The sequence below is a fragment of the Hesperophylax consimilis genome, chromosome 25 (assembly GCF_061612785.1).
Source record: "Hesperophylax consimilis isolate HC1 chromosome 25, BYU_Hcon_1.0, whole genome shotgun sequence".
Classification (NCBI taxonomy): Eukaryota; Metazoa; Arthropoda; class Insecta; order Trichoptera; family Limnephilidae; genus Hesperophylax; species Hesperophylax consimilis.
In genome coordinates, this window is record NC_142860.1 from 12,279,593 (window position 1) to 12,392,169 (window position 112,577).

The window sequence follows — 112,577 nt, forward strand, 5'->3', positions numbered from 1 at the left end:
ATCTCGTAATTATAATACGTATTTACGCATTTATCCACGATATTGTGTTTCATCGTTAAATACGTGTCGAATTATTTATGTGGGTAGGGTAGATAGTTTTGTACAGTAAGATCTCGCATTATTTATTTTAATTAAAAGATTTATTGTTATTATATTATTTATCATAAAAATGACTAACGAAACGTCAAATGTAGAAATTAATAGAGAAATTAAGTTATTGGAAGCTCGTCAAAATTCATTCTTTTCAAGAGCTCAGAGAATATTTGATAGCATGAAAAATTTGAAGACGACATCGTCAAAAAACACTTTTTGCGCAAACGCCACATTGTTACCAGAGATTAGGAAGGAATTTTCAGAAATGGTTATTAAAATAAACACGCTCAACCTTAAAATAAATTCGGAATATATTCCCAATTTTCAAATGGAACAATCATTTGACGAAATTTACGCCATTATTCAACTAACCGCCAGGCAAATGAATAGTGAAAATATGAATCAGTCGTCATCTACTACCCAACCAAAACATAATCTAAAGTTACCAAAGTTAACGCTACCCGGCTTTAATGGGAATTTAATGAACTGGAAAATTTATTATGAAACGTTTAAAAATATTATTCACGAAAACACAGATCTCTCTAACGCAGAAAAAGTACAATATTTGGTCGGTTCATTGTCTGATAAAGCATTAAATATTTGTGTTGGGATTCCAACAACAGCTGATAATTATGAAATTATTTGGAATGCTTTAATAGAGAAATATGAAGATAATCGAGCACACGCAGCGTATTATTTCGATCAAATTTTAAACATTAAACAAATAACTATTCCAACAGCATCCAATTTAGAAGCGTTTATAGATCAGTTTCATTCGTCAATTTCGGCGTTACAACAATTAAAAATTCCGAATTTATTACAATATTTCTTCCTTTATATAGGAACTCAAAAATTAGATAAGGAAACAGCTATGGCATTCGAATCGTCAGTAAGGAGATCTGAGACACCTTCATATGAAGAGTTCGTGATTTTTTTGCGTGAGCACGCAAAAATATTACAGCGAACATCTGCATTACCGGAATGTAAATCGCAACAGCGCATGGAGAAAAACTCACTTAAGAAGCAATATAGCCAAGCATTTGTTAGTGTAACAAACAGTAAAATAAAACAATACGAGTGCGCTGTATGTAACCTATCAGATCATACATCAATTTATAAATGCCCAACATTTTTAAAAGCATCTCCTAAGAATAGATTTGAAATTGCTCAAAAACAAAATCTATGCAGAAATTGTCTTAGTAAAATGCACTTTGCTAATAAATGTAAATCGGAAAACCGATGCAAATATTGTAATCAAAATCATCACTCTCTATTACATTTTAATACAACAGCATCCGACTCTTCTCAATCTAATGAGCAAGATTTAGCGGAAAATTCCGAGCGTGAATCTGAAAATCTATCCGATAATGTCACATTGTGCACTCTGAATAATGGAGATGCAAACGTTTTTTCTCCGAATCAAACCATACTATTAGGGACCGCATCCATTAATGTTCTTGATTTTAGGAATAATTATCAGAAAATACGTGTCCTAATCGATAGCGCATCGCAAAACGATTTTATTACAACGGAATGTTGCCAACGCCTTGGCTTACATTTATTCCCAAATCGCAATCACGCCACGATTAGAGGAATAGGAGATGTTGCTCAACGCGTTAAAGGAGTCACTAATTTGAGGTTTGAGTCTCGTTACAACAATAAAGTATCTTTCTCCATTCGACCTTTGGTCGTAGATCGCATCACAACTCAGCTGCCAGCATCATCGCTAAATCTAAACGCTTTATCTTATTTAAATGAATTACCACTTGCCGATGACGAATTCCACACCCCAGGGGTCATAGATGCAATCATCGGAGCCAATTTATTTGGCCAAATAATATTACCCGGTAAGGTAAAAGGCACACGGTTATTACCAAGTGCCATTGAGACCAGCTTAGGATATATAATAATAGGAAATGCACCTACTATCGAAAGTTCTTATTCCCTTGGTAACTCATTTTGCACAACGACAGAACCATCGGTTGAAGAACTTATTGCAAAATTCTGTCAATTGGAAAAGGTCACAGAGTGTGAATCACAATCACCGGAAGAAAATGTCCATGATGCAATTTATGTTCAATCTACCATCAGAGATCCGTCAGGTAGATGTATAGTTAACATCCCATTTAAGGATCCTCCAGAAATGCAAGGAGAATCTTATCAAGTAGCTTTACATCATCTTTTGATGCTAGAAAAAGGATCACATCGCACCGCGTCGCATCGCATCGCAACAACATGCATCACATCGCACCGCATCGCATCGCATCGCATCAACATTAATCACATCGCACCGCATCGCATCGCTTCGCATCACCAAGCATCACATCGCACCGCATCGCATCGCATCGCATCAACACGCATCATATCGCACCGCAACGCAACGCAACGCAACGCATCGCATCGCATCACATCGCATGGCAGCCCACCGCAACGTAACGCAATAAAACGCAACGCAACGCAACGAAACGCAACGCAACTCATCGTATTTCATCGCAAAAAACTTAAAATAACATCAAATCATTTAGAAGTTGCTGAGAGGGCCATACTATGTGATGTACAAGTAGTTCATTTTGAGAATGACCTAAAGAATTTACAAAAGCAACGTTACTTAGCCCCTGCATTAAGAAAATTAAGACTATTTTTAGACATTATTCTTATTCGTGTTGGAGGCAGATTGAAAAATTCTGATCTGAACTACAATTCTCAACATCCGATCTTGTTGCCAAGTAAGGAACACGTCACGACCATCCTCATCGATTATCACCATGAGAAATATCTACATGCTGGACCACAGCTTTTAATATCTTTGCTACGTCAAAAATATTGGATACTTTCCGCTAGAAACTTGATTAGAAAACGTGTACACCTGTGCAACACCTGCTTCAAAACCAACCCAAAAGCCAATTTTCCGATTATGGGAGACTTGCCTGAGTGCCGGGTGAAACAATCAAAATCATTTTTACATACGGGCGTAGGCCATGCAGCACCTATCGCAATCACAATGAATCAACAAAGAGGAACTCGTCGCTTAAAGGCTTACATAGGTTTATTCATATATCCCGTCACTAAAGCCGTGCATATTGAACTTGTTTCTGATCTCAGCACAGATTGCTTTCTAAACGCCTTTAAACGTTTTATTTTACGACGAAGACTTTGCAGTACATTATATTCGGATAATGGAATTGCTTTCATCGGTGCCAAATCATATTTAGATGATTTGTATCATTTACTGAGTTCTGAACAATTTAAAGACGCATTTTCACATACCCTATCAGAATATCGAGTCCACTGGAAATTAAACGCACCTAGTGCCCCTCATTTCAGTGGTAGTTGGGAAGCCAATGTCCGAAGTGTGAAAACACACTTATACCGAGTAATAGGAGAGCAGCTCCTTATCTACGAAGAATTGTCCACTATCTTAGCTCAGATTGAAGCTTTATTAAACTTTCGTCCTCTGTCTCAATTGAGTTCTGATCCATTGGAACCGTTGGCACTTACCCCAGCGCATTTCCTCACATTAACCTATTTAACTGCATTGCCTTCTGCAGACGTGTCCCAAGAACCAGTCGGATTACTTAAAAGAAAATCTATGTTAGATCACATGGTTCAGAACTATTGGAGACGTTGGAAGATAGAGTACTTGAATTCTTTACAAACTAGGTTAAAATGGAACACTCCAGTTAATCCTGTACAAAAGGGTACGCTATTAAAGGCTGACAACGCACCACCTCTGCACTGGCCATTAGGTATTATAGATGAAGTTTATCCAGGCAAGGATGGTATTGTTCGAGTGGTACTTGTCCGAACCAAGGCAGGATCTTACAAGCGTCCTGTGGTAAAGGTTCGCCCTTTACCAAATCAATAAGCCTTTATTTTTCATTAGTTAGCCTAGTTATTTTAGAAGTATGCACACATACATCTGATTGTTATTTTTCTAATTACTTTATTTCTTATTTTTTTACATTATTATATTTTTTTTACTCGCAATAGACACACGTCTTGAACAGTGAAAACACCATGTTATTCTATAGCAGTTATTTATTTTGTTTTTGTTATCGTATGTTGGTTTGTTTTGACCATTCTGTCAAGGCGGGGAGCATGTTTACGCCAAATAATGGCTAATTGTCGTGTAATTGCGAATTGTTTATGGCAATGAATTTTGTTCATGAACCCCGTTTTCCTCTCCTTCATACCTCTCCTCTTTGTCCGGGAATCAGTCAGTGCAAAACCAACCGCCGTGACGCGAAGGGAACATCATTACCCATAACGTATCTTATCGCAAGAAACAATCAAAATCATCTTAACGCATCGCAATAAATAATATTTCGCTAAAACCAAAATTACAGTGGAATCCAAGTGAATCAGTGAATCCCAACAAGTGAATGTTCCTCTACATCCGTAAGTACCCTTATACCCTTATAAATTCATTGCCAATGAATAATTGATTGTGTTATAAAAGGTCCACAGCTTAAACAACAACGGTTTCACACTATGGGACACAATACTACAAGTCAAATCGCTGTATTTTTTAATTTACTTTATTTTCTTGTTTTTTATTTATTTTTGTTTCTTGTTAAAATTTTTTTTTTCAATATTAAATATTAAATATTTTGTAATTTTGTTTTTATTATTTGTTTCAAAATTGTCTAAATTAAGGTTTGTGGTTTTAGGTGGAGATGCTTCTAGAAAAATAACATAAATAATATTGAATATAAATATTGTGCATACGTCGCTACGCATTCAGAATCCTTGGGCATTTGCAAGGTGATAAATGCGGATTTAGAACTTTCTTGATACTATCGGTGTTCACAAATGCAATCAAACGTGCCCTCTTTAAAATGATTTATCTGTAACTGGTCATACAATCCTGCTCACTACACATGACCAAAGCCATTTCCAGAAACGTGTAGATTATGAATTAACGTAATGAGAGTATCTACAACTGGATGTAGTAGTAGATTTAATTCTGGCACAGCCCTGAATTTTAATGTCTATAGGGAATAAAATCAGCTATACCCAAAGCCGTAGTTAATTACTGGTGAAGGGGTCTGATATATTATAAACACCTCAAGGATGGGCCAGCAGTTAGCAATTAATTCATTACTTTGATGTGCAATTCTGATTGTAATCTCAGATACAAAGCACTTACGAGGTAGTGGATTTTACTCACAGCTTCCGTAATATGTAGATAATTTGCATGTGAATCCACAATAAATTTAAAAATCCTTAACCTATTATTATGTAGATATTTTCATTTATCCGAAGGCACGACTCAAATTTAATATTGGAAACGTAAATCTTACTCATATAAAGAATTATGAATTTCAGCCTATATTTTTTATGCAATATTCGCTCGAAAAACAAACTGTCACAGTAAAATTGTATTTTTATCTCTTCAATACTGGACCAATTTTCAGTTTTAAGTGACTAAGAATTTGCATCAGTCAACATAGTTTTCGACCTCAGTAGGTATCAGAGAGGACAGACCACCCCACAAGTCGGTCTTGGCACACGCTCCTTGCTACATTCATCGGGTTCACTAGAACTTGCCACGTCTTCCTCCGGCTTCCTCGACTTTTGTTACTGAAATCAAAAGCTTAAGCTGCGCCGTACTACCACCTGGCTAGGTGCCAAAATGATATTAGTCGAAGACACAGGAATAGAAAAAATATATTTCTTTGTAAGTTTGTATTTATTACCCATAGATTTTTTCACCTGCTGCGCTTTTCCGTGTCTGTGATATTTGTAACTTATTTTTTTCCGCTCCTCATCACTTATCCAGTTGCATATGCAATAATTCCATAGTTTACGAGATTATTGAGTAATTGAAATATTAGTATTACACTTTCGTGCAGTATTCACTATTTTATAAGTCGTTTTATTTCTTTAAGGCTTTCAAAAAAGGCACCCTAAACTCAGTATCTTCATGGACCCCTTCGAGCATCAAGACGGCCATGCGTGTAACCAATTGCAAATGAAATTTTTTTTTACAAGTTGTTATATATTTGAAAAATGTTTTGTCTGTCCAACTAGGAAAGATTTCCGTCGGGAGAGGCAAAATTTAAATAAAGTGACATGCGTGTTTTGTACAACTAAAGATAAAAAATAAAAGAAAAGAAGAGATATATCAAAAAATAAGAGGTAGGCACATTTAGGATTATAAACTACAATTTGTTTTTTTTTTTTGTATTTTTTAATGTTTTTTTGTTTTGTAATAAGGGGAAAGTTATTTTCTCTACAATTACGTTTACTATTGTTTTCCCGAAAATAAAACACTCAATTATTATGTTTTTTTCTGTCTTTTTTCGGCAGTTTTTAGTGTAATTCGGCAGAAATTGGAATATTAATACAAAAACTCAAATATTCTACGAGAATTTATTTAAGTATTGTTTTCTCAGCGTAGAGATGGCGCAACTCCTGTTCTAACTTCCAAAATTAAAAGATAATATATAAAAAATAAGTTGCGTTAAAGAAAAAAACATTTGAACGTAATTCACAATACCATTACAATACACACTTCATTATAAACAATCCTCATAATACTTCTCATCTCATAATATTTGCCAATTTAATGATATTAAACATTAAAAAATCCATTGATGAAGTAGTTCCAGAACAGAAGATACGTAAAGGAAACAATAATAAATGGTTGACAAAAGAACTACGCACAATGCAGCACGATAGAGATACATTTTACAAGAGAGCACGCCTTACTAATAGTACTATGGATTGGAATAACTACAAAAAAATGAGAAATAAATACTCTAAAGACATAAAAAGAACGCATAATGAGTACATAAAAAATAAAATAAACTCGGAAGATGGGGATCCCAAAAAAAATTGGAAAAGCATTAAAGAATTAGTACATGGCGATAACAAAAACGACATAAAAATAGTAAACTTCCCAAAAGATATAAACAAAGAAAACATGGCTAATAGCTTTAATAAATATTTTATAGAAAGCATAACTCAAATTAACAAATTAATACCTAACATTGTTTTCAACCCCACAAATGATAATAACAACTTAAACAAAGAATTATTGGTCTTCAGAAAAATAACTGCAGAATATTTATTTAACATTTTAAACAAAATTAAATCAAAAAATAGTTCATATGGATTAACTATTAGTTTGATAAAAGATACTTTTCCAGTAATTGGATCTACTCTATTAAATATTATTAATCAGACAATTGAAGAGGGAAAATTTCCACAGTCATGGAAACTATCTACCATTATACCGGTTCCAAAGGTTAAAAATACCAGAAAATGTGAAAACCTTACCGAAATATGAACAGATACTTGAAGTGATAATAAAAAAACAAATATTGCAATACTTAGATGAACACAATATTTTATACCAAGAACAATCGGGATTCAGATGTAATAATTCTTGTGAAACAGCGTTAAATGTAATCGTTGAAGAATGGAAAGAAGGAATGAATAGTAATAAATTTATCTTAGCAATATTCTTGGATTTTCAAAGGGCATTCGAAACCATAGATCGAGAAATATTGATAAGAAAGCTTAAAGAAATTGGTTTCTCAACTCTAGCCACTAAATTAATAAAAGAGTATTTGAAAGACCGAATACAGGTAACAAAAATTAATAATCAATTTTCAAAACCAATGGAAAATAAATTAGGAGTACCACAGGGATCGGTCCTTGGACCTCTATTGTTCATACTCTATATTAATGACATGGTGAAAATATTTTCAAAATGCAAAGTACGACTATTTGCCGATGATACACTTATATATATATATAATTGGAGAAAACTATGAAGAACTAATTCATATTTTAAATAATGAACTAGATAATGTATCAAGATGGCTAAAAATAAATAAGCTTAAATTAAATACAAAAAAAAAAAACAAAATGTATGTAATTGGTTATAAGAAGACATCCAGTGAAAGCAAAATCAAAATTGATGGTGAAATTATTGAAAATGTTACCGATATAAAATACTTAGGAGTTATAATAGATTCCAAACTCAACTTTAACAAACATGCTGAATATACCCAAAAGAAAATTGGAAAAAAGATATCTTTTTTAGGAAGAATTTGCCCAAAACTGTCCGAAAAAACTGCAATCACCGTTTATAACTCCATTATTGCTCCACATTTTAATTACTGCTCAACTATTCTTTTCCTGTGTAACGACTGAGAGCAAAATAAATTTCAAATTGTCCAAAATAGGGCAATGAGAACAATACTCAGACGAAATAGATATTCAAAGGTAAATAAAATGTTAAATGAACTAAATTGGCTAACGGTGAAACAGATGTTGACCTTGAACACGATGATATTTTTACACAAAATAGTAAACAACCTGCTACCCAAATATTTTTCAAATAAAATTGTGTACAACAAAGACATACACAAACATAAAACTTGGACGTGCAATGAAATCAGGCTACCAAAGAAGGACAAAGCGAATACCCAGAATAGTATATTATATAAAAGGATGAAATACTATAACGCGCTGCCGGAAAACCTTAAGTCTGCCCCAATCGAAAAGTTCAAGATGTTGTGTAGGAGCCACACAAGCAAAAAAATAAACACAGTATATTTATATGTAACAAATTAACTAGTCATTTGTAAACTTAAATGTACAAATTACCAAAATAAAATCGATAAAAAAAAATTTAAAAAAATTTACCGCCGATCATTACCGCCTTTATTATTTACTTATTTTATTTCATATTATACTTTTAACAATGTTTTAAATCAGTGAGTTTTTTCCGCGTTTAAAGTTGTTGTATCTAATAAAAATAAAATAACGTCTTCCTCTCTCAGGCGTGTTCCCCCGGTTATCCAATAAAATAGCGTTTTCCTCCCTCAGGCGTGTTCCTCCGGTTACCCAACAAAATAACGTCTTCCTCCCTCAGGCGTGTTCCCCCGGTTATCCAATAAAATAGCGTCTTCCTCCCTCAGGCGTGTTCCTCCGGTTACCCAACAAAATAACGTCTTCCTCCCTCAGGCGTGTTCCCCCGGTTATCCAATAAAATAGCGTCTTCCTCCCTCAGGCGTGTTCCTCCGGTTACCCAACAAAATAACGTCTTCCTCCCTCAGGCGTGTTCCCCCGGTTACCCAACAAAATAGCGTCTTCCTCCCTCAGGCGTGTTCCCCCGGTTACCCAACAAAATAGCGTCTTCCTCCCTCAGGCGTGTTCCCCCGGTTACCCAACAAAATAGCGTCTTCCTCCCTCAGGCGTGTTCCCCCGGTTACCCAACAAAATAGCGTCTTCCTCCCTCAGGCGTGTTCCCCCGGTTACCCAACAAAATAGCGTCTTCCTCCCTCAGGCGTGTTCCTCCGGTTACCCAACAAAATAACGTCTTCCTCCCTCAGGCGTGTTCCCCCGGTTATCCAATAAAATAGCGTCTTCCACCCTCAGGCGTGTTCCCCGGTTACCCAACAAAATAACGTCTTCCTCCCTCAGGCGTGTTCCCCCGGTTATCCAATAAAATAGCGTCTTCCACCCTCAGGCGTGTTCCCCGGTTACCCAACAAAATAACGTCTTCCTCCCTCAGGCGTGTTCCCCCGGTTATCCAATAAAATAGAGTCTTCCTCCCTCAGGCGTGTTCCCCCGGTTATCCAATAAAATAGCGTCTTCCACCCTCAGGCGTGTTCCCCGGTTACCCAAAAAAATAACGTCTTCCTCCCTCAGGCGTGTTCCCCCGGTTATCCAATAAAATAGAGTCTTCCTCCCTCAGGCGTGTTCCCCCGGTTACCCAACAAAATAGCGTCTTCCTCCCTCAGGCGTGTTCCTCCAGTTACCCAACAAAATAACGTCTTCCTCCCTCAGGCGTGTTTCCCCGGTTATCCAATAAAATAGCGTCTTCCTCCCTCAGGCGTGTTCCCCCGGTTACCCAACAAAATAGCGTCTTCCTCCCTGAGGCGTGTTCCCCCGGTTATCCAATAAAATAGCGTCTTCCTCCCTCAGGCGTGTTCCTCCGGTTACCCAACAAAATAACGTCTTCCTCCCTCAGGCGTGTTCCCCCGGTTACCCAACAAAATAGCGTCTTCCTCCCTCAGGCGTGTTCCTCCGGTTACCCAACAAAATAACGTCTTCCTCCCTCAGGCGTGTTCCCCCGGTTATCCAATAAAATAGCGTCTTCCTCCCTCAGGCGTGTTCCCCCGGTTACCCAACAAAATAGCGTCTTCCTCCCTGAGGCGTGTTCCCCCGGTTATCCAATAAAATAGCGTCTTCCTCCCTCAGGCGTGTTCCCCGGTTACCCAACAAAATAGCGTCTTCCTCCCTCAGGCGTGTTCCCCCGGTTATCCAATAAAATAGCGTCTTCCTCCCTCAGGCGTGTTCCCCCGGTTATCCAATAAAATAGCGTCTTCCTCCCTCAGGCGTGTTCCCCCGGTTATCCAATAAAATAGCGTCTTCCTCCCTCAGGCGTGTTCCCCCGGTTACCCAACAAAATAGCGTCTTCCTCCCTCAGGCGTGTTCCCCCGGTTATCCAATAAAATAGCGTCTTCCTCCCTCAGGCGTGTTCCTCCGGTTACCCAACAAAATAACGTCTTCCTCCCTCAGGCGTGTTCCCCCGGTTATCCAATAAAATAGCGTCTTCCTCCCTCAGGCGTGTTCCCCCGGTTACCCAACAAAATAGCGTCTTCCTCCCTGAGGCGTGTTCCCCCGGTTATCCAATAAAATAGCGTCTTCCTCCCTCAGGCGTGTTCCCCCGGTTATCCAATAAAATAGCGTCTTCCTCCCTCAGGCGTGTTCCCCCGGTTATCCAATAAAATAGCGTCTTCCTCCCTCAGGCGTGTTCCCCCGGTTATCCAATAAAATAGCGTCTTCCTCCCTCAGGCGTGTTCCCCTGGTTATCCAATAAAATAGCGTCTTCCTCCCTCAGGCGTGTTCCCCCGTTTATCCAATAAAATAGCATCTTCCTCCCTCAGGTGTGTTCTCCCGGTTACAAATATATTTTTGAAGTGTTATCATTAAGGCATTTTCATTTCAGATCCGAAAATCGACTAACATTACAAAATACAGGTAGTTACTAACCGGCTTCGCCTGAGTTTCAATGATTTTGGAAAAATATCTTTCAGACCCCTTTTAAAGACGGTTATAAAGATGGTGGTAATAGACTGTTAAAATGTTTTTATTTTTTTATTTTCACTATCTAGTATTTCATATTGACTTTTCCCGACTAACATGCTCATTAATAATATAAACATTATTCACTAGAAATCTATTCAGCGAAATTCGTAATTTTTACCCGGAAAACGTGATTTTCTGTAATTTTTATGAGAGTAAATCCCAATTTTCATGAAAAGAATTTTTCAGGAAAATAACCAAAAATTTCCTTTTTTTACAATAATTCGTTGTATATATTTATTTGTGGGTGCACGGTTTTGACAAGCTTGTCAAATATGAAATATTGTTAATTTTCCTGTTAAAAACGGGACTTTAGACCTATAACGAATGAATTTATTAATTTCATTACAAACTATCATATCATAAATCCACAAGTTCGGATATATTATTAATGACTAATTTTTTAACAGGAAATGGTCATGCAGTCACATTTTGAACAGCATGTTGATAAAATAAGCCTTATTCATTTTTCTCCATGCAACAGGGTAGCTTGGACAGCCCTGGATTTCAAAAGCTTGCTGCTAATACCAGGGCAGTAATCGTCATAATTACATTTGAGCTTACATAGCTCACATGCATAATTATGTAGTTAGTTGAAAGTCGATATCAAAGCCGGCAAGGCTTTATAATGAGTTAGATCCCCCGGCACTACATATTAATTTTATATATGGATTTACTTATTCATGTATAATGCATGTTTGCTGGTTGTTATTGGCAGTCCAATATAATTCCTTTACGGGAATGATCGTGATTTAATTCTGATATCAACAAGTTATCGAAAATATTGTATGGTCGTATATGAATACTATACTTGCAAGTTACGTTTTTTTTTTTTTTTTAATTTTTAATTTTTTCCAATATTTTTACTTATAAGTTACTTACACATTTTGGAATATATTATAATGTTTATTACATTAGCTCCATACAGAAAACCTTGAAGAATAAAATTCCACACAGGGCCTATGGGGATGGTTTTGGACTTGAGTAAAGGAAGGATGGGAATTTCGAGGAATGAAAAAGATACGAGGGGTGGGTAGGTATCTGGGGGTTAGTGAGTCCAGGAGTGACGGACGTATGAATTCATTCTTCCCACTGCGGTGCAAGGCGATGTCCTGTTGGAGAGGTTAAAAGCTCTCCCTCAATCAGTCTCTCTCGATCAGCCATGCAGTTGGTAGACAAACATATCCGCTGCGAAGTCCCGGATAAATCTCACTCCATGAACCCGGGCACCCCAGATAAGTCTACAAACGTAACGAACCACTTGGAGAGCGATCTATGGCAGAGGCGTTGGTTTTCCAATAAATGGTTCCCGCGGCGGCGGTACGGTATAAATTTTAAAGAAGGTAAGCTATGGGAACCCACAAAGGCACTGCCTATGCGTGAGTAATATGAATAATAATTTATTAAATAAGAATAAAATAAACTTTTGAAACAAAATAAAATGCAAGGAAATTATATGAGTAGAGTTTCGACATCTAAATCATTCAGCCATTATTTTAGTTCATTTAAGGCTGGCCGCATACATACGTTTTCCGTATTCGATTTCTGAATTCGTTTTCCGTATTCGGAATTCCGTGAGACTAGCGCAAACGTTCGTTTTTCTTCATTCGGAATGTATAAACGTCAGTACCAGTGTTGCCAACAAGGGCGATATATCGCCATTTAGGCTACTCAGAGCGAGAATCGGCGCCGAAAAAATCTAAAAGGCGACTGGTCGCCAATTAAGCTACTTCAAAAACATCAATTTTAAACATGTCCCGAAATTCTCTAGCCACCCCCCCCCCCACGAAATTGCCACCCAATTTTATATTTTCTTGAAATTCTCTAGCCACCCTCCCCATGAATTTTTTTTATTTTCTGGGGACAAATTTTATTTTTTTGAAATTTGTTTTGGTAAAAGATTAAATATATGCGGACCAATAAAACCGCTATATGTTTGCACTCACTTTTCTGGTTTTGATTTGGGGCATGTAAAAAATATTTTTAATCCTTTTGTTTATTCATTTGTCATTTTTTTCAAAATTTGTTGTGTTCTAAATACTTATTTTTTAATATATATTTCATTTTTTTGTTCTAAATACATATGCAGGATAAATAATTTTGAAATATTAAATATTTTAGATTCTTTGTTTTATAAGTATTTCGAAAATGTTATCTTTCTATTATATATAACTTTAATAATGTGCTTCTTACTTATTTGTAAGTTAAGCACCTAGTTTCCAGGTTGTCCGGAATCCTTGGTTATTTTTTTTACATACTTACATACACATTTTTAACATATTCTAAGCCTGCATACAACCCAAACTATAAAAAATAAATATCTTGAGATCATAATTAACTACAAACTTCACTTTAAAAAAAGTTGTTGGAACCTCAAAAAAGCTAACAAAACTCATCTACTTCTTATGTAGCTAACTTCGTGGTTTTCCAATTAAATTTTGTGAATGTATATGGTTGGTTCCAGCTTGAAATATAAGATAGTTTTTGACCCGATTGGTGGCGCTGTTGTCGAGTTAAAAAAAATTCATCGAATTTTTTTCAGATATACATACATCCAAAAATACATACAACCACAAATTTTTATTTACCTACATAGAAGGCGTCAGGAAATCTGTGGCAGGACAACGTATTATATTATAAAATTCATTTCAAATGGTTGAGTTAAATTCTAACTGGTTTCTAATCTTAATATATAAAAATTCAGACTGCGTATGTTTGTGCTCGCAAAACTGTAAAAGTAGTACACCGATATTGCTGAAAATTTCAAAGTAAGTTATTATTAGTGCCTGGAGTGTTTGGAGATGTTTAAATGGTAGAAGAAGTTGGGGACGCCCGAGGAATACTTAACGCAATATCTCTGAACCGTACTGAGATATGGAATGAAATTAAAGTCGATGTAATGTAATTTGTTTAATAGTAACATTGTGGTATACAGCAGAGAATGGTGGAAGAAATCGAAGGCACACGAGAAAGACATTAGCAATAGCGTTACATAAAGAATTGGTAACAAGGTGTTTTATTTATTGTTATTAAGTTTAATTTGTAGAACTCCATTTTATTTTTTTTATTTTTTTATATATACAATAATATTATTATTGGGTTTATAAAAACAGTTTATATTTAAACAAGTTCTGCTGTGTAATTATTATTACGCGTGACAGCTGTTTCGCCCTCTAAAGGCATTATCAAACTGTGGGTAGCCCACTTACAGACGATACATTTATATTATTTCTATGTAGGTATTTTAATTTAAATTACTGATTTCTTAATTGATTTATGTGTAAAAATGTTAGAAATTATTGATGGTTATTACCCAAGTAAAGTTTCCCCAATTAGTGTAATGTTTAAATTTGACTGAATGTCTTAATGTTAGTTATTCCCAAACGATGACTCATAGGGTTATTTTAATAGTATAATTAAGTACTTCAATGTGCACTCGTATTTGCACTAGGTTTGAAGATATCTAGTAGGGGTGAACGAATTATATTGGTTTGTTCATTAATTAGAATAGCTTTCGGATTATTAGAATTTTTGTTAATTTCTAACTGCTCTAAAAGATTCAGATTAAAGTAAAGATTTATAATTAATGGTCGTATCTGTAAACGTAGGCTTACGGAAAATTTCGAACGTATGTTTATTATTTTCTCTACCGATTGTTAGGTCCAAAAAATTAATTTTATTATTACACTCTCTTTCGTAAACTGAATCTTTTAGAGCAGTTAGAAATTAACAAAAATTCTAATAATCCGAAAGCTATTCTAATTAATGAACAAACCAATATAATTCGTTCACCCCTACTAGATATCTTCAAACCTAGTGCAAATACGAGTGCACATTGAAGTACTTAATTATACTATTAAAATAACCCTATGAGTCATCGTTTGGGAATAACTAACATTAAGACATTCAGTCAAATTTAAACATTACACTAATTGGGGAAACTTTACTTGGGTAATAACCATCAATAATTTCTAACATTTTTACACATAAATCAATTAAGAAATCAGTAATTTGAATTAAAATACCTACATAGAAATAATATAAATGTATCGTCTGTAAGTGGGCTACCCACAGTTTGATAATGCCTTTAGAGGGCGAAACAGCTGTCACGCGTAATAATAATTACACAGCAGAACTTGTTTAAATATAAACTGTTTTTATAAACCCAATAATAATATTATTGTATATATAAAAAAAAAAAAAAAAAAAAAAAAAAAAAAAAAAAAAAAAAAAAAGGTAACAAGGTGTGTGGCCCGTCCGAGGATTGGGCGGCCTTTTTCATACAATATACATACTGTTACATAAAGGATTGGTAACAAGGTGTGTGGCCCGTCCGAGGATTGGGCGGCCTTTTTCATACAATATACATACTGTTACATAAAGGATTGGTAACAAGGTGTGTGGCCCGTCCGAGGATTGGGCGGCCTTTTTCATACAATATACATACTGTTACATAAAGGATTGGTAACAAGGTGTGTGGCCCCTCCGAGGCTAAATACCCAAACCAATAGATAACAAATTATGGATATGTGCTACTTTAAATTGATTTAGATAGATTGAATCTCAGAATTCGTATTAGTCGCTAGTGGGTCGTGGAATCAAGTATCAAACACTGATTTTATTAAAACGTGCAAAGATATTAACACATTCAATAGTATTTATCACTTAAGGGCCTTTATCAATGTTTTTCAGCCATAAAAGTTAATTACTTGCATTACACTTAGCATATAAGCAATACTTACAATAAATCACCTCAACATGGGAAACCACTTTAAATCCATTTATAGTGTAAAATGGCGTTAGCGGTCAATTAATTATCTTGTGAAATAATAATTTATAGTTACATTATACAAAAGTGCATTGTCGCTGTTCCTTGGATATCAACTACTTACATTTTTTTTCATGCTTATGCAATTTATTTTTACATTAACCCCACACATATTTGGTTTGGTTAAGTTAGGCAACACATTACGTTATAAGCATCATGGCTTAGCCTATTTCAGAATATCGCTCGACATACACTACTAATGTGAATGTATGGCGAGCGATAAATTGAAATAGGCCAAGCCACGAAAATATAGCGTGGTCTGTCACAGGCTAAAGTATTTTGTTTTTCTTAAATTTAAGTTATGTAGTAATCTTGACAGACTAATGTGTAATGTGTCGCCTACCTTAGAAAGCATACAAAAATAAGATATGAAGCGTCTGAACATATAGAATCGTAGAGTGGTAGATACTCTCAGTATCGCCCTGATGAGAACTCGCCATTCCAAATTTAAAAGTTGCTTGAAATGACTTTAGCTGTGTTTGTTGACCAGATCTGCATAGCCAGGAATTTTCCCACCTTTCATATATCTATCTATTTCCCCTCTCGACTGCCTTCTGCTTTACAACATACTTAATTCATATAAAAATTAAAAAGAAAGATTATGTTAAAAACATTATTTTGTGGATTTAATTTTAATACAAATCTACAGTTTTATAGCAAGATTGATGACAATTTGTTCACTTGACTTTTAAAACAAGAAAGGTGAGATTTAAAAAATCTACACTCATCCCATCCTCGCAGTAAAAAGCCAGAGCAACTCCGGGTGCTTCAGCTAGTCTATTTATCTGTTTATATAAAGAAGAGTGTATCGATTTGATTTTTATACAAATCTACAGTTGATTTTTCACAATTGATCTTTAAAATAAGGGAAAGATCACTGTCTAATTATCACTGTTGGTGGACGCGGTGGACTCTTTCGCTGCAGCAGCTGAACCAGTTTCCTCACCACCTAGAATTCTTGCTGCAGAGTCTCCATCTTCTATCTTCGTGTCACCTGTTCCTGTACTTCATTTTACTTAATTTAACTTCACTTTATTTTTTGTAATATTTATACTTTTTGTAATACCTGCATCAACTGTAAAGGGCCCCTGAGGAAGGGCCCTCACAAAAGCGGAGATATACAAATTGTCCAATAAATAAATAAATAATGTAATCTTCTATTAATATATTATATAGATAGAAGATTAAATTAATGGGTGTGACGTGTCTTTTTGCTGTCGAAAATAACCCCCCAGACATTTTACCTGGGTCTGGCAAGTCATGACGGCTCATGACTTTTGAGAGTGGTAGAGTGCTAATATTAAAATAAAATGAACTATATAGCCGAAAACGTTTTTTACTAATTTTCGAAAACTAGATTTTTTAATATGAAGATTTTCAGGAAATCGGTGCAAATAGAATTTTGGAAAAAAAAAATTAAAAAAACGTTTCAGGCTACAACAACATCAATAGTGCCATTTATTTAATATTAGCACTCTTGAGGTGATTTTAATCTTCCAAATATTATTATTTATTAATATAGTACACACAAAAGTCACGAACCGCCACTGCGAGACAATAAACAATATAACCAGCTAATTCTAAAACAGAATTTTTATACTTTTGCACACTTATTGACAAACAAACTGATAAACAACCATTTACGATAGATTAATGGTTGTTCAGCAGTTTTGTAAAATTAAAAACCCGTTTATTAGTATGACCCTTATTATAACCAATAATTATTAGCCTGAAACACAAATATATATTGAAAAAATCTTCCGGGAAAAATAAATGCCGCAGACTGGTATTTACTGATTACTGACGATAATAATTGATGATAATAATTTGCTATCCTTTGTGCTTTGCATAAAACCTTGTCTTGTAAACATATACTTTAATAAATATTAATGGCCCCTAACGTTAAAAGAAGAGGAAAATTACTGTCGTCATCTGATTTTGAAAATTGATTTTGACTATTATTATTATTATTTTATAATTTTTGTATATGTATGATGAGTTGATATCGCGTTTGGATCCTACTTATGCGTTGTGTGTTTAGTTCCTCGGCTGGCCAAGTCTTCCTTCACAACATAAGCAACATTTTCCACTTACTGTGGTGGTAGTAGGAGATTTTCAAATATTGTCAGGTTATTCTTAACCCGGGAACGTTTGTCTTTCTTTTTAAAATCAATTAAAAATTAAATCAATTTATATGCGTAAGTATGAACGTGTGTATTGGATACGTGCATGTATATGAACATTTTTTATCTTTGATATATCTTAAGCCAACTAAATAAGTATTTAAATAAAAAAACACCCATTAGCAAACTACAAAAAGGGACTTATTGGGACTTGTCTTTTTGTTCCAAATTATTTTTGTTTGTTACAATCTCTAAATATTACAAAAAAGGGGCTCTCCGCGTCTGTCTGTTTGTACAATAAGTTCTTCTAAACTACGCCACGGATTTTGTTAGCGTCTTCATTATCATTTAGAGAATTTCTTCCGGAAGGTTTAAATATATAAAAATTGCATATTATATTTATATAAAGTAGAGAAAAGTCGATGTTTTGTAATCTAGTCGTAAAAATATTTTCGAGTGTTTATATTGCTAACGCTGGCTAAACCTTATTAAATACATCAACATAATGTACTACAGAATTGTATATCTTAAAAAGGCCTACATAAAAGTAAAGTATGGTATATGTCTATCTCCTAAGGATAACCCTCAGCAACGCTGGGTATACGACAATAAGTATTTTTATAAAAGCTTAAGTACACAAATTGCTCGGTGCGAAACCAAACCTCGATTTATTAACAATTTTTAAAAAAATATTGCATTAGCGTTAAAAAATATATAATTGGTTGATATCCAAAGAACAGTACTCAATGAACTTTTGTATCAATGTAATTATACATAAATTACAAGATAATTAATTGAAAGTATACGTCATTTTAAACTATAAATGTATTTAAAGTGGTTTATTTATTTATTTATTTTTCATGTTCTCCGTAAAACGGTTATTCACCAATACATTATGGAGAAGATTACAAATTAGACAAAAAGTATAGCAAAACACATAAAAAGGTCAGTTTCACTACTTTGTGACATACGTCAAAAGATAATTGTTAAACTGCCTGTAGGTTACGTTAAAAATGTCGATGGTCAATGCAGACTCGTTGAGCAGTTCAGTCGCTCTGTTGACTGGGGCGTTCTGATAGGCAGAAGTCCTCGCTTTTAGAGCATAAAAAAGGGTATGGGACCTTCCACGAGTATACTTGTCTGGGACATATAAGTTAATCTCTTTCAAAATAGGTGGATTATGTATAGTTCCAGAGATTATCTTAAAAAAATGTTTTCCTAAAAATATTTTTCGGCGGGCTTCTAATGTATTAAGATCGAGCATTCCTGCTAAGAATAAGGATGGATACAGGAAAGGGTAGTACATATATTCCCTCATATATAGGTAACGCATGAATCTCTTTTGTACTTTTTCTATTTCGAGAATATGGTTTTGCTCAGAAGGGGCCCAAATAATGGAGCTATATTCCAAGATACTGCGAACAAGTGCTTCATACGTTCTTCGGATTGCGATTCCGTTGGTAAATGATCTTGAATTACGAAGAACAAATCCAAGCATTTTGTTGGCACGGGAGACAATATCAGATATATGGGATTTGAAAGAGAGATTTGCTTCAAAAATTACGCCAAGGTCTCGAATCTCATTTTTACGTGTTAATTCATGTTTATTAATGTGGTAGGGGAACAGGAATGTATCTTTGGACCTTGTAAATGTAACGACACTGCATTTCTGAATACTGAAGGGTAAGTTGTTCAGTTCCGACCATTTGACAAGAGAATCAAGATCGTTCTGCAGAAGAATGGAATCGATGTAACTTTTGATTGCTTTGAAAAGTTTTATATCGTCAGCAAAAACGAGATATTTTGAGTGGTTTATAGTATTGCCAATGTCATTGATGAATAAGAGAAAGAGAAGGGGTCCTAGATTCGATCCCTGGGGAATCCCGGAGTTAGTTTTGTATTCGTGAGAGATATGGTGTCCGTAACTGACATACTGACGACGATTGCGTAAGTAGCTAGCCACAAAAGCGAGGAAATTCTGAGAGAATCCGATGTCACTTAATTTTTTTAATAAAATATCATGGTCGACTTTATCAAATGCTTTCTCGAAGTCTGTATAAATCACATCAACAGGTACAAAATTTTCAAATGAATTATTAATATAGGTAATGAGATTCATAAGATTCGTTGAAGGTGACAGTGTGGGACGAAATCCGTGCTGATTTTCGGTGAGTGCGTGTTTTGTTTGGTTATATATCTGTGAATAAATTATGGTTTCTAAAAGTTTTGCGGGTGCTGACAACACAGCTACAGGTCTGTAATTATCTATTTCTGACTTTTTTCCTTTTTTATGTATAGGCGTTACTTTCGTTAGTTTCCACATTTCCGGAAAGATATTTTTGCGAAGTGATAGGTTAAAAATATGTTTTAGAGGTTGAACAAAATAACTTGCATATCTTTTGAGGATTATAGGTGGAATACAATCTGGGCCGACGGAGTATTTAGGTTTTAGCTTATGGAAAGCTGTAATAATATCGTCATCGTTAATTTCATGAATTTGTACAGGTAAAGAGTTAAATGACGATGAAGCTATAGAGGATATGTCAAGTTTGGGGATATTGTCGCTAAATACTGATTGAAAATAGTGTGCGAAACCTGCGGCGATCTCAGACGATCCATCATATTTATTGTCTTTGTAGTCCATGTGGTTAAGTTTGTCACAGCCGCGGCGTTTATCGTTAGTGTAAGACCAAAATCGAGTTGGGTCTGTTATTATACTGTTCTCGGCCTCACGTGTAAAGTCAGTGTAGGCCTGACCAATTAACCGTTTGATTGATTTTCGCAAAGTTTTAAAGTTAGCTAAGGCATGTTCGGATTTTGTTTACCATGTTGAGGTGATTTATTGTAAGTATTGCTATATATAATCCAAGTAATTAACTTTTATGGTTGAAAATATCGATAAAGGCCCTTAATTGATAAGAACTATTTAATGTGTTTTTTGCATTTTAACATTTTTGCACGTTTTAATAAAATGAGGGCTTGATACTTGAAACCACGACCCACTAGCCACTTATGCCAATTCTGTGATTCAATCGATCTAAATCAAATTAAAGTAGCACATATCCGTAAATTCAAAAATATTTGTTATCCCTATGAAAAAAAAAACTATTTCGGCCTCGAATCCAATTTTAAATTTTGTATTAAAAAGGCCGCGCAGCCCTCTAATATCGAAGGCTCGAGGCTAATATTTTAATTTTAATTTATTTACTTATTTATTTATCAATTCACTTATACAGGGTTTTCCAATAAGAGGTGTTATTTTGAATAGCCCGCTATTTCGGTAGATGTTACTTTTGAAGCTGTCATTTTTTGATATTTGACAAGTAGAAACTACGTCATTAATAAAAATGGAACGATACACGCTTCAACAACGCAGTGAAATTATTAAAATTCTCTTGAGTGAATCAAATGCAAATCATCTTGAGTGATGGGGTCCATTTCCACCTCGGTGGCTTCGTCAACAAGCAAAATTGTCGCATCTGGGGCTCGGAAAACCCAAGAGTTATTGTTGAAAAGCCTCTCTATCCTCAACGTGTGACTGTTTGGTGCGGTTTATGGTCCGGCGGAGTCATTGGACCTTACTTTTTCGAAAATGAGGCTGGAGCAACAGTTACGGTGAATGGATTGCGCTATCGAGAAATGATTAATGATTTTTTATGTCCGGAATTGGATGTTATTGATCTGGACAACGTTTTCTTTCAACAAGACGGCGCTACGTGCCACACAAGCAACGAAACCATTGATCTTTTACGATTGAATATCAAAATAACACCTCTTATTGTAAAACCCTGTACATACTACAAGTTTAAAGGTATACATATTGACATTGGATGCAAGTAATACAGATAGGTGTTCCATATATAAAACGTGGTAGTAGAATGAAATGTGATATGCAACTGCATATACTCGTACATGGTTGAAACTTAGGTAGTAATGTTGTGTGAACACCTCACTAGGAGAACCTGTGCTGAGGTGTTTGCATGGGTGTTATTCTGCCGTCATAATATGTAGAAACTCAATATCCTCCTTGGAAGTCTCCACCGTAGTTCCACCCATAGTGGCAGTATTTTACAGTTAGAAGTTAGAAGCTATCTTGACATGTTCATCATAATATTATATAGACACAATATAGTAATTTGAGGTAAGTTATGTATCAAAATGTTCTGTAGACACACTGTAGTACAAGTGTACAGATATTTCATAATATTCTAAATGAGTAATGGAAAGAAAACTAAGAAATATACATGAAAGGAACTTAATGAGCAGTTGAGTTAATGGTTTTAGGGTTAGGTCCTTTTTTAATTAATCTTAATTATAAACAACTAACATCCGTTGGTATCCTTCTAGAAATATTTGAGATTTTAATAATAGATTCATCAGATATAATTAAAATGTGAGCGTCGAGCAACCCCCCGTTATTAGACTCTTTAGGCGACTCATTACGCTATAGGCATCATGTCTTGGCCTTTCAGAATATCGCTTGCCTTACACTACCAATGGGAATGTATAGCGAGCAATCTGCGAAATCGGCTAAGCCACGAAAATATAGCGTGTTTTGTCACAGGCTTGAGTAACAATGAACAAGCAGACCCAAAAGCAGCCTTTTTTACCGACATTCATAATTAATTAATACCATTATCTATGATTATCACACACAGTCGGGCCGTGTGACTCGCCTCTTGTCAATATGCACTTGGTAATAGCTTTACGGGATTCGAATTGTTTCTTCGTCAAAATTGCGTCTCTTAAAAGTAATTATGGGTAATAAACGGTTCACCTTACCCTCAGGTAAATGCACAAACATTATGTCATTTCTTAAATTGATATTATCCTTCCAATACAATATTTTAAAAAACCTTATTGAATTACTACACAAAACTATGAAAAATTCTCTGTAAATTATTTAAAAGCAGGCTTGCGCAAAATTCTATTCTCGTTTTTCCAATCCATGGCTATTACCTACAGCTTTAATAATAATAACACTTTTATGATTTACGTAGCGATGTACAAATATATATTATAACATGTATACAATTATTTTTCTTATTACCTACTATAGACAGTCAAACTGTTATTAAGTTAAGTAAATGAAACGAAAGTACTTGGTTTTAAGTCACTTTATTGATATATTTTATTGTCCACCGGTTTCGGTACCTCCGTACCATCATCAGGACTGTTATAAAAATAATGCTATTACATATATACACATATTATCAAAAAAGAAAGAGACAGTATACTAGAGTGGGACAGTGCTTCAGAGAGACAATAAAATATATCAATAAAGTAACTTAAAACCAAGTATTTTCGTTTCATTTATTTAAAATGTCAAAAATAATAATAATAATAATTGGATGACTTGTATAGCGCCGTTTTTGTGAAAAATCACCTTAAGGGCGCTGTACAAATTTATAATACATTTCTACAATGTATTATAAATATAAATTATGATTCCAGAGATAACCTCATTTTTAATGTCAGTGCCATACAATTTTTTCTTAAAAAAATGATAACTCCTTCATTTGTACACGCAATTGCTTCATACGAAATTTTATAGCATAGATCAGCAGAATCCATTTCTAGCCAAAAAAATACCCTTGAAAATTTAAGTCTCTATGTCTATGAAAGGCGATTTTCAGCCCACTGTGCGCCCCCTGGATTGCACCATCGCCGCCCTCATCGAGAATCGCTGCACCATAATATACGTAGTAAAGTTCTTTTTTAACTTTAAACTCGTCCGTTATACATTTCTTTTACCTGTGAATTGGTTTGCATAATCGGTTCCAAGATGATGCCCGTTTTGAGGGTACAGTAAAGATTATTTTTTGAACACGAAATCGTCGTGTTTATTTTCGGGACGTTCTAATTAGCATTTTTTTTAAATATTATGGTACCTACCTGCCTAAATATTATGGTACCTACCTGCCTAAATATTATGGTACCTACCTGCCTAAATATTATGGTACCTACCTGCTTAAAAAATGTTTGAAAAAAGAATTATTGCCATAAATAACAATGCATAAAATATACTGTTTATAATTAAGTCGGCATGTATTTAAGTACCTACGTATAATTCTAATGATTTCAGAGGAAGTTTTGTTTTTGATTAACTAAATTTAAATTTAAAAAAGAATACTTTTTTGGACGCAAGGTCCATTTTTCACAGAACTACTGGTTTAATTGTTATTAAATTTTTTGTTATTTAGTGAAAATCTCTAGTTTTATTTTTTGACCCATATTTTTCTTGTGATTTTATTTCAATGTCGCGTACACCAAGGTGGAAATGAAACAATATAACGTGAACCTACGTTGTTGATAACTTTAGGATCGGTCTCTTGACCTAGTTAAGTGAACATCATAGCAAAAATTAAAAATACATCATAGGTGTGTAATGTTGTACAATATGTATGCAGTACATAAAATAGTAGCTTAGTTCCATTGAATTAACTACATTGGTACTTACATAGTTGGTAATGCCGGTCTCTGGGACCGTGATTTTAAAGTTGATTTTTTTCCAAAACACATAACTTTTGTAAATTTGTTTAGAAAATTTTACGTTTGTTTCATCATGAAAAGATATAAGGCAGCATGTTTATTATTAATAATAATAACAATTAAATAATTTTTTTATTCCAGAATGCGGGGAGGTTAGTGCAATCCCACACGTCCCATATAGATATATATCTATATGGGACGGCAAAATCATGTGTTTTTTCTTTGAAAATTTGGTCGCCTAGAAATGTTTCAGATGCTTCAATTAAATACTACAAGTAGAATACATCTTTGCCTTTGAAATAATCGAGCATTTTTTAGATAAGTCTAGATATAAGCCCAGAAAAAAAATAATGTAAATGCCTATGAAAACTACTTTAAAGTTAAAAATCTTCTACTTTTTTTTTTTTTTTTTTTTTTTTTTTTTTCTTTATTCATGAAATATTAATGTGTACAGTTTTTACATGCTTTTCGACTACCACACTAGACACACGCCCGTATTATGGTAGTCGAACCCATTTTCGGTTATGATTTTATTGTATAATGTGGAAAATTAAGTTATTTATTAAATGATCGAAAAAAATTAACTATTTATGCCTGAACATCCACAAAATAAAATAAAAGGCACTTTTTGGCCATGTTTTTTTCTTTCATAAATCAAAACAGGCGGATGGTGTTAAGCGGGAATTTAAACCTTATCGCCATCTACGTAAGGGTTGTTATTGATAGCGGCTCAATTTAAAATATTACACGACGTAGTGCATCGCCTTAAACAGATTTCATTAAAGGCCCTACAAGTACAGTAATTTTAAACTTTGTAGATATTCAAAGAATGACATTAGAGACCCTAAAAAAATTACCATTAATTTTAAATTATTCTGCACTCCGACGTAGCCGAGTTTAATATGATGGGTATTTAGTGAATATAAATGTCTATATATCTATATAAAACTATAAATAGAAGATTACATTAGACAGTGACCTATCCCTAGCTTTGAAGGTCAAAATTTCAACAATCTCGGAATATAATTGTAGATTTGTTTAAAAAAACAAAGCCACAAACGCTCTTCTTTACGTAATAATATACTAGCTAAATAATATAAAAAAATCTAAAACTGTAGATTTGTGTACGTGATCATTAATGGTATCCGGCAAAAGCAAAACTAAAACGAATAATATGATGTCAAACTAATCGGCACAACCGATTTCAGCTACATAAACTATTTGACCTTAATATTTTTTTTAAATAAGTACTTACCTTTTTTATATCAATTGTTGCCATATTACAAAATATCATAAAAACTAAGGCCATTGTTTGATTCATGGTGGATCAATAATTTATTATTTGATATTCCAAAACAATCAGTAAAAACGAAAAGTGAGAAAAGGTGTTTTTAAGACGAGTAAAGTCACGTCTCAAATATTTGTAGTGACCCAGTTTTAAGGTTTAAGGCCCCCATCATTCAAATCATACCCAACCATGAGTTATTTCACCCTGTTCTAATCCCCATGTTCTAATTATTCTGTTAATTGGTAGATCTTGTATTTTTTATTTTTTATGATACCTCACAAGAACACCCCTGTTTTTCTGGGGAACTATGTCGCCACCCTGTTGGGCAGCGATGTAAGGTGGGGCAAGTTGGTCTGAAGGAAAGGTCATAAATCCATTTTGGGTCTTGAAAAGGCCCGGATTTTATGAAGAAAGAAAAACAAATGCCGGTAGCTCGTTCCACATACTTACACAAAAACGAGTCGAAGAAACGACCCGTTCTCATGAAGCCAACATCAACTGTGAACGGGTGTTCCGTTCGTGTCACCAGGGAATCAATTGAGATAGCTCCTTAGTGCTGGCTCTAATAAAATAACCGTAGAACCGACTCAGCATGACTACATTGTGTCTGTGCATTGGAGATAGCAATCAGTCAGTTAACAACGGATTGTCAATCAGAAAGACCGTCCTCGTTTGCTCAGAATCAAGTAGATTTATCGAGTGTTTTGGGACTCCAGCCCAGAGGTGGCTTCCAAATTCACTTTTTGGGAGTATTTGAGATACGGACATTGAAGATTCACCCACCCTGTCCCACCCCGGTATAGGTGACTTAATGTCACCCCTTCGGAGCTCTCGCAAGAATCTATTTTTTTGTGAACGACTCTACATAATATGAAAAAGAATTTAAGAACCTTCAATGTCCCCACATACAGTGTTAGGGGGCGGTATGCGAGCGCTTACAGGTAAATAACAACAAATATAAACTATATAAAAAATAAAAAAAATAGTACAGTAGAACAGAGAAGACGTGTAACAGATCACCTGTAAGCATAATATAAAGAAAGAAAAGAAATGTGGTTCAGCGCCTCACAGCTGGCAGTCCAGTGGGGGGAATTAGTGGTGGTTGGGAAGACTGAAACGGGTCCGGATGCTGCGCCCCTAAGCCGACCGACCCGGTGGTGCCCCGAAGAAGTGTGTGGGATGGTAGGGATTATACCCTAAAGACCCTAGGGAAGAAAAGCGTCGGGTAGTCGGAGGCAGGGCGGAAGGCACCAAGACTCGCATAGACGTCCCTCTGACCACCGTCCCTCCTCCGGAGTGGCGCAGATGTTTGGCGAGGTCCCACGACAGTAGAACTCCAGTAAAAGCGGTCGCGGGGACAAAGGCCCTTGATCCAACCCCGTAATGGGGGAAAAGAAAAAAACAATACAAAACAAACAACGGAGTTCAGTAATCACCTGAATTACATTGCTGTAACTGAGGAAAAAGAAACGAAAGGTAATAAAATACATAACTAAAAAAGTAAGAAAGTAAAACGGGAAAAAAAAAGAAAGTGTAAACCATGTTAGGCATATAATAAAAAATTGTAACAGTAGAATATTCAAACAGGAAAGAAGTAGCCGGATTGACTTTTAAAGCTGGCAACTAATAAGAGACAAAAACGGTTAGTGGCATAGTTAGAAATAAATCAGAACGAAAACATTTTCCTGATAACAAGAAATTCAAAGAAAAAGAATAAATTAAATCAGAGAAAAATAATTAAAAGTCCTGAAAACAGGGAAAGCATATAAGAACAAAAGAAAAAAAAACAATAGAGAAAGGAAAATGTAAAAATGTAAAACGTAAAAGAAAATGTAAAGCATGATAATAGTCCTGAAAATAGGGAAAGTATATAAGTACAAAAGAGAAAAACAATGGAGAAAAAGTAAACGAGAAGAAAAAAAAAATAAAAATAAAGAAATAGAGTAAAAAAAGTATAAAACATGTTTGTATAAGTAGAAAAGTAAAGAATGTCCGTAGAAGAGGTCATACAGGGGGCAGTACACTTGGGTATCTGAGTCTGCAATTAATCAGCGACTCTAAGCTCGGACCATCTCTCGACCCAGATTCTTGTAAACTTCCTCAGGCACTCTAAATTCACCTTATTAGCGACAAGATCGGTGTTCCACACCGGTCTCATGATGACATCCAAACCATCGAGTATTTTCTCTCTTGCATCCATCATGATCTCACAGTGCCACAGAATGTGCTCTGGATTAGGTGATGGTCCAGATTAAGAAAGGCCCCTTCCATTCTGCTTTTAACTGAAGGGAAAAAGGAGAAAGTCCATCTTCCCGTACTTGACCTATCCCAACGGACCTGTCACTCTTTGAGCGACAGATCCCTCATCGTTCGGAGCAGTCCAGGGAGAGTTCCTGGTCCACCCGGTGTCAGGACGACACCAAGGTGGTTTGCCGGGGATCCTCGGATTAATCGCTGCTTCGCTAACACTTCCTTAATCTCTAGATCAATTGGTAGTACACCAGCCAAAATTGGCAAAGCGTCCGAGGCGACGGTTCGATATGCCCCAGATAGTGCCAGCAGGGGAGTGCGTTGACCCCTATTGAGAGCTAGAAGTATTAAGCAGTTATCCAGGCGGTGCTCCCAAACAGAGGCAGCATATGAGACTTGCGCAACATATACCCCCCTGTAGAGAGCTACGGACGGACGAGATACGGACAGGCTTAGCTGGTTATTATTGAAGAATCTAGCTCTAAAAAAGACGCCAAGTTTCTTGACTACCGGATTTACTCTGACTTATATGGAGCCAACCAACTGTCATTCAACTGTCATTCAACGGTCATTCAACTGCGTCTAACTGTTATTCAGCTGTCATCCTAATTTGATTCAACTGTCATTCAACCTTCATTCAATTGTCATCAACTGTCATTCAACTTTCATTCAATTGTCATCAACTGTTATTCAAATTTTATACAATAGTCATTCAACTGTCATTCAACTTTCATTAAACTTTCAACAACTGTAATTAACTACCATCTGACTTTCGACTGTCATTTCACCGTCACACAATTGCCATTCAACTGCTATCCAATTGTCATGCAACTTTCGTCCAACCGTCATTCAACGGTCATTCCACTCTCATCCAACAGTCATTCGGCTGGCATTCTTCACTGCCTTTCAACTGGCATTCAAATGTTACTGGAGAGTCAATTAACTATTATTCAACTATCATCAAATTGTCATTCGACTGTTATCTTATTGTTATGTACCTACTTTCAAATGTAGCTATCGAGGCACCTGTAATAGTGAATAATTTACCAATGTTGATTACCCGTGCTTTTCATTTAAATGCTACAAAATTTCTTAAAGCGTGTCTTAATCAAGACTTTATCAATAAATCAGTCGTCAGTGTATTCGTATTTATACAGTCATTTGAAACTACCGACATTCATTTTATCTGGACAGGTAGCTATTTTCATTTTTTTAAACGTTGCCTACGTGGAAACGTCGACAATTTCGGAAAAAACATCCGGTACTATACAAAATTACATTGTAGTTTTATTGTAGGATTTTTTTGTACAATTTCCCATCACAGCAATTTAGTAGATATCAAATAACAACTACCTACCGAATAATTATATTACTATCAAACAAGATCAGGCAATATGGATGTAGGTACTCGTAAATAGACGTAAATAGACTTCCAACTATTATGTCCTACATTAATTCCAAACATGCAACGGTCGATAAATAGAAATAATTTAAAAAAAAACCATGGGCGTAATGACAGACATCCTGACCTTTTTTTTCTCTCTAACTCCACATGGAAGGCCTGAAGAAATTAATTTCCCTCGGGGTCTATGTCATCGGGACGCTGTTCGGAGGGTCTTTTGAGGAGTGAACATGGGTCTTGAAGGGACCCATGTTGTAGGAGGGAGGAAACACAGAGGCCGGCAAATCGTTCCACAGCCGAGCTATTGAACTCTAGAACGAATCGTAGAAACTCCAAGAGACTCCAAGGCAGGAGTGTATTATTCATCCCATCGGCCTCTGTGGTCGAGGGGTAAGGCTCTCGTGCAAAAAGAAAGATAAACATTCCCGGGTTATGAATAACCTGACAATATTTGAAAATCTCCTACTACCACCACAGTAAGCGGAAAATGTTGCTTGTCTTGTGACGGAGGACTTAGCCAGCCGAGGAATTGAACACACTACGCCTGGGTGGGACCCAAACGCGATGTCAACTCAGCCACCGACCGGTCTATATATAATTATTTTAAATGAGTAAATGTGAAATAACACAATTTAATCAAGTAAAATTTACTCGAGCACGTCAGGATTTGAACCCGTGACCTCCAGATTGCTAGTCGAGAACCTCACCCCACGGAGGCCGTCAATGATATTGCCGACAAATTCCTTGAAGTATTTGTATATTTAGCTGAAACATTAAAATTCAACAGATTTACAGAAAAAAATGAAAAATCCAACATATTTACCAAACTGCTTCACAAAATACTCGTATATACATAACGCAATGGACAGATACTTGAAAGAGAGTACAGTAACATTTTTTGATCATTTGATATTTTTGTACCGCCTCATAGATGATGTCGGCCAGACAATTCAAGTCTTCTCACGCCACTGGTCATTACGCTACATAATAAATTAATCACTATAAATTCTTGAAAAGTAGGTATTAACGTATGTTTCCGACCATTACTTCTTTGTTTACGTAATAATATGCAATTTTCATGATAGCACAGATTAATCAATGCCGTCCTCTTTAAAAAAAAACTTTATCTAGGTATTAACGATATCTCACCTAAACTGGAACAATTGAACCATAAATCAACTTAGACTTAACTAGGTAGACCGACTCACGCAATAGTCGGTACTTCGACGCAATCTAACCATCAATTATTAATATTCGCATTCTTTAATTAAGTCGGAGGCTCGCGAAGAAATAGTATCTACACGGAGAAAAACGATTTACTAAAAACCCCTTAAAATTATTGGTATTCCGCTTAAAAACGGGACTACAAGCCGCTTCCTGACAAACTTTTAGTAAATTCGTAATAATATCAGAACACGAGGGTCCAAAAAAAAATTGTTTTGTTTCGAAAATTCGATTTTGTATCAATTTTTCAGGAAATTTTAGTTTAGCCGTGCGTGGACCGGATTTCTTGAATATTTTCATACAAACAACAAAATTTAAAAAAAAGACGTTTTCAGCATCAATAATGTCATGTTTTTAATATATTACTCTAGTACACCCAAAAGTCACGATCCGCCACCTCCAAATTTGACGCGACCTGATATTCCCAAGCTATATGTTATAGAATTATCACAAAATACTTATAAAACAACAATTATATAATAAAATGATAAATAAATAACACAATCACTCTGACGGTGAAATCTTATAACCTACGCCAAAACAAGACGATATATAAGACGAATACATCTTGGCCTTTGAAATAATTGAGAATTTTTTAGATATTTCTTTTTATAAGCCCAGAAAAAAATAATGTAAAGGCCTATGAAAACTGCTTTAAAGTTCAAAATCTCCTACTTACGAACCAATTTTCGGTTATGATTTTATTGTTTAATGTGGCAAATTAAGTTACAAATAAAATGATCGAAAAAAAATTAAATATTTTTACCTGAACATCCACAAAATAAAATAAAATAAGAGGCACTTTTTGGCCATGTTTTTTTCTTGCATAAATCAAAACAGGCGGTTGGTGTTAAGCGGGAATTTAAACCTTATCGCAATCTACGTAAGGGTTGTTATTGATAGGGGCTCAATTTAAAATATTACACAACGTAGTGCATCGCCTGAAATTGCTTTCTCTAGTTTGGTTTCGGCTTTCGGCAATAAAACAGTTGCACTTAATGATTCTGACACAGTTATTTTTGTAAGTTATACCTTATTTAAACAATGGCGAAATACAGTGTTGTTTACATGAAAAAAATATTTGGGTTTGTGTAAAAAGGGGCTTAAAATTAAAAGTGCGGGAAATGCGTAAAACTTGATAAATATAATAAGTTCTCTCGATATTCTGAACCCCCAGTGAAAAAGACCACGAACCGCCTCTACTTCTGACTCACATAATGTTGTCATTTTTTGCTTCATCTAATTTTAAATTACAGTATTAATATGTTAAATAATAAATAATCTACGGACCATGTTGTGATTTTTTTTGTCAGGAAGGGATTTTTTATGTACATTTTATGTATCTATAAAATTTTACATTTTATTCTAATGTATATCCATTCTAAAACTACTATAATAATATTTTATTACCTCAACTACACGGAGAAAAATAAATATGGCTAATTTCTTAAGAATCTCTTCAAAATATTGGTAACCCGGTTAAAAACATGATTGCAGGCCTTACGAATGACTATATTACCACGATGTCGGAACACTCAATACTCTAAATAATATTTGTCTTAACTGTAACATTGACATTTTTTCGGATTCACTGCCCAAATTCAAACTCGGCATCATATCAATAATTTTAACTGTTCAATGCGCATAAAAACAGACACACACACACACAAACACTCACACATACATTACACACGTCACACACACAACTATAAACTACACAACTCACCTGGTAATTAAGGCATAAACATACCACTTAGACATTACAAGGAAACATATCATAGGTACCCAACGTGAAGTATCTTATTCCTGTATATTGTTTCATCTCTGTAAATCTTGTAGTAGTTTTTTATCTATAATATAAAATAAAATAAAACACGTGCTCATGAAAATCCGAATATTGTACATTTTGTCTTTTCATAACATTTCTTCCTTAACATTTAAAGGGAGTTCATTGAACATTTTAAAACCTTTAAAATATATTTTTTTTATTTGTTTTTGGGGTTTTATGCCGTGTTACGCTAACTCCTTCTTTAGCCAACGTTTCGGACAACGTTACAGTGTCCATCATCAGGGCAAATTCAATACGAATGGTGTGACTAGAAATTGAACACAAATTTTATTTAAAAAAAATAAATGCTGACATTAAATAATTAAATAAAATGGAATTACAGTGAGATGACCTCTTTTATTATGATTGAGGAAAAATAAATATATTAACCCTTGGGAAACTCCATGGAGAGTTTTTAGGTATACAAAAAATTGACACAAAACTGAATATTCTGAGAAATATTGCTTAAATACCCGAAAGTCGTGTTGAAAAACACTGGTTCTGCGAAGAAAGTCTTCCACATGGTTGTAGGAAATACCCGCATTCTGAAAAATGACGACATAACAACTAATACGTCACCATCGTAGATAATAGAAATAAGGGAGATGGGCAATGAACCATTAACCGCGACAATAGTGTCGCCGACATCGTTCACCTACACCACTGCAAATGGCGACAAGAAGCTAGGGTTGTAGCGAAAACTCGTCGGCACTAAATATTTATTTATTGTAAGAAACAAACAGCAATTTTATACAGGATGAGTTATACAAGAGGTTAAATATGAGGTAAGGGCCCGTTCCCACTTCCGTTTTCAAATCGGAGGCGGGTCCCGTTTTAAAAACGGATGGCCAATGGCCCTGTTCACACTACCGTTTTAAAAACGGACCATACTCTTCGAAAAAATATAATTCAAAAAATTAACAAGTGAAATTGAAATTCAAATTGAATCGTGAAATTCAAAAAATTAACAAGTGAATTGTTCGTGAAGGACGTGTTCTTATCAGTGCTCTGAATATTAACTGTATAACAGTGTTGATATGGCGACAAGATCGACCCAAGCCTGGGAAACGGTCACCGCTGCCATTAAGGACCTCACGGACCAGATTAGTGGCCTAAAAAACATCATAACAGAGCTACATAACAAGGTTAGTGATCAATCGAACCTTATTGTTGCACAAAATACTACCGTCGCCAAACTGTCGGCGAAGATAGTTGCACTGGAAGCCGCCAGCACCTACGGCACGAGGGAGCACGCAACCAGTGGGCCGTCTACCTCGGGTAATTCTACGGAAGGATCAATCCCGATCAAGTCTTCATCTAGCAGGCCATCGGCCTTGGACGAATCGGCAGAAGGTACAAACTCATCAGCATCTCCGACAAATGAGGAATATCTCGGGAAATCTAACCCGGACGAAAAAATAAAGAAAAGGAAACCAAGAAAAAATAAAGCTAAGCCACTGAATGAACCAATCAATTCTAAACACGTTGATTATCAGAGTGAGTGGCAGGTGCAAGCACGAAAGCCGCGACATCGTACATCCCTCATAATAACGGGCACTAAAAAAGAAACGGCGTTGCGAGCAATAGAGCGAAAGCATTATATCCACGCTTGGCGCTTTAGCCTAGATACCGATAGCACACACGTGCACGCATTTCTCAAAACCATTGAACCGGACTCCGAATTTGATATTGTCTCATTGAAGGCAAAAGGGAACTACACCTCCTTCAAAATAGGTGTCCCGGAAGAAAAGAAAGATACATTCCTAGATGCCGCCAACTGGCCGGCAGGTATCGCTGTGTCTAAATTTAAATTCTTATCACCATCAAATAAAGAAGGTGGCACACAATCAGGTAAATCTTTACCTACCTAAAAATGGCAAAACTAGCGTTGAAATACCAAAATGTGCGTGGTCTAAATACGAAAATAGGTGAATTTTCGAACAACGTTATTTCACAAAATTCTGAAGTTATTGCTCTAACTGAAACATGGTTGCAAACCTCTGTATTCGACGCAGAACTGTTGTCCACCAGCCAGTACACAGTACATCGCCGGGACCGAGAGGGGCAACGAGGGGGAGGGGTACTGCTCGCAGTACGTAAACCGTTAAATTCAATAAGAGTAAGGGAGCTAGAAACAGATGGCGAACACCTCTGGGTAAAAGTCTGTAAAGATAACTTCACTGTGTTTATATGTGTAGTGTACTTCTACTGCACAGATGACAGCGAAAATAGACGTATTTTCTATGAACATTTAGACAATAAAGCCAATATATTATTAAATAAGAACATAATAATTTTGGGTGATTTTAACTTAAATAATAAACCCGAAGACGTCTTAACTGATTTTTCGTATTTCACAAACTCGAATGGACTGACGCAGTACAATAAAGTGAAGAACAGTAGCGATAACATTCTCGATCTTATCCTTAGTAATATAAATGTGTGTGACGTGATGAGAAGCGAGGAACCACTGGTGAATGAAGACCAGCATCACCCGACGCTGGACATTTCCGCGCGCCTATCAAGAGCGGTTCGGTGCAGACGAAGACCCCGCCAAAACGATCGCCGCGCCCCCCGCGGGCCCCCGCCTTCGCTCCACAATTATAATTTCCACCAATTTAATTATAAGCGAGCAAACATAGAACTGTGCAATAATATTCTTTCGCATTTTGATTGGACATTTTTGTACACCATAAAATCTGTAGACGAAGCAGTGAAATATTTAAACAATGTACTGTTTAGTATTTTTGAATTATGTATACCAAATAACAAACCCAACATCACAAACGATGTATATCCGATATGGTTCAATAAGAGCATTATAGATAAACTGAAAAGAAAGGAATCGCTCAGAAAAAGATATCTATTGCACAAAAAGCAATCCGATTATCTGATATTTTCAGCGAGTAGATCCGAGCTAAAATCTGAAATAAAATTTGCTAAAAAACAATACATGGAAAATGTTCAGAATGGGATCAAAGACGACATAAAATTTTTCTGGAACTATATTAGGTCACAAAAAGTTAACCCAACCTCACCAACATGCTTGATTGAGGAAGGCGTAACTTTTACTAACCCTAACACAATTGTAAATAAGTTTGCTGACTATTTTCATTCCGTCTATAGTCAAGTAACCCCTAAACTTGAAACCAATTTCCCAACAGCATCACCCTGGAACGTTGGAGATATCTCACTCGGATTGACCAACATCCAGGAAATAGAAACTTGTATCCGGAATCTCCGACCTGATAAGGCTATTGGTCCGGACGGTATTCCTCCTTCAATAATTATAAAAATCTCTCCAAATATCTGTGTTCCCCTTGCGTACATATTTAATCTCTGCATCATGTCTTCCACATTTCCACAGTGTTGGAAACTAACGAGGGTCAGCCCCATTCACAAAGCTGATGAAAAGACTGACGTCAGAAATTATAGACCAGTTGCAGTACTGTCAACAATTCCAAAAATTTTTTAATGATTATCTGTGATAAAATCAGTCCACAAATCACGCCTTTCTTAAGAGGTAATCAACATGGCTTCTTACCGAAGAAATCAACGGTAACCAACTTACTCTCTTTCTCTCGACGGGTAGCACAAAGCCTAGACTGTAGGCATCAGACGGACGTAATTTACACGGACTTCGCAAAGGCATTTGACCGAGTAGATCACGATATTCTAATAAAAAAGATGCATAAAATAGGTTTTAATCAACCCTTACTGACATTTTTTGCGTCATATTTAAAAGATAGAAGTCAGTATGTAAATATAAATGGATACGACTCCCATAAGTTCGCAGCTCTGTCAGGAATTCCTCAAGGATCGAATCTCGGTCCCATGTTATTCCTCATTCTGATTGATGACATTCAGGATTGCATACGTCACAGCTCATGTCTACTATTCGCAGATGACATGAAACTGATGAAGGAAATCGAATCAGATTATGATTATTCGAAACTGCAGGCCGACCTCGATTCAATCATGATATGGTCGGTAGAAAATAAACTTAACTTCAATATTAAAAAATGCGTTGTTATGACTTATAGTCGTTCACAAAATCCGGTATTCTGCCAGTATAGAATGAATGGTGAAGTACTTACACGCGTAAACATCATCAAGGACCTTGGGGTGATCTTTGATCCTAAGCTGACATTTTCAAACCACATAGTCCAGCTTACCTCGGCTTGCTCCAAAACTCTTGGTTTTGTAATTAGAACTTGCAAACAATTCAATAACAAAGAAGCAATGACCTCCATGTTCAACGGAGTGGTCAGAAGCAAGCTGGAGTACGCCAGTACTGTCTGGATACCTTATCAACTTAAATACATAAATATGATTGAACAAATTCAAAAAAAATTCCTAAGGTATGTTTACATGCGATCATACGGAATATATCCGAAATTCATGCATCACGTGGAACTGCTAAAGGAGACAAATTACCAAAGCCTGGAGACTAGGCGTAATGCCGGACTCATGGTATTTGAATTAAAGTTACTAAAAAACCTTATCGATTGCCCATATCTCCTGTCATGCTGTGGATTATTCGTTCCTGATAAATACTGTCGAAATCGTAGCCACGACCTATTCTGTATACCGCAGGGTCGGACAGATGTCATTGCCCGACATAGCATGACAAGAGGTATGACCTTACTAAATGCCCTACCAGCGGATATAGATGTGTTTAATATCACTATACCATGTTTTAAAAAATATATGTACATGTATTGTTAGTTTTTATAAAATTGTACCATAATTGGACTTACCTGTCTGTCGTACAATAATAAAAAAAAAAAAAAAAAAAAAAAAAAAAAAAAAAAAAAAAAAATAATAATAATTGTCGATTCAACAAAAACATGTTATTTGCTCATTCTTCAGTAATGGTGCGCAATGGACGACGATGAAGCTCTTGTTGTCATGTTGTACCTATTAAAAAGAAGGAAAAAAGTGAAAAGAAAATTTTGGATACACCCAATCATAGCCAAATGATTTTCTGTAGGAATTTTCCAAGTGTTAATTGGTGAGTTGAGAAGTGATGAACTAAAGTTCTTTAATTATTTTAGAATAATAATGATTGGATTATTTATATAGCGCCGTTTTCACCATGAAAAATCACCTCAAGGGCGCTTAATGCCTTAAGAGAATGTCTATCACTTCCTTTAACCATCTACTGGAATGAGTTTCAGAGAGCTTAACATATCAAAATACAAAATTGAGAAAGTGCATTTGTCCTGAAGAAAGGCTATCGATATTTTAAAGTAAGAAAACAATAACAACTCAAATATTTTTTTATTATGTGTTTATTAAACTAATACGCTCTTCCGTGCATCTCATAAAGCTTTAAAATTTAAAAAAAGTCAACTAAAAAAATAAAAATAAAAATTTTGATGTACAAAAGTTGTGTACACCAAGTGTTTTGTTTTTATTTAGTTAAAGATAAAATATTACCATACTCTTTCTTCGACCAGTGGTATTAAATTTTCGGGATTTATTTCCTTATCCATTATTGTAGTTTTGATTTATTTACTTAACAAAATAACCAAATACAAGCCCGCAGCGTGCCTGCTTACTTGCGACAGGGAGCGGGCGGGGAGGGGTCGGGGTTTGGCGGGGACTCTGCCGGAACGACTGGACGACAAGTGTGAACAGCTCCATACAACACTATGAGCGAGCGTGTTCCGACACGATTTGAAAACGGACGCGCTGCGTAGGCGAGCCATCCGACAAAAAATGTCGGATCCGTTTTCAAATCGTGTCGGACAAGTGTGAACAGCTCCATACATCCACTACAGCCACTAGGGCATCCGTTTTTAAAACGAGACCCGCCTCCGATTTGAAAACGGAATATTTCATATCGGAGGCGGGTCCCGTTTTAAAAACGGATGGCCAATGGCCCTGTTCACACTACCGTTTTAAAAACGGACCATACTCTACGAAAAAAAATAATTGTAGATTCAACAAAAACATGTTATTTGCTCATTCTTCAGTAATGGTGCGCAATGGACGACGATGAAGCTCTTGTTGTCATGTTGTACTTATTAAAAAGAAGGAAAAAAGTGAAAAGAAAATTTTGGGTACACCCAATCATAGCCAAATGATTTTCTGTAGGAATTTTCCAAGTGTTAATTGGTGAGTTGAGAAGTGATGAACTAAAGTTCTTTAATTATTTTAGAATAATAATGATTGGATTATTTATATAGCGCCGTTTTCACCATGAAAAATCACCTCAAGGGCGCTTAATGGCTTAAGAGAATGTCTATCACTTCCTTTAACCATCTACTGGAATGAGTTTCAGAGAGCTTAACATATCAAAATAAAAAATTGAGAAAGTGCATTTGTCCTGAAGAAAGGCTATCGATATTTTAAAGTAAGAAAACAATAACAACTCAAATATTTTTTATTATGTGTTTATTAAACTAAAACGCTCTTCCGTGCATCTCATTAAAGCTTTAAAATTTTAAAAAAGTAAACTTAAAAAAATAAAAATAAAAATTTTGATGTACAAAAGTTGTGTACACCAAGTGTTTTGTTTTTATTTAGTTAAAGATAAAATATTACCATACTCTTTCTTCGACAAGTGGTATTAAATTTTCGGGATTTATTTCCTTATCCATTATTGTAGTTTTGATTTATTTAATTAACAAAATAACCAAATACAAGCACGCAGCGTGCCTGCTTCCTTGCGACAGGGAGCGGGCGGGGAGGGGTCGGGGTTTGGCAGGGACTCTGCCGGAACGACTGGACGACAAGTGTGAACAGCTCCATACAACACTATGAGCGAGCGTGTTCCGACACGATTTGAAAACGGACGCGCTGCGTAGGCGAGCCATCCGACAAAAAATGTCGGATCCGTTTTCAAATCGTGTCGGACAAGTGTGAACAGCTCCATACATCCACTACAGCCACTAGGGCATCCGTTTTTAAAACGGGACCCGCCTCCGATTTGAAAACGGAAGTGGGAACGGGCCCTAAGCCAAAATAGTTTCTTATGCTAATGTTGGTTAATATGATATAATACAAAATTGTAATTGGTTATAACCATTAACTGAAAATGAAATTAATAAAAAAGAAAAAAAAAACATATAAATATATTAGAAGGAAGAAGGGATAGGAAAGGGCAAGAGGCAGAGGAAGATGGGATGGGGACAGGAGATGCTCAAGTTGTACCTTTTCTATAACTGCGCATTAATTTAATTAACATTTGTGGTCGTACGCTTGACTTCGTTTCGGTATTTCACAAGAGTATTATTAAGAATTTCGATATTGTTAAATTGCGTGTTATATTGCGCGCATATACGGGGATTGGAGAATTAGAGAATATAAAAAATATAAGTGGTGTTTGTAAAGCGATTGTTTTATTTTAATTATTATTTTAACTTTTGGCGCCCCTTGTCAAAACCAGTAGACGCACAAGTAGGTGATCACTGTAATCAATAATATTCGGATGGTTTGTACTTTTGTGTAGCGCCGTTTTTATGAGAAATAATCTAAAGGGTGATGTGTTAGGACTGTTAGATGTTAGGAATTATCAGCGACTTGGAAATTCGGCGCGACGAGCGGACATGAAAATAATTTCCATCAGGGCCAATGTCATCTTTTTGGATGATGTTTGGAGGGTATTTTTTAAGGAAAGGAAGGAGAGAAAATTCTGGGAAGGTAAAAGTTATGAGGGTTAGCGAGTTATGATAGCGTTATGAGAGGGTTTTCGTGAGAAAATCACCCGAAGGACGTTTAACAACTTAATTTAACTAACTAACTAACCATCACGCCGTTTCCCCGCAGGGGTAGGCAGAGAGGAAGGACCGCCAAACAACTCGGTCCTGGCACACACTCCTTGCCTCATTCACATTCATACATCGTCTCATACATACTCTTCTATTGTTCTGACTCTTGACATGGCCCGACTCAAGTATCTGAATCACTTGGTCGTGCCATGTCTTCCTCGGGCGTCCCCGACTTCTGCTACCATTCACATTTGCATCGTATATTCTCCTTACACTCCTTTCTTCGCTCATTCGCTCTAGCCTCAGCCTTCACATCTCTCGTAAACATGCTTCCTAAATACACAAATTCATCCACCTGCTCCAAGTATTCCTCATTCACAGCTATATTGCACACTGTTTTCTCTTTCAAACACCATTACTTTAGACTTACTTACTATTCATCATTAACTCATTGTTCACGCATACTTCGTTCATCCTAGACACGAGAGACTGCAGATCATGCATACTATTAGCAATCAGCACCGCATCGTCAGCATACAACAGGCAACATACTTTCAAATTACTCAAATTCGCGCCCAATCCCACCTCTTTCAATTCTTGCATACAATTATCCATGTATAGATTAAATAACCACGGTGACATTCGCAGCCTTGTTTAACACCTTTTGTGATATCAAACCACCCCGTAAAACCACCGTTCACCCTAACACATGCAACTCTTCCCTCATATAGAGACGCAATTGCCTGATTCAGATTCGTATTCACTCCATACTTGGAGTGAATACGAATATATAACACCTTCCACAGCTTTTTCCTGTCGACTCGGTCGTATGCTTTTTGTAGATCTACAAAGCCACAGAAAAGTTTCTGGTTTTTTGCCAGAAACGTCTCGGTGAGCATACGCAATGAGAAGATCTGGTACTTAATTTATGCATTTAATATATTCATCTCTCCAATGAACCCGTGCACCTCTGCTAAATTACCAAACGTAGTGAACCACTTGGGTTGACCTATGGCAGAGGTGGTGGTTATCCAATAGATGTTTCCCGGGGCGACGGTACCCAAACCCGCCTCCCAAATTAGTAGATTAGTTGGCTCCTTGGTTCTTTGGTTCCTTGGATCCTTGGTAAGACGGCGCCCGGAGCGGACTAGTCCAATTACGACTGATTAAAATGCATGTCGGCAATTGATAATGGTAGGTACCCTTGACTATTTTCTTGAAGTAACTTCCCGTGTAAGTAAATTTCGTAAGGTTACCAATAAGCAGTAATATAGGTTCAATGGTGCGTATCTGCCGTTGCTACGTTATTGGTCGATTGCCACTGCAGTATTCACAGACGATAAAGCAGTGAAAGGAGAATTAATCATCCAATTTAATGCGTTTTTAGAAGGTTTGCAGACAATAAAAAATAAAAAGAAATCATGGCCGCCATGCCAAACTCGCAAACGCATGATTAGCTTTGGATTCCTTGAAATAATCTGTACCTGGGTTTACAAGTCGACTGCAAAAAAGTAACATTAACGCACACAAGGCTTAAAAAATAAAGTACAATTCGATGCTAAAAAAAATCATCTACATTGAGTACAATCTACAATTTATATAGTACCTATATGTTGAGTTCATAGTACGGCTTGACACACTTAACTTTGCAGTCGGTGATATCGCCACTAACAGATTTCGGGTGATTCCAGACATTTTTGGATCGCATGATTATTATTTAAAGACTCCAATTTAATTTTAGTCAAATAACAAAAATTGTAATAAAATGGTTGCGTTTATTGATTTTATATAATGTGTCAACATTATAATAAATCTCACAAAAGTTTTTTATTATTTTTTTAACTTTAATTCCAAGAAATATTCCCCTCAGTGCCTATGTCATCTTTGGGGATGCTGTGAGGAGGGTATTCGTAAACGTAGCGAGCCACTTAGGATGACCTATGGCAAGGGTGTTGGTTATCAAATAAATGGTTTCCGGGGCGGCAGTATCTGCCCATACCCGCCTCCCAAATTGAGAAGATATTGCAACTCTGTTTACATAAGTGTGATGTCTACCCAAAATGAATGGCTAGCTTACCGGCAACTTTATCTTTCTTTATAATAGTAAAGTTTTAAAAAGTTCTACAACGCTAATAATGACACATTACTTTTTCTTTCGTATGGTGGGTCAGAGGGGCACATGTAAGTTAGTGAGCCAATCCTTTTCCCAGCGAGCATTCTTCTACCACATTATGTGGTCTGCGCCGCACCGCATTCACACATCGCCGACACTCACACAGCGGCTGTGGAGGACCTTATCCTATTGAGCTCGATCAGAGTTTGTTTACAAGGCAGTGATAATCCTGTTTGTCTCTCAGTGGAGTCGTGCAAAAGATGGGCATTTCTCACAAATCAACCAAATATTATTGTTCCGTCACGCCGATTTGCTTTTGATAGGCCGTGTGCTGACGAATAGTATGGTCAGAATTTGAACTGTACAGTTTGAATTCGCACACGTCAACTATAATCACGGAGTGCCGTGAGTCTTGTCAAAACCAATGTGTGTACTCTCGCCGGTTATTTATCGGAATAATCCCTTAAACGTATTTTATCGCAACTATCGCAATCCAATTCAACATAACGAGTTCTACCGTACAACGATCACCGTTCCAGTGCTGACAGATGATTCTCGAGATGCAGATTTCGTTCGCCACCTGGTAAGCTGACTGTGAATTAACCAGAGATGTGCTTTATTTCAAATAAATCCATTTCAAATGGAAATGCAAAATGGGTATTTTCCATTTTGCAAATGAACTTATTTTTACATAAGAAAACGAATTTAAAAGAGAGTTCAATGAACATCGTACATAGGTTTAAAAACATACTAGACCGACTAATGTTAAAGTAAAATGGAAAATATTTCATAAATTCAATAAAAGAAATAAACACAGAAGTTCTAGGTAATGCGTTGTATTGCTTATATGCGATGTATTGTTAGAAGTTATATGTTAGTAGGCTTAGGCACCAGTTAAAAGTACATATACCTTTTATTTCATTAACTAACTAACTAACTAACCATCACGCCGTTTCCCCGCAGGGGTAGGCAGAGAGGACGGACCGCCAAACAACTCGGTCCTGGCACACACTCCTTGCCTCATTCACATTCATACATCGTCTCATACATACTCTTCTATTGTTCTGACTCTTGACATGGCCCGACTCAAGTATCTGATTCACTTGGTCGTGCCATGTCTTCCTCGGGCGTCCCCGACTTCTGCTACCATTCACATTTGCATCGTATATTCTCCTTACACTCCTTTCTTCGCTCATTCGCTCTACATGCCCAAACCATCTAAGCGTCCCTTTCTTGATCTTACTCATTACGCTTACATCAGCCTTGCACTCTTTGCGGATATCCACATTCCTCACACGATCATACATGGTTTTACTACACATACGCCTCAGGGATCTCATTTCAACAGCATTCAAACTAGTTCATCCTTTCTTTGCCAGTTCCATGCCTCACTTCCATACATCAGGGTAGGTAACAGCACTCCATTGTGGACTGCTAACTTCGCTTCTTTGGACAATTTTTTGTTAGCGCCAACTGCGTTCAGTCCTCCATTAATGGAGTTACCTGCATTTACCCTTCTTTCAATATCTCTGTCAGCCTTCCCATCTCTCGTAAACATGCTTCCTAAATACACAAATTCATCCACCTGCTCCAAGTATTCCTCATTCACAGCTATATTGCACACTGTTTTCGTAATTTCTCTTTCAAACACCATTACTTTAGACTTACTTACATTCATCATTACTCATTCTTCACGCATACTTCGTTCATCCTAGACACGAGAGACTGCAGATCATCCATACTATTAGCAATCAGCACCGCAGCATCGGCATACAACAGACAACATACTTTCAGATTACTCATTTTATTTCATTATTATTTTAATACTATACTTATCAAACAACTTATCAAAATTTTAATACTCATCCTAATTTGACTGTCCTAAAACGGGAATCCTCCTAGTTGGGCAGTCAAAACATTTCTTAAATAATTTATACAGGGTGTATCGGCACGTACCCGACAAACTTTAACCAGCTATTCCTTAGCACATTTGGAGTAAAAAATCTTATGTGCACTTTGCTGTCCGGTAACATTTTTTTAAATAAAAAATTTACTATTTATATTTTCACCACATGTCACCACTGTTTTATCCTTTGTCAAAGTTTGAAAACCCATCTGGCAATATTTTATTCGAATTCCGTTGAATAATGTACGTGTGTACCTCTATATTGGCGCGCTTTTACAATCACAATGAAATGGCACGGCACCATTCGTCTCATTTTTAACTATTATTATTTAGTGTGTGCGAAAGAGCGAAGACGCTTTTCGACATACTTGCTTATAACAGCTGTTGAACACGAAAAGCAATGCTAATGACAGTGATGTAGTGTGGAAATTTTTATTATTTTTTTGTTTTTAATTGAAAAAAATGCTACCGGACAGCAAAGTGCCCATAACATTTTTTACTCCAAATGTGCTAAGGAATAGCTGGTTAAAGTTTGTCGGGTTAGTGCCGATACACCCTGTATAAATGTATAATCTTTTACTAAATAAATAAAAATAAAAAAAATATAAAGTTCATTCCAAATTTAGTCGTGTAAGTACGAGTAGATGACGGAAAGTGTTTTTGATTTGGTGCTGGCTTATGTCGCAATTAAAGACTGGTTTAGTGTTCTTGATTAAAATCTTTTATGATAGGGACATTCTAGGACGTTCTAATGAAACGGAGCTATTTTATCCTTGTATGATTTTTCAAATACTATATGTTAATAGAGCATAGGCCCGATGTACCGGTTGATTTGAAGCTAGGCTTGGTTGGAATGTCAAGATTAGCGGGGCTCAGAAAATAATCCGTATGTAGGCCTGAAGCCTAGATATTACTAATGTTATACTTGTTGTCTTTGATTTTAATAGAGGAATGTTCTCATTTTTTCTATGTAAATTAAAAACCAAATTGCTGTCTACTTGAGTGGTACATATGTGCTCTCTACTGTCATCGGGACATGGCGAGCACTATATTTATGATCGCGAACTTCGAAAATTTCAATTGTTTTAGGCGGGATGAATTAGCGAGTTGATTTTTTGATAAATTTCCCCACTTCAATCGGTTCCATGATAACTCAAAACAGTGACAATTCAACTCACTTTTAAAAAGTGATATAAAGTCATTAAAAACGATAAAAAAAATTAACCTCACCTAACCTAACCTAACCTGCTTAACCCAGTTAATAAAGTTTTTGTTTCATCACTTTCCATGACTTTATATAACTTTTTAAAGATGTGATGAATTATCATTGTAATGATTTATCCGGTCACCCTTTAATCTGCATGATGCTGATTGAATTTTAAATAGTTTTGTTTGCTAGAGTCGATACACTACTCATGAAAATATGACGAACAAATTGATGAAAACACTGCCAGAACGTTGAAAAATCCGTCTTATAATACCTTACCAGACTATTTGTCTTTTTTAGATTGATTATTTATCAATTAATACCATCAACATCCCTCATCGCTCGATGAATATAATGGACCATAATGGTAAAAGTATGCAATTTACGTATATTTCGGTGAGATATTCACATTTGACATTTTTTACTGCAGGCGCCTAGATAAAAAGGGAACTATTCTGCGGCTTACCAAAGATTTGATCGAGGAATGTCGCACATAGCGAGGAAACGGACTGACTGAAGTGACTGATATACCGGGAACTTGGTATATAAGTACCTAAGTTCAAGACTAAGAGAAATTACATAAATACACGTTTTCTTAATTTGTTTTTCCAAATAAATTGTTTCAGGAAGACAAAATATTTTCCTGCCTTCCATCAGGTGTTCTCGTAGCACAGGAGCAGAAACATAGAATTTTTCGAAATCTAATGAAGAGAGTGTTCCTTCCTCTTGTTTCGAAGGTTAAGAGTGCAAAATTTCATCAACCTCGTTATAAAACTGTAGATTTGTAAATCCCCACTGGTGTCCGTAGCGTATAAATAATTAACTCACTATCTTCAGGTTTTTTGTATGAAACAGATTGGTCCTAAAAAACCATAGAAATGCCAATATATAGACAGTAAAATTCTCATTCGGAGCCTAATTACTATACTGTACACCAATGAAAATCTATTAAAGTTTTTCGTTGGTGGATATAGTTAGGAAATCATATGACGTCACAATATCTCGGTACCAATATTTGACCGGAGTTATACCCCCTGCCGTCGGGCATAAACAAACCACTCCCGTCGCGTGACCGCAAGTCACAGATATCAAATAGATGGATGATGTTGCTTGATCTTAGATAGTTATAGTGTGAACTTCTAGAGGTCCGGTTCTAAGTACGTACATAACATTTAATTAATTATTATTCATAAAATACCTACCCAAGTATTAATAACTGCTTAAAATGATAAAAATGATTGCTGTAAGTTGTAATATAATTCATGTTTTATTGAATTTTGTATACTAATTAGTTTACCAGTTCTAATACGTGTTATTTACTTGATTCAATAATAATTCAATACATAACTGTGTAACGCGATATTAGAATAATTAGGTAGTACATGATAAACATGATAACTGACCTATCTAATATGATTGCTTGTTTGCAATAATTAAGCGATAAACATGAAAACTGACCTATCTAATATGATTGCGTGTTTGCAATAAGTAAGTTATTTTTAGTGTTTTATTACATAAACATAGTGATATCACGTATTTTTTAATGTATTTCATTTTCGCAATTTACATATCCGAAATTTGTTCTGATATTCCAAGAGTCACAACAATAATTGACTAAGAAAATACCTACCTAAGCTAAGAGTATGGATATTAGAGAATGCCTTTGGGAGACTTTACGGAGACGGTTGACCGGTTAACCTCTACACCTTTAAAATGAGAAAATTGTGGATTTTGGACATGCCGTCTATCAAACGGAGACTGCCGAGCTAAACCAAGCCACACACGATGAGTTTTGGCTCGGCGCGGGTCTATTTGGCTTTGACTCATTGGCTCTGCAATATGTGAGCAGCTTTAGGCTTTAAAACTTCCCCCCCAATATTATAATTGAAATTTTTTGCAACCTAAAAAATGTGTTTTATTTTTTACAAATCTTTGATCACAATATTAATGTTTCACTGCGAATTTACAACTAAGTACCGACCTACCTGGTTTTTACTTGGTCGAATTATATATATTTTTAAAACACATATAATGAGCTCCTAGCATGTATTTTTAATTGACTTAATAAAATACCTTAATAGATTTACATTTTTTTTTACGATTTGTACTAATAATATTTTTTAAATGATAACAATATAAAAATGCCACTAACATTAGTTTTTTCTGGGTTGGCCTTTGAAATTTTAAACTGATAACAAAAGGGACGATTTAAGCCCGTACACGCTGTATTACGAAATTCTATTTAAAAAATAAAGACTTTCGATATATGCATAGAAGTAGTTTGATAAATTTCACCCTAGGTGCGAAATTTACTATTAGAAAATTTCTTATAACAGCTCATGTTGGGCGCCAATTTATAACAGTTTTTTGACAGCCCCACGTTGGGCGCCAATTTATAACAGTTTTTTTGACAGCCCCACGTTGGGCGCCAATTTATAACAGTTTTTTTGACAGCCCCACGTTGGGCGCCAATTTATAACAGTTTTTTTGACAGCCCCACGTTGAGCGCTAATTTATAGCAGTTTTTGATAGCCCCACGTTGGGCGCCAATTTCTAACAGTTTTTTTGACACCCCCACATCGGGCGCAAATTTATAAGTTTTAGTGACAGCCCCACGTTAAGCGCTAATTTATAGCAGTTTTTTATAGACCCACGTTGGGCGCCAACTTATAACAATACGAATTTGTTAAAATTAATTATTTACTTCATTCGGTTTATCTTTTATTGAGTAAAAAATCCAAGCGTTATAACTCGAATTTAGTTGGGTACATATTAATTGGGACAGTAAAAATAGCCCGCGCGCGGTCTACTTTAGTTTCAAAATATAAAAATTTAAGGCTTTTCAAACGTCAATAAATATATTTTTTCAGTTTTTGTAAAAAATACTTCAGTTCGACATTTTGACAACAATTTTTTTTTTAATGCTATGGTTTTGAAAACATGATTATTTATTTTTTTAAACTTAAGTCATAAATCATTCCTGAACCGAAAAATAAACAGGCAAATGGCTCATAGTTTGCCGTGCACCATAATAATTGGTGTTGAACCTAACTGCGTGGGTCTACCGATAATTAAAGCAATACTAGGTGTTGATATAATTAAATTTGCTATATTACTCAAGTACTTACTTTCTAATCAACTACTTACCCACCCCACTTTCCACACCGACCAAGGTACAAGTCTCCGTCACTAAACGTGTGTTTAGTAGCTATTCGACTATAGTATGGTAGACAGGGGACGGTTGAAACAATTTTACTTCAACCTCTCAGGCTGATTTGTTCGCTTTTGGGAATAGCTCATATATAGGTCTCACAGAAATCGTTATGTCTCTCTTACTGTCATGGAGAGCAATGTGATATAAAATGTGTTAGAAAGAAAAAACACCACGCTTTACACTCAAATCTATAAGTTAACCACAGAACAATTAAAATGTGCACCTCTATGAAACTTTCAATTAACAAAGATGAATTTGATTTTTTGCGGCCTGTGACCGCTTATATTTGTATAATTCAATAATAAATATTATAAAATATGCATTAATGTTGGTAATAGAAACTGGTATAAAATTAATTTAATATTTGGTTTGTGATTGTCATATTTATAGTTATATATTTATAGTTCAACTCTATAACAAAATCCCGAAGGAAATTGCTGTGATAGAAAATATTAATAATAATATAATATGAATTAAGAAAATATGTCTATCTCAATTATTAATGTTTCTTTTTTTTGTGACTTTATTGAAATATTTAAAGAAAGATTATGTTTGCCAAACAATGTACATGTTTATATGTTTATAAAACTATTAGCACACACGAAGATGTGAGCTAACTTAAGATTAATAAATAAATAAATAAATAAATAAATATTATTTCGAACGTTATTTCAGTCTCGTCACAATTGTAAATTGCGGACTGGTCAAAAAACGTCATTAATATTTTTCTCAGTTGTTGTTACAGCAGCGCAGGCTGCTGTTTTTTTTTCAGATATCATTGGTGTTTTATTGACACCAACAAAAAGCACCCCTTTTCTTCACTAAAGCGATTTATCTTTGTTCTGTTCCGGCCATCTGAGCATATAGGACACTAATTTCAATTTTATATATGTTTCCTAGATAAAGTTCTCACGTTCCAATTTTGGCAAGTGATGACTCGTCATTTTTTCCGGTGGCCCTTTGCTTCGCAACAACAATCTGTCTTCAAAGTGGTTTAAGGTACGGAAGGCGTGGAACTCATGTAGAGCGTTCAGTTGTCATTCGGAAATAGATACCACTCACCATTCAGCACTTTAGATACAACCAGTTTCAGTGTTGTAACATCGTAATTACGGTGTTTACATCCCTACATTCAACTTTCTTTATTCACTGCTCCTTCATGTAGGGAACAATACGAATTTCAAAAGTTTCTGGTTGTGTTATAACTTTGAAATTCTCTCTCAACACGGCTAAAGTTTCAAATGCTGAGGACGGCTGAAACACGGGGACGATTGCAACGTTTCAATCGTCCCCAGGCAAGTTGTTTCAAACGTACCTACACGGCATTTTTTTACTTCGGTGTCAAAAATAAGCCTTCTAATCACAAATGCAGTACAAATTTTCTTAAATAGTTATGATTCTTGAATAAAAAAGTTACGACAGTAGAATAAACTAAAATATCGTGAATACTTACTTTTGAGCGCGATATTTAATGATGTTTCCTATACACAGCTGTGTCGCTAGAACGCTACTGACGACGTAATTGATTTATGCTGACGACCTGGGAAGAGGTCCCAAACTCTCTGACGGTGTGTTGCATCACACTCGTATCATAGTTTTCGAGAAAATTGAGATGTTCAACCATGACGCGTTTCAACTGTCCCCAGTCTACCCTAATTTGTTCTGGTATAATTTATAGTAGGTACCTACCGTTGATTTAAACGTCCGTTCGGTAATGGTTAATTATGTACTATGTTGGTGGACAAACTATATTATGTTGCCGTATTGCTTGATCTAGTGTAAAAAAATGAGATGGACTGCATTTGATCTAGAATTTTTTTTCTAGGGGTCGCGATGCGGTTCGTGGCGGTTTTGTGTTTGATACCGAAAATACATAACGGCGGCGAATGCTTGATTAGAGAGCGTAGTAAATAGAAATAAATAATATTTAATTTGTTTGGAATTAATTGAATAAAGAAAGCATAAAGCTAAATCATGACAAAAAAACAACTGCGCTCGGTTACTAAACAATATTGTTTGGTTCTACTTTCTAGTGAATTTTAATCAGCAAATATTTATTTTTATCCGTCTTTATCTGGTAGGGTGAGTGGTTTATTTATGGTGGTAGGGCAAGTACCTTGTAATTTTGTAGCTATTATATTAAAAATGTATAAATATTTACTTTACTGACATCTGTGTGAATAAATGAAAACATATTGCTAAACAGAACAGCAATAGATAAAGAAGAACAATATGGCGGCGTTAGCACTGTCGGTAAAAGCGAATTCCGGATCATTCGCAAAATTTTAGTCAATGTATTATTTTGTTGGTGCCTGTCAAAAAGTGCCGTTGATACTGCTGTGTTGTAATATTTAGCAGGTTTTGTGAGTTTGTGATGTGGTCGAGGGGTAAATAAACCATATAGATGAATAATGCCACTAATGACGAAAGTTTTGGCCCTCGTGGAAATAGTCCTGAGGGTCCCTCCTCTGTTTGTGGTGGACGAATTGTTAAAGTTCAGCTTAGGACTGCCAATGTCAAGTGTAGAACACGAACCTATTATATTTTCGAATTCAACGCAAGATGAAGGCGTGGACATTCCCGAAGACCTGTTCTACGATGCAAACTTCGTTAAAGGCCTTCTTTTCACAGTTTTCAAGTTTACATTATGTTGTTTTGGTGAGTAGGGTATCTCTTCTTTATGATAATATAAATGTGTTACTTTCATTCATTCCCATACATTTCATAAGTCAACATTTTTCTTTGGATTATCTTTATCAGAGAAAACAGAAGAACTAACCAAACTTCCATTTTATGAGATTTCCTATGTAATTTCGTCGTAGTTCTCGTCCGTGCCGCCGGAATCGCTTTCATTTTAACCTATAAACTTGTGTGTTAGTTACCTGAATTGACATTTTATGGTATTTGTATAGATACTTATGTACTTCCTTCGTACTGCATTGTGTAAAGTCGATAATCTTACTATTTTGATGACCGTTGCTGATAATGTTTATATAATATTTCGTTTCTCGTATTATTGGGATACCCGAAATTTCTTCAAAATTTGTCGGTCAATGTCCAGTTTTAGATAAAATAGATTTATGTAAACAAAATGTTTTCAAATACAATAATGATAACACATTCCGTATTATTGGTAGTGTAATAGTATAAATAAACTTGCTTCACATTTATTTCATATTACAGGCCCCCTCCGTTACCTCAACTGACAAATAATAATAATGTAAACCTTATCACTAAATAGTAGAGTTATAAAACATTATCTTCATGCAACTACTAGGTAGATTATTTATTGACACATATAAAATAATACGGACAGTGCCATGGTTTTCTGGAAAACAAATTTCTTTTCAAAAATACAATAATTTATATTTATCTCGAAAAATGATAATATTTTAGGATGTATTGTTTTAGATTTAATTTAATTAGGTACTACTGGAAACAACTATTTAAGTCGGGGGAGATGTAAAACATGCACAAAATGTGATGTTGGGTTCTTAGTTATAGTTATTTTAATAATTTATGCGTATTTCTTAACCTTAAAACTTAACTTTGATAAAAAAATGGAACCTTTGCATATTTTACCATCTTCCCCAACATAAATAGTTGTTTCTTGTAGTAATTAAGTTGAAACCAAGTGTTATTTTAAATTTTTTACATATTACGCGTGAGGCAGAATTCAGCAACTTTATCAAAGTTGTTCCTCCCATTCCTTTTGCAGTACTTATAGGTACTACAAAAAGTATTACTATAAAAGTATAAGTATAGGTACTTATAAGTAGTTCAAGTACTATCTACTATCATTAATGAAATGCATTTTAAGTATTCAAAAATGTTGAATGTGTTTAAACTTTAGTTAAGCCCGGTAAATACAGCCAAGATTGTGAGTCGTGATTTCAGTGTAAGTGGTAAAGATTCACCGATACAATAACAGTACTTATTTAGGTGTTTTTGTTCTCTTGCAGGATGTCTGGCAGCATTATGCATGTTCGTCCTCCAAACGAAGCATCTCATCGTCGTCTACATGTACCTAACCTCAGTGGCCATAGTGTTTGTGTCCTACTGGAACAATGTGGCCACCATGAAACAGGTCCTGGCACTCTCTGTGACCTCGGACAAAGGACTTGCTCCCAGTATTCTGGAGGATGTCCTGAGTCTGAATGTGTCACGAATACTGGACGCTAATGGCCCAGGACTTATCATCATTGAGAACTACGCAACACAGTTCTTACTCGCTTCGATATTCAACGTCATACAACTCGGCCCACAATACTGGGCGTTGCAATACATCTTACCGCTGAGTTTCACTATGCCGTCGGTGATCGGAACTTTACCACTTCCAACAGCAGTATTGCAGCACGCTCCCGTATTTGCCGCTCTTCTACCGTTGGCGGTTGTCAAATTCACCCTATGGTCGTCCGCTCTATCTATCATCCAAGTGCTGTTTATGGGGTACCAGCACTGCCGAAACTTTATAAATAATTTCGGACTTTCCGCGCTTGTGGAAACAGAGTGGGTCAGAATGAATGTGCCGTGCGTCTTGCGGATGTTTTGGATTTTGAGGGTATTGGAACATGCGGGCATTTTACTAATGGATACTTTAGAACTTAACGATGAAAGCTATAAGATCACAACTCTGTTAGCCTTCCAGTCACTAGCCACAATGACTAAATCCTTGTTAATAAGTGGCTGTGAAACCATCACGGCGGTGCTCGGCATGACTTCGGTAATTTCTTTCTTTTGCCACTACATAGGGAACTTCTTCCAGTGGATTTTACTCACGGATGAAGATGAAGACAAGAATATCGGTACCGTTTCCGCTATCCTGTTTTACATTCTAGCGCTACAGACTGGTCTCACATCTCTGAATCCCGAAAAGAGATTTGTGAGGCTATGCCGAAATTTTTGTCTCTTATTTACAGCCTTGCTTCACTTTGTTCATAATATTGTGAACCCCATTCTGATGTCTTTGAGTGCCTCCCACAACCGCAGCACGCATCGCCATGTCAGGGCTTTGGGTGTGTGCGCTTTCCTTGTTTTGTTCCCCTTGGGTCTATTAACTTACCTTTGGTCTAATCACACTCTATCCACATGGCTCTTAGCAGTGAGCGCATTTAGTGTAGAAGTTATAATCAAAGTGGCCGTCAGCCTAATGATTTATTCCTTATTCTTGATTGATGCATACAGAACTAACTTCTGGGAAAAGTTAGACGACTACGTTTATTACATTAGGGCGTTTGGAAACACAGTTGAATTCTGTTTCGGGATATTCCTGTTCTTTAACGGGGCTTGGATTCTGTTGTTTGAGTCAGGCGGGGCGATAAGAGCCCTGATGATGTGCGTACACGCATACTTCAACATATGGTGCGAGGCTCGTGCTGGTTGGTCCGTGTTCATGAAGCGCCGCACCGCTGTCAACAAGATTAACTCTTTACCCGAGGCTTCTAGCGATCAACTGCACACCTTGGATGATGTTTGCGCTATTTGCTACCAAGAGATGAACTCTGCGAAAATAACAAAGTGTAATCACTTCTTCCATGGAGTCTGCCTGAGGAAGTGGCTCTATGTGCAAGACAGGTGCCCTCTTTGCCACGAGATCCTGTACAAGCTTGACGGGGACAGGGAGGGAGAAACGGGTTCTGACGCAGACAACACTAACAACCATAACCTACTGGAGGAGGACCCTAATCTGGGTCTCGCTGAGAATTTAAGATGATTGCTGGCTGAAGAAGAGAATGTTCCTAATGAATGATTTGAATCGAGATTTGTAAATTGTGATGGGTATAAAAATATCTTATTTAATATTTATTAACTCACCTGACGGCGCACGGCTGTTCTAAATTATAAAGGAATTCTTTAAATAACATTCTATAATTACAATGTTTCTGTTGTTTGATCTTGTTGAGCTCATCACCAATTATTAACAATTAACACTTTGTAAGATGTAAATAATTAAATTTATCCCTAGTAAGGTATCTTTGGCTAAAATCCTCTCAAAAGATAGCACGATTGTGCTGTAGTTATGTTCTTCTTTAGTTCCATTGCCCGATATATAAAATACATGTATTTCAACAAATACAAGTCATAATTAGTTATTTGAGATGTGCTTCAATGTTATAAGTGTGGCGGGAAGGAATCTTGAATTCCTTAGAATAATGTTCTACTTGATGTAGAATAATATATTATTTATTAGCGAATTTCGTCACTGGTTTAGTGTTAAAATAGTTTAATTTTCTTCATCATGTCTGCTGGCTTCTTTAGCAGATTCTATACCTTTCTAAAGTCTAGTTCCAGACGGCAACCTCAGGTTTAGGCAGCACAGGATCTACCCCCAACTTGACTATTTACTTGCAAAGTTAGTAGTTATAATATTTCAATACTAAACTAAAGCAACACCCCTTTTGCATGCTAAGAGTTTAGATGCAGGACAATATCAATTTATAACCGAGGTTGTCCTCTGACGAACTGACCATAATAGATGGACAATACCAACGTATGCAATTATTCCACGTGCCTAAATAATTAGACAACTATTTGATTTCCAAATAGAAAAATATTTTGCCTTCGACTTTCAAAATACCTGTAGACTTCCAAAATGGTCACTACCTACCAGCCTTGCTAAGAAAATAATTTGAAAAAAAGATGCTTTTATATTTGTAGTTAAACATTCAGCCAAACGGCACCTGGCGCTAATAAAAGCCTCAAGGGCGCTATGTTAGGTGTTAGTTATTATCAGCATCTTGGCTCCTTGGTTCCTTCGCTAGTCGGCGCCTGGAGCGAGTTGCTCCAATTGCGCCTGCACAAAGCCGGCCCTGTGAACATTTACCAAAGCAACTTATGTCCTAATCTAATCCAAAACCTCAAAGCCTTCCCACATAAATAATGCCTATATACTGACAGTCAAAATGGCCACTGATTGACATTTATATAGAATGGTTTTAGGCTAACACCACAATGAATTTATGATACAAAAATATTTGTGACATCTTAGTAATTTTTTTTTCTTCAAATGAACCATAATAAACGTATCCAAGTGCAAGGTTCTTTTCAGTTTACAAGGTTCAATTCATTCCTACCGAGTTAAAATTTGTAAGGATGGGTTGTTTCACAGAAGTTGAACAATTCATCAAATTTCATCGTTCATTTTCAGGTTCTGTGAAAGTCCTATTCAAGTTCTGTTATTATATCACTATGGGCTAGTTGCTAGACAGAACTGAAACAATAACAGAACTTGAAACAATCTTACACAGAACTTGAAAATTAACTTTTAATTTTCTGAAACAACCCGTCTTAAGTCTTACAAAAGCATTAAGACGGAAACACATTATTAAAACCCGACGCGACCCGATGAAACGCGATGCGTGTTGAGTCGAATCAAATGTATTGTTTTCTTATGACCAGAATCACACTATGAACATCCGACATGGCGTCGCGGATGTTCATAGTGTGATTCTAGTCATAAGAAAACAATACATTTGATTCGACTCAACACGCATCGCGTTTCATCGGATCGCGTCGGGTTTTAATAATGTGTTTCCACCTTTATTAGATTCTCTATTTTCTAAATGTCATTAGTTGATAATCATGTTATTTTAAATTATGTAAAAATATTTTCCCACACTTCAATGGAATAGTTAAATGAAAAGTCCAACATTAAAGAAAGTTTAGCATTTTCACTCTGGTGTTTGGAAGTTCAATTATTATTAATACTACAAAAATGGACAAACTCAAACATTTTCATTGTTAATATAAATTTATGTTCATATTTGTCAATTCACCTAACTCTCCTAAAACTTTTATTAATGATAATATATTATATTGTTGAAAACTCTTTACGTATGGTATGTATAATTTTTGGTTTTCAATATGTATAATTCTTATAAGTCAAATAACCACAAAGTTAATAATTTCATAAACATCTTCTTGCTTTGCAAAATGAACACATTTCATTATACTTTGGTCGTTAGGTTTTAATCTATCTACAGTTTAATATCAATGTTTGAATATCCCTCAATGCAAATTATATTAACCTTTGACAATTTGACCATTTTGTTGTGTTAACAAGTAACAAGGTTGCGCCTCTTTGCAATGTTCATTTTAGTCAAATCCTCGAATTTATTTATTTATGTTTATTGGTTATTGGTTATTGCATATTTTCTCACTTACTCGAATGAATGCTATTTATTGTAATTTTAATCGCGTACTTATTTTTAATTCACGCGGGTATGAATTTAAAATAACGATTGTAGAGGTTCTGACTTTTGTAATTTTCCAAAGCCAAATGATTGAATCTGTTTATTTAATTTTTGATAATTGCAAAAATCTAATATGTTTCGGCATACCCTTTGTTATAGTTACGAAGAAGTTAGATTTTTTTATTTCATATCATTCCCACATGAACCAAAATTTAAAATATGTACACTACAATGTTTTTTCGTTGTTATGTTTTGCTATTTTTACCTCTTTGTAGTGTAGCATCGTATTCTAAAAGCCATTACAAATTAAAATAATGTAATTTACTATCATAATATATTTGTAAAAGAAAACTTTTAGGTATGATATTTTGATTACCCTACAAACTGTTGAATAATCAGGGCCGGTCCTGTGCAGGTGCAATTGGAGCAGTCCGCTCCGAGCGCCAATTCGCCAAGGCACTGATAATACCTAACAATGAATATAGCCCCTTTGAGGTTTTTTTTTTACTATCGCCTGGCGATGTTTGGTTCAGGACCGGCCTTGGGAATAATCATTATTTATTTGAGGAAACATGTATTTATGTAATTGACCTTTTTAAGTATGTAAATTCAAACTTGAGTTTTGAGTGCCACCAAATACATACATATTATATGTAAATGAATTTTGGTAATATTCAGGCACATTTTTTTTTAACAATTCTTTTGAATATATCATATTTTTTGGTTTGGAGTTTACCTTGTTTGGTACATAATGTTATGTTACAAAAGACCCCCTTATTGTGATTACAATTATTAATTAATAAATAAATTGTTTTACCTTGTTCTAAGATTGTTGATTAACTGTAAATCTATTATTTAACCGTGGTGAATAAAAATGGAAGAATGTAATAAAATTGTCTTAAAACATTTTTTTTGTACACAACACATATTGTATTTGAAATAAGTACACCTAAAATTGATTTAAATTAACACACACACAAAATTATGCAAGTTTGAAAAGACTGTATTTATCTCCAACACATTACTATGTATAACCTCCAATCACTTGAATCTTCCTCTAGTCCTGTTATTTCCCTGTTGGCTTTCTTTCCATGTTCGGGTAGAAGTCGGGGAAGCCCAAGGAAGATCATGGCATTGTCAAGTGAATCTTATACTTAAGTCGGCTCATGTCAAGAGCTCCTAATAACAGAAGAGTAGTACGAGAAGATATAAGTTGAAATAAATTAAACAAAGAGATTAGTATGGTGGTCCGTCCTCTCTGCCTACCCCTGTTATTCTGTCATGATGGTTAGTTAGGAGGGTTTCACAGAATTTTAACACTTCATCAAGTTTTGTTTAGTACTGTGAAACAACCGACCAAGAGTGAAATAATAACAGAACTTGAATTTTAACCCATTCATGACGAATTTGCCATATGGATATTGAAAAGTATAGGCACTCAATTAGTCACTTCATGCCGTTATAATAAAATAGTGTCCCCAAATACAATTTTATATAGTCTAAAAGCATATATAAACAATTTGCACTTGGTTGCATTTAATTCGTTTGTGTGTGCCAACTTGGGCAGATGTGTATTTACGGTGTTTGAAAAAAAATTAAAATTTTTCAATTTGTCAAAACAAATGAATTATCCATTAATCTTAGATAGTACACTTCATTTTTTTCCCCAAAACGGTTTATGATTCGTAAGTAATGAAATTTACTGACTATTTAGGAAAAAATTGTTACCAAAAGATTCAATATTGTATCAAAATGAGTACTTTGAATTGAAGGTTCGTATTTTTGGTTCCATATGGATCAAATTTCACAACAAATTTTGAATAGGTATGTGCTGAAGAAGGTATCAAAAAAGGTAAACTTTCTTAGAAGACTGAGAAAAAAATTGTAAAAAACTACAGAGCTTACTTAAAAAACCATAATTGCTCCACATTTAGACTACTGCTCCACAATATTATATTTGGCCAGCGAAGGAAATATGAATAAGCTGGAAATTATTCAAAATAGAACAATGAGATGTATACTAAGGAAAGGCAAATACGCTAAAGTTAATTAAATGAGAGAGGAGCTCAATTGGATTCCAATAAAAAAGAGACTGCTATATAATGTGTTAATTTTTATACATAAATATATAATAACCAATAAGGATAAAATAGTATTTAATAAAAATATTCATAATTATGATACTAGAAATGCTAATAGAATTAGATTGCTACATATGAGAAAAACAGAATCACAGGATTGTTTATCAATGGAAGTATAACGATGTAATACCAATCGTTCGTAGCATATTTTCCGAAGGAAATTATAGTGATGTAGCTGTTCTAACCATCGGCGGAGTTATTCGAAAAATTCTTTGATAATGGAGAATTCATTGTTACAAATATCGGACCAAGTCAGATCCTGAAAATAGTCGTAAAGAATCGCCTTCACTTCCGAGGACATGAATGGATAAATGAATGTACTCATAATATCGGGGTTATGCCAGATTCCATCAACTCTGATGTATTGTACTGGACAATCTTTAACGGATATGCCATTGCTGTACTACTCGTATTTAGTATTATTTGATGAATTCAAATTCTGTGAAACAATCCGTCCTTAGTTTAGCTTTCTCTCTCAACCTTCTGTTTTCCTTTGAATAATTCTGACAAAAATGCTTTTATTTTGTTTAGTACAATTTATAAATGGGACTCATTTAAAAATGAGGGACAAACTGACTTCAAAGTACCGGCACGATTTGAAAACAATGCGGTTATAAGCATAAATTAAATATACCTTGTCAGTAATTAAATTGGAGAAATTGTTGAATATTTAGTTTAAAAAATTATAAAGCCAAACAGTGAAAGCAAGAATCTAGTGAATTACTAATTATTGAATATCTGGTCCGCTTAACGTTTGCAATGCTTTAAATAATGAATGATGGGAACATCCATCATGACAAGATGGAAGTTCCCATCATTAATTATTTAAAGACTTCACATTGTGATGTTTGCCATAAAGCATGTTAACCTTCCGGGCTTTTAAAAATAAAATAATAATAAAAATATTTTTTACCTACGAGTTCCAACGACGGAGACGTTTTCTCATGGAATTTCAGAATGCTTAATTCGATTGAGGCATTTTTAATGTACTATATATTTCTTATTTGTGAAGTTCTCGTAAAAACAAATACATATCATTTTAGAGACTAGATATAATCATATTCTCGATGTCTGTATTAGAAATAAATATTGATATTTCTAAATAATAAAATTTTAATATCAAACATGAAAATGTCAACAAAAAAACATTTTGACACGAAACGTCCATAATTTTGAAAGAATTCGATATTTAGAAAACACATTCATTTTGTGTGAGGAAATTAATAGTAAAACTATCACTTCACTTCATATGCCATTTATGCAATAAATCTTTTTTTAACTTTCAATAGTCGATGAAAAAATCCTGCCAATTTTAATTATACACTTTAAATTAAAATTATGGAAACAAGTATAAATATTATAACTGAAAAGAATGATTATTTCGCTTTCCGACGATGAACAAATCACATATCTCGTCATTATAGAAAAAAGATAAAAATACTTCTATAATGTTTGGACGCCCCGGTCAGATCTGTCCTTCGGAGGCTCTAATGGAATATGATGCTTGTGGCTAGTAATGCCCTTCACAGGCTCGAAAGGTTAAATATTGTATTTTCCTGACACGCTCCCATCCAAATCCATCCGCTCTACATATCCAAACCTTCTAAGCATCCCTGTCTTTATCTCCACTACGCGTTTACAGACCTTACATTAATTTTAGTTCTTCTCAGTTGCAGTACGGTGATAAGTATTTTTACGCTCACACACCTCATGGATCTCATTTCTAGTTTAACCCTTCTTCTGTCAGTTTTCCATATTATACTGTTTCATTAAATAAAAACATTTTTATTCAATTAATTTATTTAAAAGTGAACTAATATCAATAATAAATATAAAATAGTAAGCAATTGAAATAATAATTATACATAATTTTATAAATACACACAAAATATCATTTTTATCTGGGAAAATATAAAAACAAAAATTCAGTAAAGGAAATAGTTTCTTAAAAGATTTACATAATTAAGAAAAATAATTATACATACAAATCGTAAATAATTACATAATTTGAGAAGGCGTTTGATGAATCACCGTGACTTGCAAAATCTGCTTTAATATTATGTATTACAGGTTCGGCTATTTTAAAATATGGAGATAACTAAAATCTCTTCAGACCATGATTGAAGCCAATTAAATAAAATAACTTGATAGCCAAGTTTATTACCATACTTATAACATAAATAATTTTTAGATGAGCATTTTTGTGTTATTACAAATAATATGAAAATTAACTTGATTATATGCATCAATAAATTAATAATAAGTATTTAAGCAGATCACAAAGACACTTTAATTAAAAATAAAACAATAACTTGTTTCACATATTTTAAATTAAAATAAACAAGTTTTTTATTAAATTTCTTTCTAAGGTTGGGTTGTTTGAACCCACGTCACATTTGATCGACGACTAGCGCCATTTTGAATTTATGACATTTAAACAGAAATTCTCAAGCCATTTCAGTGTTAGATCACACACTGAAACTGAGAACAGTGAATCAAATGTTCAAACATTCCAAGGAAGGGATAGGGTCCCATTAGCTCAGTTGGTAGAGCGGCGCCCTGGCAAGGCAAAGGTTCTAGGTTCAAGTCCTGGATACGACCATATCTTTTTCTGTTTCAAATTTTCGTTTAACAATATTGTCTTCAATAATTAATTTATTAGAAATTGCAAAATTATTCCTTGTTTCATACTTATAATTTACAATATTCTAATAAGGCAGAAATATATACACCAAAAAGGCCACAATTCTGATCGATTGGCATTATTCTAATTAAGCACTTATTTAACCATTTATTGTTTAATTTAAATTTCTTTCAGTTGTCGCGTTTGGTTAACATAACTATATCTAATAGAAGAAGGTAAGAAAATTAAATATTTAAAATTTAGTTAAATACAAGGTCTTTATAGTTGGACAGGAGGTGGTAGTTGGACACTCTGCAGCTGGTGGTGGTTCGTACTACTGTAGTTCTGTCTGCTCTCTCAAAGTTGGCTTTTACAATCTCGTAGTAACGTCCATCACTAAAACAAAATATGTACAATAAAGTTAGTAATTTGCTTATTCCAATATATAAAAAAACAAGTGGATCTACAAAGAGATGAACGGCTCCATTGATATTCAAGACAATTTACTTTACGAGTTCACTTTTCACTGGTGAGTCGTTCCACTTATTTTACAGACTCACGTCCGATTCTGAGTTCGGACTCATTCCGCCAGACTCACCAAAACTGCTGGAATTAAACTCACTGTGTGCATTCCATTGGACTCACTCAATCCGCTGGAATGAAACTCGTTTTGTTTCATTGGACTCGCTGAACCCAATGGAACTTCACGGAGTTGGGGAACGATACGAATCATAGGAGTTACAAAAGGAACAAACTTTTAATATTTACTTATAGACATCGAATCAGAATCAATATAGGTAAAGGTTGAGAGGCAGAGGGTAAAAAAATATGAGAATACCGCACAAAAGTCCCCAACCACCTGGAGCCAGTGAGACTATTGCATCCCCAATTGGCACCGAAAGCTGTTGGCGCGAACTTGCTGGAAGGAAGAAATTTGCTCCATGCAACAAAAGATAAAAAGCTATGCTTCTTACTATATTTGGCTGCAAGATAATGCACTTGCTTTTTGAAAAATGTTTTCATAATCAAATATGTTTGGTTCCATCTTGAATTTTTTTCCACTCCACGGTTCGGAACCGGTAAGTGAATCCGGATTCGTTCTATTTTTTTTTGTAACTCGGAGTGAGTCAAAAGCCTTCAGAATAATAACTAGAGATTGCAGGTGACGTTTCACATAAAAGGAATACTAACCTCAGCACAAGACACCTCATCTTAAGGCACTTGACCCTGAGGATATCAATGGCCTTCTGGCTCTTGTCGGAGAACCTCAGATTGGCGGGGTCCCAGCGAAGTTCCAGTCTCTCCAGGACGGGGCAGTTGTTGGCTATTCCATCCATCAACTGCAAAATATTAAATATTTTTACATATGTAATACATAAATCACTTTTGCAGCTTTGTAGTGTAAAGACGTGACATTGCATGCAGAGGTTGAAGATTTCTCCTGTATATGTATGTATGTACATGCAGAAGAAATCTAACTAAACACACATATTGACAATAAAATGTTTGAAAATATGGAGGAAAAATATCTTTTGTTATTTTTTAGCCAAACAAATAGCTTTTTCAAGTTTTGTTCACAATGGCCCGGTATATCAGTCAGTGCGTATTCTCGCTATGAATGACATTCCTCGGTCAAATTTAAGCGGATTAAATCTGCCACTCAAGCCTTGATAGCTGCAGAATAGTTCTTTTTTTAGACGCAGAGGCGCTAGCCATCATGTGATGGCTAGCGCCATCAAATCTGACATTTTAACGTAAATAATTAAATACTGCCATATCACCGAAATTTACGTAAATTGCCTAATTTTATAAGTATAGACTATTATATTCATCGAGAAATGAATAATGTCGATATTATTAATTGATAACCAATTCTAAAATAGTTTGGTAAGAGATTTTAAGTTTCAACATCAGGACAGTTTGTTTTCAGCGGTAAATTTCATGAATAGTGCATGACTCCGGCAAAACAAATACTATTTAAAATTAGTGTCCTCGCATGTAGCACCATGCTGATTAAAGTGGGGAACTTTATTAAAAATCAACCCGCTTAAAAATATTTTACGTTCATGAAATAAACTACCTTCGTTGAAATTTTGAAAGATCTCTCGATGACAGTAGAAAGCACAGATATACTACTCACGTAGACAATAGTTTGGTTTTATAAAGAAGCACGTTCTGTTATGTTCCAAGCTGCGCTAAGCTCGACATTCCAACCAAGCTGAGCTTAAAATCAACTGATATACCGGGCCAATATGGTGCAAATTATGTTGCCAAGTGAAAATAATTGCATTGACCTAAAAATTCTAGACAAAAAAGCAGGGTAAACTTAACACCAGAAGAGAGTATTTTTGAATATACTAAAGAGTATAATATATTCTGTTTGCGAGTATTTTCAGATTTAAACACCTTTTCTCATTTTGTAGTTGAGGTGTTAATATACTGAAAATATTGATTTAAGACAAATGTGAAAGGCAGCAGAAGTCAGGGACGCCTGAGGAAGACATGGTACAATCAAGTGAATCAGATACTTGAGTCGGGCCATATCAAGGGTGAGAATAATAGAAGAGTTTGCATGAGACGATGTATGAATGTGAATGAGGCAAGGAGTGTGTGCCAAGACCGAGTTGTTTGGCGGTCCATCCTCTCTGCCTACCCCTGCGGAGAAAAGGCCTGATGGTTAGTTAGTTTATCTTTAATCTTACCTGGTCAACATGAATATTGACACCCAGTCTGTCTTGAGTTCCCATCACAAGAATTCTGAAAGAATATAAAATTATTCATTTAATTAAATAGTGTAACATCAGCATCTAACTTTACAATAAATGTAATTTAAATATTAAAAGAAGATAAAATAGCAACTGTAAAATCATGCAATGTTCGCCGCTTCATTCGGGCACATTATATCGGCGCGAGTAAACTGTGTGTTCATTTTCATAGAAAATGTATGAATGTTATAAAAAGTGCCGTGTAAAACTGGTATCCTATAAAGGGGGTCAATATCCCTGAGTCAAACGGCACCTGGCGCTAGTAAAAACCTCAAGAGTGCTGTGTTAGGTGTTATGTTATCAGCACCTTGGCTCCTTGGCAAGCCAGTGCCCGAAGTGGACTGCTTCAATTGCGCTTGCACAGGACCGACCCTGCCTATAAACCTCAGGAACACAGTAAAAAGGTCAATAAAAAGTTTGGTGCCTTCGGCGTGCAAAATCGTATCTCCTTAGAGTTAAACTTTATAATAAATGTGTTTATCTGAAGTGACCTTCTAGGTAAGTATGTACGTTTTCTGTATCTGTTTGTACATAATTAGATAGAGCGCAAAAACGACGCAATACAAATTATCCTTTTATCATTAACAATCTCATTATCGATAAAATATAATAGGAACAACTTGATAGAGCAAATGAACGAGGTGGACTAAGAAAAGCCTTTGAAACATGAAACTGCTAAAAGAATCAAAATATGAATCATGGCATTTGGACAACTTGACTATCATAATACAACCAACAACTTAATATGTACTATCAACAACATAATACAAGTTCTTCATTGAGGCGTAGCTACTTGGAGAAAATGTATGTAAGTACAGTAGAGGTGGGTGATATTTGCCATGAAGTTGAAAACATTTGAAAGTTTTACCATTAGGAGGCCGGTATGCGTACCGCCGTCCAGGGATAATCAACACCTCTGTCATAGGTCACCCCAAGTTTGGTGACTTAGCAAGTGAGTTATCTAGACTATTCCTTTCACTCTTAAGGATCATTCGAAGGTCCTTTCCTTAAGCCATGTGGATTTCTCCATTCTGCATGTTTCCTTCAAATCGGAAAAAACCAGAAAGGTCTGTTCGCCTCTATTCCTAAGTATCCCGAACAGAACAGCTTTGACAAAGCTGCGCAGTAAAGAAGGGTCATGCTCATTCTTTAATAATTTGTTGAGCGACGCTGATAATAATGACTTACTTAGAATTGGTCAGTATAGGCAAGACACTCTGCCACAGCTGGTCGGTGATGTGTGGCATTCCGCTGAGTACCAGTCCCCACAACTGCTGACCAAAGCGAGACAGAAATTTGTAGAGCGCATCGTCTGTCAGGTTGTCAGAACTATCGAGGTCCAAGGCTACCAGGTTCCTGAAATTAAGAAAACCAAAATATATTTCATGCATTATTGACTGTCCTGTTTCAACTCTACCACTTTGCATTTTGTCTATCTGTAAATTTGTTTGTGTGTTCCGGGTCCGGTCAATCCCGTCAAGATGGTAGCCGCTTTGATAGTACCTTTTTATTCTGCCAAGCGCTCTGGTACACGAGCTATCAAATCGAAATAATCAACATTACGTGAATTCTACTGTTCACAGAACGCAACTTTCTCCGCGGCTGAACGATTTTATCTAAATTCTTAGAAAACTGTTCGGAATTCAAATTCATCAAATAATACCAAATTTCCTCCAGGTAATTACTGCCCATACATAAGTGATATTTCACTACCCACGCATAAATGATATTTTACTACCCTTACATAAATGATATTCTACTACCCATACAGAAGTGGTATTTTACTACCCATACATAAGTGATATTTTACTACCCATACATGTGTAGTAAAATTGATATTTTAGTATTTTTTTAAGAAATATGTAGTTGCCGCAAATAAAGTCTCTCTTTAACGTTCACAAACATGAGGAGAGGCTTCTTAGTTTCTTTTGAATTGCCCTGTTAAAAATAATGATTAAATATGAACGCACCTAAGGTTGCCAGACTCCATGAAAGCCTTGAGCACTGAATCGTTGAAACCGTTGAGCTGACCCGCGCTGAGGAATCGGAGGTTAGGGATCCTTGTCAGCATGTCGATGAGGCACTCGGTGGACAGGTCCGTGCCTGTGATGTCCAACTCCTGAACAGAAGACTTATCCCACTCCACCTGCATCAGGTGCTCCGATTGGAGATCTGGAATAGGTGTTACAAAGTAATGATTATAACTTATTTGACTAACAACCCTCAAGTATTTTTCTTTAGATTTCCCAAATTGAATTTGTAATTAATAGAATCGCTAATTCCGTTATCAACACTTTTTAATGCTAACCAATCAATAACCCCTTGAATACCAGCGAGTCATTAAGCGCAGAATTCATACACTGAGCCTGTTCGACGCAGAAATACACAGGCGGATCCGTATGTGAATTCTGCGCTTTAGTCTAGTTGTCGTCAAACATTCGAACACATCGGTAGTGCGCCCGTGTGATTTTTTTACTTATCTAGGTTAACCTTTCCGGGAGTAAGTTAAGTAATGCTGGCCGTGCTCTGGGGAGTGAGTTTTTTTTACATATAAAAAAATATATATTTTTTGATTAAATTTTATGATAGTATGCAAAATAAATAACAGCCGATATCTCTGTCGATAATGATGTAAAATGTTTAAAATTGTTGTAAAGTTACATGAATATGCCCATATATGGCAATACGATGCATATTTAGAGAATATGTATCGAATATGAATATGCGACCCCTGTCGTCCATAGCCGTCCATACTCCTTTGGCGAAAGTGTGTACCGTCGTTCATTAGCGTCCATACTCCCGGAAAGGTTAAGAACTAAGTATACATAGCACATATTTAAAATTTCAGATTTTTCCATTTTTCCCATCCATTGTTTTCCCGCATTAATCGTTTTATTCGACAGGTCCCTTTAAAAACGATAAATAGGGATTTCACTGTATAATACATATATTTTTTTATAACATTTTAATGTCTCTTTAGAGCAGAGGTTCCCAAAATTTTTTGCCCCGTAGACCACTTGCCAATTTTTTTTTTTTTTTCCGTAGACCCCCGCCTGCCAAATATTGAATTTTTCTAAACCTATTAACGTCCCATGTGAAAATCATTCATTTTTTTCGTAAAAAGATTCCCTTCCCTTGCCTGTTCAACAACCGGGTGGCGGTATATCTTCATATTGTGCAGACAGGGGCACCCTTGTGAGAAAAACCAAATGAAAAATTTACACCATTTATTTTTTTATTTTTTTGAAAATGGAGCAGTATAAGCAACGGGAATTTCTTTCTGTAGCTGGCCCTACAGAACTGCCCCTTAAGTTCTTTGTTAGCGCTTATTCCGATCAGTTCTTCTTGTCATATGATATCTGATTCATCAACATTCCATTTCCACAATCAAAATGTCCTCAAACTTAGTTTTGAAGTCTGTGTGAAGTACATCTAAATGTTGAACATAATTATTACCCTGGACATTTTTAAAAAACAAGTTGGGGAACTAGGAAAATTCGCAGCTTCCAATGTGCAAAGTTTTGGTTCAATATATTAATTCTGACGAGAAAAAGAACGTAGACTCTATTTATATACCTCAATAAACAACTTTACGATATATAAAACTACAAATATCAAATAAGTAATTTCTCAGTCTATTATATTTGTGTTAGGTGTATTGTGTCATTTACGGAACTCCTAAATGTTGACTTAAGGTAAATGGGTGTCTGCTCGTATGTACACCCATTTGAATCTCGTGGACCCCCAAATTTTTTTCTCGCTAACATAGACCCCCAGCATGCCGATATCGACCCCTGGGGGTCCATATAGACCACTTTGGGAACCTCTGCTTTAGAGAAAAGAAAAATTTCTCTGAATACAAGTAGCTTTCCTGGGGAAACTACACTTCCTTCTTCATCCTCATCACCTTCATGTTCCGACTACCTTCAGTCTCACAACATACCCCAATGCGGCTTGCCATAGTCTCACTGGCTCTCACTGGTGTGCGGTATGTATTCACATTTAACAAAATGAATGAGTGAAATAAATGCTTACTTGTGCCATTCATCAGGAGACACCGCAGTCTCCTCGATCTCTGGAAGAGAGTCTTCATGGTGGAGCCAGTCACCTTGTTGCAGTAGTTAACTGCCAGACACTCCAACTGAAATATACATAGAAAGTTGTGAAGCAACCATCGATCAGGTATTATCTAGATAAACCAAATATTATTGTGAAAAATCATAGTTTGGAAAAAAATACAGAGATAAATATTCTCTATATCTATATAAATAAAAAATTTAATTTTCGTTGTTCAAAATCTATAATCTCATAAAGTTCTTCATCGATTGCTTTGAAATTTTGAAAAGTTGCATTCAATATGCAACCCCCCACCCCCACTTCAACACAAATATATTATGTTCACCCATTGTTTTGTAATGTTAAGTTAAGATATTTTGCCCTGAGGAAGGAACAGTTGTTCTGAAACCGGTCAGCTAGTATAAACAAATCTAGTGGTTTAAATAAAGTGTAATGTATGGTAAAAAGTTGGGTATTCAAACGATAGATGGCACCAGCCATAAAGCTTACTCCAGAGTCCGACAGATGTCGCTAGTGTGTAGCAATTGCCTGTGGAGTATCCTTGTCAGACTTCAAGCTTGTAGAAACAGAGAATTACCAACCCTCGGGTAGTTAACAGTATAGCTAAATCCAGACTTAATTTATTGTAACGTAAATACACGCAATTAAGAGTAAAGAACCTTTTACTTAATCAAGAGTTCCCAACACACACTAAATCTGCTAGTAAGCAGAGATATAACATGGATTAATTTATTTATTATGGATATTTTAGTTTTATTGTATTTAGTTTTATTGTAGTAATTTTAGTATTGTAATATTGGTTTAAGAAAACATTTATCAAAAAGAAAGTGCATTATCTTGCAGTCGATAAATCGGAAGAAGCATTGCTTTTTATCTTTTGTTGGTCTGCACCACGGAGGAAGGAAGGGAGAGGAAGTGAACATTTCCTACGAGACTTTTATCGCTAACTTCAGGGATGAAGGGGATTGAATTTCAAATTGACACACCCATTCATCGCGGTACATTTGGCAAGTGTTATTCAAATTAGCATATTAAGATGGCTCTAATTAACACATGAAAATAATTTTAACTTTGAATAAAACTGGTGGTGAAATACAACAAACGAAATAAACAAAAACCTAATTTATTAAATAATTTTTTCCAAGCCAGGCGAGAGTAAAAGGGATGGAGCAATCCAACCTTCTATGGAAAGGATTAAGAACCCTCAGACACGGTTAAGTACCTCGGAGTCATCATAGATGCCTAACTGAGCTGGAAAAACCAGGTGGGAACTGTAGGCAGGAAGGCATGTACTCTAACGTGGGCAACTAAGCGAATCTGCGGCAGAACGTGGGGACTCAAACCTAAAACGATGCAATGGCTGTATACAGCCGTTGTAAAACCAAGAATCATGCATGCAGCCTTGGTCTGGTGGAGGAGAACAACACTCAAAACAGTGATGGCCACACTCAACCACATACAGGGACTTACATGCAGAGGAATCACAGGAGCCATGCGAACCAACCCAATACTAGCCATGGGAGTGCTGCTGAATCTACCCACACTAAACTTAGAAAGAGAGGGGGCGGCAATGGCGGCAGCCTATAGGTTACAATGGAAAAGTCAATGGAGAGGTGAGCCCAAAAACAGTCACACGGAGATTGGAACAAGACTGAGGGGGATTAGTCTAACAGCTGGAATGAGGCAGGACGGCAAACAAGCTGAATACTTGTTCAGACAGCAGTTTAGAGTGACGTACCCCACAAGGGAGGAATGGGACACGGTTCCAGGTCCTACCCACAAACAGGAACTAATCTGGTTCACAGATGGGTCCAAGATGGAGGAGAGAATAGGGGCCGGGGTCTATTTACAGGGTTCTAAGAGGGAACTTAGTATACCTTTAGGAACACATTGTACTGTATTTCAAGCTGAGATGGAGGCCATCTTAGCAGGAGAACATACACACAACTGTATTGAATTATGTACCAAAGGAGCAAATTTGTGCACTGAAGCATACAAACTATTGAACCAGGAGAATTTCATTCCAAATTTTAAATGTTTCTCTGCTGAAAAACACATGTTTTTTTGTTTTAAATTTACATTAACTCCACACAGGAAAATAATTTCCCTCAGGGTCTATGTCATGTTTGTGGAGGGTCTTTTGAGGAGAAGAAGGAGTGAACATGGATCTTGAAGAGACCCATATTGTAGGAGGGAGGAAACACAGAGGCTGGCAAATCACTCCACAGCCGAGCAGTTGAACTCAAGAATGAGTCGTAGAAATGACCCGTTCTTATATGACAAATGTCAACCATGTACAAATTTGTGATTGGCGTATTTCCCGCCTTCCCAACATTTATTGTATTTTTCGTGTGTATAGTAAATGAACCCAGTCTGTTAATATACACACGTCCCAGTTTAACCAATATCAAAAAGAGTTAAAAGTCTGTCCCACGATGTAAAATACAAATTATTGTAAAGCTACTGTGGTAGAATAATATATAAACGAACCTGGATACAGTTGGAGCTGAAGGCGTCTATGTGAGAATCGTCCACAAAGTTGATTCCGTACAAGTTGATGACTCTTAGGTTGGGAGTGGCAGATTTCAGCTTGTGGACATTGATGACTTCGTAGATTTCCTCTTCTTCTTCTTCAATCTTTTCATACGTTCCTGAAATACAGGATAATCATTCAATTTAGCTGATTATTATTTAACTCTCTACACAACTATACAAGAATGCTTCAAATTCTACAAGATAAAATCAATATATATTATAACAGTACATGTGTGGTTATCTTAGCGTACAAAATAAAAGTCTCGTTTAACTCCGATACAGCGTTTATTATTGAATTAAAAAATCGTTTCACAAATCACAATAACAACGCGTTACTATGCGAAATAATACTATGGAATGCAGGCGATATCTAGGTCAAGGTTTCTAGCGCGGAGGTAGTTGGCTGAATACTGAATACTAACTCCTCGCTGCGTCGGGCTTATGTATACAGTCCGGCCGACGGCAACAGTAGGTAGGCGAGATCGCAGGTAAAACGGAGACACTCGCTCAGTCTGTCTGACGGCCGGCATAGTCCAGTGGTAACGCATTGGACTGCCATTCTGAAGCTCGCGGGTTCGAACCCGGCGTGCGCAAATAAATTTTATTTGATTGATTTGTGTTATTTCACAATTAATTAATTAAAATAATATATAGTATATTTGCGGCACGTTCCAGAGTGGAAGATACTACCAGTATCGCCCTGGTGTAAGACCACCATTCAGAATTGAAACATTGCTCCAAATGGCTTTAGCCGTGTTTAGTGACTAGATCTGAATAGCCAGGTACTTCCCCACCTTCCTCTTTCCCTTCCCCACTTACCTTCAGCCACACAACATCCCCCAATTGGGGATGCCATAGTCTCACTGGCTCCAGACGGGAGCAGTTGGGACTCTTGTGAGGTATTCACTATAAAAAAAAAAATTTAAAAAAAAATCCTACTGGAACTTTCGGTGGCGCTGCTATTACGCATAGGCGATAGGCTAGAACCTTCTAGTGAGTTGGCGTAATGTGCCAGACCAACTCGCAACGTATTGTCGTAGGTAGCTCTAGACGTCGCGAGTAGGTAGTCACTCGCGAGTAGATAAGTAGGTCGAGTTGTTTACTATTAGTGAGACAATCTGGATTATTCTAATAATGTGCGTGCTGCTAAAATTCAGAAACGAGTCCCGGTACGATCAAGGGAGTTATATGGTGTGGTAGCCCTCTATCCCCCATCCATGAAGAAGCTTCCTGTTTTTACCAGAAGGGCGTGCTTTTGAAGATATAAGGGCTGGAAGTCCTTAACATTCGAGAGTATTCGAAAGCATTCCACAACATTCGAAAACAACCCGGGACATTCTGGGATATTGTGAAATGTTCGGAAACAGTCTGGAACATTCGGAAATATCTTAATATATAAAAATTCAGCCGATTATGTTTATGCTCGCATAACTCGAAAGTAGTCGACCGACATCGGTGAAAATTTAAAAGTTTGTTCTTATTAGTGCCAGGAGTGCTTAGAGATGTTTCAATAGTAGAAGATGAGGATGCCCGAAGAATACTTAATGCAATATATTATCTTCACCGTAATGAGATACGGAGTCGAATTAAGGTCGATGTAATGTTGTTTTTTAACAGTAACATTGTGGTATACAGTAGTGAATGGTGGAAGAAGTCAGAGGCGCCCGAGAAAGACATTAGCATCGATTAGAAGCATCGCGGGGAATCCACTAGTTATAAATAAACAAAAGAATATTGATTATTCCAATTTGACAGTTCTTAGCAGGAGCCACAATCTTGCGAATTCTGATGGGATAAAAAGACAGTATTCAACACGGCAAACATCTTGAACCGGATTGTAACAAACAAATTGCAAATGGTCGAGTTAAAACAGGACTTGGCTACGCTCATTCATTAACATAATTTATATTTCATCTTACCGATAAGGTGTAAGATCTCTAGGCCGTTGATAAAGTTGTATATCTTCCTCATGAAGCCCTCCATGAAGATGACCTCGGACAGACAGATGCATAGGTACTTCAGTTTGGTGGGGAAGGCCTGCATCTCCGAGAAGTCATGGAGCTGCATGGCTGGAAATTTAACAAGGTAATGTCATATACAAAAAAAATCACTGTGTACCTCTCATAAATGCCGTTGACATTTTTACCGTTGCACAATCGATAAACTTTTCATCACCTCGTTCTTATTCTTTTAAAATTATGAATTAATTTAATTTAGGGTTTTTCTTCTGTTAGGCTTACAATATTAAACTTTGCCGCTACGCGCACCTGTTGTGTGCAAATAAAAAGTGTCTTCAAGTGAGCATATATTTCAGCATTCGAATTCAGCGGCTGTACACTACGTAGTGACAAATAAGCAGTTAAGGGAACCAAAAAATAGTTTGCATTAAAATATTTTTATTTGAAATAGTTTGAAGATGATGATGGTGTAACAATAATGGTGACCGGATAAATCATCACAATGATAATTCATAACATCTTTAAAAAGTTATATAAAGTGATGAAACAAAAACTTTATTAACTGGGTTAAGTAGGTTAGGTTAGGTTAGGTTAAAAAAAAAATTTCATCATTCCTAATGACTTTATATCATTTTTTAAAAGTGTGTTGAATTGTCACTGTGTTGAGTTATCATGGAACCAACAATAATATTATATGGTAATATGTGTGAGCGGCGCTAAGGTGAAGCATGATTTTTTGTTATGCATCACTGTTTATAATATTATGGTCATATTCAACTTCTTATTATTAATTTATGTGTTTCAACATAATTCAGAAGAATCAATGAACTTTTTATGATAAGCAATTCATAAATCTGTCAAGAAATAAGAGAGTTATAGCAGTTTAAAAAATTGAGTTATGATTGTCAAAAAGAGTGCCGTGTACAAGCGATATTTTATGTACATCAAGAGCACGGTGAAAAGGAACTAACTAACCTTAAGGTTTCTGAATGTCGACAAATGCAAACTATAGAACATATCTCCGAACAATTTTGCAATCTTGTTGCAGAGCAGTAGATTTTATTTTATTTTTATTTAGGCTTTTATAAATATAATAATGCCCCCTTCGCCAATTTACAGGAGTTACATTTTTACTGAATTGAGTGACTTCCGATGCTATTTACTGGCTGAATAACCTCAGCATGTAACTATGACCTCCATCAGCTCACCTCCACCATATGATGAAGAATAACTAACCACTAAATGTCAAAATGTTATACAGGGTCTATCGGCAAGTACCCGACAAACTTTAACCAGTTATTCCTCAGCACATTTGGAGTAAAAAATGTTATGGGCGCTTTGCTATCCGGTAACATTTTTTTTCCATTAAAAACAAAAAATAAATAAAAAAATCCACACTCCGTCACTGTCATTTGCATTGTTTCTCGTGTTCAACAGCTGTTATTAGCAAGTGTCAAAAAGTGTCCTCGCTCTTTCGTACACACTAAATAATAATAGTTAATAATGAGACGAATGGTGCCGTGCCATTTCGTTGTGATTGTAAAAGCGCGCCAATGTAGGTATGTACGTACATTATTCAACGAAACTCGAACAAAATATTGCCAGATGGGTTTTCAAACTTTGACAAAGGAAAAAACATTGGTGACATGTGGTGAAAATATGAATATGTAATACATTTTTTATTAAAAAAAAAATGTTACCGGACAGCAAAGTGCCCATAACATTATTTACTCCAAATGTGCTAAGGAATAGCTGGTTAAAGTTTTTTCGGTTACGTGCCGATACACCCTGTATATATAATAATTGTTGTATGTAATATGACAGTCAAAGGGATATTTCTATTTCTTCAATAATAATTGTAAAAACACTAGGTGGCATTATCTTTGTTTATAAGGACTGAAAAGATAAATCAATTATTCAATAAATAAAATGATACTTTTGTTAACGCCAACACGCAGACAATATCATACTTGATAAAGTGGCATTTTTATTTTTGTCTTAAATAACCTAGTACAGGTAATATTCAAAGACAAGTTAAATGTATAAGGTCGAAACTTCAATTGCAGTGCTTCGTACCATGTGTGGGCAAAATTCTTTAGCACTGCAAATGCAGGGGTCCGGCCTCTAGGGGTTAAACCAATATTTTAATAAAAATTATGTATGCTGTGCATATTTCAGTACTAAAGGTTCCTAGATATATAATATATTTTATTTATAAGTTTACTTTCTATTCTGATGAAGGAACCTTTGGTTCTGAAACATGCAGATTATTTTTATTAAAATAGTGATTTAAAAAGATAACTATTTTCATTTAAGTCACAAATATCAACCTGATACATGTTGGGCACGAGTTTGGTATGTTTCCTGACTATGCATTGGTGCCGAAGGTGTCAATGACGCTAGTTCCTCGGAACATTTTCCATTGTAAACCCGGTAGAACAAGGACAGCATACCTACCTGACGCCTGTCCTCTAAATATTGCAATCCCTTTGTTAAGACAGAGGAATCTATCAAACAGATCACCCGTTTCTCCACAGAATCAAGGAATTTTTTCATGTATTTTGGGACTTCAGACTCAGTGGCACACTTGCGATTTATACAGGGTTAGCAGTTGTGTATTATTAAAGTATCTGCGAGCCCTGTACAGTACGCCCAGCTTCTAAGGGGGTAAATTGACACTGGCCTCGATGGAGCCCCCATGCCTGAACTGGTCACTTAGAGTTACACTGAGCATGTTTGGAAGATTGCTTCCATTGAAGGAGACTAGATTGTCATTTCGATCCCTTTTTGCTCGTAGTCATGGTGGAAATGAAGATTTGAGCTAAAAATAAGAGCGAAAAAGCTGTATGGCTTACTGAGCTCACCGTTCGATAATTTTTACAGCTTCACCACACAGATTTGTGCTTATTTAGCTGTAATACCTTTGTAAGATTTAATAATTATGCAGAGGCAGCTTCATACTTTAAAATGGATTCACTGAGTGTACGGAGGCATCATAAGGATGCACTATTCCTGTATAAAATAGTCAACAATAATATTCAATGCCCAGAGTTGCTAAATAAGATTCAATTCAATGTACCTGCGCGTTCAACACGCTCTTATGTCCTGTTCAGGGTGGATCGGTGCAAAATGAACTCTTAAGCAGAATTTTTGCCTGAACAGACTATGCAATAACTACAATAGCGTATTATCCAAGGTGGATATTTTCAGTTGCGAACTTACCGAATACAATAAAAGAATATTTCTCTGATGGTTTGTGAATAATTTTATGTCTCTATTCTATTGTGTATATTTCTATTATGATTTGATTTATATCTACAACCTCTCTCAACGGCTATAAATGTATTGATAAATGTTTTGTTTTCTAAATTTTTCATTTTATATAATCTTTTGTTTTGTATAAATTTTTGATTTCATATTCCTTTCTTACAAATTTAAATGACTTATTCCTTATTATGCTGTCTCAGTAGAGGTAAAGTCACAAGGAGGAAATCCATAATTGGTTTTATAGTACTAAAATAAATGTAAACTGTCGATTTCCCGAAAATTAATGAATAAATAAATACAAGTAATAACATAATAGTTTTACCTGTACTGAAGTCAAGCAGCATGTGAGTCAGGTTGGGGCACTTATTGGCCAGTTCGTGCAGCACGGTGTGAGTGATAAGCTCAATACCCAGCTCGATGTAGCGGAGAGACGGCCCGAAACGGATGGAGATGAGGGCCAGCAGAGATTCCAATGATCCTACAAAGTAATTCAATGAAATATTAGTGCATATAAATATCTTCAGAGCAACTAAGAAATCTTCACTGGTTAAAGTGTCCTGAAAGAATTCAGTTAAATCATCGATATATCGAGTGTAATATGTCAGTGAGTTCAAGCTTTGCTGTAGGCTATTTAATGCCTACGCCTCTCCAACCTAAACTGGGCACTGTGGATTTCAGAAAATACCCATGACAATCAACTATTAGAAAAATATCATCAATTTACGGCCTTCGCGGTCGAGGGGTAAGGCTCTGGAATAGCAATCCAGAGGGTTCAAATTCCGGCGTGCGCAAGTAAATTTTATTTGATTATTATGTGTTATTTCACGATTAAATCATTATAAACAATAAAGGTATATTTGCGGCCCGTTACAAGGTGGAAGATACTCTCAGTATCCCCCTGGTGTAAGATCACTATTCAGTATTGAAACGTTGCTTGAAATGGCTTTAGCCGTGTTTGGTGACTATATCTGAATATCCAGGTACTTTACAACATACCCCCATTGGAAAGCAGATCTCACTAGCTCCAAACGGTTGGGAGCAGTTGGGACTCTTGTGTGGTATTTACATTAAAATTTTTTTTAACTTTAACTATCGAAGGTTGATATACATGGCTATTTTATGCACATATTGCAGCTACGTGTGTAATTAGGTCTGAATTTTTAACGTACACTATTCATTTGAATTTTTGTGTCCAGATGGTTCACTTTCTCAAGGAGTACAAGTTTTATAGAATCTTTATTATGGGGGGAATTTTCAATTATAGTTCAGCTAACATTTTTTTTATTAAATATTTGGGGATCTGGTGAGGAGACACGAAATGAAAGATGTTGTGAAGGTCAGAGTGTTTATTTGATGAGTCAGGTAGCCGTGATGAGAGTGGACGTAGGACAGATGTAGTATTCTCCAGATGCAGGCGGTGATAGCAGGTCAAGCGCGGGTCTGTGAGTCGACGCCGGGCGCTGGTGACCGGACTCGTTGACTGTCAGGCACTGGCGATCTTGGCAATCAGTACTCCAGTGCTGACGGGAAGGCCGAAGGTGCGGTGGACCTTGTAGGCGGTTGAACGGGAACTGAGTAGACCAGTGAGGATGCTGCGTGTCCTCGTGGTGGTCATGGTGAGTGGATGAAGCGCTGGTCAGAGACGCTGGAACCAGGGCGCTGTAATCCATGTAGCGTTGGCCAGGGACGGCGATCTGGGCCAAAGCGCTATGATGATGTCCCGATGGAGTCCATGAGCAGAGCCGGGAAGAATGTCCTTCACGCAAGTGAGGTGCGCGGATTATCACTCGTTGAGCACCTTGTTAACTGATGGCGGATTGATGACTGACTGACTTCTTCATGCTGTAGCTTTTAAAAGGTGAAGAAGCTTCTGGAACAATTTGGTTGCTATGTAGAATTTTCCAAACAAATAAATAAAAGAACATCCAAGAAGTTTGTTTGGAACAATCGAGACTTCTAGAATTTCGTTCGAATGAAGTAGTTGCGTACCACTACAAATATACAAACACATTACAATAATTTACAAATGTAGATACTTCGAGGCTGATTGTGAAAAAGTGATATTTTACTAACAAAACTGCCCAACTCAATTGAGAAATTATTTCTCGTGTTTGAAATTGAAATTAAAATTCTTGCAAATCAGCGTGGAGAGTTTTCAGAAGGTACTATTATTAAATGTACGATTGAAGGTACGATAGTTCGCGTGAGCCCATTATGTTACCTCCCAGTTCACCTCATTACTTTGAGTTTGTTTCCAGGTTCTGCCAGGGGTCCCGGTATCCCTGTGTATGGATCCCCCGGATGATCCAGTAGCAGTAAGGGTTTACCCAACCCATAGACATATGAATATTAGTAGACCTGCCCTAAGTGATTAAAAGCGTATTATCCCCACTCCCCATACCAGTTCCATTGGAGCCGGCTGTGTTCGCGTATGGCCTCAAGTGAAATTTGAAAACGTGACGTCATCAAACGGACTGCAATCTTTAGAGCACAGGCGTCAGGTAGGTATGCTGTCCTTGTTCTATCGGTATTACAATGGAAGATGCTCTGAGGAACTAGCGTCATTGATCCCTTCGGCACCGGTGCGTAGTCGGGATACACGCCAAACGCGCGCCCAACATTTGTACACAGTTGACACTTGTCACATGAGAACGGGTCGCTTCTACGATTCGTTCTTAAGTTCAACAGCTCGGCTGTGGAACGAACTGCCGGCCTCTGTGTTTCCTCCCTCCTACAACATGGGACTCTTCAAGACCCATGTTCACTCCTTCCTCTCCACAAAAAGACCCTCCACACAGCATCCCCAAAGATGACATAGGCCCTGAGGGAAATTATTTTCTTCAGGGCCTCCTGTGTGGAGTAAATATAAAAAAAAAAATAAAAAAAAAAAATCATTCTTGTGCGAACTATGGTCGAGGCATCATCGGTTCATTTTACGAAATAACACGGCAAAATGTTGACTTGTACTATGAAAACTTGTAAAAATAGATGTGAAAAAGAGAATAAACCCAATTGTCGTATTACACTCCATATATAAGCATTATTTTACTTTATTTTAAGCATATTCACATCGTATAATATGAATCAGTTGTTACTATCACATCGAGAAACGTCTGGACGCGAAACTCAAAGCTGGTTGGTTGCTGGGAAGTAAATTATGAACATTTATAAAAGTGTCTTAACTAAATACTTAAACGAAATATTCGACTCTGAAAATAGAACCGAATTTTTTTGCCGAATTTGGACTTCGCAAATTTGTTCATAACGTGGCGAGTAATTTGCGCTCCCATGTAAAAATGTCTATTCATTCAAAAGCAGATTTTACTTTTAAGAAGTGAATGGTGATATTATAATGCGAGATGCCTATTTACTGTCAGATTGATTTATTGACGAATCACAGTCAGCTTCACTCCCTTCGTTCTTCAACAGTTAATTTTACCCCTCGCCATTATCTTCTCGTCTATTAATTCCTATGTCTGTGACCCAACCTAAGTTCCTCTTTGTTTAGGTTCCCTGCAGGCCCCACAAGGGAAGAGTCCACCGAGGTGGCCTCAGCTCTCCTTTCCAACCTCCCTAGGTTCCTCAAAGGCAACTTTTTTTGTTTCAATGGTCAATTGTGGTCCCACGAGCATCTAAGTAAATACAGGGTTTTCCAATAAGAGGTGTTATTTTGATATTCAATCGTAAAAGATCAATGGTTTCGTTGCTTGTGTGGCACGTAGCGCCGTCTTTTTTAAAGTAAACGTTGTCCAGATTAATACCATTCAATTCCGGCCATAAAAAAACATTAATCATCTCTCGATAGCGATCCATTCACCACCAAACAGTCACACGTTGAGGATAGAGAGGCTTTTCAACAATAACTCTTGGGTTTTCCGAGCCCCAGATGCGACAATTTTGCTTGTTGACGAAGCCACCGAGGTGGAAATGGGCCTCATCACTCAAGATGATTTGCATTTGATTCACTCAAGTGAATTTTAATAATTTCAATGATTTGTTGAAGCGTGTATCGTTCCATTTTTATTAATAACGTAGTTTCTACTTGTCAAATGTCAAAAATGATAGCTTCAAAAGTAACATCTACCGAAATAGCGGGCTATTCAAAATAACACCTCTTATTGGAAAACCCTGTAGAAGGTCCACCCCAGTTAAGCCCCGGGTGCTGAGGAAAGGTATAAAGACTCAGAGATGCGACCCCGTATGTCGGAGGCATCGTTCGTGACACTGTTCCCCAGGGTTATTCAGCATGAGCATGGTAGCTCACACCTTGGCTTGGGATGGCTATTGCAGGTCGAGTTTCCACTCCCTGCGTTACGGGTTCGCCACACTCCCTACGCCACTTTGTTAGTACTAGAATTACATCATTTTTTTTATACTAGTACATACTATTGTGGAATTTTTGTGAACATTAAATTTATATGCACGGAATTTAAGTGTTATAGCCCCCAGATGTTGGCATCATAATAAGATTATATTTTGTAAAAAATGGAATGGCTTATAAAAAGGAACACATAAAAAGTTCTATTGAATTTTGCTATTTTTATATATTATAGGATATTTAGTGATAAATATATGGTTAGTAATAAAACCCACCGACATGCAGTCCTGATATCTCCGGCCGCAAGCTGACGTGTTTCCATAGGCGAGTGTCGTAGGCAATGACGCGCCATTTCTTGCAAACCCGTGCCATGCGACATATCTCTCGGTGGGTGATATAGCTGAATATGTTGAGCAGGACTTTGTCAGGCAGTTTCTCTATGGTCTGCAACAGAAACATTTGACTTGTCATAGTTTGTAAAATAAGAGTTTCTTATTGTTTTATATTAGAAATCGATGAGAAGCAAAATCCATGTCAAGAGTCAGAATACTATGTACGAGACGGTGTATGAATGTGAATGAGGCAAGGAGTGTGTGCAAAGAACGAGTTGTTTGGCTGTTCGTCCTCTCTGCCTACCCCTGCGGAAAAAAAGGCGTAATGGTTAGTTAGTTTAGAAATTGACTGTTCAAAATTGAAGATTGGATTTGATGACCTGTAACAAGGTTAGGATCCAATTATTGCAAAAAAATGGGGTGGGTAGTATGTACTGTAGTGTAGAGGCAATAAAGTTACTTTTTGCATGAAAACATCATACATCACCAGATATAATTTTTAAGATCTAAACAACGACGCATAAATAACTCTGGAATCATATATTATCAGACCCCTTCTCCGCTCTACGATCAAGCGCACTAACAATCAATTGTCTTCACTTGGCGCCACAACCATTGGGCAACGAGATATATTTAAATATTTGACAACACCAAAAGCGTTTTATCACTAACTCTGGGGGGACCTTAGTACTGGAGCCTTTTTAAAAATGTTTTAACGTTAAAAAAACAGTTTTCACAACTTAAAACAACATTAAGTTCTTAGCTACATGACATCTTTTTTTAAATATCTGTCTTACAGTTTTATATAAAGAAGGGCGAATTTTGTTACATTATTTTTACAAATAAACTTATATGGTTTGTGTAAGTGTTTGTTTCAGAGAAATCAACAGAATTCAAATTATTATTTTTTATTGCAATTCGGATGTCAATGTTGCAAAATACAGCAAACATTTTATGGTAAATATTTACCTACGACTACCGTTTTTACTACTACAAAAAATTGCCCCTTTAATAACGCCTGCTCGCGTCCCCTTTAGAGTTATATCCCAGTTTTCAAGTAGTTTGTGGGCTACGCTAGGTTTGTATAGACTGGTTTGTGATTTAATTCTACCTAATCCAACCTAACCTAACATGTACAGAATATTTTCTCAAACGGTAGTCGTAGGTAAATAATTACCCATTTTATTTTGCAAACTGATAAAACTATCAGTGTCAATAAAAATTAAGAAGTCTTGCGTTAATATTTTATAATGTTGGAGTTGTTGAGAATATTGTGTTACATTTTGATTAGATACTTGTGAACCTTTTAAAGGGTTCTTTAAAACGGTTTTTGTGTTTCTGTTCATTGCCAATAATAATTTTATATAATTACGAAATGAAATTTAAAAAAATCGTTGCTAAATAGTTCACCAACCGCCGCATTTTTAACAGGCACATATTATGAAAATTAAGCTTCGTTTCAACTTAATTACTTCAAGAAATGGAGATTTACATCGGGGTAGATGGTAACAGATGCATTATAATTAAATTTTGATTCAAAATTCACCCTATAAAATGATCCCTTTGCCGCAATTTTGGACTTTTTCGTATGGAATGACACTTTCCAATGTTTCGTAATAATTAATCTAAATAATTAACCCAATAACCTATTTTGAGCATGTAAATAGTCGTTTCTTGAAGTAATTCTTGAAACATACTGTAATTTAGATAATCTGTACCTAAAAGCGCGGCGGTTAGGAAATAATTACCGATTTGTTTAAAGTTTTCCAATATGTATGTTACATATACTTTGGAAGACAATGAAAAATCAAAAAATAAATTTTGTTCAGATTTTGAAAATGACACACAAGTATATTATTATATCCATTAGAAGTGTCACTCCATAAATAAATCACTCACTGTCACTCTCATGAATTCAAAATTATCAGATGTGTCACATATCAGGTTGATCAACATTAAAGAAATACATAAACAATTATTTCCATTTCCGCATAGCCTGCAATGGCAATAAATTATTTTTTTAATAAGGGATTTTAAGGTAGGTACCAGATTTGGCCTAAATTTCTGAAAATATCAATATTAACCACAGACATAGATACTAACTCTATTTTGTTTCATGTTTTATATCTCACCGTATCAGCAAATGGACTTTTCATTACGCCATCGACCAAGTACATTTGGGAGGCCTCTAGGGTCATTTGCCCCCAAATATCTCCGGATATATCCATGTTTATGGTGCGATATTACGAGTATGATCACAAACAAATGATTTTTTAGGAAAAAATAATCACAAATTTAGTTTTCCGTGGCACGCGTATACGAAATTCGTAGAAACTGGAAACTCGGTGGTCTCGAGTTATTTTGGGAAGCTACAGTTTTAGCATTAAGATAGGCGCTCGTCATTCTACATTCACTACGATACGATCGATCTATTTTTTTAGGTAGGTACTAATTTACTGAGTGAAAATTGTTGTTTTACAATCTACCTTTATCTAAGATAGAAAACAATTGAACGTATTTTTCTATGTATCTTTTGAAAAAAATCAATTCAATTGCATACAATATAGTCGAATTATACACTATACAGTATCATGTGGACAAGAATCATGAAAATTCAACATAGCGTATCGAAAGTAGCTTTAATTTTCCAATCTCAAATATATTTATTATACTGATGTAGTAAGTAAGTATGAACAAATAACATAATGTTCGAAAATTATAAAATATTATTTTATAAAGTAATTACCTACTTATCTAATAGAACCCAATGCTGGATTCCCACCTTATCTATTATAGTATGGTTTATTTCATAGAACGAAAATTGAAGTCAATTCAACTTTGCGTTTATATTTTATATGAAATAAATCATAACATAGGTGATATGGGAACGCGCCACAATGAACGCAGACGATTTTATTTGGTGAATAATATACCTAACTCAGAATCATTTGACTGTACAACACAGCGAAGGAAATGGGATAAAAATAAACATTCAGGCCGTGTACTGTTGTGTTCTGAATAAACTCAAACATTGGGCGTGCGCCCGCGGCATTAAAAATGTGGGACGTTAGGTTGGTACTTAAAATAAGTACTTAACTTAGGTACCTACCAAGGTTCATAGACGTACCTACACATTCATAAAAATAGGGAAAATGCCTACACAAAAATGAACATTGCATTGCAATGTGTACCTTTTTCACAGTCTAGAAAAGTCCTTGTTCATATTAAGTGTAGTTCATTAAAAAATAAAGATGGATAGAAGTAGTTTTTTTTTCTGGAATTAAAATGTAATTTTAAGAATGTGTGTATGTATAATTTTAGCAAAAAAAAAATGGCAGTAACATGTAAAAAAATTTATTGTGACTATATACTTTATTACAAATATGAGTTAGGTATGTATATTGCACTGAAAAGGTTGATTCCAAAATACAAAACAATATATTTTTACGAATCTTGGGTAACTCCGAGGATGAATTCAAAATTATCTCTGGTAAAGATCCAATGTTCGAAATAAGTTTTGAAAATAATTTGAGATTTCACCGCCGAGTGGCGGCAGTGGCGCCATTCTTAACGTAACTCGGAAAGCAAACAATGATGCTTTGATTTTCATTCCATGTTTACAATGATTTTAACGGCCAATTTAATTCGGATTCAATATAGTTCTTGATGAATATATTCAGTGATGAATTCAAAGAGATTATAACCGATTAATGACAGAATTTCTTGGAAATAAAATAGTAGCTGGCGGAAAACAGTATATATTTTCTTTGAACGTGCAGACCTTTTTTTGTAAAGCACAGCTGCTGTGCGGTTCCATCAATTGATTTCTAGATCGATGACTAGAACCCGGATCTATGTCGCAAAACCAGGGCCTTGTCTTTAAAGATAAACATAATTAATTAGGTGAACGAATAAAGGGGCGATAGGAAACACTGAAGGTAGAGGGGGCCGAGGACGCCCGGGAAATACACTGCACGAATAAGTAAACCAAATACTTCGTCGTGCTAAGAGTCAGAATGACAGAAGAATAGGTCCAACCTCTCTGCATAGTGAATACCCCTACTAAAAAATACACCTTGTCCCCAAAAGTTGTGTTTTTTGTTGTTGTTTAGATGGCATACTGGGTGTAAAAAAAAAATATATGATATTACATTTAAAGAGTTAAAAACAAGAACAAGGGGTGTTTTTTTTGTTTAGATGGCATACTGGGTTAAAAAATCAAAATTTGATATTACATTGAAATTTAAAAATTGATCCACCCCATGTTTGGTCATTTTCGTTGAAAAAATTTTTCCTTTTTTATTGTAAAAATATTGACCTCCTAACATGAAATAAACTTTACACTTGTAAGTTTCTGGTAAAATTGAATTAAACGCTTTTAAGATATTGATGTTAAATTAAGTTATTAGAGAGTGACTAATGAGTTATACATGCAATGAGAAATCGGCATAAAATACAAAAGATTTCTTAGTTGTGGTTTAACCTTCTTTGGTACATATTAATTGTGTCAACTTCATTCGAACGCTAGGTTTTATTTTTAAAGAAATTAATATTATTACAGAAAATTAGATTTACTATTCTAATATGGACACGGAGTTTATAAATATACTTTTGTTAGATAATCAATTAACAATATAATTATAACATAAAAATTCTAAAAAACAATGCACTTTTTTGGTGATTTTTTTTAGACAGCATACTGGGTATTTAAAAAAAATCAATATGACATTAAAAGAGTTAAGAATCGGACCAGTACATTATGTAGTCATTTTGATTACAAATGACCTCCCCTCTCACCCACTTCGTTTGATCCGTAGCTTAAGGCACCGTAGTAAGCGTTCAAATATGGTTTGAAAGGAAGATATGTAAATACGAATGTTAGAGGGAGCTAATATGAAAAAAAACATAATAATTAAGCGAAAATTGTGAAAATATTTAATAAAACACGACTCATTTGAAATAGAGCAAAAATCTCTCGACAAATTTTGATTACAAAAACACATATTATGGAACTGGCTACAATCCTTTTAATATTTAATTTTTTATATTTCACTTTTTTTGTTATAACTATGGAAAAATCGATTTTATATTTTAATTTTTATTGTTTCTCTGTGTAACCAACTCCACTGTATTGTTTTAGTATTATATAACTTTACAATTGAAAAGTCCTCCACAACACAGGTGAACTCCTACCGTGGAGGACAATATACTATACCATTGTAATACAAATATATTTAAGAATAAATAAAAAAATGCTTTTGTTGCATTTAAAGACACACTGTGATTTTTTCATGCCTATAACATATTATTTAAATAACAGAACAAAACGTGTTTTATTTTGTGATTTTTATTCTATCTAGTGAATTTCATATAATTAACGTTTCGGCATAACAAATATATAGATATTATCTTAAAAATAGCATTTTTTTGAAACTTAAAAACTAAAATAGTTAGCGAGAAACTTACTATAAATCGGTAGAAATTGGGTTGTTGTACAGGGATTTATTTTGCACCGATGGAACCGGTTACATGAAAACTAACACATTGAAAATTCAAGATACCTTTAAAAAGTTATGTAAAGTCTTTGAATGATGAAAAACTAACCTACACACCTAACTTACGTAACCCATTTAACCTAGTTTTTGTTTCATCACTTTTCATGAATTGACTTGTGTTGAATTGTCACTGTGTTAAGTTGTCCGGTTACCGATGGAACCCTAACTTATTCCCAATATTATTTCCTGTGGCGATTACACCGACTGCTAAGTTAATAATAATAATAAATTCTTTATTCCAGGATGTGAGGAGGTGAGTGCAATCCCACACATCCCATAGAGAGTATAAGTACAGATAATATTTACATCATAGGAAAATATATTCAACATAAAAATGAGATTGCAGCAGAGAAGCACCGGAATCCATCGGATCTAAGATTGTGGGAGCAAGTATCTTTCTCCAATGGTCTTCAATGCTCGATCCTGAAGTCAGACGGGATTCTATGATAAGAATATTTCTGGAATGGTTTATCTTTCACCTCAGTCCTGCAATTCTGGTTCTTAATAGAGCTGTAAATCCTGGAAGCCCAGCTACACTACTCGCGAAGTTGATCGAAGTTGACCGAATACGATAGTGTGGGCACGAACTTCACTTCGCTTCGGGCAACTTCGCTTCGCTTCGCCCGACTTCCGATTGTTGTCGGTAAATTTATCAACGACCGTCAATACGGATTCCGGCGGAACCGCTCGTGCGGTGATCTTCTCGCGTATGTGACGCATGTTTGGGGGCGGTGCCTGGAACGTCACGGTGAGACCCAAACGGTCGCACTAGACATATCCAAGGCCTTTGACCGGGTCTGGCACCGAGGACTTGTCAACAAATTGCATTCTTACGGACTTCCCGCATCCCTGTGTACGTGGATTGCTGACTTTTTAAGGGATAGGTCGATTCAGGCGGTTGCTGACGGTTTCACCTCTTCCTCGCACTCCATAAATGCTGGCGTCCCACAGGGATCGGTTCTGTCTCCGACTTTGTTTTTGTTGCACATCAATGACCTTTTGACATGTGCACCGATTCATTGTTACGCGGATGACAGTACAGTTCATGATAGCTTTTTGTTTGACAAGCCCCCAAAGGGCACACAAACTCCAACGGCTCGGAGGGCTTTGAAGCAGAGAATGGACGGTTATCTCGAGAGTATTTCCTCCTGGGGTAAAAATAATCTCGTCGAATTTAATGTTTCAAAGACCCAATCCTGTCTGATTACGTCTAAAAGGGATCCAAATGATAATCTAGTCTCCTTCAACGGAAGCAATCTTCCGAACAGGCCTTCCATTGATATGCTTGGTGTAACTATAAGTGACCAGCTCAGGTACGGGGGCTCCATCGAAGCTAGAGTAAAGTTGGCCTCTCAGAAGCTGGGCGTACTGTACAGGGCCCGCAGATACTTTAATAGTACACAACTGCTCACCCTGTACAAATCGCAAGTGCGCCCTACTGTCGAATTTGGCAGCCATCTCTGGTCTGGAGCCCCAAAATACCTGAAAAAAACCCTTGACTCTGTGCAGAAACGGGCGGTCCGTTTGATAGATTCCCCAATCTTAACAAGCGGACTGCAATCTTTAGAGCACAGGCGTCAGGTAGGTATGCTGTCCTTGTTCTATCGGTATTACAATGGAAGATGCTCTGAGGAACTAGCGTCATTGATCCCTTCGGCACCGGTGCGTAGTCGGGATACACGCCAAACGCGCGCCCAACATTTGTACACAGTTGACACTTGTCACATGAGAACGGGTCGCTTCTATGATTCGTTCTTAAGTTCAACAGCTCGGCTGTGGAACGAACTGCCGGCCTCTGTGTTTCCTCCCTCCTACAACATGGGACTCTTCAAGACCCATGTTCACTCCTTCCTCTCCACAAAAAGACCCTCCACACAGCATCCCCAAAGATGACATAGGCCCTGAGGGAAATTATTTTCTTCAGGGCCTCCTGTGTGGAGTAAATATAAAAAAAAAAAAAAAAAAATGCGCCCGAGTCAAAGGACGGGAAGCGTTACTCGCGAAGTTGCACGAGTGTGTGGGCACGCACTTCGAACTTCGGCTAACTTCGTCGAGGACTTCGTCGAAGCGTCGAAGCGAGTAGTGTAGCTGACACTTGGAACTCACCCTTCTGTAAATATTGAGGAAGAACTGCAGTGCCTGGGAAGTCCGAACATCAATCGGTATGCGTTGTTATATTGCACACGAAGCCTTTCCATTGTTCTTTTTTTAAGTATGTTACACGTTGTCTTTAACTTTTACACATCATTCATACTTACCTACATTTGTGTAGAGATAGTTCGTAAGAATCGTAAGATTTCCCGTCAACCATCAATGTTTATTTTGGTAAAAATAATAGTCATCATTTCCTTGAGAAATTTGAACCCCGTTCAGAATGCCAAAGACCCGAAATTTTATATTTCGTTCGATAATGAATTTTCTATTTCCGATTTGGCATGCGAAATAATCTCTTAACAGAACGTGAAATAAAACGCACGGAGAGCTTTCTCGCTTTCGGAGCTGAAACAGATCGTTTCCTTAAATACGAATGCGTCTGAAAGCATTTTGGAAATTGCATACATAAATTTCAGTGACACCGTTCGATTACATTTCGTGTAAACATCAAAACATCTAATAATATTATTGTTGATAGTTAAATTTCATCCTGCCATGTTTCTTGGCGATGGGTAATGGAATAGATGACGACAAGATGATTTATTCAAATTCATTTTGCTTATTTATTTATTAATTCGCGTTCGCATGAACTTCGCCCACGCAGTGTCATAATCAGCTGTTGATGCAGCGCCATTTTACTCCCGTCCGGCGTCTGTGCCGTTACTGCATGCACTGTGCCGGTAGGTGTGAATAGACCAAGGTATAAAATTAAATATATGACGAACGTCAAAATTTATAGCTTGGTTTTGATAAATGGTAATGATAAATAATGTCGATTTTATTCAAAATCACGTTTATTATGAAAAATGGCCATACACGTTCCATCTGCACCTATGGCAGATCATATTCTGCTAAATAGGTGATAGTGGTGATAATTTGATGCGTTGGCAACACAAGCCAATAAAATTACCCGCATTGTTTACTTACACGAAAGTGATTATAAATTCCGGTCTGATTGTTATAACAAAAAAATTACAATTCTTCACGGGTTTTCTTACGAACAAACCACACCATATTACAACAACACTGAATCCTCGATATATTGTTATAACCTCATTTTACCAAGCACCGATTGTATTTTTTACACACCTGACAAGAACTCTTCGATTATAAAATCAGCAAATGCCTGATCAAACGCCATGTTCACAAATGAGTCTACTACCAGAAATTTATAACTGAACTCAAAAAGTGAGAATAGTTTCCCTTGAGTTTCGTCTACAGATGACTCCGCAAATCGAATTTTAAGTTGCGTTCAAAACACAAAACTGGTTTAAGCTTAAGAGTAATTCTACACAAGAATCCACGAGCTTAACCCTTAAATGCACGATTTATTTATTTTTCTGGAAAAAAAATATTTTGTAGATATTTACATGCATATGCAAGGAAATATAAAGAATTTTATTTTTTTGTAATTTTTTAATGATATTTGATTTTAAAAAAATGTTGCAGGTTTACAACACCATTTATTTAATAAAAATTAATATGAATAATTTACGTATGTAAAAAAAATAAAAAACCTAAAATAAATTCTCAAAACTAATAAGTGTACCGAAAATATAAGAGTTATTACATATAAGTATTGTATTATTGTACCTACTTACCTAAGAAAATCAAAATAATAACAGCAAAACAAAACTGTAATTCTAACCTCCAACCAATTTTCGAGAATCTTCACTTTGTTAAAGAAAAAGTGACATTTGACATTCGCGAAAGAAAAAAAAGGTGATGCTATTCGATAAAATATATTACCGTGAACTTGATAATTCTAAAACGGCATGCATTAAGTATACACCAAAGAGTTAAAGGTGGTTTGAACGGTATGTTGCAGTTTTGCAACAGTATGCATTTAAGGGTTAAATAATCGTTTTGCAGAAACAATAAAAATAACTGTTGCATTAAAAGCTGTTGATTCTTAAATAATAATAAAAAAAAACTCTGGTGTAACTAATAATTTGGCCATCCACTGTGTAAGGTAAATGGTCTATAAAATTATAAACTATGATTAGTTATATCTCATGCACCGATGAAATTTAACTATGCACGTAATTGAATGTATAAAACGCTCATTTTAATATTAACATATTGGCGTAATTAGTAAAAATGTTATTCATGTTTAATTATCCATCCTTAGTTTAACCTTTTTTAATTTTTCCTTTATATTTTTTTTTGTTTTAAATGTACAATTTATTTTTATATTTTTTATTGAGCACTCATTTTCTAAACACAAGCCCCAGTTTACAATAGGACAGTATACATATAATATTGCACAAAAGTGTATACGGCAAAATCTGTTTATTGTGTAATTATGTCAAAAATACTACTAATTACAGAAAAAATAGAAGAACATAGAACCTACATTTTTTATTTATTTTGATTAACAGAGTGATACACATGAATAAATAATGCATATTGATAGTAAGATAAAATAATAATAAGTAAGTGTACAGCAGACAGAGGGTTAACAATATACATATATTTTTAACACTGATACAATATTATACCACCCAACCAAATTAGTTAGAGGTAAAGGGTATTTTAAGTTTCTTCTAAAAAATTTCTTTTTCTTTCAGCGTGTATTTCTTTGGAGAGTTTGTTAAAACATTTAAAGGCTGCGTGTGTAATGGTGTTGTGCCGTTGTTGTATTGCGTAAAGGAATTATTATTTGTCCCGTGGTTCAAGGTCTGGTGCTCAGTGACTCTATTATTAGCTTATCTTTGTGGATCTGAAGAAATGCATTTTTTGATGGATTCTATTTAATTCTAAAACTTTAAATTCTTGTAATAATTCACGAGCCGAAAAATCTGAAGGTTTTTTTAGAATTATTTTAATGAGTCTTCTTTGGACTACATCCCCTGGGGCTATGTTGGTTTTATATGCTCCTTCCCCGCCTATTATTCCGTATTGTAGAATTTATTGGGCTATTGTAAAAGTATCATAGGTTTAGTAGCATAGGTTTTTGATGAACATATATTAGTTTAAGGTAAATGTATTCAATTTTAAGTATTCTTTTAAAAGTTTGTGAAATGTGTTTTTTTCCATTTAATGTGTTGATCTATTATTATGCCTAAATATTTAATGTAAATTTTTGTCAGTATTGAGCATTTTAGTGAGTTGCGATCGTCAGAATAATTTTTACAAGAGTTATGAATAGTAATTTTCGAATTTATTGTTGAAAGGTTTTTGTCCGTTGGCGTAAATGTTATGTAGTAAGTTTTACCTAGTTTAAGGATAGGTAATTGTCATCCAACCATCTTTCAACCTGTTTATTTCTACATTCGCGCTTCAATATGCTTCTTCGCTGGTTTTTTTTGTATGGCTCGTCGGCGAAAGATATTATTTTTCCACTTTTCGGACTCGATAGCTTTTCATTTACATAAATGGTAACAATATTGGACCTATGATTCTTCCTTGGGGGATTCCAAATTCTGAATGTATGGGTTCGCTCAATACATTATTAATGTTTCCTGTTGGTTTCGTTTAAAAATATTGTTTCAAATATTTTTGCTATGTTTGATACAATAAATATGGCACGGTGGTTTGAGATGTCGGTTGCCTTTCCTGATTTGAATATCGGATTTATTATTGTATTTTTATGTTTTTAGGAAAATTTCTTGACGTATGCTATTATTAATGATGTGTGTTAGCTTCGGTAATAAATGCCTAATTTATTTTAATACATCAACTGTGATGTGATCGAAACCAGAGCTTGCGGATACTCGTAAGTTCATTATTATGTTTTCTATTTCTACTTGTGTGCATTTTTCATATTTTCCAAACACATTTGGGCAAGTTTGTGCGGATGTAGCTGTAGTATTTTTAGAAGTAGTTGTTAAAAATGTTAGCAATTTTAGATGGTTCTTTTGTTGTCTCTATTATTTCGTTGTTATGTGTTATTTTATTTATTTTTATTACCTTTGCCAATGATGATGTTGATTGTAGCCCAGCCTTTTTATTATCTTTACCACTTTCCTCAATTTTTTCTTAAAATGATTTTCTTTTGTTTTTTTATCGAGTTTGTAAGATGGTTTCTATAATTTTTATATAATTCTAATACGGTAAATCGTTAGGTTGTTTTCGGGTTCGATAAAATAGTGTTTCTTTATGTCTTGTTGATATAATTATTCCATGGGTTATCCAGGGTTTTATTTTTCTATGTTGTGGTGTGAGTTTGATATTTTTATGTTATGTCGCATTTAACTCGTATTATGAAATTTTCGACATTTATTTCGTGTATTAACTGATTTGAGGTCATTCAATTTTAGAGAATAGAATCAGTGTAATATATGTCCGCGTGTGTGTATTTGATTGCCAGTAAAAGTTGAGAAAATGCATTGTCAACGACAACGAGTCTATCTGCCGAGTTTCAGCTCGGTCGGATGTCGAGAAGTGTTTAATATACAGAAAGTAAAAACATTTGTTTAGGAGGCTGAAATATATACAATACGCGGCGCGCCGCCCGGCGCATACGTTTATACTTATTTACTTTGAAGGGGGCGGCAGATTACGGTATAAGTTCAAAACGTTTTATATAACTCCTTATTGCTCGTCATATAATCTCATACAGACCTGTCACACCTAAAAATATGATTTGTTATAAGTTTGGGCGTGGCGACGATATGCGCTGTGATCTACTAGCCAGGCTATAATTGAAAATAATGCGACCCCCTTCTAAGTCAGAACAATTTACGGAGCGCCGTAATTACGCGGCTGTTATCTGTTAAAGTGACAGATTCCATACAAAGAAATGATATTCCGTGGCAGTCCCCCAATTGATCTGACCCGCTCCTCTAGTAAGATTATAGCGTAGTGTGTCACCCCAACACATTATACGTATATGCCACACCCAAATTTTTAAAGGCTTTAATTAAATGTTCTTGCACACATTCTGTAGCTCTGCATACTATTATTTGTATTCATGCACAATTTTTTCGCCAACTTCTGTCGTCCTTTGAGTTCAACGGTTTGACTGTGGACAGATTTTCTCTTCAAGACCCATGTTCATAACCTCATCTTCTCAAAAATAACTCCACACAGCATCCCCAAAGATGACATGGGCCCTGAGGGAAATTATTTTGGACCACCTGTGTGGATTTAATGTTAAAAATACTTTCATCTTAATCAATGATAAAATATAGATTATTTCGGAATGAAGTGTTGTATTATTAAAAAAAAAATGTATTTCATATAGCTGTGATGAAGAGAGTTTGGACTATTTCGGTATGTAATAAAAATGGAACGATACACGCTTCGAAAACGCATTGAAATTATTAAAATTCACTTGAGTGAATCAAATGCAAATCATCTTGAGTGATGATTTCCATTTCCACCTCGGTGGCTTCGTCAAAAAGCAAAATTGTCGCATCTGGGGCTCGGAAAACCAATGAGTTATTGTTGAAAAGCCTCTCTATCCTCAACGTGTGACTGTTTGGTGCGGTTTATGGTCCGGCGGAGTCATTGGACCTTACTTTTTCGAAAATGAGGCTGGAGCAACAGTTAAGGTGAATGGATTGCGCTCTCGAGAAATGATTAATGATTTTTTATGGCCGGAATTAGATGGTATTGATCTGGACAACGTTCACTTTCAACAAGACGGTACTACGTGCCACACAAGCAACGAAACCATTGATCTTTTACGATTGAATATCCCTCTTATTGGAAAACCCTGTATTATCTATTAATATCTATATGTACATAAAGTAGAGTCCCGGCGTGGCTTTGATTTGTATACAAGTCTACAGTTTTATTCCGAGATCGATGAAATTTTACATACTCGACCTTCAAACGAAGAGAAAAAGTCACTGCGTACTTGAGATTTATTCTAGAAAAACTATCCCATTCCCCCTATCTAATGCCCTATAGCAAGAATTTGATGATACTCCATGAATTTTTGAACATTTGACGTTCAAAATTAGAGAAAAAATTCGGTCTACATCTGATTTTGAAAAATCCTGCATAAAGCCCGGAAAACGCGTGGAACTTCAGCTATATATCCGTATATTATAAATCTACGTAAAGGAGTTAAGTCACGAATTTCTAACCAATCACCGCTCTACTCCCTCGATGAGCCAACCTTGTTATGTGTTTTCTACTTTTTTCTCGCTTTCTCGACACATTAGTTCCAATTTTGAAAACGACAGTTAAAATAATTTTCTGTTAAATTATCATATTAAAGGTTTATCGCTTGTTTAATTCTTGACACAATCAGTTAAAAATTGTGCTTAGATTCAAAATAAATCCGAAATCATTTCCCCATTGTTTGAATTGCACACCTTCTTATTATTTACAAACATTTTTTTCTTATTGAACAGCTGAAAAAAGTCTTTTTATTGTAACGTAGCGAGTTGTAATCAGTTATAACTCAAAATTTAATTTTTGGCTTTATTTAAAATCACATTTATGTCATAAGTAGGTACCTTAATCTGTACCATTTATAATGAACTTTGGTGCTGTTTATAGTTTAGAGATGTTCATTGATAACAACAGATTTCCGGAAACCCGCAGGATAATAGCACTACAACACTACACCCACATACCGTTTGTCGTAGGCTTTCATCTTTCCACACGTCTGGGTGGTCATACATGCTGGCTTTACGCTGCATAGCTTCTTCCATATTCTTCCTTTACACAGATCCCAGTCACTTTAAAAAATTCAAGATAAAACACGAAACAATAAGGAGACACGACACAAAACAAACAAAAAACAGGATGTGGACACTACACAAGATAAGAAACAAGACGTAGACACGACACAGGACAAGAAACAAGACGAAGACACGACAAACGGAAAAAAAACAAGACGGAGACACTAAACAAGACACATCCACAAGGCAATTCTGAGACACTGTAAACTATGGACGATTATATGATGCTCTTAGATCCGTATCTTGTAATCAACTGACTCTCCCAGGAGACAAAGCCAGTTCAGTTTGATTGACATTGTATGTGATCTTAGTAATGTGTGGCACTGACAGCAAATAATTTCAATATATCTGGTACGGTGCATGTATGCCATATGCCACGCGGCGTGATGTGTGATGGAATGGAAGAACGATGTTTGGCAAATTATCAATCCATTTACATGTTCCAACCAGAAGATGTGAATACGTACCATGTTTGTTTGTAACGCATACCTAACTAACGATAACTGTTATGAAATTAATTTGGTTAAAGAATCCATTAAACTCCCATTTAAAAGGAAAGTGACAGTTCAGCGTATTTCTTTTCAAATTTGCCTACAAATAAAGTTACATTATATTGAAAGCTGGCGATTCTCTGAATAATATTATTATAACTAGTAGTTCTGTATACAGTAGTTTGTTTCTGATTTTCTCTTATTTAATAAACCAACATTTCCTCTGAAATCGTAAGCTTGGTAAGCGTTTAATTAAATAACCACCTACTTATTCATAAACCACATAATTTCAAATGGATTTTTTTTTTTAATTTCAAAAGGGAATTATACTATTTGTACAAAGAAACGTTACTATCTCAATGACAGTTTATTTTTAAAACTTTCTTTAGGTAGGTAGGTACCCATAGTATTGAAAATCTCAGTCAAAGTTAGCCATCAAGTCGAAGTTAGTCATCTAGTCAAAGTAAGGCTTGAATGAATAATTAAGTAGATACAGCTAATTTTCAAAACCGGAAACGGAACGTACAAACAAATTTACAGACAGATGAAATGCTAAGAAACAAGACTTAGCTACGCTCAGTAAATTATTAAGGCGAAACTTAATGCCAAAATGTGACCTTAGAACGGGGTACCCCAGTAAGGACACATTATCTTATATAAAAAAAAATTGTAAAATAAAAAAAATTTTTTTTTTTTTAAAATCACTCTTTCGATTAATCTTTATTACGAATTGGTGTACATTATGAATACCAAAAAATATGCTTTAGATAAATTGAAGGTTTTTCTATCGTTTAGCTTGAGTATATAAAAAAAAATTACTCAAGAAAAAATATAAATGCAAAGTACTAAAAAAAATATTTTTTCAATAGAAATGTATGAACGCATAAAGGAAACAACTTTTAAAAATACTGTAATATAGCTAAGATTATCTGTATCAATTTCACTTGATTCAATATTTTGCTTCCTTATAAAATTATTTACAAAATAAATAAAAACCAGTTTTGAGCTTTAAATCGAACGTTTCTAGACTCGTTTGACTCCGTTTGTCAAGCGATTTTAATGCCTATTACCTACAATATAAGGTATACCAAGAATATACAATTTTTTAGCTTGTAGCTTCTTCTTAATGATTAATGTAAGAAGTCCGGGATGCTCCAGAATGAAAGGGCACTATTAAATTAATGTATGATCTTAGTACGAATGATGAGATCCGAAAATTTTTTGTTGTTTGTTTTTGGGGTGTTATGCCGTGTTGCGCTAACTCCTTCTTTCTTTTTTTTCTTGGCTAAACAAACAACAAAAATGCTTTTAACCGTGAGAATCTAAAAACTTAACAGATCCGAAAAAGTGTAATGAACAAGATTAAGAAGGGATCGATGGATTAGATGGTTTGGATGGTAGAATGGTGGAAGAATAAGTCAGTGACCCCCAGATGGGTAATATTAAGTGAAACAATTTATTGAGTTGGCTTATGACCCAAGGAGTGTGTTGCAAGAGAATTGTGTGGAGTTCCATCCTCCCTGCCTACCCCTGAGGTGAAGTGCGAGGTGCTCAGTTATTTAGGTGACGTAAGACTCTAATAACAAGTTTGCGCGACGCTCAATTTTTAATTGTTTCTGATGAACGTATTACTAAAATCGCAAATGTTTCTAGAGGGATCCCTACCGATATAAATTATTTATATTCAAGATGAATAAAAACAGGACCTTAAAATTAAAATATTTTACGTAAAATTTCATCAAATTTTATTTTTCTATACGATGAATTAGTAACTTAACGGCAAGATCCTAGATTTTAGTAACACGCTCATCAGAAATAATTAAAATAAACCAAACGGAAAGATCGATTTTCTAGGCGTGTTAGGGCAAAATTTACCGTAGGTCCATCCATTAAGCCGAGCCCCGCGCCGAATATTGTTTTACACGACTTCATCACTTATGACGTTAAGATTCCGACTTTAATCGATCGGTCAAATTCAACCGCAGGTCTGTCCAACGCACCAGGGCCGCGCGTCGTAATTTTTTGTGGCTGCTTGACTTAAGATTCTGGTTTTATTTTAGGGTATTGTCTAACTGTATGTTTGAGGGAACAGCAATTAGCAACAACACTTCACAGAGGTTAGGCAAGTAACATTATTAGGGGCCGAAGCGGGCGGTGCTTGGATGAGTTATATCTTTTGTAACGTTAGTAACTAAATTACTAACCGTCACACCATTACTAACATCACGACAGAGTATTGAACGTCCCACAACTCTTATCTTGACTCTTGGCAAACACTCTCGTTTCATCCATACATTTTATCATAAATTTAATACTCCTCTGTTGTACCGGCTTATAGATGAATAGAATATTAGACATGAATGACTGAGTGACATGACCCGACTCAACTATTTGTTTTGCTTGATCGTACCATATCTTCATCTTACGACTTACGACCCGACATCTTTTACTGTTGATTTAATGAAATTCGTGAAAACACGGTGCCCGGAAACTCGTAGTAGATACAAGCGGGAAACTGATGAATCTAAATTGTACAAAAAGTTTGAAATGAATTTTTCCTCTTTTTCCACAACCAACGACTATGTAAAGAAAGGGGTTGAAGGGGTTTGCCCCCCCCCACCGGACTCAATATTTCGTTTGAAAAATAAATATTACCTACTCACACACGGAGAAAATGATAATTATAATATTAAAATCCTTTTGAAAACGTGATGGCAAGCCATTTCCTAGTAAAATATTAGTCCGTTCAGAATATATCAGAACACGTATTCACGCAGCTGTGCTTTTCCTGATAAATATAATTACGAAATGCGACAATATTATAATTTTTATGAATACGTGTTTTGTCAAATCTGAAATCTGTCAATTCATTAGTTAAAGGCGTACAGTCCTGTTTTTAACAGGAATACGAATAATTTGGCCAGATTTTTACAAGCTTTTGGTGCCGGATCTACGATTACAAGACAGTATTAACATAACCAGTGGTATTAATCTGTAGTCACCGAAGTTTTTCAAATCTTAATATATAAAAATCACTTGCCACCATAGACATATGAATATTAGTAGACCTGCCCTAAGTGATTAAAAGCGTATTATTCCCCACTCCCCATACCGGTTCCATTGGAGCCGGCTGGGCTTGCGTATGGCTTCCCGTGAATCTTGAGAATGTGACGTCATCATTCTTGTTCGAACTAGCGTCGAGCTATGGTCGAGGCATTTTACGAAATAACACGGCAAAATGGTGGCTTAAATATGAAAACTTGTAAAAATAGATGTGAAAAAGAGAATAAACCCAATTTTCGTATTACATTCCATGTGTAAGCATTATTTTAAGCGTAATTACATCGTATAATATGGATCAGTTTGTAGAAACATATACTATCACATCGAGATATATCTGTACGCATCGTTGGTTACTGGGAACTAAATTATGAACACTTATAAAAGTGTCTTAACTAAATACGTAAACAAAATATTCGACTCTGAAAATAGAAGAATTTTTTTTGCCGAATTTGGACTTCGCAAATTTGTTCATAACGTTGCGCTCCCATGTAAAAATGTCTATTCATTCAAAAGCAGATTTTACTTTTAAGAACTAAATGGTGATATTATAATGCGAGATGCCTATATACTGTCAGATTGATTTATTGACGAATCACAGTCAGCTTTACCCCCTTCGTTCTTCAACAGTTGATTTTACCCCTCACCTTTAATTTCTAGTCTATATATTCATATGTCTGTGCTTGCCACTGTGTTCGTCCACCCTAATCTCCGAAACCACCCAATCGATTTCAATGAAATTTTGTGAATGTGTATGATTAGTTACTATAGGATATTATTGGACCCAAAAGGTGGTGCAGTTATCGAGATCATAAAAAATAAAAAAATTCTTCATATTCTCATCCAAAAATACATACAACCACAAATTTTAACTTCCCTACATGGAAGGCGGTCTGTGGCAGGACAATGTCTGCCCGGGCCCACAAATTCCAACTCGGATTCGATTCACTCGAAAACGAAAGCTCAAATGAAAAAAAGTTGTACCACAAAATCGATTCCAAATGTGACGTAGATTCACCAGTTTCCCGCTTGTACTACGAATTATCGGACACCGTGTATAATTACATACATTTAACACACAGGCGAAATATGACCATACCAAATTCGCCCGTTGTCCTATTGATCCTAAACTTATTTACATCTCTATTCTCTATCCTTTCTCCGTCCTATCCACATTAATTTTGCCTTATAATAAAGGTTTTAATAAGGGGTACAGGACACCGTCTATGTATTGATGGTCGATAAAATACAAAATAAATTCTGACAATACACGAGAGAATTCGGTTTTTGCTTCCAACAGCATTCATCTCGGGAATGCTGGTTATATGCAACCAAGTTCCGTTAGGGATACTGCATTACTGCTGACGGCTGATAAGTTTCTGAACGGTTTATTATCAATATCAGACATTCTGGGTAAAATGGGATTCTATGTCCATAGGATAATTTCACGCGAGGCCGCCAACGCAGGCTTCTGATAATTCCCAGGTGCAGATCTAACTTACCAATGTAAGGACCGCCCAAGAAATGTGGATATTTTCCACTTATATCGATTATTAACGTAGAGAAAGTAATAATTTCCGCTTTGGAGGATCAGACTATTATCCCATAATAATACAGTAAATAGTACCTACAAAGCATATAGGTACTATCTACTGTGTTATTATTAGAAAATAGGTACTATCTACTGTGTTATTATTAGAAAAAAGGTACTATCTACTGTACCTATATGCTGTGTAGGTACTATTTACTGTGTTATTATTGGATAATAGGTACTATCTACTTAGAGAGTATCTAGATCAGAGGTTCCCAAAGTGGTCTATATGGACCCCCAGGGGTCGATTTCGGCTTGCTGGGGGTCTATGTCAGCGAGAAAAAAATTTGGGGGTCCACGAGATTCAAATGGGGGTACATACGAGCGGACCCCCATTTACCTCAACTCAATATTTAGGAGTTCCATAAATGACACAATACACCTAACACAGTTTACCTAATACTAATAATAGACTGAGAAATTACTTATTTGATACTTCTATGTTTATATATCGTAAAGTTGTTTATTAAGGTTTATAAATAGAGTCTACGTTCCCTTTCTCGTCAGAATTAATATATCTGTAGTGGTACGCAACTACTTCATTCGAACGAAATTCTAGAAGTCTCGATTGTTCCAAACAAACTTCTTGGATGTTCTTTTATTTATTTGTTTGGAAAATTCTACATAGCAACCAAATTGTTCCAGAAGCTTCTTCACCTTTTAAAATCGACAGCATGAAGAAGTCACCGAGTCATCAATCTCCCATCAGTTAACAAGGTGCTCAACAAGTGATAATCCGCGCACCTCACTTGCGCAAAGGACATTCTTCCCGGCTCTCATCATGGACTCCATCGGGACATCATCATAGCGTTTTGGCCCAGATCGCCGTTCCTGGCCAACGCTACATGGATTACAGCGCCCTGGTTCCAGCGTCTCTGACCAGCGCTTCATCCACTCACCATGACCACCACGAGGACACAGAGCATCCTCACTGGTCTGCTCAACTCCCACTCAACCGCCTAACAAGGTCCACCGCACCTTCGGCATTCTCGTCAGCACTGGAGTACTGATTGCCAAGATCGCCAGTGCCTGACAGTCAACGAGTCCGGTCACCAGCGCCCGGCGTCGACTCACAGACCCGCGCTTGACCAGCCATCACAGCCAGCATCCGGAGAATACAACATCAGTCCTACGCCCACTCTCATCACGGCCCTGACTCACAAAATAAACACTCTGACCTTCACAACATCTTTCATTCCGTGCCTCCTCACCAGATCACCAAATATCGAACCAAAACATTGCACATAGGAAGCCGCGAATTTTCCTAGTTCCCCAACTTGTTTTTGAAAAACGTCCAGGGTAATAATGACGTTCAACATTTAGATGCACTTCACATAAACTTCAAAACTAAGTTTGAGGACAGTTTGACTATGGAAATGCAACATTGAAGAATCGTATATCATGTGACAAGAAGAAATGACCGGAATAAGCACTGACAAAGAACTTAAGGGGCAGTTCTGTAGGGCAAGCTACAGAAAGAAATTCCCGTTGCTTATCCTGCTCCATTTTCATTTGGTGTAATACCTCACAAGGGCGCTCCTGTCTGCACAATGCAAAAACAGAGGAACTATATCGCCACCCGGTTGTAGGGCAGGCAAGGGAAGGGAATCTTTTTACGAAAAAAATAAATGATTATCACATAGGACGTTAATAGTTTTAGGAAAATTCAATATTCGGCAGGCAGGGGGTCTACGGAAAAAAAAATTGGCAAGTGGTCTACGGGGCAAAAAAGTTTGGGAACCTCTGCTATAGATAGTACCTACACAGCAGATAGTACCTATATGCTGTGAACGCACAAAAGATAGAACCTATTATCCAATAATAACACAGTAGAAATGAACGAAGAAAATGGTACCTACGTACCTACGAATTAACTACACCAGAATAAAGCATTCTGAACATTGTTTTGATGAAATACGTGAATAAAGCAATATCATTAGTTTTAATAGTTTCAGGGTAGTCCAGTCCTAATGAATGAAAGGTTATTACTAAAGTAGTAATTTTTCGATCCAAAGCAACAATTGTTCAGTATCGTGCACGATGCGTTTTATTTAATTTTAATTAAATGTGTACAATTAGTGTGGCCTCGTCAGGTCGATGTCGATATTAGTTCCTAGATAGGCAGATTTCTTTTTAAAATTCTAAGGAACCAAATGAATTATGATATAATAAAATTATTGTTTTTATTAAAACTGTCTAATAAGTGTGTCATTAATAGGTGACAATTTATTTAACGGATTTTCAGATACACTTTAGGGAAGCCAATCAACCATTTGGTTACAATTGGACGGATGTACAACATTTTGTATATTTTAATGTTTGCTTCTGGTGGGATTTTATTTTACAATTCCAAATATTTATACCTCTTTTGATACTTTCCCGAATTGCTTCTTGGGACCGTGCGACCCTTTTTGGTATGACTTCTGTTTTATTTATTACATTTGTTTACATATCTACTGTTATCCAATAATAACACAGTACAAACATTAAATAAAAACTGAAAAACAGTAGCAATGAACGAAGTGAATGGTAGGTACCTAAATACAAATTAGCTATACCTGAATAAAATAATGACAGATTACACAAAAACATCAGTAATATTATGATTTCTGAGCAATGTTTTGATTTAATACACGATTTATGTAATATCACAAGTTTTTATAGTTTTAGTGTAGTCAAGCCCTAATGAATACGAGGCTATAATATAAGGAGGGAAATTAGTTTTCTATGGCCCGGTACAGTGGTGCCTCACACAACGAACTTAATTCGTTCCAGGAGCAAGTTCGTTATGCGAAAAGTTCGTTATGTGAAACGCGTTTTCCCATAACAATACATGTTAAAAAAAATAATTCGTTCTGTAGCATAAAATATGGTAAGATGACATAAAAAAAAGATAAATTTTTTGTTATTATTTTTATTTAGATACATCTAAAAACATAATGAAAAAAACACACATTTTTTAATTTTAAGAAATAATCGAATCTTGCACATCTTCATCCATTTTCCGCCGATGGTGCGCAAAAGAGAAATCACCTTCCTGCTTTTTTTAGAACCCATCATATAAAAAAAATGTTGAGTTTATCTTAAAAGGACGACTGCCGTGATACGTGTGCGATTTAATTCGTAATGAAGAACGATTGCTGCGATGCGTGCGTAAGTTAAGCGTACTACGCAGTGACTAACGAGTCTAACGACTGCCTGCGCGGGAGGATGCAATTAATCGGGCGCTCTTCGGGGCTGCCGGCTGCTTTTTGGAAGCGCTCCGAGTTTATTTTTGAAATCCTGGGAAGTCCTCAATTTTCCAGGTGTAAATTTAGCATAAAATAACCGCATTAAGTTTTAGTTTACGTGTATAAAAGTAAAATAATTTTTCTGTAGCCCCTTCGGGCTTAATTCAAGTTTTAATATAAAGTTTTACATATTTTTAGTTCAAATCTGCCACGTTATCCAAAAAGTGCACAGTGAAAGGCAAAACATCGGTCGTCGGTTTTAAATGCTTACCACATGTGCACGGTGATAGACTAGTGAACAGTTTCAAGTGCGTGTAAGTGATTTATGAGGGTATCCTTTGGGCTATGATGGTTGTAAACAATGTCGTATATGACCGGGCCACACTACTCAGACTTAATAGTGAAAGTGTCTATTTGGACCCTGCAATAGCTGCAAAGATATCGCTGTATAACCTTGGACGCGTTATTACTAAAACAACTACCCGTAAAATTAGGTTTCGTGGTTGCAGAGCTGGACGCAGTAGGAAAAAACATCTGGAACACAGCATCGAAATAGTTACGTCACCGCTAACAAAAGAACAGGGAAAAGTAGCAACTCAAATTCTCCCGATTCCGGAGAGAGAATATAACACAGTTAATGCTTGTATACAACGGCATGCAAACTTTAAGAGCCGTCAACTAGGTATAGGATCCTGGAATGTTAGATCTCTCAATAACAAGATAGAGGAGGTAGGGGAGGTTTTCAACGAACAGAATCTTCATGTCCTGGCCATAACTGAGACTTGGCACGAAAATAGTGACTCTTTTTCAATAAAGAGACTCCGAGCTTTAGGTTATGTCGTGCTAGAAGAAGCCCGACCTAAAGCAACAATTTCTCGGGATGACAACATCGCTAGCGTAAATCACGGGGGTATCGTGATTTTAGGTCGCCAGGGCTTGCGTTTAACAAGGGTGTCAATTGGTGCATACCGAACCTTTGAGCACTTGGGATGCCGAGTTTCGTCTGCAGGAGCATCATTCATTTTATTTACCCTATACCGGCCTGGTTCAAAACAAATCACTTTGGACTTTTTAATGAATTTTCGTGTTTTCTCGAGCGGGTTGTGGGTCTTTCCGATAATATTTTCATAACAGGTGACATTAACATTCACTTAGAGCGTCTAGAATCACCAAATACTCTTAAATTCACTGATTTATTAGACTGCTTCGGATGCCGTCAATGGGTTAATTCCCCAACTCACGATGCTGGCGGAACTTTGGACATTTTTATCTCAAAGTCAAGCGGTCCGTTTCTGGTAGCGGATAGTGTGGATGTAGGACTATCAGACCATCGACTTATTCGCGCAGAAATCGATTTTAACCCACCGAAAATTCCTTACGTTACTATCACATCAAGAGCATGGCGCGGTTTTAACTTTGACGACTTCCTGTCAGAACTAAAAGCTTCTCCGCTCTGTACACATAGCGCATGGGAAACAGAGTCGCCAACCAAACTAGCAGCAGATTATAACACCATCCTTTCAACCCTTTTAAATACATATGCTCCAATTTCTACAAAAACTCGGCGTCTACGAAAATCTGATGCCTGGTTTGACGAAGAATGTCGGAGCCAGAAGAGATTGATGCGTAAATTGGAGAGGTCCTACAGACACTCGGGGGTTACATCACGGAACGATTGGATACAGGCTCAAAAAGAGTACACGATCTTAATCCATTCAAAAAGGTCTGAATATTGGACAAATAGGATCACTTCAGAGCGTCAAAATCCACGTAGTCTTTGGAACTCGGTTAAGACAGTCATTGCTGATGTCCATGCACCAAATACAATCGACATAGCTCCGGAAATCTTCTCCAAGTTTTTCCTTGACAAAATTGAGTCAATACGAGCCCTAACAACCTACGCTCCACCACCGTATTTTACTAAATGCAATAGAGAAAACCTTTCTGCCTTCAAACCTACATCCCTAGAAGAAGTAAGGAAATTAATTCTTACTTCACCGAACAAGCAGTGTTCGCTCGACCCTATTCCAACGTGGCTACTGAAAAAGTGTTGCAATGAAATTGCTCCCTTTTTAGTTCATCTTTTCAATAAGTCACTTAGCACGGGTGACTTTCCAAAATCCCTTAAATCAGCTATCGTAACTCCATTATTAAAAAAACCACAACTGGACGCTGAAGATCTTTCAAATTACCGACCTGTTTCAAATCTGCCTTTTATATCAAAAATATTAGAAAAAATCGCTGCCTCACAGGTCATATGTCACTTAAATTCAAATGAATTATTAACTAAATACCAATCTGCATACAGACGGTTCCACTCCACAGAAACCGGGTTACTACGTGTTTTGTCGGACATAACTACTGCCATTGAGTCGGGTAAACTGGCACTTCTTTCAGTCTTGGACATGAGTGCTGCATTTGACACGATTGACCATGACTTTCTTATTAAACGATTAGATGAATCATTTGGTTTAAACTGCGATGTTAAGACCTGGCTGACATCGTACCTGGCCAACCGTTTACAAGCCGTAAAAGTAGGAAAAAACCAATCAAATTATGCAACCCTTTCATCTGGAGTACCCCAAGGGTCCGTTCTGGGTCCACTACTCTTCATCCTCTTCAAAAATGATGTCGCTAAAATAATAGAATCATTCGGCCTTCTATCTCACTGCTACGCTGATGACCAGCAAGTTTACTTTTACTGCTTACCAGAAGAAATAAACAGTCTAAAAATTCGTATAACTGAGTGTATAGAAGCAATTACTCGCTGGATGACCTCAAATAGATTGAAACTGAATCCCACAAAGACTGAGTTTCTGTGGACTGCTACAAGCAGACGTCAGCATAACATTGAAAACTCCCCAATAACCATTTCTGGAAGTGACATCACTCCAAAAACGTGCATCAAATTACTGGGTGTCAATCTGGATGCTAATTTTTCCCTTAAAACTCAGGTGAACAGAACTGTAAGCACGGGGTTCTTTCAATTAAGGCAAATTAAAGCAGTGCGGAGAAACCTGCCAACATAGGCGACTAAATTGCTAGTCAATTCCTATGTTGTTTCACGTCTAGATTATTGCAACGGAATATATGCAAGTCTCCCTAAATGTCAAATCAACAAATTACAATCCGTTTTCAACGCCGCGGCAAGGCTTATCACCGGAGTATCTAAATACTCCCACATTTCAGAGCATCTCAAAAATCTGCACTGGCTCAAATGTCCTGAAAGAATCCAGTTCAAGGTATGCTGGATGGTATTTAAGTCACTTAACGGAATGGCTCCGGCTTATTTATCAGAATTGTGTATTCCAGAAGATTCCAACTCCCGACAGTCAACCCTTAGGTCAGCAACGTCATCAGCTATCGGAAGGTTGAAGGAACCAAAGCGCACACCAGATACTAAGTTCGGTGAGCGTGCTTTTGCCGTGTCAGGACCTAAAGCCTGGAATGGACTGCCACATGATTTGAGAATGATCGCAGACTCGACAGAATTTAGGTCTAAACTTAAAACGCACCTTTTCAGACAGTCGTATCCATAATTTCAGAAACCTCCACTTTCACAGTTGACGGCAATTTAAATTTAAATTAACAAAATGTAAAAAATACTAAAAATAAAATAAAATAAATAAAAATAATAATTAAAAATAAATAAATAAAAATGATAACAACTAACAATTTGTAGGCTTTTAAGACAGTTAAAATACATTTAAATTAAAATAAAAACTATAGCAGACTTAAGATCATGCGACGACCAGTGTTTTTTGATATAGTGTCCTCTGCGTGCAGTTCTATCTTTTATAAGCATAAACTTTTTAATATAAGTGTGTTTGTTGGAAGTGACTTGCCAGGTAAGTATGTTTTGGTATCATTTCTAAATAACAAATGTAGATCCTAGGAAATAAATTGTACAGCGCCCTTGAGGTGATTTTTCACAAAAACGGCGCTCTACAAATTATCCAATTATTATTATTATTATTATTAATCGGCAGTGATTGTAGAAGATCGGGCGACTTCGTTGTGTGAAGCGAAGTTCGTTGTGTGAAGCGAAGTTCGTTGTATGAATCGTGAAATGAACGAAAAGGAAGTTCGTTGTGTGCAGCATTCGCTGTGCGAGGCGTTCGTTGTGTGAGGCACCACTGTATATCAATCGGTCCATATCCTCGCTATGTGCTATATTCCTCACTCAAATATAAGCGGGCTAAACCGGCCGCTTAAGCCTTGGTAAGCCGCAGAATAGTTCTTATTTTAGACGTCGAGGCACTAGCAGTACCAAATGTCAAATATGACGTTTACGTAATTAATTACATACTTCCATCTAACCGAAATAGACGCCAATCCCTCGATTTTATCAGTATGGACTATAATATTCATCGAGCGATGAGGGATGTTGAGGTTATTAATTGAGAATCGATCTAAAATAGACAAATAGTCTAGTAAGGTATTATAAGAGGGATTTTTCAACATTTTGACGGTGTATTCAGCGGTTTATTCATCATATTTTCATGAATAGTACATTGACTCCAGCAAACAAATTGTAGACGGTACCTACCAGCGAACAACATAAAGATTATTTCCTTATTATGGCAATATTCTGTGTCCAACACAGCGGTCCGCCAGTCCGCTGACCGAGCCATTCTTGATTTTTCGTTCGTCTCGACTGGTTGTGCCCTTTTGAATACCGTCTACATTCTAGAATCTTCCATGTAAAATTATTGTCGCGTATAACAATGTGTTCAAATAAACTCAGTGAATTTCAACCTTCTTTTATTTTTTTTTATTTTTTAAATTTACTTTGAGTTTATTTGAACACATTCTTATACGCGACAATAATTTTACATGGAAGATTCTAGAATGTAGACGGTATTCAAAAGGGCACAACCAGTCGAGACGAACGAAAAATCAAGAATGGCTCGGTCAGCGGACTGGCGGACCGCTGTGTTGGACACAGAATGTTGCCATAATAAGGAAATAATCTTTATGTTGTTCGCTGGTAGGTACCGTCTACTAATACTATTTAAAATTCAATCAGCACCATGCTGATTCATGTTGGGAACTTTATCAAAAAATCAACTCATTTAGTCAAACATTTGACATTTTGAAAGCTCTCGATCTCCCGATGACAGAGAGAGCACAGATGTACCACTCACGTTGGCAGTAATTCCGTTTTACATAGAAAAATTAAGCAAATTCTCTATTAAAATCAAAGACAACAAATGTAACATTACTGATATCTACGCTTCCGACCTATCTACGGATTATGTTCCAAGCCGCGCTAAGCTCGACATTCCAACTAAACCTAGCTTTAAATCAACCGATATACGGGGCCTATACAGTAGTAGTCTTGTAATATGTTTACGACCGATCAGTTAGTTATTATAACTTCAACCATATAGCTAGTGCTAAATTATATATAATACAGGGTTTTCCAATAAGAGGTGTTATTTTGAATAGCCCGCTATTTCGGTAGATGTTACTTTTGAAGCTGTCATTTTTTGACATTTGACAAGTTGAAACTACGCCATTAATTAAAATGGAACGATATACGCTTCAACAACGCATTGAAATTATTAAAATTCACTTGAGTGAATCAAATGCAAATCATCTTGAGTGATGAGGCCCATTTCCACCTCGGTGGCTTCGTCAACAAGCAAAATTGTCGCACCTGAGGCTCGGAAAACCCAAGAGTTATTGTTGAAAAGTCTCTCTATCCTCAACGTGTAACTGTTTTGTGCGGCTTATGGTCCGGCTGAGTCATTGGACCTTATTTTTTCGAAAATCAGGCTGGAGCAACAGTTACGGTGAATGGATTGCGCTATCGAGAGATGATTAATGATTTTTTTATGGTCAGAATTGGATGATATTGATTTGGACAACCTTTACTTTCAACAAGACGGCGCTACGTGCCACACAAGCAACGAAACCATTGATCTTTTACGATTGAATATCAAAATAACACCTCTTATTGGAAAACTCTGTATATTTATACGTTATACATACTGCTGGCAAGCGACGGTTTATTACCGTGACATATTTTTAACAGCAGGTGTAAGATTTTTTATTGTTTTAGAAGAACGGGTTTCCGGAAATTAGCTGAATGACAGCACTGTGTGTCATAGGCCTAGTTGGGATTCTTGTGTAGTCATAACATCAAAAATACTAGTTATTGTTATCGTATTGCACTCGTGTTAGCAAGTCTTAAAACATTTTATGAATTTGTATTATTATTTAATTAGGTACCTTACCAATTTAGAATAGTGGAACAAACAAGTTGGTTTCTTGTTTGTTTTTTTTTTAAATATTTAATGTCTAGTTAAAATCTCTTCAGCGCTGAAAATTGTGCTAAAATACATTGACCAAAAATTCCAAACAGACACTGTGCAAAATTTCTGGATATCAGAGCTCATGGAGATGAAGAATGGCGGAATATCTGCTATATAGGTATAGTTTAAAAAATCATAAAAATAGATTAATATTTAAAGTTGCCAACAACATTTGAGTAGGCACTCGAAAGTTAGTACAATTTTTTTAAAAAGTATTATTATTTTTTAAATATCAAAAAATTTCTTACAAATTTTTCTCTCCTTCTAAAACTACTGTTCATGTCATCTCTGGATATTGCAGTTGATAAATCCACGCCCCCAAGAGCACCCCACGAATCCATTTTGAAAAATCACTTCACAAAAACACTAAACACGTTTTAAACTTTCAACAAACACTCTAAACAATCTAAAAACCCTCGCACTTCGAACCTTTTAAATAACAAACTTTCACTGATAAATTCACTTCACTCCATAAATAATATAAATTACACATAAACAAAAAGCATCGTTCGACGAAAACTTTAATATCGAAGCTTTTTGAATAAAGAACTTTAACTAATAAATTCACTTCATTTCACAATTAAATATTATGAACATAAGTCGAGTTCGATTTTTAAAAACCGCAGCAATTTTTCAGGACCAATTCTGTCACTGGCCAAAACTCGACTAACTTAAAAGTCGCAGAAATTGAAGAATTCCAATGATGTTTAAGTAAAGTGTGGAACAATCAACAACATCTTGTGGAACGTGTGGACTGACTTGGCGTATTCCCTAGTGGATGATTGTGATTTAAATCAAGTATTTGATTTGGCAGACTAAAATAAGTGCAGCGTTTGTTAGCTCGGAGCTCCCGGGCTTAGTTTCATGTCTGTGCCTGATCGTTCATCGAGATTTCTTACCACCTACAGTGTGGTTGGAAAGAAGTTGAAAGTAAAATACAAAAAAAAAACTAGTTGCGAATTCGGGACGTTTTTAAGCAAATATCTTTAATTTGAATAATGAATGAACCCAATCATTTTTGATTTTTCCATTCGCAGAAAACTTACTGATATAAAATATAGCTAATTTATTAAAAATCTGGTAAAATTATTCATATTCCTGTTAAAAACAGGAGTGCAGGGCTCAAATGACGGGTTTTAAACTGTCGGTAAAACACGAATACGTTATTAGGATTTCAGAACACGTGTTCATAAAAAAATCTAATGTCACGTATAAATACGCAAGCCGAATTGCCGAGCCGAACCTCAACTTATGGAAAGGAACGAAGCAACCGTAAATGGTGCGTAACGCCGCTTGCAGTTGCTTCATTCCTTTCCAGTAATTCGTGTCTCGGCTCGCGTTTCGGTTCGCAAATGTATACGTACCACAATATTGTAACATTTCGTCATTATATTTATCAGAAAAAGGAAACCTGCATTAGCACGTGTTCCGATATATTCAGAATAGACCAATATTTTATTAGGAAATTCATTTCAATCACATTTTTAACGGGATTTGAATAAAACAGCCATACTGATTTTTCTCCGAACATCAGTAATATTCCGTTAGTTTCTGTCTCGGAAAATAATGACTTGGGAAACTCAATTATATCATTTATTTTTTTGAATACCTTAGTGAGTAAAACCTCAAATTGTAACATAAAGATAGTTGCCAATAAAATGTGCAGTGAGATAAATGAATACAATGATGGTAGTTCTTATTCGAAGTATGATACAGTTAAATATGACCGAAGGAGTAGCTCAGTTGATAGAGCGGTTCCCCAGCAAGGTAAGGGTCCTGGGTTCGAGTCCTAGATGTGAACGTATCCTTCTCTGTTTCAGATGTTCGTTTAGGAATCGCTAATATTGTCTTCAATAATTAAATATTATCAAGTTATATTTAATATAAATCTTATCCAATAAAGCTTTGCAAATTTTGGTCTTTATTTTAAGAATATCTAATGACTTTCATATTATCAATACTATCTGCACATTATATGTGTCACTAGTAAGGAGTCATATCGAGTATAATTCCACAGTTTGGTCTCCAAATGATGAAGTCAATATAGAAAGAATCCTAAATAAATTATCAAGATAAATTTTAGAGTAGGTATTTCTAGATAATGCCCAGATTAAGTCTACGAAATTTATTTATTAAATTTATTGAAATTATCGAAACGAAGAATTATGTGTGATTTAATGTGTTTGTCAAAAATATTCAATCGATGTTAAATACTCCTGAGTTACTATTTTTAATTTCGTTCCATGTTCCTGGCAGGACAATAATAATACAGTACCTACTATAAGTATTATTGAAATAATTCTCCTTCAACGTCCAAATGTTATACTCCTATGGTGAGACGAATTAAAAAAAATTGAAAATACACATATTGTTCAAAATATTTAGTTCATTTATTTTATCTAGTAGGGCTGATTTATTTCGTGAAACTGTTTAACTCTGGATATCCAAAATATCGTTGGTTCGATGGCAGATGAAAGTGTCAAATTGTATCGACACTTTCATAATATTACTACTTCATCGAGCTACAATTAG

At 35.9% G+C, this 112,577-nt stretch overlaps 2 protein-coding genes across 3 annotated transcripts; one reads left to right on the forward strand and one right to left on the reverse strand.

The window, feature by feature from the left end:
* The first annotated feature begins 51,078 nt into the window (after positions 1 to 51,078).
* Trc8 (TRC8 ring finger protein) lies at positions 51,079 to 56,150 on the forward strand. The gene is made up of 2 exons (XM_089646999.1): positions 51,079 to 51,453; positions 52,758 to 56,150. Exons 1-2 carry the CDS (start codon positions 51,207 to 51,209, stop codon positions 54,506 to 54,508), a joined length of 1,998 nt encoding a protein of 665 aa, XP_089503125.1. The 5' UTR covers positions 51,079 to 51,206; the 3' UTR covers positions 54,509 to 56,150.
* Positions 56,151 to 60,975: 4,825 nt separating this feature from the next.
* On the reverse strand, positions 60,976 to 110,696 carry FipoQ (F-box/LRR-repeat protein FipoQ). Of its 2 annotated transcripts, none has more exons than XM_089647030.1 (11): positions 110,294 to 110,696; positions 80,947 to 81,115; positions 76,676 to 76,831; positions 73,048 to 73,197; positions 71,084 to 71,244; positions 68,552 to 68,657; positions 66,487 to 66,688; positions 65,705 to 65,872; positions 64,454 to 64,508; positions 62,943 to 63,091; positions 60,976 to 62,147 (listed from the first exon to the last, which is right to left on the reverse strand). In XM_089647030.1, the coding sequence occupies exons 1-11, from the start codon at positions 110,384 to 110,386 to the stop codon at positions 62,012 to 62,014; spliced, it is 1,545 nt and encodes a 514-aa protein (XP_089503156.1). In that variant the 5' UTR covers positions 110,387 to 110,696; the 3' UTR covers positions 60,976 to 62,011. The 2 variants fall into 2 exon arrangements, with proteins under 2 accessions (XP_089503156.1, XP_089503155.1); XM_089647029.1 differs by lacking the exon at positions 110,294 to 110,696 and adding an exon at positions 83,136 to 83,322.
* Positions 110,697 to 112,577: the final 1,881 nt, after the last annotated feature.

What these genes read in the sequence shown, in the direction of transcription:
- Trc8 (XM_089646999.1), top strand. Translation starts at nt 51,207, where the DNA reads ATGCCACTAATGACGAAAGTTTTGGCCCTCGTGGAAATAGTCCTGAGG. An exon ending in GTTTACATTATGTTGTTTTG is followed by an intron (nt 51,454 to 52,757) that starts GTGAGTAGGGTA and finishes GTTCTCTTGCAG; the next exon opens with GATGTCTGGCAGCATTATGC.
- FipoQ (XM_089647029.1), bottom strand. Translation starts at nt 83,231, where the DNA reads ATGGATATATCCGGAGATATTTGGGGGCAAATGACCCTAGAGGCCTCC. An exon ending in AGAGATCTTACACCTTATCG is followed by an intron (nt 71,245 to 73,047) that starts GTAAGATGAAAT and finishes CCTGTATTTCAG; the next exon opens with GAACGTATGAAAAGATTGAA. An exon ending in TCTCCTGATGAATGGCACAA is followed by an intron (nt 66,689 to 68,551) that starts GTAAGCATTTAT and finishes CACCTATTCCAG; the next exon opens with ATCTCCAATCGGAGCACCTG.